This window comes from Onychostoma macrolepis, chromosome 19 (assembly GCF_012432095.1).
Source record: "Onychostoma macrolepis isolate SWU-2019 chromosome 19, ASM1243209v1, whole genome shotgun sequence".
Taxonomy (NCBI): domain Eukaryota; kingdom Metazoa; phylum Chordata; class Actinopteri; order Cypriniformes; family Cyprinidae; genus Onychostoma; species Onychostoma macrolepis.
The window spans coordinates 30,711,883-30,849,752 of NC_081173.1; the positions used below are offsets into that span (position 1 = coordinate 30,711,883).

Sequence of the window (137,870 nt, forward strand, 5' to 3'; positions counted from 1 at the left end):
TCTCCATACCCTGATCTTTACAGTGAATTGCAGACAACTGCAAATTGTCATTGTACAAGTAAGACTAGTTAACACAATGAGATTAGCTCGAATACAAGCTCCAATACTAGTTAGTTTTACAACTAGTACAAATAAAAACATGACTTCAGATCTTTATACATAATGTGATCTCAACTGGTCATCAGCAAACTAGTCAAGACAGATGCTTATTGTCATTGCAAAAATACAATATTATTTTGTGCTAGTACAAATTCCAATACTAGTCCGTTCTAATACTAGTACTAAAACAAGTACTAGTAATGAGAAAGACCATCTAGAATATTTATAGATAATTTGATCTTTACTAGTAAAGTGAATGCTTGTGATTTTACTAACACATAAAGATTTGTATTACTAGTACTAATGAAAAAGGCAATCTCAGATCTTCATACATAATCTGATCTTTACTATTAAAACATGGCTTATTGTCACTGTACAAATAAAGACAAGATTAGTTAGACAATACTAGTTAGTTCCAATACTAGTAATGAGGAGGACAATGGATTTTCATGCACAATTTGATCTTCACTTGTAAAGTCAGAACAGATGCTTATTGTCATTGTACAAATACAAGAAGACTAGTGAAAACAACAAGACACAAGCTCTAATACTAGTTATCTCTAATATTAGCCAGTGACAAAAGACAATCTGGGATCTTTTTATGTACTGTAATGTGTTCTTTACTAGTAAACTTAAGTCTTGAATATTGTCATTGTACAACTATAACAATATTAGATAAAACAATGAGATTAGTTCTAATATGAGCTTCAATACTAGTCAGTTATAATACTAATAATAATGAGAAAGACAATCTAAAATTTAAGATGCTTATTGTCATTGTACAGATACAATAAGTTAAAGGAAGATATACTGTAAGCTCCAATACTAGTCGGTTCTATTACTAGTACTAAAACTAGTAATAATGACAAAGACAATCTGAGATGTTTTCTAGTTAATTCAAGATAGATGCATGTTGTCACTGTGTAAATATAATAAGATTAGTTAAAACAATGAGAGTAGTTCTAATAAGAGCTCCAAAACTAGTACTAGTTCTAAGAGCTAAAGCAACTCATAAAATGGGTGTTTGTTGTTCATTTCTTTAGTTGTGTTGTGACTGAAGTTGAATTGTCTTTCAGTAAAGCTTTAAAATGACAGTGTTTCACAGACGTCCATATGCATGTTTTACACACACACACACACACACACACACACATAGTGAAATCTATTTTCTAAGTTGATCTCTCGAGATGCTGCAAAGCGCAAAGAAGGTGTCATGCCAGATCCCCTACCGAACAATACTTCCATTGTTCACTTCGGTAAAGCAAGCTGTCACTGAGGCACGCTTCCCTCTTGTCTCTTTCTGTCGCCCACCATTCGTTTGTTGGTGAGGCGATGTGGGCCCAATGTGGCCCCAGTGGGGGGCCAGAAACGTCGCGCGTGGCGGTGCCCTAAATTTAGACATCTCTGCAAAGTCAGTGATGGGTTTTTTTTTGAGCAGGTCGACACGCACCGCGGTAACGGCCCTCACCAATTCACACACAATTAACGATGACCACTGACCGGTAACGTCGGCATTCGAGGACGTTCCTCTGCGCAGCTAAATGAGATTATATTAAGCACTTATTATAATTCTCCCTTCTTTTCTCTGTTCGTTTAACAATAGGCCTGTTTCACACGTAGAGGAGAGGGCTGGAAAGTGTTAATGAGCCCGTGGATCTCAGGACGAGACGCACACACAAACGCTAATCCCTATCATTACGCGAAAAACCTTTTCGTCTTTACCGAGAGACCTCAGAGAGAGTGGCACTGGCCACAAACACACTTAACCCGTATTTTCAGTGTTCGGAAAAACAAGCGGCATGTGTGAAGTAAACAGAGAAGTCACGTTAAAAACAAGCGCATCAGTCGGCGAAGAGTCGCTACAGTCGCAATCGGGAAGCACTGCGATAGGTAAACACTCAAATAAGACACTGAATCTGTCATGCTTCAGATGTGAATTTGACTCGTGCAGTGAACGAAAGCGAGCGAGTAGCCCGTTTACTGCTAATGGATTTCTGTGATGCCAAGATGAATTCTGACACCTCGAGTCGCAAAAATACCTCCCCCATCATAAGGTATTACCATACAGCAGAATCAGGATTACATTCTTTGGCAATATTCTGCATTTTTAGATAAATATATATATTAATAAGAATGTAATTATATAAACTATTTTGTAATTTATGTAAATAAATATATATATATATATATATATATATATACTTACATATGACAGCTGTTAATGCACATTACCATTTTAGATTGACAAACTGTAATATTGTATAATACTGTATAGATTTCTATTCGAACTGAAAGCATAAATCTAGGCTATCCACGCCGTTTTCAAAGCACAATGTAAAACATTTAATGACATTGCATTTACTGACGCTCTTCAATCGGCAGCGCTAAACCCAGCAGAACATATACTTACTTGCCGACAACCTGACAAAATAAAAGCATGCTGAATTGAAGCCTGAAAATTATGAAAACTCATATTAAAAAAGGTAAATATTAGCATTTTATTTTTAAGTTTACTAAAAAATAATTGAATTTTTATTTAATACTCCTTTTTATTTTATAATATAATAATATTATCACACTTATTATAATTTTTTTTTTTAAACTAACTAAATAAAGTGAAAATTTATTATTATCACTATTATTCTTTTATATATATATATATATATATATATATAGTTATATTTAAGGGTGCACACTGTGTGCAGTGTGAGGACCAAACCAAATCTCAAGGTTCTCTTATGAGAACCAGGCTGAAAAACTGATGTGCACCCCTATATATATATATATATATATATATATATATATATATATACACATATATATTTACATTTACATTTAATCATTTAGCAGACGCTTTTATCCAAAGCGACGTACAATATGAGAACAATAGAAGCAATGAGACCATCGAGAGTGCAGCAGTATACAAGTGCCATGACAAGTTTCAGTTAGCCCAGCACAGTACACGTAGCTAGGGTTTTTTTTTTTTAAATAGATAGAATAGGTAAGTGTTAGTATTAGTTGGTCAGGTGCTGGCGAAAAAGATGCGTCTTTATATATATACACACACACATTATATATATACACACACACACATATACATATATATATATATATATATATATATATATATATATATATATATATATATATATATATATATATATATATATACACACACACACACACACACACACACATATATATATATATATATATATATATATATGGTTGTTTTAAATAAAAACATTTAATCTTTTCCAGTGAATATAGTAGAGATAGCTTGTTAAGAACAAGCAACAGTCGGCAAAGATTCACTACAGTAGCACTTCCTCATGAACAGGAAGTGTTGTATTGCAATTGGAAACACTCCAATAAGACACTCTATCTCTCACACTTGTAGTCGTGCAATGAATGAAAGCGAGCATGTAGTCCGTTTATGCTAATGGTTTTCTGCAATGCTGAGATGAATTCTGACACCTCGAGTCGCAAAAATACCTCCCCCATCATAAAGCATTACTGCACAGCGCACAAAACCCTAAAAAACAGCTTTAAAGTCTCTGCTGTGGTTGAGTTAATTAAGCTAACACTGAGCCAGAGCCATGATTCCTGTCAGAAATCACCAAATGCAAACCTCCCCACTGGCCGAGTCTTAAACCGAACACCATGAGACCCATCAGACTCCATTAGACTCTAGCACGCTAGCATTTTAGCGCTAGCCCCCGGGCCTACGGGAGGGAGGGGCTTGTACAGATGATTGACAGCTGACAGTAAGAAAAGTGAGTTGCAGTACAAGGCTCACGCTTGAGAAGAGGTTAACCACAGATGGGAGTTGACATGGAGACACACGCCGCCATGATTTGCGTTCCTCTCTTCATTACACACTCCAGTGATACTGTCACTCATGCTAGCAATCACAAGAAGCAAGGACTGCAGGGAGGAGGCCATGTTCGGTACGGGACGCCGAACCACGTGCTGCTGTGGGGTGTTCGAGTTAAGAGTATCGCAGGTTTGCAGAGAAATTAAACAACAGATCAATGGAATCAGATGGATGGATGGATGATGGAACGTTAGATGGATGGATGAACAATGGATGGAAGTTGAAATGATGGATGGAAGGTTTGATAGAGATGGAAGGATTGATGGATGGGATGATAGAGACGGATGGGTGAATACTGAATGATGGATAGACGGATAGATGGGTGGGTGAATGATGCAATGATGGATGGATGGATAGATGGATGGATGGATGGAGGGATGGGTGGATGGATGGATGGATGATAGAATGATAGATGGATGGATGATAGAACGATAGACGGATGGATGGAACAATGGATGGATGTTGAAATGATGGATGGAAGGATTGATAGAGATGGAAGGACTGATGGATGGGTGAATACTGAATGATGGATGGATGGACAGATAGATGGGTGGGTGAATGATGCAATGATGGAAAACTTCCTGTTTGTTGCTGGCGTGTGTTCTGAGTTTGAGCTCCGTCAAGTTAATTCTTTATCGTCTATTTTCTATCTTAAAATAAATTTTATACACCATCATTTTCGTTTCTATAACGTGTGAATATATCCCCTATCGCAATCTACAACAAAAACAATCAGAGCGCATTGTTATCACTAGTTTTATTTTGATTTCCCCAGTCCGCTATTAGCTTATAGCCTGTTAGCGTGGTTGCTGCTAATCTCGCTTACATTGCTAATACTCTATTCACACACATTACCATTGTTTCACTGTTACTTGCTTTAATGGGGATTTGTGTCTACCTTTGAGTGCAGGTGAGGACACGCGGATCTGCTTCTCCACGGCCTCCAGCTCGAGCTGCGTTCGGTGCAGCTCGAGCTGGAGGCCGTGGAGAAGCAGATCCGCGACCTGGTGGTGAAGCAGGCCCAACTGAGAGAGCAGAACCGCTTTGCGGTTAATTTGTAAATTAAATGATCACAGATAATAGTTTTGATGTACTCTGTTTGACTGAAACCTGGCTTAAACCAAATGATTATATCGGTCTAAATGAGTCTACTCCACCAAGCTACTGTTATAAGCATGAACCCCGTCAGACTGGTCGTGGCGGCGGTGTTGCAACAATATATAGTGATATTCTCAATGATACTCAGAAACCAGGATACAGGTTTAACTAATTTGAAATACTTCTACTCAATGTTACACTGTATATACAAGATATACAAAAGACACTGTATATGTAGATATACAAAAGAAATGTCTCCTATCTCTTGCTCTGGCTACTGTGTATTGACCACCAGGGCCATATACAGATTTTCTAAAAGAATTTGTAGATTTCCTCCCAGACCTATTGGTTAATGTTGATAAAGCGCTAATTGCTGGAGATTTTAACATTCACTTTGATAATACAAATGATGCGTTAGGACTTGCGTTTACTGACCTAATAAACTCTTTTGGAGTCAAGCAAAACGTCACCGGGCCCACTCATCGTTTTAATCATACACCAGATTTAATTATATCACATGGAATTGATCTTACTGATATAGATATCGTACCTCAAAGTGATGATGCTACTGACCATTTCCTTGTATCGTGCATGCTGCATATTACTGATATTAACTATATGGCTCCGCGTTATCGTCCAGGCAGAACTATTGTTCCAGCCACTAAAGACAGATTCACAAATAACCTGCCTGATTTATCTCATCTGCTCTGTGTACCCATAAATACACATGAACTAGACGAAATGACTAGCAACATGGGCACTATCTTCTCTAATACATTAGAAGCTGTTGCCCCCATCAAACTGAAAAAGGTCAGAGAAAAACATACTGCGCCATGGTACAACAGTTATACCCATTCTCTCAAAAAAGAAACTCATAACCAGTGATGGGAATAACGGCGTTATAAATAAACGGCGTTACTAACGGCGTTATTTTTTTCAGTAACGAGTAATCAAACGAATTACTGTTTTCCCCGTTACAACGCCGTTACCGTTACTGACAATAAAATGTGGCGTTACTATATTATATTATTAGAATTACATTTTTCAGTTCATCTGAATGGATGCTCAGTGTAGCTGTATTTGACATACCATAAACTCTAGTGTGAAGGTGCACACCTCGCCGTCGCTTTCTCTCACATACACGCATGCAAAGAAAGATACAGAGCAAGAGAGTCTTTCATAACATGCAGAATTGACGCGCTACATGTAAACGATATTCTTTGTTGTATTTTCCTGTCAAAATAACGGAGTTCCTTTGGAATTCTTCAGCTTTTAAGAACTGCCGGTTTCTCTGGTAGTGGGCGGAACTAATGCGCAAACCACAATCTCACTGGCTGGCGCTCACCTATTATCATCACTGTTTTGATTTCAGCAAATCAATTCGAGCGAACGCAGACAACGTGATTAATATTCATGAACCCAGCAGCTCATTAATCCTTAGTGCGTTATATATTGATGACAAATATGCATTCATACTTGGTTATTCTAATTACTAAAGTTCTATCATCATATAATATTAAATTATCATAATATTATATTATAATGCTTGACTGACTGATACTAAGTGTCAGTAGATAAATAGTGTAGATTAATGCACAATGTTTTATAATAATAATTTTAATAATAATAATAATAATAACTTTTTAGTGTCCATTTAATTAATTTAACATATTTAATATTGGGGGCATCCAAAGTTATTTGACATTTGAAATTTTTTTTAAAAGTAACGCAATAGTTACTTTCCCTGGTAATTAGTTACTTTTATCATGATGTAACTCAGTTACTAACTCAGTTACTATTTGTGAGAAGTAACTAGTAACTATAAGTAATTACTTTTTTAAAGTAACGTGCCCAACACTGCTCATAACCTTGAGCGCAAATGGAGAAAAACCGATTTGCCCTAAAGAGAGCAGCCCGGAAAATGAAGCGCAGCTGGAGGAAAACAAAACTAGAGGTATTTCTTATAGTTTGGCGGGAAAGTACCCTATCCTACAGAAAAGCATTAAAAACTGCTAGATCTGATTACTTTTCGTCTCTTCTAGAAGAAAACAAACATAACCAATACAAATCGATACAGTGACTAAATTAACGAAAAAAGCATCAACAGGTGTTGACATTTCCCAAGAGCACAGCATTAATGACTTTGTGAACTACTTTACTTCCAAGATCAATACTATCAGAGATAAAATTGTAACCATGCAGCCGTCAGCTACAGTATCGCATCAGATAGTGCACTATAGATCCCCTGAGGAACAATTCCACTCATTCTCTACTGTAGGAGAGGAAGAATTGTATAAACTTGTTAAATCATCTAAACCAACAACATGTATGTTAGACCTTATTCCATCTAAACTACTAAAAGAGCTGCTTCCAGAAGTCATAGATCCTCTTTTGGCTATTATTAATTCATCATTGTCATTAGGATATGTCCCTAAAACCTTCAAATTGGCTGTTATTAAGCCTCTCATTAAAAAAACACAACTTGACCCCAAAGATCTAGTTAATTACAGACCGATCTCAAATCTCCCTCTTCTGTCAAAGATACTAGAAAAGGTAGTATCCTCACAATTATATTCCTTCTTAGAGAAAAATGGTTTGTGTGAGGAATTCCAGTCAGGATTTAGACCGTATCATAGTACTGAGGCTGCTCTCACTAGAGTTACAAATGACACTGCTTCTATCATCTGATCGTGGTTGTATCTCTTTATTAGTTCTACTGGATCTTAGCGCTGCGTTCAACACTATTGACCACAACATTCTTTTGAATAGACTAGAAAACTTTGTTGGCATTAGTGGAAGTGCCTTAGCATGGTTCAAATCGTACTTATCTGACCGCCATCAGTTCGTAGCAGTGAATGAAGAGGTATCATATTGATCACAAGTGCAGTATGGAGTACCTCAAGGCTCAGTAGTAGGGCCATTACTTTTCACGCTCTATATGTTACCCTTGGGAGATATTATCAGGAGACATGGTGTTATCTTTCACTGTTATGCTGATGATATTCAGCTCTATATTTCTTTGCGGCCCGGTGAAACACACCAAATTGAGAAACTAACGGAATGCATAGTCGATATAAAAAACTGGATGACGAGTAATTTCTTACTGCTAAATTCTGAAAAACAGAGGTGTTAATTATCGGACCTAAAAACCCCACATGTAATAACCTAGAACACTATCTAACACTTGATGGCTGCACTGTCAATTCTTCTTCATCAGTTAGGAACCTAGGTTTGCTGTTTGATAGCAATCTTTCATTTGAAGGCCATGTTTCTAGCATCTGTAAAACTGCGTTTTTCCATCTCAAAAACATATCTAAATTGCGACCTATGCTCTCAACGTCAAATGCAGAAATACTAATTCATGCGTTTATGACCTCAAGGTTAGACTATTGTAATGCTTTATTGGGTGGTTGTTCTGCACGCTTGATCAACAAACTACAGTTGATCCAAAATGCAGCAGCTAGAGTTCTTACTAGAACCAGGAAGTATGAACATATTAGCCCGGTTCTGTCAACACTGCACTGGCTCCGTTTCAAACATCGGATAGATTTTAAAATCTTGCCCTGAATGGCTTAGCTCCTCAGTACTTGAGCGAGCTCTTGTCATATTATAGTCCTCCACGTCCGCTGCGTTCTCAAAATTCTTGCCGTTTGATAATACCTCGAATATCAAAATCAACTGCGGGCAGCAGATCCTTTTCCTATTTAGCACCCAAACTGTGGAACAATCTGCATCTCATTGCTAGATTTACTTGATCTTAGTGCTGCGTTTAACACTATAGATCATGACATACTCATAGATCAATTACAAAACTATACGGGTATTCAAGGCTTTAAGATGGTCTAGATCCTACCTGTCAGACCGATACCACTTTGTTTATATAAACGGGGAGTCATCTCAATTATCACCAGTAAAGTATGGAGACCTACAAGGATCTGTCCTAGGTCCTCTGCTATTTTCAATATACATGTTGTCCCTTGGTAATATTATTAGAAAATATGGGATTAGTTTCCATTGATACTCAACTATATATCTCAACAAGAGCAGATTAAACTTCTAAATTATCTAAGCTAACAGAGTGTGTTAAAAATGTAAAAGATTGGATGACCAATAATTTTCTCCTATTAAATTCAGATAAGACAGAGATATTACTTATTGGACCAAAAAACAGTACACAGAATCTCTTGGATTAAAATTTGCAACTAGAAGGATGTACTGTTACTTCCTCTACAGTCAAAAATCTGGGTGTTATATTAGACAGCAACTTGTCTTTTGAAAATCATATTTCCAATGTTAAAAAAACAGCATTCTTCCATCTTAGAAACATTGCCAAGCTACGAAACATGTTACCTGTTTCCGATGCAGAAAAGCTAATTCATGCATTCATGACCTCTAGACTGGACTATTGTAATGCACTGCTAGCTGGTTGTCCGGCATCTTCAATAAACAAGCTACAGGTAGTCCAAAATGCAGCGGCTAGAGTCTTTACCAGGTCAAGAAAATATGATCATATTACTCCAATTTTACAGTCTTTGCATTGGCTACCTATTAAGTTCCGTATCAGTTACAAAATTGTATTACTTGCCTTTAAGGCCCTAAATGGTTTAGCTCCTGCGTACCTAACTAGTCTTCTACCACGCTACAATCCAACCCGCTCCCTAAGGTCGCAAAACTCTGGACTTTTGGTAGCACCTAGGATAGCAAAGTCCACTAAAGGAGGTAGAGCTTTTTCACATTTGGCTCCCAAACTCTGGAATAGACCTTCCTGATAACGTTCGGGGTTCAGACACACTCTCTCTGTTTAAATCTAGATTAAAGACACATCTCTTTAGCCAAGCATTCACATAATGCATCTTATAATATTGTACTGCAGTTATATCTGATCAAACGCACATTATTATTCTTTAGCTGGGGTTGAAAAAGTCATTTTTGCTTGAATCAGCTACGCTAATTATGTCTCTATTTGTTTCTCTGTTTCTGCCACAGGATGTAACTAGGAATTACAGAAGCTTCAGTCTGGATCCAACCCTTAAATGATCTGAGATCACCAAACACCTGAGAAGAGATGATGCCAACCCCTCAGAGGATGCCAACCCTCAGACAACATACAAAATTACCAAATTTTACCATAAGTTAAATATATTAAGATTCTACAATACATAAATATATTGTTGAAACTTAATTTCCTGTAAAGCTGCTTTGCGACGATTTGTATCGTGAAAAGCGCTATACAAATAAAATTTAATTGAATGGATGGATGGATGGATGATGCAACAATGGATGGATGGATGATGGAAAAATAGAATGATGGATGGATGAATGATAAAATGATGAATGGATGGATGGATGTTGGAATGATGGATGAATGGATGGATGGATGGATGGATGGATGGATGTTTGATAGAGATGGATGTATTAATGGATGATATGATAGAGATGGATGGGTGAATACTGAATGATGGATGGATGAATGGATGGGTGGGTGGTTGAATGAGGGAATGATGGATGGATGGATGGATGGATAGATAGATGATGGAACAATAGATTGATGGATGGATGAATGATAGAATGATGGATGAATGGTTTTATAGCGATGGATGGGTGAATACTGAATAATGGATGGATGGATGAATAGAGGGGTGGGTGAATGATGGAATGATGGATGGATGGATGGATGGATGATGGAACAATAGATTGATAGATGGATGAATGATAGAATGATGGATGGATGATGGAACAATAGATTGATGGATGGATGAATGATAGAATGATGGATGGATGATGGAACAATAGATTGATGGATGGATGAATGATAAAATGATGGATGGATGGATGGATGGATGGATGATAGAGCTTGAACCGATTCACTGAAAAATGAATTACCATATCAATCCTAACAGCACTGTTTCTCCTGAAGAAAAAACTCATAAAAAATAAATAAATAAAAATAAAAAATAATAATAATATATATATATATATATATATATATATATATATATATTTAAAATATAAATTTCTCTCTGTCTCAACACTCTCATACACACGAGACACATAATGAAGAAGAAGAAGAATCAAACTAGTCTAATCACGAAATCTAAAAAAGCGCCTATAAATCATCACAACATTTGCTTAATTTTACATCACCAGGAAATCAATTTGAATATTAAACAGTCCTACAAATTAAATTAATGGAGCAAATGAAAATGTTGTTTTTTAAATTTATGGAAACAAATTAATTAAGACAAATTCCAAAATTCTAATATTTATGGTAAAAAAAAGTCTCAAAAAATGTATTTGATTATCTTATTCAACTCTATAATCTGGCTAAAACCCTGTGACATCACAATGGTCATTATGGAGGCTGATGATGTCACAATGATCAAATGGATTCAGTGCAATTCTTTATTTTCAGTATAATAACTGGCGTAGCACTGCTAAATGAATGTGGAGACGAGTTGTGAGTGAAGCACTCAAGAGTTGACCACAAACCCTTCAGCAGACACTGACACCAACACCATGACACCTCCAGCAGCGAGAGGAATCCCCCAGCATGCACCTCACATATACCATCACAGTTCTCCTCCTCCTCCTCTTCCTCTTCCTCTCCTGCGCTCTGCTCTCAGATGAGCTGTCATTAGGATGCTAGCCTCATCTAGGTGTTAAACCACACAACTTTCCCTCTGTCTCTATCTGTCAGTCATTTTATCTATAAATATGTGTCTGGAAGGCAGAACAAAGATCAGAACAGACAGATGTCAGCAGGACCGGCAGGTTCTGCAGAAACCGAGCTGGAAATAACTGATGACTGATACATATATATAAATAAGTGATTAAAAAAATTATATGTGGTCATATGTGGTCATATATTTATCAGAAATGATCAGAAAATTTTATTACATCAAAATATATTATTAAAATATATGTTGTGTGTGTGTACATATATATATATATATATATATATATATATATATATATATATATATATATATATGTATATATTATATTCAAACCAAAATTATTTAGACACCAGATATAATTTTTGAGATTTACTTTTACTAGACACTATAGTTCATTTATGTAAGTGAGGATAGCAAAATAAAGTAAACTGTGATATATTATACCCTAAAATTCTTCCTAAAGTGGACTATCAGTAAAATTGATTAAAAAAAATTTGGTACCAAATATTATTCAGAAACTTTGACCTGATCATGTTTTGCTCAAGTGTTTTTTCTTTAATTGCTAATGCGACCTTTTTAGACCACAAACTGAACAAAATGAAGCATTGCTTGGTAATTGGTTGAGCTAAATTGGTATCATCTAATTGTGTTCTTAAATTTAACAGCTGACAGCTATTCAGCCGAATTCATTACATACCTTTCAATCAAAGTTATCTGACATTATCATCACACTGCAAAGTCTCTTTCTATTAAATCTATCTGGAATCGTGAATGAACAGATTTGGATTTATAGGTCGACTGGGAGAGGGTGTGGTCTAATCTAATCTTAACTTCTAAAAACCTAGCTCATTGTCTTATCCATTTTAAAGTCATCCATTGAGCATACATAACTCCTTACAAGAGGTTTAAAATGAAACTGCAATCGACCTATAACTGTCATATCTGTAACACTGTATCAGCAGGGACTTTTCTCCACATATTTTGGGAATGTCCAATTGTTGTCAATCTATGGACTCATGTGAATTCTGTTTTGTCCTTTTTACTACAAATTGAAACTGAAATGGTTGATGGTGTGTCTGTTGTTCCCCCCTCCCTGTTGTTTGTTTGAGTGGATGTTGTTTTGTTGATTTGGAGAAAATAAAAAGTTGATCACAAAACAAACAAAAAAAAGTTATCTGACATTATCAAGATGAATTTGTTCTGACACAGTTTAACTCTGAGTTCCGGCCATATTTTATTACCATTTTCTAGACTATAGCGAATAAACTGTGATAATGTGAGAAATGTTGAAGGTGTCTGAATAAATTTTGCTTTGACTGTATGTGCGTGTATATATACAGTGAGGAAAATAAGTATTTGAACACCCTGCTATTTTGCAAGTTCTCCCACTTAGAAATCATGGAGGGGTCTGAAATTGTCATCGTAGGTGCATGTCCACTGTGAGAGACATAATCTAAAAAAAATCCAGAAATCACAATGTATGATTTTTAACTATTTATTTGTATGATACAGCTGCAAATAAGTATTTGAACACCTGTCTATCAGCTAGAATTCTGACCCTCAAAGACCTGTTAGTCTGCCTTTAAAATGTCCACCTCCACTCCATTTATTATCCTAAATTAGATGCACCTGTTTGAGGTCGTTAGCTGCATAAAGACACCTGTCCACCCCATACAATCAGTAAGAATCCAACTACTAACATGGCCAAGACCAAAGAGCTGTCCAAAGACACTAGAGACAAAATTGTACACCTCCACAAGGCTGGAAAGGGCTACGGGAAAATTGCCAAGCAGCTTGGTGAAAAAAGGTCCACTGTTGGAGCAATCATTAGAAAATGGAAGAAGCTAAACATGACTGTCAATCTCCCTCGGACTGGGGCTCCATGCAAGATCTCACCTCGTGGGGTCTCAATGATCCTAAGAAAGGTGAGAAATCAGCCCAGAACTACACGGGAGGAGCTGGTCAATGACCTGAAAAGAGCTGGGACCACCGTTTCCCAGGTTACTGTTGGTAATACATTAAGACGTCATGGTTTGAAATCATGCATGGCACGGAAGGTTCCCCTGCTTAAACCAGCACATGTCCAGGCCCGACTTAAGTTTGCCAATGACCATTTGGATGATCCAGAGGAGTCATGGGAGAAAGTCATGTGGTCAGATGAGACCAAAATAGAACTTTTGGTCATAATTCCACTAAACGTGTTTGGAGGAAGAAGAATGATGAGTACCATCCCAAGAACACCATCCCTACTGTGAAGCATGGGGTGGTAGCATCATGCTTTGGGGTGTTTTTCTGCACATGGGACAGGGCGACTGCACTGTATTAAGGAGAGGATGACCGGGGCCATGTATTGCAAGATTTTGGGGAACAACCTCCTTCCCTCAGTTAGAGCATTGAAGATGGGTCGAGGCTGGGTCTTCCAACATGACAATGACCCGAAGCACACAGCCAGGATAACCAAGGAGTGGCTCTGTAAGAAGCATATCAAGGTTCTGGCGTGGCCTAGCCAGTCTCAGACCTAAACCCAATAGAGAATCTTTGGAGGAGCTCAAACTCCGTGTTTCTCAGCGACAGGCCAGAAACCTGACTGATCTAGAGAAGATCTGTGTGGAGGTGGGCCAAAATCCCTCCTGCAGTGTGTGCAAACCTGGTGAAAAACTACAGGAAACGTTTGACCTCTGTAATTGCAAACAAAGGCTACTGTACCAAATATTAACATTGATTTTCTCAGGTGTTCAAATACTTATTTGCAGCTGTATCATACAAATAAATAGTTAAAAAATCATACATTGTGATTTCTGGATTTTTTTTTTTAGATTATGTCTCTCACAGTGGACATGCACCTACGATGACAATTTCAGACCCCTCCATGATTTCTAAGTGGGAGAACTTGCAAAATAGCAGGGTGTTCAAATACTTATTTTCCTCACTGTATATATATATATATATATAATGTATACATACACACACACACATACACACACACACACATATACATATATATATATATATAAACATTTTTATTTTTTCCCATTATTTTGGTTTGCATATACACATACTTCTATATAATCACACATCAAATCAAAAAACACACAAATCAAAACAAAAAGCGTAACAGAAATAGAAAAGAAATGTTATCCAATTATAGGACCTAAATTAAACACTTTGCCCTATATATTCATAAAGATTTTAACCCAAAAGATGTTTATAACACACATTATGCATCAATAACTCAAATTCACTTTACTTACTTTTCCCACAGTTTTAAGCATCTCTGATATTTTCATGGTGCTATATATTATATGCAAAAAGCTTTGGCCAGAATACCGTAAAAGCTAGTAAACACAATCGATGAAATGTGTTTAATTATATTTTTGCTGCAAAACAGTCTCCCACAAGCGAGTTAAATCACCAAACCTCCCTTTGAAAACATTTATCAAGATGCTCAGTTTCAAAATTGATTATTAAATGATTTGTTAGCGTTCTTTTAATGTTTGCGATAGCTTTATATAAAACACCACAAGTCAATGATATGTGTTCATTAAGATAGCTAAGTATGCATGTACGTGCATGAGTCTATATAAGCGTGTGCGTATGTGTGTGTGTGTGTGTGTGTGTGTGAAACAGCAGAGAGATCAGGAGGTGATAATGAGCTCTAGTCATGAGTGAGTGAGTGAGTGCTGTCACTCATTCTGTCCGTCACCAGCTCTAAACGGCCAAATGGGAAAGATCAAGCGCCTGGCGTGAGCAGACGGGCACCCAGACCGCGCTGATGTCACATCCTGTGGCCCCCGGCCCTGTCATATGACTCAATGCCCCCTACTGAGGGCCCGAGAGGTCCCACACCCGGACACACACACGCTGTACCCACACAAATGCATATAGTAGGACAAATGTGCTCAAATACAGGCCATAATGACACACAGACGCACCACAACTCTGTGTGCACGCAAACACTACAGTTTTGAGGAAATTCAGACGCTTTACCGTGGTAAAAATCACTGGGTACACATGCATGAACTGATCCGCACATGCAAACTCTTATTTAGCAAATTTTCCAAATAATGTGAGGAAGAGAGCCATATCACTCTAAAAAAAAAAATCTGTAAAAATAGGGCACAATATACTGTGTAATTTGAAGGAATTTTCCTGTATTTATTTTTTACAGGCATTTGTATTTTAGAGTTAACAAAAATGTCCGTAAAATTAATGGATAATGTTGCGTGTAATGAGCTGCCAGCATTGTTTCTGTTATTTTACAGATTTATTTTTTACAGTGTAGGTTAATTTTTAAAAAAAAGAAAATATTCACATTTAAAATAAAATAAAATAAAAATGTTGTTAAATAATGTGAGCAATCAAGCTATAGTTAAAATCTGGAAAATAAGTATTTACCTTCAGCTCCATATAAATGCTTCAAACAGCAGATCTGTCTTGCGTCCAGCCATCCACACTGATGTAGAGAGTTTGAAGACTTGGCTGAAAAACACGGTTTGAGGCTTCATTAGTCTGAGTACAAATACTAAAGCAACTTCATGCAAGTGTTTCATGCTGCAGTACTGGAGTATATGAACATAAATATACATCTGAAATCTCAGAATCTATTAATTATTAGATGGCTCTCTCGATTCTGAGAGGTGAATAGTGTAATTCTGTGCTCAAATATTTACATACAGTATAATGACGGTGAACTGTATTATTGACCACTGGTTCAGTGATTTCATACAGCTGTGCTGGTTTATGTCTTGTATATCAAGATATGCATAATAAAATAATTTACATTCAAATCAACATTTCATAGCTATTAATATAAAAATAAAATTTCATTTCCAAAAACAAACATAATATAATGTATGTAAAAAAAATGTATGAATTAAATAAATAATTAAGAAAAAAATCAATACAAATTTATATCAGATTCAGAGCTCACATAATTAAAATTTGCACTCAACTCAATATTTCATATATATATATATATATATATATATATATATATATATATAAAATTTAAAAAGTTAAATAAATAAATGAACAAAAACATAATTAAATACAATTATAAATCAAACAAAAACAAACATAATGAAGGTAAATAAATAAATATACACTCAAATCAATATTTAATAGCTATTAATATAAAAAGTAACATTTCATATGCAAAAATAAAAACATAAAATGACATAACATAATCAATCACAGGAGTAATAACTTGCAATTAAGGAATGTCCTGCATCTCTATAAACGTTACTACAGTTTATTGCCATTCTATTCAGACTCTCCCTCTGCTCACATAATGAAAATCATTTAGATTCGAATCAACATATCCATTTATATATGTATTATTGTTTTCCTGTAGCTCAAATAGTCGATCATTTTTCTGACAACACCAAGATCGAAGGTTTGATTCCTTCATCATGCTGATAAAATGCACTGTAAATCCACAAGTTTGGTAAAACGGGTTCTCGTAAACAAAACTTTCCGCATTAGTTTGGTAGGTAAAGTCAAACGCACTGTAATTCTGTAATATACGAGGAAGCGGCACTCATTATGGACTCTGGAGATGTGTCTATTCATTAGCTTCAAAAGGGTGTCATGCACATGAATTATGCTAACAGGATCTAATTAGCAGATGCAAATGAGGTTAGTCGAAATCACGGAGAAAAGACAGAAGAAAAGCTCCATGGGATAGTTGGAGCGCCACGGCTCACGACCGCCCCCACGCTGGGCACCAAATGTGATGGTTCGCCCCTGCTGCTCTCCCGTACCGGAGACGGGACCGAACCATAAACACGGGCCAAGGGGGGCCAAGGGTTCTGGAGCCGATGGAACTCCGGAATCCGGATGCGAGAAGAACTCCTGCCATTATGACATCAGCGGGCGCGGGGCCAGGCTTGCCTTCTGGCCTGCCCAGGATGGGTGTGTGCTGACGGGTCAGAGCCGCTCGGGCCGAGGGCGAAGGTGCGTGAGCCACGCACAGAGGCCGGGGGGTTTGACCCGCGTCGGGACGTCCGGAGGGCAGCGACCACGGATAAACGCACACAGCGAGGAGAGCGCGACCGCCGATACCCTTCCTGTGACCGACAGGCCCGAGAAAGCATGCCAGCACGTGTGTGTGTGTGTGTGTGTGTGTGTGTGGCCGTCATCGTTGAGTGAGCGCGGCGTGTGTGTGCAGTGCCAGGTTACCACATGAAGGTGAAAGAAGAAATGCAGCTGATACACAAACACAAGCACGCCGCTGTTACGCACAATCAGGGCATGGAATACACTGAAGATTCAGGTGACGCATTTCATGCTGTGGATGGTGCGCAGAAGTTGATAAATAGATCGCAATAATTGTGGAAATATTCACATAGGACAATCGAATACAAAATAACACCATAATAAAATGAAGTTCAATAAAACAATGAAAATACAAAAATAAACACAAACATGTTGGAACATCTCCACTGTTGAGGAACGGAGAGAAGCACAATCAGGTAGTAAAATAAAATAAAATGAAACTAAATGAAATTGAAAGAACTAGAACATCTCCACTGTTACTGATGGAAAGAAACACATTTAGGCCACAAAATACATCAAATATTCTGTTAACTGTTATGGAACAGAGATAAGCACAATCAGGTCAGAAAATAAAATAATAAAATGTGTAATAATAAAATAAAATAAATATGTTAAATATTCAGGGAACAGCAGTGAGAAGTTATGATAATAAAAAAAATGCATCACAAAAATAAATGTGATAAATATTCACATAAGAAAATAAAAACACCATAAAATAATAAAATAAAATAAAAACTGAGACTGGCCATCCATCTAGACTTGTTTAGAGAATTAATGGAATAAACAAACAAACAAATAAATAAGTGCCTGACAACAACACAATCAGGTCATAAAATACATCAAATATTCAATGAACTCATTTCACAAAAGTTTGCTTCTCACGGCACTGAGAAGTTATAAGAACACAAAAATATTTCATAAAAATGAAATATAATGCATGTCATTTAAATATATAAAACAATATATCATAAAAAGCAAAATCATAAAAAAATATAAAAATCACTAAAATTTCAAATCAATTACAAAATACAAATAATTAAAAAAAAAACATCCAGCAAAAGAAAACTTCTCTAAGGTCATGTGGTGGCTCTTAGAGTTCAGATGGTCATGCTGCATAAACACAGCTATTGTGTTAAGACTGTGTCTCGAGAACTATTCTGTACAACTAGTAGTTAGTCAAAAGCTATTCAGTCTTACTTTTCGGTATCAGATTACACCAATCTTAATTATGAACACTCATTCATTTACAGGTTCACAGTCATGAATCATGATTCACTACTTACTATTTGATGGCAGGTGGAATAAGGGGGAGGGTCGTTCTCACTCTAGAGAGCACCTGATTGGACAGAAACCTGTGCAGTGCAGGATGAGTCACCAATCACCTTGCTCCGTTTTCCTAGAAGAGATTAACATTTAATATATTCAAGATTTTGAATTTCCTCTGTGACATCTGTGATTCTGTCGAACCTTCAGTGTCTAAAGCCACACAGGTTACTGAGATTAAGGACTCTAGATATGACCCATACTGTGCAGGCCAGTCATAACACACAAGAAGAGAATGAGTACAAATACAAAAATGCAATCAATGTTTCCTGGCAGACTCTTCTTCCTTTAATCCATCCATTTACAAACTACAACATCTTTTCTGCACCCTTAACCTTCCTGTCTCTTTATTTCTTTAATAATTTATCGTATTTGCGTGAAAACAAACAAACAAAATGCATTCACTAGGCAGTGCTATTTTAGTATAACTGAGATACTATTTTTTACTTTCTGATTTAATTGTAGTTTTTAGTAATTTTGTTGTGCTTTTGTCTTATTATTTTTTTTTCATATATCTATATTAATTAGTTTCAGTTTTAGTTATTTTTGAACAACTAAACAAAATTGAGGTGTAGTCTGGGTGAGTAGCTGAAATAAAATAAGTTTTTTTTTTGTTTGTTTTTTTTTAATACATTTTATTGCATTTCAGTTCATCTTTATTTTATTTCAAGTGCCAAATTTTGTTTTCTATAGTTTGTTTTAGGTAACTATAATAACCCTGTTACTTGTAACTCATATTTCACATTCTGTGCAAGTAGAATTTTTCAAACTAAACATTCTTCATTTGTAGTTGATGAGTCACTTTAAACTCCACCTACACCTGCTGCTTGAAACCACGAAACCTCATAAACAGCTCAAGAACAGGCATTTTAACTTACGTTTTTCTGTTAGACACTGTGGATGGTTAACTGAGCGTTGCTAGGGTGTTCTGAGTGGTTGTTGGCTGGTTTCTTACCGCTCCAGGTCAAAAGAGTCTTTCATCCTGGTGGTCTGGTATGTAGAAATGGCTCGGGTCCATGATTTCAGGGCATCATGTGACAGTAGATCAGAAGAAAGCAGCAAGTGTGGATGAGTCACAGCGCTGAGCCGCAGGTGGGTTGAACGTTCTGGTCACCCACACACCTCTAGATCACTTGACTTAACCAGAACTCACCACCACAGGTGAATCTATCCACACACATTACTGCAGACAAAGGTCAACCAACCACGGGTGATCACCCCTCACTATACCTGCTGAACAACACACACGTTTACTTTGTATAGATTTCTACTGTTTTTATACAGGCTTACAGATAATTATAAACAATATAACTTAACCCACATTCTTTCTGCATTTTTACAATTTGAAAAATACTCTATTTACTTGATTTTCATCCCATTTTTACAAACGAGTACATCTCAGAAAGAGGGTTTGGGCCATTTTGTTAAATTTAGCTCACTTCTGGGTATAAATTTGTTGGTAGGTACACAGAGACCGAAATATACACATAATTTTTCTATCATGGTGGGACTTTCTGTTGTTTTTACAGTATATTGAGCAAATTATATTTATTACATATGATCATAATTATATTTAAATGAAATGAAATAAAAATGCATTTATAAAGCACTTTAAAAAGTTATAAGAAGATGAAATATTGTATAAAAGAACACTAAAAAGTTGTACCTATTTAAATTTATACTTAAAAACTTTCAGTTCAGTCGCTGCCTTAAATTTTTATGTATAATCAGCTTGGTTGTACAAGTCATTCCAACTTAAATTATATTAAACCGACTTAAAAATCAAGCTGAATTTCATATAAATTATATTTTAAAAAATATATAATGTAAAAACATAAGTTGGCATGACTAACTGATCATATTTATTTATAGCGGAGGAAATAAAAAGAAAACTGCATTAAAAATTATATATACATAAAATGAACATCATGTCACATCTGTCATATGTAAAAACTTAAACATTAAAAAAAATAAATAAATTTACATTAAATTTTTTTAATGTAAAAATGCAATGCAGGTTTTTCAGAATTTATTGCTACTTTGTCCTCCTGCTATTAATAGTTTAAGTCAAAGTCTGACATGCACAACATTCATTTATCAGACAGATTGTCAAATGTTTACACTTAACATGCTAGTTAGTTACACACCTCAGTATTTCCTCTGCTGGTGAGTCATAATTCTGATGCGTCTTGCCTTCGAAAGAGGACCTGTGAATAAAAACTACACACACTGTAAAAAAATCAGATTGGTATGTGTCTTATATTTGATTAAAACACTCAAAAATAAATAAATATTGAACAAAATATTTTTAAAACAAGATAAATTCATCTTAGAAACTAAATTGCTTAAAAAGACTAAAATATGCATGTATTTAATACACTATAAGAAAAAAAACATTATATGCATTTTGCTTATCAGTGCATTCCATTTTAAGGATGTTTACTGGAAAACAAGAACTCAACTCAAACAATTCTAAAACTGCAAGAGTAACATCACAAGTCACATTTACATAAATTATGGGTAAATATGTGTAATTTGCACGCAGCATGAGACATCTGTAAACATACACATGTACTGCATGTACTATTGTGTAAATGTGCATCGATTAAAGATGAGCATGAACAGACAGAGTGAAAATGAAAGCACAGATTTGTGGTGTTCAATGCAGCCCACCACAAATGTCTCTCTCTCTCTTTCTGTCTGTCTTTCTTTCTCTTTCCCTCTTTTGTTGCCCGGTCGTCTCAACACCTCCCACTCTCAGGTTTAGAGGCTGGGTGACCTCATGTAGGACTCCCCCTCGCGTGGGCGGAGGGCTCGAGGTGTTATTTTTCTGAGCTGATTGATGCTTCTGCACTCGACTCGAGCTCAGGACCGATTCTTATTCATCGCGCACGCATCAGGACTGACGTGACGTGTCGTGCTTTGCCAGGAGGGCCCGTCCCAGACGGCAGCCAGCACAATTACAAAGGCTTTTCTCAAGAACCAAAACACACCCACAGATATTCTGCAACTTAGATTCAGTACAAAGCCCCTTCTTATCAAAAAAAACATAATTTGCATGAAATACGTTTAAATATGCATGAATTTGCTGACATTTGCAGAATAGAAACCTAAAAATAGTTCAAAACGCATGCTTCGTTTTGTTAACATATTAAAGTCAAATGTTTTTAGGAATAAAATGCTGTATAAACTCAGCTGAATGATATATTAACAAACTCCTCAGTAAAAACCTTCAGAATATAGAGAGGAATAAAACTGTAAACTTTGGAGTATGTAACTGCTGCTGAAGTGGAGGAAAAACTCACGTTGAGAAAACGGCCTTTAAACATATATTGTAATTGAAATATATAGACGCAAATAGATAAAATGCAAAAATAAAACCAGGCTAAAGATATATGAACAAACCCCTCAGTAAAAACCTTCAGAATATTGATAAGAATAGAACTGTACATTTTGGTTTATGTAAGTGCTGCTGACGTGGAGAAACAAACTCCTTAAAGAAATATATAGTAATAGAAATCTACAGGCACAAATAGATAAAGTGCAATCAAATTAATGCTTAAAAGTGTATTCTTTACACTAGTCTGAAAGAACACATCGTGAAAAGCCAAACAGTCCAAATAGTCTTAATAAAGTTTTGGTGTTTTGGTTTCTGGCTTCTTATAACATCAGAAGATTTAGTCAAACTACAGACTAAAGAGTTCTTCGTGTAACATAGAAAGGTCTTCTTATCTTATTTTTATTTGATTTATTTTTTTAACTCTAACCCATCTTAAAAATATCAATATTGTTCATCAATATATAAATGACACGTTATCTTCCATGAACCGCACTGTTCATAAACACATTTAACTTCCACAATGGGAATCCATTCATACTGAAACTAAACTAAACCACTTTCCATAGTGAAACTAAACCACTCTACATGGTTAATTGTAATTTGATTTGAATATTGCTTCATACTCAGAGGCGTTGCTTTCAAATGAAAAACTGTGAAGGAAAAGTTTATTTTCTTTATAATAATGTGCACCAATGAATCAATCACAATAAGAACGATTTAATGGGACAGTTCACCCAAAAATTTAAATTCTGTTGTAATTTACTCACCATCATGTTGTTTTAAAACTGCATGACTTTCTTTCTTCTGTGGAAAATAAAAGAAGATATTTTGAAATGTCTTCTTTGTCCATACAATGAAACTCAATGGGGTCCAACAACATGACAAAGTCTCATTTTTAGGTGAAAAACCCTCAAAATGCATGGCACGTTTAAGGAAGTAAGTAGACCTAATAACATCTTTTATTTTCTAGTTAGTTGTCTGTAATACTGATGATAAAGCTATCCATGCAAAATAATTGTTGGACCTTAAAAAAGAAGGAAACTGAGGGTCTAATTTGATCTAGTGTAGCCGTGCATGAATACCTGAATAGGCAACATGTCTCTCTGTGTGTGTGTGTTGCCGTGCGTTTAAAAACACATGCGGTTTGTGGGTAAAGGAGAATCTGGGGGTTGCTACACAACAGATTTGTATTAGAGAAAAAAGAACATTAACACCAGGTCTGAGTCCAAACTGGGCCGGCTGTTTCTAGGCTGAGAGGTCCAAATCCTCCCAAGCCAAGACCTCTCTTTCTTTCTCTCTCTCTCTCTCTCTCTCTCTCTCGCAGGCAGCATGTTCAGGGTAGATCGCATGTGTCTGGACTCCCATCATGGCTAACCTACAAGCACAGAAGGAAACGCAAACACCCAACAGACGATCCAAAGCAACACACTCCTGTCATGTGCTGGTGGAATTTCCCCACAGCAGCTGATCTGAGAACAGCCTGGACTTTCTCTCATGGATTTGACTTCGTGCACGGGGCAGCGATCAGAGTTGTTTCAAAGGACGACGTTAAGTTGGATAGTTTGAGTTAAATTAGCTGAGATGCATCAAGTTTAACTGAGATTATTCTGTAAAGAGCAGGAAAATTCATTCGGTTTCTGAATTTAAAAAAGCACTAAACTCAAGTGGCAAACCTATTATGAAAGATCCTTCCCATCCTCTTTATAGTTCATTTCAGATAGTCCCATCTGGTAGACAGTATAGTGTAACTTTGGTGAAAAAGGCCGAGTACACTCTCAGAAATAAAAGTTGTCACTGGGATGATACTTAACTAAAAGGTACTAATATGTACAAGTTACATACTAATATGCTCACTTTGGGGTAAGTAAGGTAGGAATGTGTACCTTTTGAAAGCATACTGTGCCAGTGGCAGATTCTGTACCTTTTCTCTGATAGTGTATAAGGAGACTTTCATTCCTACCACCATAAGTATTTTAAATAGAACTTTTAGATAAAATGTTTCATTTTTTTAAAGAGTCGTGTAGGTTTGACGTAATACATTTCCTTTTTTACAGTAGTTGTTGTGTTTTTTTTTTTATTGAATTTGAATTATTTAAATTTGAAACAGGATGCAGAATGCAATTCAAATTTGAATGCAAGGGAGCAAAATTAAAATGATTTGAAATTAGAACAAAATTCAAACTGTCATTTTTAACTAGAAAAGCTAAACTAGACATTTGACTAGACAGTTTGAATGTCAGCTTGACAAAGCTATGTTTGAAAATCTTAAAAAAAAAAAAAAACATTTGAAGGTTTATAGGCCTTACAAACTGGGAAAATTATAGAATATATGATGGATGGATAGAGTGGTGGAACATAGACAGACAGACAGACAGACAGATAGACAGATAGATAGATGGATAGATGGATAGATGGATAGATGGATAGATGGATAGATGGATAGATGGATAGATGGATAGATGGATAGATGGATAGATAGATAGATAGATAGATAGATAGATAGATAGATAGATAGATAGATAGATAGATAGATATTCTTCATTCCTGAATTTTGCATGTATAGTAAACACCACATAGTGATTAAAAGGAAGTGATTCGTGGTCTACAGTCGTCACACACACAGTGTTTAAAAACAACAGACACAGGTGATCACTGGGAGTCCAAACGGACAGAACTGTGAGTGTGTATCAGTGTGTGTGTGTGCGTGAGTGTGTTGAAGGGGGGTCTGTTTATCAGGAGTGCCTGCTGTCATCGAGCCTGTCGGGTGTGTGCATGCGTCTGATCAGCGTCTGATACTGATCTGAGTCCAGTCAACAGGCGGCCCGTCCAGACTGTTTTACAGCGTCTCAGATAAATACACAGACCTCTGCTGTCCTGCACCTTCAATATTGAGATTCTCCACATCAAAGACCAGAGACTCGCCAAGGAAAACGCCACTGATGACAAAGACTTCTAGAAATGAAAATATGCTACGCTGGGACGCACCGATATGGAAAATCTGGCCTATACTGAAAAGTATGTTATTGTACGGCAAATAACTGATGTGATGACTGATATAATAGACAGCGTTCCCACTCTTTTTCAGTGATACATTTCCAGGGGATTTTATTACGCCAGGAAAAAAGACAAGACTCACACACTAAACTTATATATATATATATATCCAGAATTATGTAGAAGGCGTACAGTTTATGGCCATGACTTAACTAAAATCAGAGCTTTAATATGAGCTCTTAATTAAATATTATGATAAATGGAATATTGGAAAAAAATTTAATTTTCAAATATAATATAACTATACGAACTCCATACTAATACTTTAAGTATTTTTAAAATAAAATAATAAATACATTATACATATATAAAATTAATTATGAATGTTGGTAACAAATATAATAAAATGTAAATATATATAATATAAATATATAAAAATATACATTTTTAAAATATAATTTTAAATAGACAAATTTAAATATATTTATTACTTAAATTATAAAAAAAATAATGAAATAGTTTTAGAGATTTATATTCATATATTGTTATATAAATATATAGACATTTATATTTTACATTTAAAAATTACAAATATACTGTTCAATATATTGTTTTGGATAAAAGCGTCTGCTATATGAATGAATAAATGTAATGTATGCATCTTGTGTAATAAGTAAACACATGCTAGGGGTGTAACGGTACGTTAGGAATGTACCTCAGTTTTGACGTCACGGTTCGGTATGGTTTCGTTACAGCAGGGGAAAAACTAAATTTGTTTTGTTTGTTTAATTAAATTGTGGTTTACTGAACAAATCATTCTTTATTTAAATATATGATTCAAATTCAATTATAATTAAAATTTTCTTAGGGATAAAAATTACCTCAGCTTATGCTCTAAACTATAGGCAGCCCTTATACATTAATATAAGGTTACAATCAACAACAGAACCCAAACTTCAAAATTCAATTACTATTTATTTTTTAAATATAATAATCAACACTCAACTTAAAAAATGTATGCAAACATGTAAGTTGGACATAAGGCAGTTTTTAAATTAACTTCTAAATTATAACATTTCTATTTGTTGTTGTAATATATTCATTTACACAGTGGCTGTGATAACTTGTTTAATAACTGATTTATTTAAACATACATTAAATAATTAAGACAATACTAACAAGTAAAGTAAAATATAATGAGCATATAGTGTAATATTTCGCGAAATGTTCTTCTCTAGACTTCATTTCTGTAGTGAACTAACGAGCTGTGGACACTGATGACTTGCCTGAGGTAAATGAAATGCTACGTGTTTTATTGACTTCTTTCCGCAGTTGAAACACTGATTGTGTTGTTACATGAGGCATGAGTTGTTCAGTCATGTTTATTTCACGTTAAAACTAGTAGTAAAGATGAAGATAATCGCGCTGCCGTTTGAACCGAGGCATTAATACAGCGATCTGTCTCGCCACATCAAAGAGTGTCAAAATGGCCTTTATTGTTTGAATTTCTTGAAAAAAAACAGACATAATTTGAAAGATGATACTTTGTTTCTCATCAAAAGTAACAATATATAAAACTGGAAGTTTCCAATGAAGTTCCAGTAGTGCAGTGGTTAAAACAATGCTGTATTTGTTCGGTACACATTATTATAAATATAAACTTTAAAAAAAAAATTGTATAAATGTGTATATTTATATAAAAAGATATATAAATACATATATACAAAATTAATTATAATAAATATATTGTTTTTAGTGCTTTCAAATGATTAATCGTGATTGATCGCATCCAAAATAAGAGTTTTTGTTTACATAATATATGTGTGTGTACTGTTTGTATTTATTAAGTATATATAAATACAAACACATGCATGTATATATTTAAGAAAAATATGTTATGTTTATATATTAAATATATTTATATATCATATAAAATATAGGAATATAGATATATAAATGTATATACATGCAAATATTTTCAAAATATATACTGTATGTGTGTGCATTTATATATTAATAATAAATAAACCCAGTACACACACATATATTATGCAAACAAAAACTTTTATTTTGGATGCGATTAATCGCAATTAAACATTTGACAGCACTAACTGTTTTAGATAAAAGTGTCTGAGAAAAAAAAAAAAGAATATATATGTAACATATGAAATAATCTCTACCTGTCTATTCAAATTAACATCTATTTCCAATTTTCCACACTATTTAAAACACACATTTGGATGATTTACATGTGATCTTAGGGTGCTTTCACACCTGTAGATCGATTGCTTTGTTCCGCAACAGGGATTCAAATTATTACAATGTTGCTTTTTATTTTTGGTGCGGTTCGCTTTCACAAGGCAAAGTTTCTAAAAGGACCAAAATTGTTAATACAAGTTGCGTGCGAGTAAACTGTTCTCTCATTGGTCAAAGTTACACGTTTTCTGGGATTCCACTCATAGCTGTCATCCATCCGGATGGAATGACAACAGCTTCGCGGGTTTATTGTTGGGTTTTTTTGTAGCTGTCGTTATATTAATTTATCATTTTGAGCAGGAGTCCAGGATTCGTCAGGAAAACATTTTTAAAATGCACCTACTACGAAGAAGAGCAAAATACGGCATTAGAAAATGAAAAGGCGCGCTTTGATTTTGAATGGCAAATGCATTTAACCTTGGCTCTGCTCCAGGTTAATCCACAATTTATTTTAAAGGGATAGTTCGCCAAAAAATGAAAATTTGATGTTTATCTGCTTACCCCCAGGGCATCCAAGATGTAGGTGACTTTGTTTCTTCAGTAGAACACAAACGAAGATTTTTAACTCAATAAAAATAAAAATACACAGATAAAACCAAATTAAACCCTGCGGCTCATGACGAGAGACACGAAGCAATCGGTCTGTGCAAGAAACAGAACAGTATTTATATCATTTTTTACATCTGATCCAACGCAATGTCCAATTGTCCTGAGCCGGCTGTTGTGAACACGCTCAGAACAGTTGGACATTGCGGTGGATCAGAGGTAAAAAATGATATAAGTACTGTTCTGTTTCTTGCACAGAGCGATTGTTTCGTGTCTCAAGACCTCAATGTATCGTCACGAGCCGCAGGGTTTAATTTGGTTTTGTCTATTTTTTTTTTGGACTCTCAAAGCTGTGGGTCCCATTGACTGTCATTATATGACTGACAGACTGCAACGGTTTGAGTTAAAAATCTTTGTTTGTGTTCTACTGAAGAAACAAAGTCACCTACATCTTGGATGCCCTGGGGGTAAGCAGATAAACATCAAATTTTCATTTCTGGGTGAACTATCCCTTTAAGAGGTAGGCCCTATTAGCAAAACAACACAGCTACTGCTTTTCACAGAACTTACGTAATTACCCATCATACATTGTGATATAGCCTGGTTCGTTGGTCCGTTGGATCGGATTGCCTTCTCACTACAACTACAACTGAACCGCTCCAGAGTTTGTTTTCAATCGAGCCGAGACCACCTCGTTCAGATGATCTCGGATCGATTGTTTTGGTGCGGATCCAAGCGTGATTGCTGTGTTCACATATGCCCAAACGAACCGAGCTAAAGTGGGGGAACGCGCCAGGTTCTGAAACAACGGGCCAGGTGTGAAAGCACCCTTAGTCAAGACAGGAAAAGATGCAAAGTGAACCAGTTTACACTGGCAGTCAACAATCTGTCCCTGTTTGACTAATAACAATCAGATGACTATACAGAACTACTGGTGTGAATACAGGTGATGTGAGATGCTTTAGATCATTTCTCATTGGCGTCGTTATAAAATGTGACCCTGAAGCACAAAAGCAGTCTTAAGTCGCTGGGGTATATTTGTAGCAATAGCCAACAATACATTGTATGGGTCAAAATTATCCATTTTTCTTTTATGCCAAAAATCATTAGGATATTTAGTAAAGATCATGTTCCATGAAGATATTTTGTAAATTTCCTACTGTAAATAAATATATAAAAACTGAATTTTTGATTAGTCATATGCATTGCTAAGAACTTCATTTGAACAACTTTAAAGGCGATTTTCTCAATATATATATATTTTTTTTTTTGCACCCTCAGATTCCAGATTTTCAAATAGTTGTATCTCATCCAAATATTGTCCTATCATAACAAAACATACATCAATGTAATGCTTATTTATTAGCTTTCAGATGATGTATAAATCTCAATTTCAAAAAATTACCAATAATGCCTCACCTTCTATAATTTGTCACTCTCTAATCATCAGTGTTACAATAAATGTGCCTACACTATATCCAAATACTGTATATCATTATTATCATTATTAGTATACATCACAAATGTTTGTTAATATTATTGTTACTTTTTTCCCCCTCTCTCCCTATCATATAGGCCATTGAAAGGCTGTGGAAAATGTTTACACTACATTCCATGTTTATTCATATATATGTCTTTGGTTTCGGTACTTTCCTTTTTTGTTGGTGTTGTTTGTTCATTTTTCTGTACTTTGTCTTGTCTACTGTCATTTTTCAATTTATCACATTAAAGGCAAAAATAATAATAATAATAATAATACCAGTTTAAGCCACTAAACATCACACACAGAACACTAAAATTAAACATAAAAGCATCTCACTACTTGCATTCATCCAACATTAAGATCCAAGCCTCAATCAGTTGAACTGACAGAAGCGTTCAGAGACAAGAGCACTGGTTTGACGTCTCCAGAGACTGAGGAACAGACAGACAGGGGCCTGGGATTCCCCGCACGTGTCTCCCTCTCTCTGTGGGGTCAGTTTTAAAGCAATAAACATGTCGACATAAACAGCATATGCCTGAGTAGGCTGAGAGACAGAGATGTGTGTGTGTGTGTGTTTCATAGCGAAAGGTGTAAAAACCTCTGACTCACAGAGATGGGCCCATGCACGGCTGCTCCTGCGCTGAACTGCTGCGGAGAACTGCGTCCGCTCGCCGTCCCAAAGAAAGAGAGAGAGCGGCGAAATGCAGTTTCTGAGTCAGAGCTGGAGATGTGATAAAAGCCCTGCTTGTTCCTGAGTAACAGCACTCGCGGGCCACCGCCGGACCGCACGCGGGAGTCACCGCATGACCCTCCAAAGTGCACACACACACACACACACACGCCGAGAGGATACCGGAGAATAATCTCAGCCAATTAGCATGTTACTCTCAAAACACACTCACAAAGACTGATTTCAGAATAGTATCTACTGTTACTGTTTCTGCAATATTTAATATGCACACAGTGCACAGTATGCAAATGTTCTGATGCATCACAGAAACTACTGCATTCGCTGAAAACTGTATCCCACAATGCAATGTGCTCAACTTGACATTTTTCAGATAACAGTTTTTTTAGTATCACTGATACTATTATAGTTATTTAATAGTATAAATTGGTTTTCATTTTTATATTTCCTGGTTCCATTTTAATTTTAGATAAAGTTTTAGTAATTTTGTTGTGTTCTATCATTTTTATAAGGTATATATATATATATATATATATATGTCTACATGTTTTTTATTCATTTTCAGTTTCAGTTATTTTAATACATCTTAATCTTAAACTTTTTTTCTTTTTTTTTAAATGTTGCTTTGGCAACTAGCTGAAATTTCATAATTTTAAGTTTCATATATATATATATATATATATCAATATTTTTATGCAAATTTAAATTAAAAATGCAAAACAGCCATTTTAACCTCAGATACAATGAATTATTACGTTTTTACATGCTCTTTACATTTTCCAAAGTGGCACAAAACATTTGTAAAGAACATTTTTAATGTATTTAATGAATTCTTAACAAATTAAAAATTTAAAATGTATATAATAATTTTTATTTATATAATATTTAATATTTATATTATAAGGGTTTGATTCTTTAAAATAAAATAAAATAAAATAAAATAAAATAAAATAAAATAAAATAAAATAAAATAAAATAAAATAAAATAAAATAAAATAAAATAAAATAAAATAAAATAAAATAAAATAAAATAAAATAAAATAAAATAAAATAAAATAAAATAATCTATATGACACTGTTGAAACAAAATCTTTTAATCATGGAGTGAGAAAGTCTCCAGCATGTCAGATGTTTCTCCTCTAGAGTTACAGAGGAGATCTCAACAACGTCTCAAACTCTGCTCAAAAATCATATATAATCAGTGTATATGCAGTAAACAGTATTTAATCGAGTCTCAGTGGCAGTCAAGATTATTAGACTCAACTAAAACTAAAAATATTACAAATATTTATGTTACTTAAAAATAAAGCTATAATCAAATAAAAACAAATACTAGATTTTAAAAAACTTATATAACAGAAAAAATATATATAACAGAATATGTAAAAAAAAATAATAATAAAATAGCACTGGTTCCGGTGCAGATGCCGACACACACTCACACACACACACACACACACTCACATGCATCACTCTCTCTTCAAAACATGTATCTCTGGCCTGTGCTGTCAAACTTTTAGCACCTGCCATCATGCGGCCCCGGCCGGTCGATGGCTCCGCCGTACCGCGAGGAGAGAGATCAGAGGCGAGAAATGGGTCAGCGGCGGGCCGCGATCAGACCCAGCCCGGGGTCAGCCAGAGGTCAGCTGCAGTTAGAAGGCCAAGACGGTGCACGACTCAAAACTCCAAACCGGGGCCAAACAGAAAGCGAGCTGCTTTAGGATATTCACGTACGGTCCGTCTCATGCGTGAGGTTACACTGAGGGCTCATCCGTGTGTTTGTTAATGTTATTATGTGGTGCGCGACGGCCCCAGTTCCCTTGGATGACTACAGGAGATCAGATCGAGCAGACGCGCTGAAACCCGCAGAATATTCAATCCGCAATCTGCATTTGTGCATACGGCTGCTGCCACGCACATCTAATCCACGGGCTTTATCGTTTCTGTCATCTTAGAGAGACTCACACAGCTGGAATTCAAAAATATAATGCAATTCCCCACACCAAATCAAACGCAAACAAAAAGCCTTGGGTTAGTTCAGCCAAAAATGACAATTCTGTCATTATTTACATGCAAAACTATTGTGTGGCTTCAAAAGATGTACTGCATCAGATGCACAACCATTTTTATGTTGTGTTTTTAGCAGCATCTGTACACATTTACTCCGGACAATCTGCAATTTCCACTTCTGTAGAAGAAAATCACATCGGTTTGAAGTGCATAAATGATGACAGAATGCACATTTTGGCCGGTTTATTTCTTACAATGTTACAGTTAGCCTTTTTACTTATAGTACAGTGGGAAAAAGGACACGACTGGGAGAAAAAGAGAGAATCTGGACCAGATCACATCACAGAAACATCATTTAGACCCCGATGACTTTCATTGTATAGACAAAGAAAGTTAATGATCAAAAATTGTAACTTTGGCTTATTTATTCATTCAAATGTTGGTCTTTAGGAAAAAGACAAGATTGTGTGAAATAGAAAGAAACTGGACCAGATCAGATGGACTAAAACATTGCATGCACAGATCAGAGCACATGTAAAAATCATTTACTCACTGTCATGCCTTTTCAAACCAGTATGACTTTCTTCTGTGGAAAAACACAAAAGAAGATATTTTAATGACACAGAAGAAACTTTGGACCCCACTGACTTTCATTGTATGTACAAAATCATTTTAAAAACCCACTAAGACATTTTTCGAAATACCTTCTTTTGTGTTTCACAGAAGAAAGAAAGTCATAAAGAAGGTAAATGATGACAAACTTCACATGTTGGGATGATTTATTTCTTTAAACATTATGGTTGGTCTTTTTATTTACAGTACAGTAGTAAAAGGATAAGATTGGGTGAAATAGAGAGAAACTGCACCAGATCAGCTGGACTAAAACTAACATTGCATACACAGTGGTCTGACACATGTAAAAAAATAAATAAATAAATAAAAATACTCATAAGCAACATTGGGCCCCATTGACTTTCACTGCATATGGACAAAAAACAGACATGTCTTCTTTTGTTTCTACAGAAGAAAAATGTCACATAGTGAGTGCATGGTGACAAAACTCACATTTTTGCCTTATTTATTTATGATTTATGTTACAATTGGCCTTTTGACTTATAATACAGTATGAAAAGGACGATATTGGGTGAAACAGAGAGAAAGTGGACCAAAATTCACAGTGCATGTATAGCAGTCTGATGTATCAGAGGACATGCGCCAAATGTCATGTAACACAAAAGTCATCATTTACTCACTGTCATGTCATTCCAAACTAAACCAAACCAGTATGACTTGCTTTCTTCTGTGGAAAAACATAAAATAAAACATTTTAAAGACACAGAAACAACTTCGGACCCCATTGGCTTTCACTGTATGGACAAAAAAACCCACTGACATCTTTGTTTCACAGTCATTTAGTGAGCGCATGGTGACAAAACTCAGATTTATTATTTATGCTATGATTTGCCTTTTTACTTACAGTTAAGTATCAAAAGGACAAAACTAGGTAAAATAGAGAGAAACTGCACCAGATCAGTTGGACTAAAATCCACATAAAACTGTCAACATTGACTTTGACTGTATCTTCTTTTGAATTGCACAGAAGAAGCTCATACAGGTTTGGAGCGAGTAAATGATGGCAGAGCTCTCATTTTTGGCTGAACTCTCCCTTTCAGCATTGATTTGTTTGAGGTTTGTGTTACGAGAAGTTGGGGAACATTTAAGGGTCACTTAACGTTACTGAATATTCACCCGAAAAGCTCTGACAGCTAACAGGCATCCGATACTCAAGGAAAGCGCTGACATCCATCTCTTTAAAGAGCGACTGTCAGCAGATGCCACAGGCCTGGGTGTGCTTCAAGTGCGAAATAAATCCCCATAACGCAGATGAGAGCGCAGACAAGCGCAGGTGAAAGCAGACGGGAGCGCAGACGAGACGTCCTAATGGCCGCGTTTCTCAGCTCGCCTCCCGCCGTGGCTCTCAGCGCCAGGATCCTCTAATGAGACGTACGGCGTTAATCCTGTCGACGGCGTTCATGAATCTCACGCCAATCGCATCATAAAGCAGGAATGTGCCGCTTTCATGTGCGTCCGCCGCTGATGGACTCTGACAATAATATGGCAGTACTTCCTGACCTCTGGCAGCCGGGGGTCACACGGCTTTTATGGGTGGTCATGGTACATGGCGAACAGGTCAGAACGAGAGCGGGTTTACGAGGAAACGTAAACTTTGGGCTCAGTTGGAATGAATCTATGCGTATGCGCTGTAATTCAACTTTATTTGGGTTTCTGTGGGTCTTGAGGTTCGGTGGAGCGATGACTAGTGATGGCCGCTTTAGAAACACTAGGGCTGCGTTCCACTCCACTTTTAGACATGCACTTGTGAACTTCTCTAAGCACTTCCCCTCGGGGGAATCCCTGATGCCATTTTGAAGTGCGTTCCACTTCGTGAAGTGAACGAGGGAAGTTTATATGGACAGACCCTCAGCCCCTTGATTTTGACCGAGGGAGAGAGTCTGCTTCATATGCAAACTTCAGGCCACTCCATAGACCACAATGCAACACGACTGTGATGTCATTGCAGATCGCGTTTAATTTATCCCCACCCCAAACAAATCTATAATATATACATGATTTTTTTTTTTTTTTTACATTTATAACAGTCCAAGCATACCTATATACATATAGAATGCTGCACCAAACAAATTCGTAAGGGGAAAAATGTAAACAATAAACCAACTGTATAGCTGATTCTAAGTGATCAAGGGCTCAGGACGTTCCAGTTCAGCCCACTGCAAGGGTTTCTGCCAGTAGTGGCCACTCATGCAACGTAATCAATGACGTACATCTGAGTAAAGGAGACAGAGGGAAGTTTGAAAGGGTATAAAAAAACGGACTGGAACGCAGCCTAGGGATGGGTGTATCGATCCTGAAAGATCAATATATTGATACCGATGCGAGTATCGAAAGTATCGATACTCAAATAAAAATTATCGATACTAAGGTGTGTTTTATTTACCAGTGATTTTGTTTATTTAGCAAACAAAAAAATGTATGCAGTCAATATGCATTTAATTGGATGAATAACCTATGTTAGCGAATAATTGTGTAGGATAGAAATTCGAAGAATAGAATTTGAAGCTTTGAAAAGCTACATTTCTCCCATCACTAGCGACGAGAGATGGATACACTCTTCAAAATCTAGTCCATAATCCTCACGACTGAAAGAGCTGCACTTTTATAGTTCGTTTTATAGACTTTTGTGCTGTGAAATATAGCAGTGCTAACTAATGGAACTAATGAACAGGGTTATTATAGTTAACTAAAACTAAAGACGCTTGAACTAAATACAGTAGAAATAAAATTAATAAAGAATAAAAATTGAAGCATTAAAATTCAACTTTAATTTGAACTTCAATTTAGTTAGTTGCCAAGGCAATTTTTTTTGTTTTGTTTAGTTTAACTTAAAGTACTAAAATAACTCAAACTAAATAAATGAAAACTAATAAATAAAAATTATGCATTTTTTTTTTATTACAAAATGACTAAAACTTTAACTAAAATTGAAGACGTAAAAATGTGAAAATAAAAGAAAATGAAAATTCTAATTCAAAATATTAACAAATACGATAATAGTATATCAATGATATTAAATAACACTAGTGAATCACTCACTAATTAAAATTTAAGTCAGTCAGGATTCTTTAAACTAAAATAAAAAAATAAAGTATCAAATAAACAATTTTATTCATTACTTAATTCAGCACCCAATTTTAATACTAATTTATTGTTATTTGTTCTATTTTGCGTTACTTTTTATTGTCATCACTTGTTTTGTTGTAAAATCCTTACAATACTGAAAAAAGCCTATTGTATGTAAATAATCATGCCAGTGAGTACTTTAAAACGATTCGAAATTAAATAATTTATCGATTAGCCTACGTCGGGATGCTGTAAAGGGCCTGTTTTCCTCCGTCGTTTCTAACGAGGTGTTGACAGCAGTTTGAGGGTAAATGTATTTCCAGTCTGTCACTGACTTCAGTAACGGAGCCGCGGTATGATACATGCCTCGAACATTTAGTGCGCGCCACCACAAGGCACGCGCTGATATGACGCTGTCACGTCAGGTGTGCGTGCGGCGGCGTGATGTGACAGGTCAAAGGGGTCGCCTTTTTATTGTCTACCAAGTAAAATCATAATTTTAATCACTTAGAAAATGACTACTACAGCTCTACACAAAAAATAGGCACGTTATGATATAGGTTATATATATAAGGAAATGTATGTATATTTTTAAAATCATAGCCTATATAATATTTATATTTATCCTGTCAATTCATTACTTAGCACTTATTTTATTGTTATTGTTAGCCTATATTAAATGCTTCTTCATTAGGCCTACTTGTTTTGTGTATAATATGTTGGGAATAGGCCTACTGTATGTAAACACACATTATCATGCCAATAAACTACTTTAAATTGAATTTAAATTAAATAATCAATTACATGCTGTAAATTTTTTTGCAAGGGCATGCATTTTAAATTTGCACAAAAAAAAAAAATAGGTATGTTATTAGCACAAATAGTGAAGTTTACTACGGTGCTCACACAAAAACGTGTTCATGCCACTAAAAATAAGCTTGATCTATACAACACCTATAAAAACAAGGCTTACAAAATATTGTTAATTTATCCATGTGAAATTGCTGTAACTGACCCAGATCTTCAGTTCTGTGATCTTCAATGAAAATACACACAGTTTGCATTGGAAAAAAAAAAAAAAAAAGAGTCGTGATTTTTGAGGATCCCAACTCCACCATCACCCCTCTCAAAGCCTCTGAGAGTTACAAAAGAACATTTAAGACTATTACCGTCCCTTATGTATCTTTCCCATCTAAAAGCACAGTATTGATTTTGAGTGACCCTGATTCACCCGCAGCCTTTCGCCCGACTCTCTCCTGTGCGCTCGGGACGGAGAGAGCGAGAGAGAAAGCGAGCGAGGGAAATAAAGACTGGGTGGCATTTTGAGTCAATAATAAAATGAGAAAGACGCTTTCAGAGGCAGAGGAGTGTTGAGGGGACGCCGCAGGGCCCTCGGGGGCCGTGGCAGACATCTTGCGCCTGGTCACCGAGGTCCCAGACCGGAGAGGACAGCAGATTCTTATTTCCTCCTCAGGCTGGCAGCCAATCAGTTTCCAGCTGAGTTCCAGCCCCCCTCTCTGTCTTTTCACAGATTTTTAGCCCCTTTTCCCCAAATTCTTCACACATCTCTAGATTGCACACATGCAAACACATATACACACATATTCCCTGCTCACAACACACATCTGCACACAGATAATGTGCACACATATTTTGGCCTAAATATACAAAGCAATAAACTTAAGCATGGACTTAAAAATAAAGCTTTGCAGTATTGCAATAGAAGAACCATTTTCTTAAAAATAATAGTTTTTTATTGGCTTCTTTAACATCCATGGAAAATTTCCATTCCACAAAAGGTTCTTTAGATGATTAAAATGTTCTTCACACTCAGGTTATTTTACTGAAAGAATGGAATCACTACAAAAATTGCATTTGGGAACCTCATTATTTCTCATTCTAAGTGAAAAATTGTTCTTTACATAATTAAAATGTTCTTCACACTAAGTAAATAAATGTTTTTTTGTTTCTTTAAGAACTGTCCACTGAAAGGTTCCAAAAATGGCTCTTTTATGGCATTGCTGCGAAAATTTTAGGGTGATTTTATAATCTAAAGAACCTTTTCCACTATAAAGAATATTCTGTGGAATGGAAACGGTTCCATGGATGTTAAAGATTCTTCATGGAATCATATAGACATCAATAAAGAATCTTTATTTTTGAAACTGTGCCAAAACTTAATTTAACTCTTCGTGATTGAACTCTTTTAATTGCATAGCAGATACACTTTTAAAAATAAAGGTTCCAAAAGGGGGTTCTCACAGCGATGCCATACATAGAAGAACCATTCTGGGTTCCTCAAACAACCTTTCCGTGAACAGTTATTAAAATAACCATTTTATTAATCCAAACAACCTTTTTATCCACTATAAAGAACCTTTTGTCAAATATAAATGTTAAGGGTTCTTCATGGAACCACTGATGCCAATAAAGAGCCTTTATTTTTAAGAGTGTAGAAGAAACATTTTTTTGGTTTTGGCTTCCCAGAGAACCTTTTAGTGAACATTCTTTAAGAGCCTTTTTTTTTTTTTTTTCTGAGTGTGAAGAACATTTTAATCATCTAAAAAACCTTTTGTGGAATGAAAAGGTTCCGATGGTTCTTCGTGGGATCATGTAGATGTAGACTGACAGTCTAAAAGCTCATTTCTTCTGTAGAATGCAGAATTCTGTATTCTGCACGGAGAAGTCTTTCTCGTCTCAATATTCCTCTTAGCTGGGAGCTAATCCTTGTGAATCTCACACCTTAAAAACTACAAGGCACTTGGGACCCGGGATCTGTCAGGTGAGAACGCATAATCATTCCTGCCTGAGAGTGTGTGTGTCTGTGTATGTGTGTGTTTCTCAGGTGCTTTGTGTGGATCGTCTTTACATCACACCTTCTCATACTATCAGTTGAGATCATTTCAGGATTTGATCTCATAATTTAGACACACCGACTGAGCTGAAACGACAAGTCCGAATCCAACTTTGGTTTTTCATTACATTGATAATGACTGAGCAGGATTTAAAGATTGAAGCTGCAGATGTTGTTGATTTAAGGAATAATGTGTAAGAGAGCAGCAGCAGGTCAAATCACATTATCACTCTGAAAGCAAATAGAAAGAGGTCAAATGGGCCAAATAAAAAGTGTGAATAGGTTAATGGACGATAGTGTTATATTTGCGAGTAATATAATCACAAACTGTGACTTATTATAACTAGCTCTCTTTAATTTGTCATCCGGCCCGTGGCTGTCATCAAGGAATTTTAATTACAATGACGAGCTAAAGAGAGTCAGTGGATGGGTTTGATGAGGACACCCGGTGGGGTTTTTCATTAAAGAGCTCTCGCGCTGAGCGGGTGACCCTTTCCGGGTAACCGACCATTATCGCTTGTAGCACACTTGAACCCATCTTTCATACACTAGTACACTCAAGTGTACTTCAAGTGGTGACTAAATACATTTTTTAAATAGATAGTAGAACTGTCCACTGAAAGGTTCCAAAAATTGTTATTTTATGGTATTGCTGCGAAAACCCCACCTTTATATTTTAGAGTGATTTTGTCATCTAAAGAACCTTTTTCACTATAAAGAATCTTTTTGTGGAATGGAAATGGTTCCATGGATGTTAAAGGTTCTTCATGGAACCATTTGCTGTAGGCTACATTTGAGAGTACTAGTGTATGAAAGATGGGTTCATATTCATGGTGTTCCAAAATAGCACTGTTGAGTACACTTAGTTGATCTTAAGTTTACCTTAAGAAGTAGTAAAGAGTCATTTTTAGTATATTAAGTACAAAATTAGTGCGCGAAAATAGAGCACTTTCTGTAGCCTACATTATGGAAGTGTACTTTTTTAAACATGGGTGTCTCTCTCTCTCTCTCTCTTTTATCATATTTGTGGTACAGAAGGGTTTTTAATAAGGCGGTTTCTATCCTCCCGGCTGTCTCTTCCTTCACTATCACCGGTTCCTTCACACGGAAAAATAATTGGCCGGTTTCCCTGAGCTTGGAAAGGGGTTGAGCCGGGTGGGATTTGCCCCCGCCCCTCTCTTTTTATTACCACCGCCTGATGATAAAGACAATCAGATATTACCTTATGGTGAACTGGGGTTCAATTGTTTTTCCATCTGTTGACCTGCGTGTTTTTTTTTCTTCTTTTTTTCTCTCGTTTTGAAAACGTGTTCGGACATTATTTGAATCGTTTTGATAAATACAACCTGCTTATTTCGAGCTTTTAAAAAAAACGTAATATTCCGCAGCAAATGTTTCGCTTTAAACATATAATCATAAGCCTATTTAATAAACTAGCCTAATATGAGTATTCTAGAGATAAGACTTTATTCAGTAACTTAAAGTAGTAATTTTTGTATTATTAGCTACTTAATAATTGTAAACAAAAAGATACGCCTGTTTTTAATTATTTTTTTTTTATTATTAATTTTAATTATAAAACAATACACATGAATAAACGAATGATTGTATTTTTATTTACTTGAACTAAAAAAAAAAGAAAAAAAGTATATTCATTTGTTTTTAAAACGGAGTATTTTTTAAGCCTTATCATATTATCATTACTACAGGAGCAGGTTTTTTTTTTTTTGAACCCCTCAGGTGACGCGCGCGCGCGCCTCACACCACTCTCACCTCGTGCACGCCGAAAACAATCTCCTGCGGTTTTTCGTCCGTATCATGTAGACGCCGAAACAAGAGTTCACAATAGATATACACATTAGAACACGTAGATTAGGCACTTAAATAGCCTATGTAAATGCACAACACTTTTCAATATGGGAAATGCTTTGGGTAATTACACTTTACAATCTCACTGAATTTTCGAATGTTTCGGCTACTTGTGCGTTTCGTTGTCAACAGCAGAGAGAACTTACGCTGCTGGCCGCTAATATCGCAGAGTTTTTATCTTTTTATTTTTTGGCGTTGAAAAGAAGAGAAAAGCGTCTGTGCGCGACCTACCCCAAACACACTGAGCCGGAGAGGGTTCAACTTTAACCCCCGCTACAAGAGAAACTCGGGCATGGCGGTCTTGCCTGACAGTCTGTGGTGAGTTTGGTTTCCTCGTTAATCGTTTGTTAATTATTTGGGTTGCCAAGTTCAGTCGAGATCCAGTGTATTTAGATAAAACCGTTCTCAGGTCAGCCTGGAGGACTCGTTAATTGTTTTGTTTTCGGTGTTTCTAAAACGGTGTCAAGTTCCTCTGTGGGTTCAATGTCATTCTCAAATTAACACTCATTAATTGGCTGGAAACGAATTTTGAAATGTTCTGTGAGGAAAGTTTTAGTCAAAAACTACAATTATGGTAGGCATTCCAAATTAAATAGGCTACAGCCTATATGAAAAACATTGTTTTGAATAATAGTTCCCTTCAACCAAGGATACATTTTAAGTCAGTAAAAATAGAAGCCCTAAAATTTAAACAAGTACAAAAAAATGTATTTGTTTTAAATGGTATAGTTAAAACGAAGGCCTCCGAGCCAATGAGAAAACGGTCAGAAGCCACGAATTGCCAAAGCCCCGCCCCCTCGAGCTGGATCATATATAAACTCTCTCAAACAATTCTGTCACTCACAGATTACAGTAGAAAATCCGGAGGTGTCGCTTCAGAGGTCAAGGCTGCGGGGCGCACGGATCCGCGTCCTGGTGTGATCTACTTATTGATCTTCACCTGCTTTTGATTGATCCTCATCAGTATTTTGAAGAATGCAGTTAGAAAGCATCCTCCCTGGCGCATCTGTAAACTTACCCAAGACCTTCTATAACCTGTCGTCGTCCTCAGAGAGCACCAACAACAGCCCAGGGTCAACGCAGATAGACTTTCAGGACATGGACCGGACTGAAGCGGAGCAGAGCTCCGGTGCCAAGAAGTTTTTGAGCGGTGGGAGCGCGCTGATTGATGAGGCTGACAGCGAGAGCTTCACCGGGAATAAAGCAGCCGCATCCGCCGCCGCACCGGACGCACGGAAAAGTTCTCCGGTGATCGGTGGAGATGATGAGCTATCCAGCGCCCGCCGTTACAGCATCGACGAGCTGGGCACTGATCGCTACTTCATATCCTCCACCCAACCGAGCTCCGACGTGACCAATCCGTGCTCTCTCTTCCCGTACGGAGGCCAAACCGGGTCGGTGTACAGCGGCGCGAACGGGTCCAGGTATTCGTCGTCTCTGCATTACGGCTCGGTTCTTCCGCCCGCCGGGTTCTCCTCCGCCGTGTGCGCCGGTCGCAGTCAGTTTGGGAGCGGGTATCAGTTCGGACAGGGTCCCGGGTGCCTGTACCCGTCCTATCCGGGACCGGGCTCCGGTTTGAGCTCGATGCCCATCCCCGGTTCGGGAGCCGCGACGAGGGCGCAGGTTTACCTGTGCAACAGACCGCTGTGGCTCAAATTTCACCGCCATCAGACCGAGATGATCATCACCAAACAGGGCAGGTGAGAATGAGAAGTTCTGGTAAAGTTTCGCTTAAAAAAAGAGCAATTTAGAACATAAATGCATGATTTTAAAATTGTTTTTCAAACACAAAATATGCAAAATATAAATTAATAAAATTATAAGCTTGTTTTAAATAACGAATTCATTTTCGCTGGATGATTAAACGAACCCGAATCCGTCCTAATTCGTAATTTGTGTTTTATTAACAATCATATTCGCAGGCGAATGTTCCCCTTTCTGAGTTTTAATATCACTGGACTGAACCTGACCGCGCATTATAACGTGTTTGTGGAGGTTATTCTGGCCGATCCGAACCACTGGAGATTTCAGGGCGGAAAATGGGTCACCTGCGGGAAAGCGGACAACAACATGCAAGGTGAGGAAAGAAAAAAAATAACCCCGAGATGATATGAAAATAATTCGAGCAACATGACAACCTGTTATATCTTCAGTTAAACATGACAAATGTTTTTGTTATAATTTAATTAAACAAACATGCAAACTGTGCAATTAAATAAATCGAAAAGACAAATTAGGTTATTTGTGTTTTTGTTTACTTTTTGAGTGGAATTGCAATTTTAATTTGATGATGTTTATAAACGAATTGGTAAAACATATAAAACCTTCGCTGGTAATGGAAATGCATGACAATCAACGAATTTATTAAAATAATTTACCAGATATTTTAAAACTAAAATATGAGGTTACGATTTCCAAAAATGTTTATATTTGCGCGCGTTTGTTTTATTTTACCTCAATCATTTTTTCCACCGTTTAACATGTCATTTCGTTTAAAAATGAGTGTATTTTGCAATGAAACAAGTTTCACATTTAACGTGAGCGATTTGCAGCGATGGCACTCGAGAACACGCGGGGGTGGACGTGTTATTCTCCTATATGTATTAGAATTATTCAAAACAAATCGCTCTTAGTCACGATACATCTGTTTTTCACTAAGGAGCTTTTTACCGCTAAAGTTCAATGCTGCTTTTTCTGTCTGTTTAGGCAAATTAATAATTTAATACCACACAAAACATTAATATTCTTGGTTTTTCTGTAGGAAACAAGGTTTATGTTCACCCAGAATCACCAAACACTGGAGCACACTGGATGAGGCAAGAAATATCGTTCGGAAAACTGAAGCTAACCAACAACAAGGGCGCAAATAACAACAATACTCAGGTAAACAAATAACACTCAAACTCTGGTAAACAAGTAGAGCAATAGGCCTATTCAGTGTTTTAATGTATAAGTTACCATGTTAGATTTAGGAATTGTGGAGGGAAAATAGTATAAAGACATGCATGAACTTTTTTTATTCATTTAGACTTTTGTTGCACAAAAAAATAAAAAAATAAAAAAGAGCTGACATGTTAATGTTGGAAAGTTATGTTTTTATATTATGAAAGTGTAAATCATACTGTCTTCAGCACCAAAAATAGAGGAAAAACCAGAACCTTTAAATATTACTTATTTACTGTGAGATATTTTCGTACATGTTTCAAAGAACTGATGCATTCTGGTGCATTTTAAAGATAAAGATGTGTGTGTGTGTAGAAACTTCCAGTCATCTCAGAGGTCTTGAGTGTGGCTTTGACACCTCTGTTCGTCTAACTGCAAGCGCTGGCCATGAACTTTGCACAAACACCGATGCCGTCTGACTCTGTGTGTGTGTGTGTTGAAATAGATGATCGTCCTGCAGTCCCTGCACAAGTACCAGCCGCGGCTGCACATCGTGGAGGTGACAGAAGATGGTGTGGAGGACATGAGCAGTGAAGCTAAAACACAGACCTTCACTTTCCCTGAAAACCAGTTTATCGCTGTAACGGCTTACCAGAACACAGACGTAAGCAGAAACTCAGCCGCAGCTCCCTGCAGCCACTTCTGCATTTGTGCCGCTTCTGAACTCCTGGTGTTTGTTTAATTGCAGATCACACAGCTCAAGATCGACCACAACCCCTTCGCAAAAGGCTTCAGAGACAATTATGATTCGTAAGTGCATTTCATACTACAGAAAGTGACAATAAGCCAATTATGAAACCTCTCCGAAAAAATACAGGCCTTCCTTTTGTCAGTCCCTTTATTTTAAAAAAGTTTGAAGCAAAAAATGAGCACACAAGCTCCAGATTTCACTTTTAGAGTCTGAAAACCTTTGGTTTAAATGATACAAAATTGAAAATTTTCCAGTTTAATTTTCTATGCATTTACGCTGCAATGCAATGTTTATAAAATTCTGTAGTATGAAGGGTGAACATGGATAAATTGGGACCGTGTTTACAATATTTATATGGTAACATTTTACAACAAGGTCTCATTAGTTAATATAGTTAATGCATTAACTAAAATTATGCATCAGTAAAAATGCAACTGTTCATGTCAGCTCAGGTTCATTAAATAATATTACAATTGTTTCATTTCAGTAATGTTATTAATTATTTAAAAAATAACTAATGTATTTAATGTTTAGAGATATATATATATATTTATTTATATTTATTTATTTATTTAAATTGCATTTTTATATTTTTAATACTATATTTCCCCCCCTCTTTTTAGTAAAGATCTTTAGCTACATCTGTAAAAAAAAAATTTAAAAAAAGATTTTTTTTTTTATATATAAGTATGTTGGAGTATGTTTTACAAGAGATTACCATTTCGTTCTTTCTGCTTTAAATTTTCACATTTAATTAAATGTGTTACTTGCTGTTTCTTTGTAATTAATTGTGAAATTTAATAGCAATTTCTGAGTGCAAATTGTTTCGGCACCATTTTTTATCTTTATCTTTTCCACTGTGCATCGATTGATATCCCAGTCATCATATTTTAAGCAGCTGATCAGAAAGCCTCACTTTAGAGCGATAAGACAAACTGCTAACAGCCTCTTCTCTTTCTCTGCCGCTTCTCTCTCAGGATGTACACGGCTCCAGAGAGCGACAGACTGACGCCCTCTCCTACCGATTCTCCGCGGTCGCACCAGATTGTCCCCGGCGCCCGCTATGCAATGCAGCCCTTCTTCCAAGACCAGTTTGTAAACAACCTGCCGCAAAACCACCGCTTCTATGCCAGCGAGCGCGCCGTGCCGCAGACCAACGGCCTGCTTTCTCCTCAGAGCGAAGACTCGGCCGGCGGCTCGGCTTCAGCTCAACGCTGGTTCGTGGGGCCTGTCCAGCAAAGCGGGGCATCTGGTAAACTGGACCTGTCCTATGACAGTGAGTACTCGGCCTCCAGCCTCCTGCCGTATGGCATCAAGCCGCTTCCGCTGCAGAGTCCGCATGCTCTCAGCTATTACCCCGACTCGGCCTTCGCTTCCATGGCGGCCGGCTGGAGCAGCAGAAGTTCGTACCAGAGGAAGATGACCACTGGCCTGCCTTGGTCTCCTCGGCCGAGCCCTCCGGCGTACACCGACGACCTGCTGTCCTCTAAAGACAAGCTGCAGGATGAGAGCTCCACTGTGGCCCCCACGACTGGCAGCACCGGCCCCTGGATGGAGGCCCCGCCGGTGCTGAAGGCTGTAGACTCGGGGGACACCAGCGGATACTCGATGGCGTGTAAAAGGCGACGCGTTTCACCTGGAGGCTCCAGTACAGACGCTTCGCCTACTATAAAGTGTGAGGACTTGAGCTCTGAGGAGTACAATAAAGAGAGCCATAAAGCCATGGGTTATTACGCCTTCTACACGAGCCCTTAAGAACTGCTTATTCGGGTCAACTCTCTCTCTCTCTCTCTTTCTTTGTTTTGTTTGAAGTGATCTGCCCATGTTGTGTTTTTAATCTTTTAATCTGCAAGTGCCAAAGCTTTCGTGCTCCCGGTTGTGCTTGTTCATTTTTTGCTCATTTGTGAAATATGCTTCATTTTAATGTTTTTTTTTTGTTTGTTTTTTTACTTTGGATTATTTTTAAAGCATGCCCTTAATTCTTTTTAACCATATTTTTCTATGAAGTCCAATGTGGTTTTTCCTTTTATTTAAGATCCCTCTGTTGTACAGTATTTGTGCACTTTAGATTGTGATGTATCTTGTACAAATGTTCTCATGGCACTGTTATGAAAGGTGAAATAAAATGTGCTTTTCATACTTTCTTTGTCTTTATTTGCACTGCTACATTGAACTATTTCATTTATTTATTTTTAAATATACATAGTTTTTATTTTCTTAATAGCTGGTGTATTTATTTATTTTTAACAAAAATCTCATTTGAAACTACACTTATTTATGAACCTGTTCATTAGAAAAACTATTACAATGAAATTCGTTAATTTAATTTTACTCCAAGTCGTGTTTAAAACGTTCAGTTTATAATGTGAACATGTCATATTTTAATAAACAAACAGGTTTTGCTCTGGAACGAGCGAAACGTTTGTAAAGCACACAGAACAATAATAAAAAAAAGCTTTTTGGTTTATTTTGAAATATAACCAAATGTTTTGCATTTTTAAATTTCAACATCTTAAAAGCAATTTGAGAGTTATCCACAATTTGTGCAATAAACCAAAGATCAGTATTGTTTTTATAGTGTTTTTATTAGTAGTAGTAGTAGTAGTATTAATATTCTAAATCTTAAAGCTCAGCAGAATCATTCTTTTTAAATGTTGCACTGAACAATCGTCTAGTCTAATTATTCTTCGAGATTCTATTCGTTTTGTTTCTCGTTCTCCAGAAACATCACGATGGATCTCGATCTCCAGATCAACCACAAACGCACCGTTATGTCTTTATTTGAACGCCTGCGTGTCGTTATGTCTTTATTTTGAACGTGTTCTGGCGAGCTGGAGTTGGTCGCCTGTATATTCAGCAGCTTTTCCCGGAGTTATTTCGGATCATACGAAACGCATTTCTGGGTGAATGTGACAGAGGAAGTCACCGCAGTTCCTCATTTGCTCTCTTCGCGTTTTATGGCACTATTTTCTGCGCTTTAGGTGAAAGTGACACAAATACATTTTCCTTTTCAACCCCTTCTGAACACATTTAGAGCTGCTTCTTTTACAGTGACCGCGCGATTGTACTTCCGATGCATCAAACAGATCAACATTTTGTCCGAGAAATAGAACGCATTCGTGACCCTGGAGCACAAAACCAGTCTTAAGTAGCATGTGTATATTTGTACAAATAGCCAAAAATACATTGTATGGGTCAAAATGATCGATTTTATGCCAAAAAAAACATTAAGTAGCCTATAGATCATGTATCATGATTTTGTAAATTTCCTACCGTAAATATATTAAAACTTAATTTTTGATTAGTAATATGCATTCCACGGGACTTCATTTGTACAACTTTAAAGGCAATTTTCTCAATATTTTGTTTTATTTATTTATTTATTTATTTTTTTTGCACCCTTAAGATTCCAGATTTTCAAATAATTGTATCTCAGCCAAATATTCTGATATTAACAAACCATACATCAATGGAAAGCTTATTTATTCAGCTTTCATATGATGTATAAAACTCAATTTCGAAAAATTGACCCTTATGACTGGTTTTATGGTCCAGGGTCACATTTATGTTGTTCTAAATAGCAGCGAGAAACAAGCTTCTTAAATTTTCTTTACAGCATTTATGTGCTTTTTAAGAACCCATAAACCTAAAGAACTCCTAAGTAAACATCAAGAGCTTATTAAAATAAATACTTTACGTTGTTTTGAAGACTTCATTTTTAAAAGCGCAGCTGATTAAGGTTGAACTATATCATTAAAGACCGTTCGTTTTTAAACCTAAATTTCTGACGCTTGCAATTTTCTTAATTGAGGAGGCAAGCGACTTCCTTCCTGCTGTATTTTTCGGAAGAAGCTCAATGAAAGTGTGAATGTTACGCATCAAATATGAGATGCTGGTCGTGATGATAAACTTAAGCGAGATGCACGAGGTTGGGCCCATATTTGGCATCTTTAATGAGAATTGGACCCTCTTGGAGCTCTGTTCTGTCTGTCAGCTCACAATCTTTCCTCATCAGCGAATCCCTCTTGAATTCATTTCAATGCCCCGGTATTTTTAAGTCTAATGAATTCTGTTGTCAGACTTTTTGACAGAAAGCGAAGACTCCGACTAACTCCAATTAACACCTTCTAATGATGCTGAGCTCCTGATGGCGCTGAGATCATCTGCCCTGGGCGGGGTATTGATGGGGGTAGCGGGGCTAAAAATGTTCTGTGCTCCTTCATCAACCGTGTCAGCGAATCCCAGACCGGATCACCGCGATCCGCCGCGCGCAGCGTGCACCAACTCCTGCCGGTGACGAGCATCTGCGCGGACGCGCGCGCCTAGCTGCTGCTGATGCGCGTTCACGGGCGGTTTCTGACCCTGAGTTCGCGAGTCCCAGAAGACAAAAGTGTGGCACTTCATTTGAAAAGAGGCTTTAAAAATATGGATGGAGATTATGGAAAAGAGCCAGACTAGTTGGGATAGAGAGGAGAAAGGGAGACATTTATACAGCATACAACAGAAGGTGGGGAAAGGGAGGGTCGCAGCAAGGAATCAAAGGGAAGAAATAATGTGGGTTAAATAAGTGTTTACATTTTATAGGTAAGCATAAGGACGGTATGAATTTGTTGAACACGTGGTACTTGAATGTCAAAAGTATGAGAGAGAAAGGATAAAGATGAAAGAAAGCATAAGGAAATTGGGGGTGCAAGGGAATTCACTTAAGGGGGGAAACTTGGTATGAGTAGGCCTACACATTTATTTAGCTTCCTACTGACACTGGTTTAGCAAATAGGACAGATTACAGTTTTGGAAATCATTAGTAGCCTATTATAAAAGGGGAGAGTGCACTCTTAAAAATAAAGATGCTTCACAATGCCATAAAATAACCTTTTTGTCTAAATGGTTCCATAAAGAACCTTTACATTCTGTTTCACAAAAGCTTCATTGTGGCGAAAGAAGGTTCTTCAGATTATAAAAAGGTAAGAAAGAGATGGTTCTTTAAAGAACCTTTGACTGAATGCTTCTTTGTGTATCCAAAAATGGTTCTTCTATGGCATCGCTGTGAAGAACCTTTTGAAGCACCTTTATTTTTAAGAGTGTGGGAAGAAGGGAGAAGGAAGGACTTCCTTCTAGATATGGTTTATTTCTGTCTAGCCCCAGTTCACACTCCAGTACAGTAGGTGACAGTAATGCACCACTGATGTTGGCTGCCAATCGCTGTAAAAAATCAAAGAAGAATACAATTAAAAAATTGGCTTTTTAGGGTCTTTCAGTCATGCCTGATAGCTTTCTAGTCACCTTATTTTTAACATCACAGCTTTTGTAACATGAATGTGCGCGGCCTCCGTTGTTATTCACTTCCAGTTATTTTACATGTACCAGAGTCACTTTGATGCTTAATATTGAAAACTTGTATTTGTTAACATGTTATTTTAATTTATTATCATAGTCATAAACACACTGGTTTGGAACGCAAATAATTGACCTTTTCCTGTGCTTTGTTTATTTGGCTATATAGTGGCTAATAAACTGGAAGTCTCGCACATTCATGTAAATATTATCATGCAAAATAAGATAGATATGTCCATGTGCTCCAGAAAGATGACAAAAACAACTTTAGTGTTGCACATTTTATCTTTCGTAAAAACAGACCAAAAATATAGTTGGAATAATCTTGTATGCGAGCCTTATAAATGTTTTTGTATAATCCAATAATCTAGGTTAAGAATGTATCTCTCCAACATTATATTAACCACTAAATAGCAAATCATGGCTAATGCTACATAAACTAAAGCCCTCAAGCCCTTGAGTGTGTTTCATCTCTTGCTCCAACAGGAAACATTTAATCAAACATTACACTACGCTCGTTAGCAAACAAATGGTGATTCAAATTGATTCGAGGCCTATGTGGAGATGATGTCAATGAAACACAGCACACATGCTGACATTTAAATGATATGCCAGTAGTTAATTAGTAGTAGGTTTTTCAGTGACTCATTCCAGTAGAGATCTGGTGGCTGATAGATATGAAATTAGGTTGCGGTGGCATGTTTTTATTTTATTTCCCCACCTCTAAAGGAAAGTTTTCTCCTTGTGTCGTGGCGCTTTAAGATTGAACTGGAGGATGTCTGATCTTGTCTTGTTCGTTTAGCTAATGGATCACGTGCACATATGACCCTGAGCTTTGGGAGGACAGGAACTGTACTCTTACAACAAGTCAATCGACTGTGACACTAACACGCATTAATGCAGGAACTCCACTAATCAATAGACACTTCACCTGCGCTCTGCATGTCGAGAGTCACAGCATGTAAACGAGGAGAGAAAAACACGACCCGTCTGATCCCGGGCCATCAGACACCTGAAGGGATTTCCAAAGAGGAAGTGATCCAGATTCACTCCAGACCGCTTTTATATTGCACTGGCTTTATGTTTGAACCGATTTGGTACATGCCAACAACATGAAAGCAGCAAGAGCTCGGAGAAATGCGGCATTGTTGGCTTAAATCATGAACAGTGAGAGCAGCAACATGAGAAAGTTCATATTAAGTAATCTTTTTAAGTAATTTCTTGTCATAAGACATAGTGACATCTGTCAGCGTTGCCTCATGCAACTGCAGTTGATCACCCATGATTCATTTATTCTATAACCAAATGTGTCTGGCAATAAGATAAAATGAGTAGTATTTCACTAGTCATTGTGTGATTGCTGCAGCTTTGTCTTTGCACTAATATGACTTTGCACTGATACGTCTTCATAGCACTTCGCATTTGATTTTAGGTTTTAGGTGTAAAACTTAGGAAAACATGAATTTAGTGCAAAAATTAAAAAAAAAAAAAAAAAAATTGTCACTTCTTGCTGCAAAACAGCATTTTATTTTATCATATATATATATATATATATATATGAGCATATTAGAATGATTTCTGAAGTATCATGAGACCCTGAAGATGAGTAATGTCTGATGAAAATTTTCATCAGACATTTCTATCATAGAAATAAGTTATTTACAGTTGTAATAATATTTAACATTTTTGCTGTTTTTACTGTATAATTAATCAAACAAATGCAGGCTTTGTGAGCAGAAAAGAAAACATTGCTTTGAAAACATTATTATTAAAAAAATATATATTATTTGAACATTTTGACCAGTAGCAGTGGAACATCTCTTTTGTTTCACGAAATAAATAAACTATATAAAAGTGATCAAATGATGACAGTCTCTATTTTTGGGTGAACTATCCCTTTAATGCCCTGAAACATCAGTAACAGACAGTGAAACAGTCCTCTAACACGAACGGAGTGAATGGACATAGCTTCAGGAGGAGGTGTGGGGAATGAGAAAGAACTGAGATCAGTCTGTTCTCAGATTCATCTGACTCTTTAGGCTGATTTGAGGAGGTCAGGTCTGTTGTGCTGGGTCGTGATCACACAGATTGTCCAGCTGTATCCTGGCCTGTGGGTCGGTGGCTGTACTACTGTGTGTGTGTGTGTGTGTGTATGGTCTGGGTCAGTAGTGCGTGAATAACAGTGTTGGGGCCTGAAACTGTCCCCTGCTCAGACCTGCACTTAACACTGAATTGATTTCAGACACCCCTTGCCGTCCTGGGAGGGTCCGGGCTTTTCCACTGGAGAACAACTCCAACACACACACACATACTGTAAAATCAAACTTCTGCATAAGACTGAACACACCAGCACTGATTTAGAAAAACAAAACCCTGGCTATGTTCAGAATACTAACATGCATATAGTATGCAAACTTACTTTATGCATGAAAAACTCTTGTCAAAACCTGCAGTATACATTTTGATCAAATGAAAAGTTAAACGAAGTTCATCCAAAAATGAAAATTCTGTCATCATTTATTCACCCTCGTGTCATTCCAAACCTATCAGACTTAAGATATTTTTAATGAGACCAGACAGTTAAAAGTCCAGATAACCGAAACCTAGAAGATCCAAAAAAGGTCATAATGCATTTTTAAATTAATTCATATGAATCAAGCATTTAATTGGTCATCTTGCAAAGAAATATGAACGCATGATGGACAAATTTAATTTAGGGGTTTATTTGAATTTATCATTTGAGTTATTATGATAGAGTGCATCAAATATGACCTGTTCATCTTATAAAGCAATCGTATCTCTTCAAAAGACATTAATGAAACCACTCGATTCATATGGATTCATTTTATGATGCATTTATGACCTTTTAGGATCTTCAAATTTTGGTAGCACCAAAGGAGAGACAGGTTTCATTAAAAATATCGTTATTTGTGTTCTAAAGATGAATGAAAGTCTTATGGGTTTGGAAGGGTTGTACTGTACCTTTAAGAAGATTTTACATAGGCTAAAATTGGGTTGGAAATGTGAAATTCTGGAATGATCTCATTTGCTGAATTAAAAATGCTCATTTGGAGATCATGTGAATACAATACAGCATATGACTTCTTGATGCACAATGGGCACTGATTCATATAGGTCTACTGTTCACTGTACAGTAACTAGTATGCCAAAAGTCCATTTTGAACGCAGCCACACTTTTACTTCATCAGTTCTGGGTCAGGATGGCGGGTCGGGGGCGTCGTTCGGTACCAGTGCCCCCTGTGGCTCTCCCCAGAGACACCAGCAGACACACGGAGCACTAAAGCTTCCAACATGACCGCAAACAAGTTCCAGTGAAGTGTGTGTGTGTGTGTGTGTACAGGGAGCGTGTTGTCCGTAGCCGGCGGGCTGGAAAGTCGCGGTAGCTGAAATCAATGCACTGGCACTTTGAGGAGCGTCCGACAGATTTAGGATGTCCCTGTAGGGTCCAAACCGCTGGAAAAAAAGAAAAACAACATCCCTCCATCCCTCCAGAGCCCCAGGGAAAGAGGGATGCTATCTCTCCATCACCCCGGGGAACAAATGCAACACACTTGATAACCTCCATCCTGAATAACCCGCTCCACAAACACACACACACACACACACACACACACACACACACTTTGTTCATTGGCTTTCACTGTTTTAACACTGAAATAATAATATATTGCTCCAAACCATTCTGCATTTTAGAGCTACTTATCAAATAAATTAATGTAAATTAAATATTGTAGTGCAAACTATTTCATTAGAAGAAAGACTAGCACAGCTATGTAGGGAATCCTTTGCACGGGACAACAATAACATTGACCAATCAGAATCAAGTATTCCAAAGCACCACAAATAATACAAACCAATCTGTCATTTTGATGGTTTTTTTAATGTTTTTAAAAAAAATAAGTCTCTTCTGCTCACCAAGGCTGCATTTATTTGATCAAAATTAAAAAAAAAAAAAATAGTAAAATCATTTATGTGAATATAATATAAAATGTAATTTATTTCTGTGATGCACAGCTGAATTTTCAGCATCATTACTCCAGTCTTCAGTGTCACATGATCCTTCAGAAATCATTCTAATATGCTGATCTGCTGCTCAAGAAACATTTCTGATTATTATCATGTTTAAATATTTAAATATGCCCAATATTTTTGTGGAAACCGTGATACATTTTATGTGTCAGGAGTCACAGATGAATAGAAAGTTCAAAAGAACAGCATTTATTTGAAATAGTAAAGATATTTATAATGTAACAAATTATTTCTGTCACTTTTGACCAATTTAATGCATCTTTGATGAATAAAAAGCATTATTTTCTTTAAATAAACTTTCAGTGCAACTGAGAGGCATTTTTAATATGCTAAAATATACATAAAGCATCATGCCAACAGTGTGATCAAATGCCTCTTGGAGCAGATGGCGGCTCCTCTGGAGCTGAACTGTTGACCCCGTTGGCCCGTTATGACAGACCTACAGGAGAACCAGAGGATGCATTGGTTCAGAGTGATCTGTGGGAGTTCATCTATATTAGTTTAGTTAGCAGGAGAGCATAATCTCATGAGTGTTGGAGGTATGATGTACCTGATAAAAGCTCAAGGCTTGCTGGTTTGGTCGCCACTAGGACTGACCTATGACCATCACCACTGTGTCTCTGTGAAAGGCACTTAACCTCAGGTTACTCTAGACTAGAGGGACTAAACCTGTTGTATTGGTCAACTATAAGACAATTCAGCATTTGATTTTACATTCAAATAATTATAAAAATAACATTTGAAAATTTTTGTAAAACACACTATACCGTTCAAACTTTGGGGGTCTTGAAAGAAATTAATAATTTTATTTAGCAAGGACACATACAGTGTAGAATAAAACATAATATAAATGATATTTCCACACTAGAACCAGTGTTTGTGACTTGATATGACATAGAGCAGCGACATCCATGGAGTAACCTGAGGTTAAGTGTCTTGATAACAGACACAATGGTGATAATTCATAGGTCAGTCCTTGTGGGAATTGAACCAGCAACCTTCCAGATACCATCTCTGAGCTCCGACCACAACACTAAACCACACCAGACCGCAAACCCTCTGGAAAACACGTCAGATTGATAAAAACAGCTCCCCTCAACACCAAAACAGCTGATCTCTCTGGAGCACAGAGCTTGATAAAAACAACCTGGAATTAATCCAAACTCAAAACTGCTAAACACTCCCAGATAAATGCCGTTTAAAGGGTTAAATCACCACTTTCTCATCCTCATGGTGTTCCAAACGGTCCTCCAAGATTTACTTTCTTCACAGAAACACAAAAGGAGCTGTTGTACTCCATTCAATGACTACACAAAATATTAAGAGCCTTTAGAAAAGACAAAACAAAGCACTATGACTTCATCATACTTTGATGGTGCACTTTTGACACTTAATCACCATCCAATTTCATTGAATGACAAAGAGCAATTTTCTGTTGCAGAAGAAATCAATAAATATGATGGTCAATCATTCCTTTAAGACTGATGGTGTTTTTACCTAACGGTTCGACACGTGAATGTCTGAAGCCTCTGGCAGAGAAGCGTTTTAGACTCCATTGCATCATTGTGGTGACTAGCAAGTCGCATCCAGACAAATTTCTGACAGCAGCTCTGTATGACACATAAATAATAGCCAAAAACGATGTTTTTCAATGCAACACAACAATAGCAGTGCTTGTTGACAATAAAATGTGTTATTCTACAAGCTTGGCATTGAAAGAAATGCATGCATTTAGGAGAATATGGAAATTCATGCATTTAGGAAAATATTGAAGTGCATGCATTTAGGAGAATAGTGAAAGCTACTTGTAATATGTGCATTTTATTTATAACAGTGGTAGCCGCCCAAAACACAAATAGGCTCTTTTTTTAAAGATTGTTTCGGGTGCCAGACAGGTTTAATCCTGTCAAAATGTAAATTAACCCAGTATGTGTATTCCTGGGAATCAACCCAGCATTTGTAAACTATTAAAAGAACGATGGGAATCAAAGCAAAAGATTAAAAAACTTCAAAGTGAATATGATTCCCACCTTTCATGCTCCAATAGAAGCATCACATCTGTGCATCAAAGGTGCGCTCAGGTAAAGCAATGCAATGTCTGGACCTGACAAATCGGTACACACACCTCAGGTACTTGGTGTGTGTCAAAGGATCTGAACAGAACTACAATCGAGGTGTAATTAACTGGTGAGAGTGTCTGTGCTATCCGTGTTCTGTGGTGTGACTTGCCTTTTGGGAAAAGAACTATTTCAAGACTGAACCCCCTGCACGGTGAGAAAGCCACATCTGACATCTTACAGCACACACCGCCGCTAGAACAGAGAGATGTGCTGTCATTTTTAGACAGACTTATGTCTATCTGTATATGAGCAAGTTTCTGTCTGGTACAGCTGTTAGACACACACTGAGAAAACTTAAATATGAATATATCAGATGAGCCTTCAAAAGACATGACAAGCAGCCATCAGATCATTAGAGAGGGGATTGAGATTAAAGCAATCTGTTAATGATCCAGAGGTTCCTGAAGCCTTAAAAATGCACTTTTGTTTATGCTTTAAGCAGGTGTTTTATACCAAACTGGCATGCAATAAAAATCACAAATCACATTAAGTGGAAATTACCATGAAAGAGTGGAGAAAATACACAGCATATGCTCAGCTAGGCCCCAAATGACAAGAGGAAAGCCAAAAAAAAACACAACAAATAACCTGCAATATTTGCAAATGCATTGAATTATAAATCAAGCTGCTGCTAAACTAATATTACATCAGACTGACAATGCACAAACACACAGCTGTTCATAATGTGACGTTATGCATCACTTTGACAATGAAATTGCAATGCAATAAACAGACTTTAAGAAATCATTCATAAATAGCATAATATCTAAAGTATTATACATTCATTTGTTATACAAAAAACAATGCCTGGCACAATGGATGTAAAACCTGGTCTGCTGTTTTTGTCAATATTTTACAACAGTGAAAAAAATCCCTCCACTCACAATTGCATTGCATGTAATTATGATGGTTCATAATTATTTTTTAGTAAATATGCTGATTCTGAAGACACAATTGTGGAGGATAACCAAAATAATCAAATCTAGTTTGGTGAAACCCAGTCACATTTCTGATTCTATGATGCATGATTTAGTGAAGAATCATAATTGAATCATTGTCAGATCATACACACTTTTTAATCACTACACAAGAGTTCCTAACGAGCACAGAGTATTTATAGTGTAAGAACAGAGCTGATGAAGGTCCCAGAGCTGGTCCATCATGAGCAGGTGTCTTAACGCTCACTCTAAAAATGGATGTTGATTGACATTTATATTAGAAACTGGGTTTTGATGGATGGATTCCTGGGATCATGACTCGAGGACCAAGCCTACGCTCGGTCCGAGTAATAGAAGCTGTCTAAATTGTTCCTCTTCAAGTTTATCTCAGTTTTCAGTCTTTTGCTGCACTCTAGTGGTCTTTATGGATAATTGATTTGGACCAGCAAATTCCTCACAAACTAGTTGGGAAAGAAAGTGCCCCCGCTTAAATCGGTGTATTGTTAAAAAGGTAATTAGGCAATATAATACACATAAAACTTCAAAATCATAGCACAGTTTAAAAATTTGTGGTCGTATCGCCCTTACCAATAGTAGCCTATGAAGCATTACGGTACAGTGATGGTACTTTACCATGGTAAATTACTCCAATAGGCCTATACAGCATATTACTATACTTATATATATATTAGTTATGGTATTAACATCTTGTTTCAATTTAATGCCACGGTACCATGTTCAAATGATGGCAATACTATGGTAATTTTGTTAGTAGGCTACTATAAAACATACTTACATTATGACATAAGGTAACTGTCCGTTGGGAGAAAGCGGTTTGCACTGAGGATACGCGAGCAGAGCCGTTATAATTTTTCCCGCTCATCAAGAATTTAAAATGGGCGATGGGAGTGGGGGGTGCTGGGTAAGGATTAAATTAACAACATTAAAATAAATTTATTATCGTATCTCCTAGCATTAATTTTCTATGTTAGCAGTCCATATCCTGAAGAAATTTTTAAGCTCGATTTGGATGACCTCACGTGATCATGTCTGCGGTGATTGGATGAGCCGATATCAGCGTGTTTTGGCAGCGCAGGTGTAATTTGAAAACAGCTAATTAACAACTAATTAACGCGTTTTTGAATGACAGAGCGTGTTTTCTATGCTATGTGAGTAGAACTGGAGGGAGGAAAGATTTGAATATTAGCATTTTATAGGGCCTGCTTGGAGACTCGACATTAGCAAGCTAACACCAACATGAACAATTGTATAGTGAGCATTGAGTAGACCTGTCATTGTATATATAATGCCATCATTGAACAATATTATTTTGTTGTAAGAGTTACTCTTAAAATTAGAGATATTGATTGTTGAACAATACTGCATTGGGAAATCGTCAATTATAGATGCCATTTTTATTTGTACAGTTGTTGAAATAAGTCGTTGCTAGGACATAAGTTACAGTTAAATATTAAGTGTGAGTTTTTCAAAGTTATAAGTGTGAGAAGTATTATACTTAAGTAGCCTACTTTACAAATACTCAAAAAATTCACCTGAAAGCTTATTTTGGTCTAAAGTACCAATGATGTGTGCAGAAACAATCTAATTACATTTGGATTAAATTGATTTATTAGTGTAACCGTCCACAGGGAATGTGCAGATGGGCAGCTCATTAATGTTTCAGATTATTTGATGTGAAGAAACACTCATCGTTACTATAAATAACCAGCAGGTGGCGCTTCAATACAGCCAGTGTGTAATAGGGTGGACAAAATAACCAGTCACTCAATGATTGACCCACACACACACATTAAATACACACACTGTATTTGTCTGTTATGTTTATTAACATTTTGAAGGTGCTTCTTCATTTTGTTGTAAAGTTAAAATAGAGAAACTGGTATTCAAGTACAAACAATATACAAAAGTTGGATTTTTATTTGATCTCATTACAAAAATCCAAGTGTGCCCCATTACATATCAATACACACAATCCTCTGTCGCTCACTCATACTCTATATGCAATGTCAGAATCCTATTTTACAATTACATGATGAAAACCTATCTATTTCCTATACAAATATAGTATCACTGTTCCATAAAAATATTAAATCTAATCTTTATTAATTATAATCATACATCACAAAAGGGAGTGAACTCTAAACATGTGACAATCAGATGAAGAGGTTTTCATTTTCATTCATGAATAAAAATAAATCCCCTTAAATGTTGTAGATATAATTGAAGTCTATTCCAGTTATTTCATAACATAGGCGTTTTAAAATGAACAAAGCATTCAGAACATAAAGATTTTTTTTTTTATTATTGTAAAACTCGTTAAATTGTGCAAAACATCTTATCAGACCTGAGGACATTTTTCTGTGAATCAGAGCAGCACTTATGGCTTGTCCTGTACACTGCGTAACATTAAAATGAATTTTCTTCATCTCTGAACATGAAACAAAACTGCTTTTAAAATAATTTCATTAAAATAATCTCTAAAAAAATATTGTGCTTGTAAAGAATTTTTGATTCTCTGTTTGGACAAGCAAAACTAAATAATAATAATAAAAAAAAAATTATAATAATTTTTAAAAACAATTAAAAAAAAAACTTAATTACTTACACCTCCTGCAAATGTAAAGAATTGAAAATCTAAAGGATGCCATGGTTTGTCATTTGGAAAGTCGTTTACAGGATTCATCTGGGGGGAAAAGACAGAAAAATAATATTTTAAAAGACAATGAAAAACATTTTCATCAATTTTATGATTTTTTTTTTTTTTTTTTTTTTAGGCCTAATGTTTTTTAACTGAAGCATGATTGTGCCAGATTCAGATGGATGGATGGATAGATTTCTATATGACATGTCATCTATAGAAATTTGTGTTTAGTTTATATATTTCATGTTGATTAAATTCACTTTTCTGGACCAGGATGGAAGAACACCTATTTTCCCAGAATGCATTATCTGTATTGGGTTTCATTGAATAATAATTCAGTAATAATTTCCACTCTTTCTTTCACTGATCGAAAGGCAGTCGGTTCTTCAATTCTGAATTTTGCACAACCCTAAACTGCAGGTAATGTACAATTTTATTTAATATAATTATTATAACATCACATAATACAATTGCTATTTTAAAGGAAGTTCACCCAAAATTTGCTGACAATTGCACTGGAGGAAGCGTTATTATGGATCACGGACTCATTTTAGCCAGAAGCAACGTCTTAATGCTGGATTTGTTTCAGCTTTTGTCTTCTCCAGATGTTAACTGATGGACTGGAGTGGTGTGGATTATTGTGATGTTTTTATCAGCTGTTTGGACTCTCATTCTGACGGCACCCATTCACTGCAGAGCATCCATTGCTGAGCAAGTGATGCATTGCTACATTTCTCCAAATCTGATGAAGAAACAAACTTATCTACATCCTGAGTGTGAGTACATTTTCAGCTAATTTTAATTTTTGGGTGAACTATCCCTTTAAGGGCATTGCCAGCAAAAACACTGATATGAGTCAAAATATGAGCTTTATATTTACATTGTAAAGCACTCATGCATAGACAAGCATGTGTGTTCTCCAAGCTCTCTAATACTAGTTTACACACGCAAAATCTACATGTAGTAATTCAGCAGAATTTAAGATGCATTTAAAAAATGCATCAGTGTTATTTCTTCATCCAGGGAATCAACCTTGTTTAACTAGTGCACTTTCAGTGCGAATGTTGCTCATTTACTGTTTGACTTTCAATAATTCAAAGTTATTAACAGAATTCTAAATCTGGTGTTCATGAATTTTTGTCACAGAATTTCCTAAAGAGTTTATTCACAATGTTTCTTTTTAATAAAAGAATATAGGGTTTGTTAATTCTATTGTTGGTTTGTTTATATTTTGATGATGTAATTTGAAGCCACTGACCCACTTTTAGGAATCGAACCCTTCCTGTGCTCTCATTCATGCCACTGCGAGACACAAACGCCGCGCTCTCCTCCTCCTCATCTTCCTCCTGTCCCTCGGCCTCCTGCTCCCCCCCACGCCACCCCTCTTCCCTCCCGCCGTCCTCCGGCCCCAGGTGAGGAGAGTAAGGGAGGGATGCTAGCGCACAGTCTTCTGAAGGGTACTCACAAACTCTCTCCAGCTGAGCGTCGTCGAAACACACCTTCACCTAAACCAGAGGAACGGTGAGAGAAAGAGTGACAGAACAGTCAGTAAAGACACATTACACTACAGTCTGGAAAATCCAAGTCCTTATGCTAAAAAAAAAAAAAAAGAGTTAGAAAAAACTGAGACTTCAATTAACATTAGCTTTTGTTTTCCACAGAAGAAAGTCTTACGGGTTTGGAACAGCATGATGCTGTTGTGAGTGACTGGTTTTGGCTGAACTAATGTGTAAATGCATGCACTGTTAAACAATGATTTTTACAAAGTTGAAAATTAAACAAAAAATTAAACAAGAAAATACTAGGCCTATTTCAGTTTTTCTGCTGAACAATTTCAAGTTTAATTTAGCGTGATTCAAAGTAAATCCTGCATCGTACTTTTTACTTTTTCATGGGAAAAGTAATTAAATTACAGTAATAATTATTAAATAATGCATTAAACTCGACAGTGGCAATAAGACATGATTTCAAAGATGTTTTTGTCTGAAACATGGAGTTTCTTAAAATGTCTAAATATTAGAGAATTGCCCTAAAAATATCTTAAATCGAAGCAGAAAAATCTTAAATTCATAAGGTCGTGACATTAAATGTTGCATGCATTGCAAAAATCTTACATTTGTTTTCTTTTTCAGTGCAAATATCGAAACTTCCTCAAGTCAAGATACATTTACTTGAGGTGCACAATAAAGATTTGAAGTATTCTGAGAAACTGATCAAAATGAAGAGAATTTATGCTTAAAACAAGAACAAATATCTGCCAATATATCCGTAAATATCGGTCAAAAAAATACACTTGTTTTCTTTTTAAAAAGGTAATTTTTTCTGACCTCATTGGTAGATATTTGTTGTTTAATCAAACTCACTTCATTTTGATCAGTTTCTTTGTGTCCCTTCCATTTCCTTTAATTGGTCTTAAAAGTCTTAAATTTACCTTCACAAAACCTGCAGAAACCCTGGATCAAGTCACCCCTCAGGGATTTTGGATACAGAAATGACATTTATCAGACAGCAGCCATTTAACAACTGTTAATATCCAAAGCAAATTATACTGCAAAGCTGACATTTAACACTTTTTTTTTTTTTTTTTTACTGCTGGTCAGAAGCGCTTAAATGCATTTGCACAGCAATTATGAATACACTTATTTTATTAACACTTAACTTGGTTGTGTAAAGACGCTTTTGCAGTGCACTTCAATCCATAATTGCCTTGAAATCACCTGCCGTTAACCCTATAAAGTTACTGTTGATACAAGACCTCCAAATGATCGACATGACCAAAACTTTGCTGTTAAACCTGTTGCACACAATCTACTACATGCCGTCTGTCTTCTTTACTTTAATAAGTAAGCTCTTTTGGTATAATTGTACAAACGGCTGACCCCAGCTTGAGCTTCACAAGTCTTTCTGCTGTTAAATCTTGACGGATTTTTATCAAGTAAACGTCAGAAAAACTGTAGTCATATTTCCAGATGAACACTTACTGTACTGAAGCAGCTCGGTTTTACTTCGTCTCTCAATCATCAATGGATTGCATTGCATTATATGTTTGGATCTTTTAAATCTCATCTTACTGAGACATATTATTGGAGATATAAAGTGACCACTGATATTTATATCATTTTATGTCAATATCTGCTGTACTGTTATAAAGATCTCATTAATTTACATTACAAGCATCAGAATTTAATCATATTAATATCGCATCTGCAAATTGCATATTTTTGCTCCGTTTGAGACTCTGAATAAAATTGAGTTGTTTTCCCTCCATATTATCACTACATATGACTATATGAGTCATAACAGCCTGATATAATACAAAACATAAAACGCCTATGCAAACTTTTTTTTTTTTGATTTTTTAAAATATTTAGTTTAAAGGTTTAATGAAATGCTTGCATTTCAAAACATTAGATTTTTTTCTGACTTATTTCATATGTCAGACTTTTCAGGGTTAATGCTGACAGATCATAGCAGTCAGCAGGGGTGTCGCTAGTGGGGAAAGGGTGACAGAGTGCATAGGGCCGAGAGGTCTGGGGGGCCCGAGATCGCCTACTGGCCATCAGGAGCACCGGGACATTCTATTCAAGTAGTGGGTCGATCGCCGAAACGAGGGAGACCTCCCCAATATTAGGCGCTGTTTTTACATTACAGCACATGTGAAATAGGCCTACTCCAAAAGTGTGAAGCAGCGCTCCCCGATGCATTCGCCAGCCGCGTGTCAAAGCAGAGCGGGATGCTGGCTGAAAACAGCCATGACAATGAGGTATATTGGAAAACGCTAATTGGTTTGTCAATTCAGCACCATAATTTAACTTAAAGATATTAACTATTAACTACAAATAGCCTATGTTGGCAGAAATGTATTTATTATAAATATTACTGTTATTACATATTGTGGAATATTTTAATTTTATAGAAGGTGTTTTGTAGTTTCTTCATGTTTAGTTTTTTTTTTTTTTAACTACAAATTTTATAGTTTATTATTACTTATTATTTATTTAAAAAACCATATAACCATGGTAATGAGGACCATGGTTTTACTTCTTGTGACCACCATCCTACTAATACTAGTCAGCTAAACTCTGGAAGCAAGAACATCTTTCTTTTTAGATGTTTAGTTATAATGAATTTTAATTGAAGTAAAATGTTAATTCAATAAGGGCCTGATTAAAGATAAATATCAGTGTCTTATATAAATTAGGTGTTCATTATTTACAAATAATCAAGTTCTGAAAGGGAGATTCACCCAAAAAATGAAAATTGTCATTATTTACTCAACATCATGTCCAAACCTGTATGAATGTATTTCTTCTGTGGGACATAATTTGAGAAATTCAAGAAATTTGTGTCCATAGAAATCAAGGGTAACCAAAATGGTTTGGTAACATTCTACAAAATCTTCTTGTGTGTTCAACAGAAGAAAGTAAATCATGCAGGTTTGGAACAACACAAGGGTGAGAAAATGATGACAACATTTTTTAGCAATACCTTTCCAGCAGTCTAGCTCACAGTAAATACGTTACTGTCAAGTGCTCTTCTATGTGACAAAAATGCATTATTAAGTTTGTTGCATTTGTTGTGAATTCAGTAATATCTATCAGTATTCATTTCTGTTTTATGTATTCGTGCACAGGGCCCAGAATTCTTAGCGACGGCCCCGGCAGTCAGACCAGTGAACCTTCAAACATACTATAAGATAAAACATAAATAACACAGTCGACATAATACAGAGAGAAAAGCAGCGCTATAATGGCTTAAGGTTCAAATGAGGAAAGTGTAAAGTCACCCCCCTCTGACAGATTAAGAGCTGGAGACTGACGTCAATCGTTCTGCAGGGGGCACGCGGTAATACAGCCACACTACCATACTACTATTACTATTTCTGTTGTACGAAGTGTAGGAACAGTACAAGATGTGCTGTATGCATGCGCAGGTGATCTTCTAGATTCAACAGAACGTTTAGCACACAGCCAGAGCAGTGCGTGGAATACTGATCCTCAGATAGTCAGTCTAAACAACAGGCCAAGTGAGCCCAGTCACAGAACATAAAACTGTCTGCAAAGACAAGCGTGAACTGCAAGACGAATGAAGGTTAGATGTGGTCACAGTGTAAACTGGGGAAATGACTTTTGGAGCAAACACACTTTCACACACACACACACACACATACACACACGCTGTTAAATGTAACGTGATGCTGTTGGTCATACAGTATGAACTGAAATTTTCATAAACCGATAACCCTAGGTTTTTGCTTTTGGTTTTATGCATTCTCTTCTATCTGTGCTACAGGAAGTGACACAGCTCAGAGGAGGAAGTAGACAAAGAGTTGTCACAAGACTGCTTTAAAAAACCCAAAACGTTGCAGCTATATAAAACGTAAAAAACTTGTAAAGAAAAAATACATGTATTATGCACATCACCTTCAACCATGTGTATAGTTCAGCTTTTCATGTCTTGTTTTGTCACTTTAATTGGAAAAATGTATTTATTATTTACGCTACAATCAAAACATTTGGAATAATTAGTTTTGGTTTTTTTTATGTTTTTGAAAACCTTTTTTTATCAGCTGAAACTCTTTAATGCAAAATATTTACTTGTAGTAACCACTGATATCTTACATGAATTTTTCAATTATTTACCAAATTATTCACAGTTCTCTGATGCTGGTTGGCCATTTCGAGGTAAACAAATAATGATTTTTTTTTTTCTTTAGTAAGTGATTTTATTTTATTGTTTTTATTTAAAAATATATATATTTTAGTTTTACTTTTTATGATTTAATTATTAAAATTCCATGAACTTCCATGAATTTTAATTTGAATAACTCTTATTTTAATATAACTATTAATATTTCATCAACTTTATGTATTTCCCCTACAAATCCCAGTTTGAGGAAGAAACACTTTGCCAGATCATATACTGTAGTTCATTGCCATAAATGGCCTATGTTTATGCTAATGTAGTGAGTTTCTGTTTCCTAATTTTATAAAATGCAGTCGAAGCTGCACATTTATCTGTATTCTGCAACTTTACTTAAAGTAACACAACTATGTCATTTTTAAAATTGAATGTTTTCTCCACTATCATAGATCTCGTGGTCTTCTGTCTCAAGAGTCCGGTTTCATTGTTGTCTTCCTTGTACATTTGACTCCAGTTCCTGGCAGAAGTTAGTGTATGTGGTTACACTGATGGCCACAATGCAAACATACTGCTCTATTAACTCCCTGTGAAAACCCAGCTAAATTAAAAGGTCATTCTTCTGTTCCAAGGAGAATGCTGCCAAATTCTCTCGTTCCCTCTTTCTGCTCTGTTGAGTTCCTTTGTGTTTGCTGTGTCCCACTTACTACAATAAGCTGTGTTTGATGAGAACAAGCAGTGCTATTAAACCTCATATCGGAAGACAGAAGCGGGACCATATATCTCTCTGAGTAGTTGCTGATAGGTGAGATACAGAGGTGAGAGTTTCCAGCATTGTGTGCGTTAGTATTTTTTGCAGCTCTAGGGAGGAACTACAAAGATATTGAGAGGAAGCCAAGCATTCAGTAGTATATCATGTGTATCAGCCTCGCTGACATATCCTGCAATCAGATGCCATCATAAATGACTTGTGGTCACATCAGTGTTCTCTATGTACTGAAATTCCCCCTATAGTGCAACCTAAGAATAAAAATAAGACATGACTGAAAGTAATGATGTTGCGCAGTTCAGTGAGTCAGATGTCCATTAGGGAAACCCTGTGGTTAATTCAGTGAAGGATTTGTAAAACTGATAGTTCCAGAGTTTGTCTTTTGTAAGAATCAGAATCAGACTGTTTCTTCATGCTTGTGGAGATGTAGAGTATATAGTGTTCTGCAAACTTCCTGACACTGTTATTCACTGTTAACAATCTTCTGTAGATTTAAAACTGCATAATGCTCTGCCCTGGGTCATTCTAGACTAACAAACATCGAGGTCAGGCAGGACAGTGTCAGGGTGAAAGGTACTGAAGAAGGCATGACTGCAATAGATTAACCCCAATCTATTCATAGACTTGCATTCTACTTTAAAGTCAGGCTTTTAGTGTAATGGTCTTTTTTTTTTCGTTGTTGCTGGTGTAAGTCAATAATTTTAGATGTAGGAGTAATCATATTTTTATGGCTTGGTTTGTTTGTTAATTACTCCTGAACAATGCACAATGAATCAGGTGCTTCCTAAAGTCATTTTCCATTTTTTCTTTTTTCATGCAGCGTTTAAATGTGTTAACTCACACAGGGACTATCTTCACCTGTGGACTGTGATGGCGTGAGAGATAAGCCTAATCCAGGCTTAACGCTGAGCAACTGCTCTGGCCACAATCAAAGACGACAGAGATATTCTGGACTGACTATTGAGAGATCACACTTTGATTCGCTCTTGGGAATCTTCTCAAGTGCAATTGTCTCTTCTCTGAAATAAAAACAATCTCACTAAACCGTAACCACACATCTAAAACAAAATGCAAAATGCTAATTGCAAATTATTTTCATTGCATGCATGCTCATTTTTGTATTGCCCTAATACTATCAGCATAGCAGCTCATCGTATAGGTCATGCAAAAATACAAAAACTCACTCACCGCTTTCGGTGTCCCTCTGCTTTTCACCAAGCATGACCGTTTAAGGTTCTGGTAGCCTCCAATCACCTCAATCTCTTCTGCTGTAGGGTACCGCTTCTTCCCTGCCTCCTTGGTGTTGCTGGGAGCAGGGGTGGTTATATGGCCCTGGGGAGCCGCTTTGGGCACTGCAGGGGTCACTGTTGGGATGCCACCAGACGAGACTGCTCCTGTAGGTCTTCTAGGGGTGATTGTGATGGTCGTTCCTCTCTTACCTGGTCCACCTGAGGCGCTCCTAATGGAAAAGAGAGGCGGAGATGGAGATGAAGAGGGGGATGCGGTGCAGGGAGAGGATGACGACGGAGAGCTTTGTTCTGGAGGTTTCTGTGAGTTTTCTGTTGATTCAGTGTTCCGGGCGTTGATTGTGAATGACCTGACCTGCTGGGTTTTAAGAGGTTGTCTTTGGGCTTTCTGTTGGGCTTGTGGAAATCTGGGATTTGTAGGTGTTTGGGATTTTTGCGTCTCTCTGAGTATGTCTGGTTTCTTCTGACCCTCAGCTACCCTAATTTCTGGTTCTTCAAGTGGACAACTCTCCATGATGGGCTGTGCCTTTTTGTCATTGTGGGAACCACATCCTGCTTCCTGTTCTCTCAGCTGTAGTCGTTCCACCTGCCGCTGTACCATCTGAACACCTGTCGACTCCATCGTCTCGGTTTTGTTACCATCCCTCCCATGATTCCACAGCTTGACAGTTTCTGGCAGGATGTCCGGTGACGGTGCTTGTCTGATGGGGTTGTATTTGCCCTGAGGTCCGCTGTGTGGGGGCATATCAGCTTTCCTTTCACTGATACACACTGCAGTCCTGGACCCCACCGTCTTGAGGTTATAGATTCGGCTCATGGCGTCCAATGAATCTGAAAGTGGTGGGGAGGGAGAAAGAGAGGGAGGAAGGTAATCTTCCTCTAACAACTCTTCCTCTCTTTTGTCTTCTCTTTCGTCAACGTCCTGTGTTCTCCAAGCGATGCACGTCCCACGCTCCTCTACATCTCTCTCTGCTTTCCTCGGGCAGATATCGCGCTCTGATACGTCTCTGGAGATCTCCCCAACTTCTCTTTCTGTCGAAGCTGACTGCAAGAGCGACAGAGAAACAGGAACAGGAAGTTGAGGGCTTGACTTTGCCATGTTAACGTCCTGTGTGACGTCAAACAGTCTGAGAGTCTGTAATGTGGTTTCTTCCTGTTCTCTCGCAGTTCCTCCTGCTTCTCTGCTGCCCTCTTCTTTGTCATCCTCCCGTCTTTCCTTCTCTTGCTGACGAATTCTCTCCCTCAGAGACTCCACTCGGGTCAAAGGTCGCCCAGCCTTCCAGCTCCCTCTCCTCTCCACTTGTCCTCCATCTTGTTTATCCCCAGCAGGGAGACTCGCCCTCCTTCTTTCTGCTGATATATCGACTCCATAAAATACAGTCCTGGGGATGGTGACTCCCTCTTGTGTGCAGAGTTTGCTTTGGCCCAGTGTAACAGTTTGTTTTGGGGGTTCTGAGGTCAAATGTATTTCCTCAGTTGTTTGTTTTGAAAAGCTTTGATACTGTTGATGCTCTTTTTGATCCTGGCTACCCATTTCACCAGAGATCCTTTCCATGTCTTCATGTGAAAACACATACCCTGCCCTCTTGAGTTCTCTGTCTGATTGGACTTTTGCTATTTTACAGACTAGTTCTTCTGTGTGTTGGGTAAGGGCTGCTTGTCCAGCATAGGCTGTAGTCGGGCAACTAGAGTCCGCAGAGGGAGTGTCGACACATTGGCACTGAATTTCTGCAAGGAAATCTATAGTACTGTCATCAGAGGGTGGGATATATACGCCATGGGGTTGTTTTGAAGCTGCAGTGGTTACCTCATCCAGATTCCATCTCTTTTCAGATTCTGTTTCGGCCTCGGTTTGGAATTCTATGGGTCTCTGTCTTACCGTTGTCTCTCCCTCCACTCGCCTCTTATCTCTGTGTATCTCTTTATCTTTCATTATCTCTCTTTCATTCTCCTCTCTCACTTTCTTAATCTCTCTTTCTGAGCTGCTTTCTCTCCCATCTTGTTTGATAGGAACTCGTCGTGCAAACGCAACTCCCTCAGGGATTTTGACGGAGGCCACAGTGAAGCCTTCTCCTCCGTCTATATTTGAAGTCCATTCCTCTGTCTCTCCACGAACTGAGTCGTTCCTCTTATTTTCAACCCTTCTTTCTTTTTGTCTCTTTTCATGCATCACCTCATCAGGTTTGGGTCGACCCCATCGCCTGGTGACCTTTGGTTCACTTCCTGATTGATCGGTGACCCTTGTTTTGACCCTGCGGTCGGAGAACGACCTCTCCACCACCTTAAAATCTGTCTTTTCCTCACAATCTCTGGTCTCCTGTTGACAAACCACACGGTCAGAGAAGCTAAAGGAGCGTTTGGGAACACCCCTTAATGTTGGACTCGTGTCTGTCTCCTCCGTACTCTGGTCCTCCTGCACAAACAGGTCTCCTGTGCTGTATCTGGCCCGGTTCTTGCCTGGTTTGTTGAAGCACTCAATGCTCTTGGAGCGCATTGGAGGTTTTGAGTGTTCACCGAACTTACTAAGCAGCTGACTGACCCGACCACTACACTCTGGAGTCCCCCTGTCCTTGTGGCTCAGGATCCTCTCTGCTTTTTGCATGACCGTCCTCGACGTCATTCGCATAGAGGACCATATCCCCTCTTTCTCCAAACGCTCACTCCCTCTCTCTGGGATCCCTGCCGTCTCTGTTTCCCTTCTCCCGTCTGTCACGGGAGGTTTGATGATCAATACTTCCGAAGCCCTAATTTCCGTCACGCTTCCTCCACCAGCTAGAAACTCCCTCAAATCCATCCTCATCCTTTTGTGTTCATCCTCAACCTCATTTTCTCTCTTATCCAGTTTTTCCTTACTATTTTTGTCTTTCTCAATAATGATAATATTGTTTGCTTGGATTGTGCGAAGACCTACGACCGGAGAAAACAGGGATACACTACTGTCTGCCTCCCTGCTTTCTCTCCCAGTGCTTCTGTCTCGCTCTCTTCCCTCACTTTTACTTCCCATCTTCTCGACCCACATCTCTCTATCACGTCCTCTCCAATTCTCCATTTCCTTATTTCTTTCTCTCCCTCTATTATTGGTGGCCTTTTTATATTCATTCTCTCCATCTCTAATCACCTCCTTCCCTCTGTTATCTCTCCTAAAGCTGTTCTCAGAACGAATGAAGGGGTTCTGTTGGATGGGGCCGATGGTTTCTTTGGATATCTGTTTTTGCACTTTATACCCAGTCTGATCAGTCTGGAGGTGAAGTGTGACTTTACTGTCCGCCTGCTCCGTGACGATGTCCTCAGTAATGCCCAAGATATCTGGAGTATGCTGTCCTCCATCTCTCTCTTTCTCCCTCTCTCTTTCCTCATCCTGCTTCGCCCTCCTTCTCTGGATGATCCCTCGCTTCCAAGCCGGCATGCTGGCCAGCCGCTCCTCTTCCTCCCTCTCTCGTCTCTCTCTCTCCTCCTCCTCTCTTCGCTTTCGCTCCAGTAGCAGCTGCTTCCATTCCGGTAAAGCAGAGAGAGACATAACCACGAAGTACTGGGTGAAACAGTGTTGTTTTACTGATCAGAACTTTTGCAGAAATGCAGTTTTATCCAAGGACATACAGGAATCCTGTCAAAACAAATCGATGTATACATTAGCTGTTGTATTTTTTTATTTAAATGTAGTAAACATGCAGTTAACAGTGTAAAACTACTGTCAGAATAAACACTGATGCTCTTACAGGTATATTTAAAACGGATATGTACACTTTGTCGGATAAACTGTCTTATATCAGTAATATCCTGCGAAATGCAAGTCTTCCTGGAGTACAAATGCATAAACGTTTTTTTTTACTGAAGCATCAAGATATTAGGTTTAAAATTAATCTGAATGGAGAAGAGAAGGTATATTTACGGTACACTGACTGGTCACTTTTTTGTGCAATATTAAACAACATTTAGCTTTTTATTTCAGGTCACTGTGGTGTCAAATTAATTTGAAAAGCACACATTTACATGCAATTTCTCTATGCAAACATTTGCACGCTTGAACCCGGTTTCATGAAAATGCATATCAATAGCACGCTCTTTTTTCTTTTTTGTATTTTACGTGCTATTTATACCAGAAACTGACTTTGGCGTGCATATAATACGCAGTTTTTGCGTGCATATGATATGGATGCTTGAATGGTGATTTTGTTGGATAAAAAGATTTGCTAGAGAAAAAAATCATGTTCCATAGACTAAAATGTTCAAAGCATTCTATATTTTGACATTGATCTATTTGAAACACAATACTCAATATATAAGGTTTTTACTAACCTTATTGTGTGGGATGACCTGATTCAATGGAATAAAGTTTTCCTCGTTTCCACGCGCTCGACGTTCATCTTTCCACTTGTTTAACTCCAAAAAGACGCAACAAAAGCCCAGATAATTCCTTCAACCTTCTTTCTAACACATACCGAGTAAGAAACCTCCAGTTAATTCATATTTCTTTGATTCCTTGAACTGAGGCTATATCGGTCCCGTGAACCGGAGCGGCAGTGTAGTAAATATTACCGGCTTTAGAGGCGCAGGACTGTAATCCCATAATTACATTAAACTCCAGCGGGAGAATCACAGGCGAACACACCATATTGCCTAAGAAAAGACGTTTAACTAAGACCGCCGTCTGCTGCCCTCCATCTCCTCCTCATCCGAGTCCCTCCCCCCCGGACACCGGAGCCGTTAACGGGAGAGATATGCGAGGTGACGGATGCACGGGAATTAAACGTCAGCTCTTAGATAACGTAACCGCTCAGTTGCAGTCTAAACATGCATGCATTAATTGGTTTCTGTATTATATATTATATAAATAAAACACACAAAGGTTGAAACAATATACAAGAAATAGTAAGCAGTTAATTTAAAATGCACGTTCTCCTTTTACTGTATGCATACAATTTTACCCAATTAAGCTCATAATAGACATGTGTTTGTCGTCTATCTGATTCCTGAAATATACTTTTAATTCCAAATTATAATAAAAGACAAAAACACATAATTTGTTGTTGCAGCATTTTATTTATTCAGTATTGTTTAGCAAAGTAATGTGATAACCTTATAAAACACACATCATGGTACAGAGAAATAGCCATATAATCAAGTCAATAAACAAAGTTTAATAATGGTTTTCAGCTCTAACTACAACAGTGCATTTTTTTCATGTACTTATAACAAAAGTAATTTCAAGTTTGACCATATAAAAATACATTCTGTACCAAACTCTGAGGTCATTATATGTAAACGCACTTCAAGCATTAAACATTTTCATAAAATAAAATGCATGTTTTGCAGTAGTATGACACTTAATTGTGAACAACACAGGAGCTCAGTACATAACGCAGTATTTATCCCATCGCCTGCTCACTTCTTGGTTTTGCGACGCTAAAGTATTTGCAAAAATAAAAGTATTATATAAAAACATGCAGTAGGATGCAAAACGGCTATATCAAAAGTCTTCATAAAAGCAGAAACAAAAGACCAAAATAACTTCATCCAGTGTCATTTTTTATTTATTTTTTCCCACCTAACTTGCCTTGATGGCAGGTAAGCAAGTGTAGCATGCGTGTGTGTTTTGTGTCTCTTCTTAATGAGTCATGTCAGTGCCGAGTAGAGCAATTTAATCTGATGACCTTGGACCTGCAGCCAAAATACATCAGCACTAAAAATAGAGAGAGGAAAAACTAGACATACATATATGAGAAGCTATTCATTTGTAAATGCTAATTTGTTGCAGGTTAAAGTAAATACTGTAGATAGAAAAAAATGAACAAAGGATGAAGACTTCAAATACTGGCAGATTTTGGAGTGGCATACTGTCATATTGCTCAAAAATACACAAACTTATTAATTTCCGAGATAAGTGGCCAACACATGCTGAATTAAACATTTAACTGATGGTGTTTTTGAAACACTGCTGTGTGAAGGTTTGAAACCTTTTGCAAATCATTCGTTTCGAACCAGCACATATCAAACTGCTAAAGCCTCGGTTTCAGTAAACATTTCAGAACATTTCAGAATGTCAGAGGTTCACATGAATGACTGTCTATATGGTTTTCACCTGATCTCAGATCAATTTTATACATTAAAAAAAAAAAAACATAAAATTTTACTATATAGAGAGATATTTGATTTGTTAATTGCATTTAGACTGCAGTTTGCAACTGATTTATAAAAGGCATTTTATGCATATTTGGCCATAGTTTTCTTTGCATTTATGCGAGTTGTTTTGAGCGCTCTGTAAAAAAGTGAATCATTTTGCAAAGCAACTGGTTCAAATCATTCAAAGTTTCAGAAAGCTTCGTTTCACTGTTAAAAATGCATGGTAATGATTAGAAATGCAATATGCTGCATTTGTCTTCACATTTTGCATTTGAAATGCAAATGTTTTAAGGACTTTTAAAAAATATTTTGGACAGTTTATAGTGTATATTGTGCAGTATTCTAGTATTTCATTCCAAACATAGCTTTAATTGTAATGCTGCCTTCAAGTCACATCAATATGGCCATAATTATGAGACATGAATGCCACCCAAAGTCAAAAGGAATCAAGGTGCAAGCAAATAGTTTTTCGATTATAAGACGTTTTAACTGTCAACAGCACAATTTAGTTTGTGTGTGCTGTTGAACTACAGTATAGTTGGTATTTGAGGCGAGAGGCTTGTGCAACAAAACAGCACAAGAATGATAAAATGCACAGATAAAGCCTCAGTTACATTTGCATCATTTGTTGTTCATTCGGTTGCATTAGTGGTAAAATCTTCCTGACTTTTTGAGTGAAGAGAAATATGAAAATGTCCAAAAATAGTTTTGAATTTCTAGAGAACAACTTGAAGGCAGCATTAAACTCTTATTTGACCGTGACTATTGCTCAGTCTGTCTTATACGTGTTGTTGCTCTGATCGCTGTCCTCTAGTGGAGCGGAGAAGAGCTGCAGTTTGTTGCGGAGCTGCCGGCGCAGGTAAGTGCAGTCCTGGGTGTCCAGCGAGTGAGCGAGGATCAGGTAAATGGACAGGTAAGCGGCCAGCAGAAGCCGGTCCAGCGGGAACGTGGGGAGAAGCCAGAGCACCGTGAGCAGCTCCACACAGACGGGATGCCTGAGGTGAGAGTAGAGCCGCTGCGCACGCTCAGACTTCAGCAGGAGAGGGTCGCCCATACCCAGACACTCATAATACACCTGACAAACACAGGAGAGAGAGGATTTCAAACGTGCAAATTGGTGAAAAAATGCAATAGGAAATATAAAGTGCAAAATATGCAATTTGGTGCAGATGCTGATATTTATATGATGAAATTCTGACGCTTGTGATGCAAATCAATGAGATCTACAGCAGATACTGATATAAAATTATCTAAATATCAGTTGTCGCTCTATATCTGCAATAATATGTCTTAGTAGTATGAGACTGAAATGATCCAAACAAATAATGCAATGCAATCCAATGCTGATTGAGAGATGAAGATGTGAGATGTTTTGGAGGCTCACTGAGGAACAGTGAACGTAAAGCTTCTGGAAACAAACGCTCCTCAAAAGATCCTGATGATCAGATTTGAGACGCTCTGATTTTTCTAGAAAATGATTGACGGAGAATCAAGTAAAGCTGAGCTGCTTCAGTCCAGTAAGTGTTCATCTGGAGATATGACTGCAGTTATTCTGACGTTTACTTGATTAAAATCAGTCAAGATTTGACACGAGAAGCAGCAGCTGAAGCTGGACGCTTCTTCAATTACACTAAAAGAGCTTTTACTTGATCAAGATGAAAGAAGGCATGGAGTAGATTGTGTGCAACAGGTTTAACAGCAAAGTTTTGAACATTTAGAGGCCTTAGAAATGTGCATATCAAATATGATACAGTGAAAATAAAGCTTTTGTTGTTCTAAATGCTTATTGTAGATGCAAATGTACCTGTTTGATGCCCAGTAGTTCGGGATAATCGAAGATGAGCAGGATACTGCAGATTACTGCCCAGCACAGGAAGTGTAAAATAAAACAGATGAGCGGGAACCAGATATCCCAGGGTGCACTGCGCACTGACCACAGGCAGGGGGCGCTGGTGACCGGCTGCCAATAGTGCATCAATATCTACACAGAGAATAAGATTACAGTCAGAGCAGAGTTTATAACATCACATTTCACTGTTATGGTTTGTGTTATTGAATGAATTGGGAAGTTATTTAATTACAAATGTTTCTTAGGGTTTTACAGAAAAGGGGTTTTCAAGAGAGTGCTAGAAGGATATGTGGAAAGGTTTAGAGAAAAACTGAAAAGAAAGAAAAAGAAAATTATTAAATAAAATAAAATGTATTATTTCAAAAATTTTAACCCTAACCCTAGCTATATATACACATTATAAATATAAGACTTTTATATACATTAATACATAATTGATTAAAATAATACGTTTCATTTAAATAAATAATACATTTGAGTAAAATAAAAATAACGGACTTAATTGCTAAATAATGTTTTATTTCAATAATACATTTGATTACATTAAAAATCTAAATTCAAAAAAATAAAATTAATAAATCTAAATATACAGTACTATAGTGAGTACAAAATAATGATGTAACATAATAGAAACTAAATATTCTTCAAATAATATTTTACACTTTATACTTAGTTATATAACTTATCCATGGCATCTGAAAGACTGAAAATACTAAATCCCACAAATTAAAAAAAAAAAGCAAAATAGCTCCATTGATTTCTATTATTATAACTGTACACCACTTGCAGAATTAAATATGCCAATAATGCAGAATTGTGACAACAATGCAGCATACTAATGTCAGAAATGTTTATTGTTGTATACTGTTTCACATACTAGTTTTGAGAAAATCAGGCGGTGTGCAATATATAACATCTATATACCTGCAGTGCTGCGGCGGTGGTGAAGCAGTACACGGTTCTGCTTAAAACCCCAAACACATTCTGACAGACTTGCTTAACTGGAGTCCAGGCCAGCAGACTGTGCTGGAGACTGAAGAGGACCAGAAGGAAAACATCCACAGCTACAGCCTTCAGAACCACCCCGTCCCGCAGAGCCACAGACCAGGGCACAGAGTCTGAGACAATACAGAGAGAAAACACGATAAAAACTTTCCGCCCAACGTGGGGCTCGAACCCACGACCCTGAGATTAAGAGTCTCATGCTCTACCGACTGAGCTAGCCGGGCTGTACGCTCGCGACGCACGCATTCCGTAATGACGATATGACGTACATACGTGCGTGGATTTCCTCAACTGTTTAATGCAACTTGCATTTATGCAATTTAACAACTTGTTTAAATGCATGATAAAATAAAAGAATATAAAATAAATCTATAAGTAAATTGCATTTAAAATCAACTTTTTTTTTTCAAAAGTCAGATCAAAATCGAAGCTACCGAGAAACTAAAAACTTACAACAGCCTTAAGACTTATTACAAAGCGAATAAGTCAATTCAAAATAACAACAACTCATTAGTGTGTTTTTGTGCACATAGGTTCAGAAACAGCATATTAATATTTATGCATAGCTTCTTTATTATTAAACTTTCAAAGCTGCAGTGTTGTTTGGGGTCTTACCTCGACACAGAGGCGCGGCTCCGCTCAGGTTGTGATAAATGGCACGAAACGACACGAAGCGAACAAAGTCTGCACCGGTCACAAACACGGACACGAAGGTAATTAAAGCTGAAACACAGAGAAAACAGTCGCGAAAAGTCATCGACGCCATGATATTATTTATATTTCCAACGGACAGCACGGAACTTCCGGAAGGAGCGGCTGCAGTAACGCGCCAAAACCAGCAGTCGGCGGAAATGGTCATGATTTTCAAATTTGTGCCATAAGAATGAACTCTAAACTCATGTTTTCATTATATTAGTTTTATTAGGTCTATCTATCTATCTATCTATCTATCTAAACACCCTTCTAATGCCAGTAATAGTCGGTTTATTTTCACCTCATATTTTGTGGTTTTAGTTGCATCATCTTAATGCAGTCAGTGATTGTTCATTGTGCAACATTGATGTGAAACGATTTTTTTTGTTGGAACAGATCTGACATCATTGAACATATGCAGTTGTGTTTGAAGAAGTTTAGCATTGTTTATGAAAAAAATGCACAAACACGTGATTTCTCAGTTTTACAGTTGTTTATTTATCATAATTCTCAATGAACACATTTAACATTGAAGACATTTTTATTTAATCAAGTTTTATATGCAAGATTTGAGGAACCCTAGGGGGAATTCTGCTTTATTTTGTTATTTTATTTGTTTATTTATTTTATTTTATTTTATTTTTATTTTTTTTGTGGTGAGCCGGATCATTTGGCTCGGGACTGGCTTGTTCAGTCTGCAAACACAGCCAGTCCTTGTTTAGAACCACTTCTAGCTTTTATTCACCTTATTTTGCAGCACAGACATAAGCAGTTTTCAGTGAATGCAGACTTTTAGGTAAATAACTAGAAGAATATCAAAGTGCAGTAAACTGTACAAACCAGTGTGTTTATACAGTAATTACAACAATACATTATAATAATGTAAGAAATACCCGTTTGCAGGATCAAGCAGCATGACTAGCATGCAGTATCTGCTGTGGATAACTGAAAGTGAATGAAACCGGAGGCCTTGTCCATTGAAGTTACAACAGCCGAGCCGGTTATACATTGCAGAAAAGGTTAATAACGCAGCCAAATTTGGCAGTGTTTTGACCTGTTATGAAACATCACTTCAGTGAAATTATTCAGTGTAATTATATTATGTTCAGTATAAAAACATAAATAATATAAAAACATCAAGCACACTGACAGAACGTTATAGTGAAATGTCCAAAACACAAACTATTTCACATGAATTATTCAAAATGGAATAATACGTGCTGTACGGTATAATAAATAATTATATTACATTGTGCAAAACGGCAGCATCCACTACTTGTAATGCTGTGCCCTGACTGAACATGAGCAAAACAACTTTCAGTCAGATGTGTTGGCTGTGAAGGCGAACCTGCGCCAGATCCACCAAAAACACAGACAGGGGTTTGAACTGCGACGATCTGACATTTAAAGGCAGACGGAGGAAAGCTGGGAAGAGAGCACATATATTTACTTATTTCATTTTTGAACATGTTTAATGATTTAGTAATGCTCTCAATGCCTTCTGTTTTACTTACTTAATCTGCTGTTCAACTCATAATGAATAAACCTCAGCAGTGCAAGTGGATTTAAATAGAGTTTCTCTCACATTTGACTTTCACTGTGATCAAGATTTCTTCATCAGAGTCCAGAACTCTGTATGATCCTGCGTCTCTGGCTGTAAACTCATTAATGATCAGGTTTCCATCTCTGATGGTGATTCGTTCGCTCTGAACTCCATCAGTTCTGCTCCAATCCTGCTTCCACCCAGTGCTTCTTCTGCTCTGATGCTGCACTTTATCAGCGTTTGACAACAGAACATCCAACTTCAGCTCCTCGCCGATTTTCACAGAAATCTCATCTGAGGAGAAACAGAAAGACATTAATCATTATTACAATCAGTCAAAGCCATAAGCAAATATTTAGGACTTGGGACAAATATAAGCGCTAGGAAAACCCATATCCATTCAGGGTCTCTACTGCTTAGATGCAGCATCAACACAATTACTAAAGGAAAACCAGAAAGCACATGCACATACCATCGATACAAAGTTGGTACGTCCTGATTTGTTGCTCCAGCTCTGTCTGATCAGAAACTTTCAAAATGTACGTCCCAGCATCACTGAAGCTCAGATCCTTGATGACGACGTCACACGCTCCTTTCTTACAGACTCTGCAACTACACTCTTCAGTCTGACAGACAGAGATATTTTCTGACCGAGTTAAATCAATTTCAGGAATCTCACTGCCAGTATATTGACATGGCAGTGTGACGTTGCCTCCTTTTATTCCTACCACAGGTGTAGGGGAGGTTTCTGCAAAAAAAGAGAGTATAATATGCATTCAATACTGAAAAGTAAAGTACATGTGGTCTTTCTCTCTATTGTCTGTAATCGTCATCATAAAATGTTCACTCAGAGGTATTTTAGTTAACTGGATTAAGACATATATAAATAAAGGCATTCAGGAGTCAACAATATTAGTAGTGCCATGTTTTGACATTACAAATGTTGATGACAGGATAAAGCTGTAGATGTTCAAGTGCAGTAGTTGCAGTGAGTTCCTGAATTAATAAATAGTGTGTGATGATATAATATGCTGGGGAAAGTCTCTTAACTGAGTCACGCAACAGAGAAACAATCAACTAGAATAACTCCAGCTGACACTGAAACCAAGAATGGTTACAATTTGTGAACAAAAATTGCTGTATACTGACCGCTGTTTGCGAAGAAGCAGAAAAGCAGCAGAATACACAAGCCGTTGAACCTGCGGAGAACACAGATGAGCTGCTTTATTTGACAGATACAGGACAAGTGCTTTCCTGAGACTAATAACTTTCATTCGATCTGAATGTTTGACGCATGTTGATCCATGCATGATAAAAGTTGTTTACCATTGAAAAGAATGTGTTACGCTGACGTGTGTGTGGTTACAGGAGCTTGTGATTACGTTGTGGGTGGATACATGAACGCAAACCGTTGCTTTCATTGAGTAATAACAATGGCAAGCCATTTGTTTGTTATATTTGCATGCTAAAAGAGTTACGTTTAACGTTAACAAGTGCTATGCTGGCTATTGATATTAATTGAAGAAGATAAATGAATAAATAATTAATAATAAATGATTAAAAATAAAAGTAAAATAATTAATAATTAAAATAATAAGAAAATGAATTAATTCTAGAACTGGTACAACATTTACACAGTCTGCATATGTCCTCTTCAGTATAATAACCACAAAAAACATCATCATAACTTCTATAAATTCTTTTAAATGTACAACATAACTAAACATTAAACTCTTAAACCAGTTTGACTTGACAGCACTGGTCCGATCAACAAATCACAGAATACATCAAATGAAAATGAATATATTTGCTTCCGTGGAAATGTCATCCTTTTATGAAATTAGACCAACAAGACTTAAAATGATCTGTCAAAGAAAATAGTTATTTAATAACCCCACATTGTAAGAAATTATTTTTATGATTTATCACAGCTTTTTTATTTTCTTTTTGTCAAATTAACGTTCAGATAAGATAATACTTGGAGTTTCTGTTGATCAAAGCAGTATCTTTCTTTGTGTTAATTCTAAGGCAACAAGGTTACCTACTTTAAGTTAAACCAACAATATTTTTTTACAGTGCACTAATAATCATAATCGTAATCATCATAACTGCAGTAATAAATAAATTAAGCATAAACACATTGACTCCTTTCTACATCATTAGCAGGTTTACATTTCCAGAGAAACAAAATTGGTATAGAACCCAAAAACAACTTTATATTTAAGTTTTATATTTATATGAAAATGTTTATATATTAAGAAGCATGAAAACTTACATGGTTCTGTAAGAGTCTTCTCTTCAGATGTCAACTGTTTGCAAGCCACAGCATATATAGTGAGACTAACTACACATTTAAGTTGAAACAAAACTAAAAGCGCGCGCGCACACACACACACACACACACACACACGCACTAGGGCTATAGTCCTCTGTGTGGAATTCATTCAAAGCAGACTGTCAGAAGATTAACGTACTATAGCATGATGTTCAGTGATTGACATAATCATGTGAATTATTTATTTAATCCTTTGCATATGAATTTAATATTTAACTTCAACACTCTGATTTTATTTTGAAAGAAACACCTGCTTCTCATGTGATTTGGTGGGCGGTGAAATCAGCTGTTAGAGCTGAACAGTTCACGTGACTGATGTGAAACTGTAACACAACAGGGGCACGTTCAGGCTCACACGGTGTGCTACGTTTTACTACGGTTTCCGGGTTGAACGACATGTTTCCTGGAAACGGTGTGCAACAGGGTTTGAGATGTGTTTTCTCTTGTTTGGTGGGTGTGTCAAAATGTCAGGCCAATCAGCAGCAACTTCTATATAAACCACGTGGTATTAAAGAGACAGCTCGCACACAATCGTTCAAGTGAAGTCATTTAATATGTGTCCGCTGCAGCTACATACACAACAACTGAAGATATTAGAAGACATGTTTGTCGTAAGAGTTTTATAGTAACATAGCATATGTTACATGATGATGATGAATTTGTAAGTAAATGTAATTAACATCAAAATAAATTCACAAGAGCAAGTATATTGTTTGCACATGTTTATTTACATTAAAGGCAAAATAACTGAAATAATAAGAGCACAAGCATAGATCAGGAACTTCTTTAAGTCTGTCTAAATATCATGTAGTAATTGCAATGTCTTCTGGTCCGTATCCTTTCCTTAGGAAGGTGTGCTAGACACTGATTAATGTAACATACAAATACTATACATGTTTATATATTTTGCTATTGTATTGTGGAGTAACACTTTCATAAACGTTTCTATGCTCCTCTGATTATATGATGGTAACAATGGTTACTACACACTTTGAATCATTGCATCAAATCACTATGTGCAACATAATATGATTGGATATTTCTACCATATGATTGTAAAAATGAACTTTTATTTTGACGAAACGTCTGTTTCCGGGACTTAATCTTTCAAAGTTTCAGTATCGTTTGTCACATGCTTTGAAAGTTTATCTCAACACAGAGGCTGCAGTAAAGCGTTATGGCCACCAAGTGGCATAAATGTTTCATTATTTTACATTTTGTGCCATAAGAAGTAAATCAACAAATGTTTCCATTCAATGCTCAAAAGCATATTGAATCCTGTACATACTAAACATCTCTGAATATGTTACAGTTAGCTGTAGATACACACTGTTCTGAAGGAGAGCGTCTTCTTTCAGCTTCCCATATATTCAGTGATTTAAACTAATGTTTAATGTAATGTTTAAACTAATGTACTAATGTTTTTCTTCTATTATACTTGTCTAAATATAGTGATACTCACCTTATATTTTTGTGGTTTTAGTTGCATGATCTTATTGCACTCAGTCAAAAAATCATGATTATTCATTGTATGACATTGATGTGAAACCATTTTTTGTTTTTTTATGAAAATGTGAGAAGAGATCTGACATCATTGCATATATACGGTTGTGTTTAAAGAGGCTGAGCATTGCTAATGATGTTTGTTTGTTTGTTTGTTTTGCTAGAAAATGTACAACATGTGATTTCTTTATTTTACTGTTGTTTATTTAATCATAATTTAACAAACTAATTTAACAATAAAGAAATTTTTAATCAAGCATTATGTGCCATACAACAGATGGCATTTATACTTTCTCTTGAACTCAGCTTATATGTATGTAGTAATGCTTCTCTAGATAAATATATAATGTGTAAATAAACAGTCTAATGATATTCAACCATATATTTGAGCTCATTCTCTAGATATAAACCTGAAGTTGCGTAAAACATACTACTTGAAATTTAAGTTTGAATACTGATTATGTATGTTAAATTAATAAATGCTACTTTATTAATAAAAGCAACATTTTGCTGTTTATCTGTATATCTCTGACAAGCACAAATGAACCACACAAACCTGAAAAATAGCCACAACCATTAATCACGGTTTATTTATCTTTTCTTTCTTTTTTTTATTTACATTTTGTTTATAGGTGCCTTGCATGACACTCAAGGAACCTTAAATGAAACAATCAATGTTAAAGAAGGATAATCATTATTACAGCCTGCACAGACCTGATACAAGCATACATGCAATCTCATACATTTAAAAATTAGATTTAAAAACACTAAGACCTTCACTATTTCGCACATCCTGTGGTATTGAGTTCTGTAAAAAAAAGAGCTGCATGACTGAAGGCTCAAGATCCATTAGAAGCTGTGCGAATACGAGGGAGAGCAAGAGTCAGTACAGAAGATGATCTAATAGTGATATGAAGAAGGTCAGATAAGTATGAAGGAGCAAGATTATCGAATGCCTTGTAAGTAAGGAGAAGTATTTTAAATGCAATAAAGTATTTAACCAGGAGCCAGTGCAATGTAATACTTGTCCAATGCAAGTGTTGTATATGGGAGTAATGTGTTCAGTTATAGGAGTTAATTTGTGCAGCTGAATTCTGTACTAACTGAAGTTTATAGTGAAGCTTTGAAGGCAAACCATAAAAAAGAGCATCACAATAATCAATACGGGAAGTGACTAAAGCATGAACTAGAATCGCTGTGCTCTTTACCGAAAGAGCCGGACGAAGTCGACTACAGTTTTTTTTCAAAATGCTTACACACAGTTTTTGAAACTATGGCTCCATTTCTCAAAACTCTTCACACAAAACCACAACACACACACACACACACACACATCTTGCAAAAGCAAACACTTCTTTGAAAACTATTTTAACATCTAAAAATTGTATTTTTGCATATTTTGTTTTGTGCGGCTATAAATAACTATAAATAAGTGAATGAAACTGGAAGCCTCACACATTTAAGTTACAGCAGCCGAGCACGTTATACATTATACATAAGGTTAAAAACACATTTTTGTTTCGTCAATGTTTCGTCTTCTTATTGGTTGCTTAAATTATTCAATGCAATTTGCGAAACATTTCCAGAATACTGTAACTTTATGTTTGGAATAAAAACATCAAACACTGTTACAGAACATTTATAGTGAAAACACAAACCATTCCAAATGAATCACATTCAAAATGGAAAAGTGTGTGCCATGTAATAAATAAAAATGACAATGTAATAAATTACAAAATGCAAAACGGCAATATCTGACACTTGCAGTTGTATCGGCATATTAACCCTGAAACATTGTAACATTGTAACATAAATATGAATCCTCCACAGATCTGCTAGCTCTGAAGGCCCATTTTCAAGGAATGTTTCGACAGCGAATCTTTTTTCTTTTAAAAGCAACCAGAATCAGAAGCAAAAGCACAGACAGTAGAAGGAGGGAAGCTGGGAAGAGAGCACATATTATTATTTTATTATTATTATTTAAACTCAGTATTTAAAGATTTTGTAAAGCTTTGAGCCTAAGGATATTGAAAGGTTAGCCATATACGTAGGTTAGTATTAACTTGCTGTTAAAATCATGATGTAACATCACCTGTATACACCATAATATTTCTAATCATCCATTGAGTTTCTCTCACCTCTGAGTTTCATTGTAATTAAGGTTTTTGTGTCGCTGTCCATATACTCATTATTGATCAGGTTTCCATCAGTGTCTGTCATTTGCTCACTCTGAACTCCGTTGTTTCTGCTCCAATCCTCCTTTCGCTCTGAGATTATGCTCTGATGCTGCACTTTATCAGCATCTGACAACTTTTGCTACTCACCAATTGTCACAGAAATCTCATCTGAGGAGATAGAGAAATGCTTTAATTATTATTATAATGGTGTCAATATATCTGTGCCATAAGCATATATGTGACCCTGGACCACAATAGCAGTCTTAAGTCGCTGGGGTATATTTGTAGCAATAGCCAAAAATACATTGTATGGGTCAAAATTATCCATTTTTATTTTATGCCAAAAATCATTAGGATATTAAGTAAAGATCATGTTCCATGAAGATATTTTGTATTTTGATATTTTGTCAAACAAGCAAGATTTCTGGCTCTCACAGACCTGTAACTTCTTCTTTAAGAGGCTCCTCTGTCCTCCACTCACCTGTATTAATGGCATCTGTTTGAACTCGTTATCAGTATAAAAGACACCTGTCCACAACCTCAAACAGTCCAACTCCAAACTCCACCATGGCCAAGACCAAAGAGCTGTCAAAGGACACCAGAAACAAAATTGTAGACCTGCACCAGGCTGGGAAGACTGAATCTGCGATAGGTAAGCAGCTTGGTGTGAAGAAATCAACTGTGGGAGCAATTATTAGAAAATGGAAGACATACAAGACTACTGATAATCTCCCTCGATCTGGGGCTCCACGCAAGATCTCACCCCGTGGGGTCAAAATGATCACAAGTACTGTGAGCAAAAATCCCAGAAACACACGGGGACCTAGTGAATGACCTGCAGAGAGCTGGGACCAAAGTAACAAAGGCTACCATCAGTAACACACTGCGCCAGGGACTCAAATCCTGCAGTGCCAGGCGTGTCCCCTGCTTAAGCCAGTACATGTCCGGCCCGTCTGAAGTTTGCTAGAGAGCATTTGGATGATCATATGGTCAGATGAAACCAAAATAGAACTTTTGGTAAAAACTCAACTTGTCGTGTTTGGAGGAGAAAGAACACCATACCTACTGTGAAGCATGGGGGTGGAAACATCATGCTTTGGGGCTGTTTTTCTGCAAAGGGACCAGGACGACTGATCCGTGCAAACGAAAGAATGAATGGGGCCATGTATCGTGAGATTTTGAGTGAAAACCTCCTTCCATCAGCAAGGGCATTGAAGATGAAACGTGGCTGGGTCTTTCAGCATGACAATGATCCCAAACACACCGCCCGGGCAACGAAGGAGTGGCTTCGTGAAGCATTTCAAGGTCCTGGAGTGGCCTAGCCAGTCTCCAGATCTCAACCCCATCGAAAATCTTTGGAGGGAGTTGAAAGTATTTTGGCCCTAACCTTATGGGCCAAAATACCAGCAACAGTGTGTGAAAACCTTGTGAAGACTTACAGAAAACATCTGACCTCTGTCATTGCCAACAAAGGGTATATAACAAAGTATTGAGATGAAATTTTGTTATTGACCAAATACTTATTTTCCACCATAATTTGCTAATAAATTCTTTAAAAATCCTACAATGTGATTTTTCTGGATTTTTTTTTTCTCATTTTGTCTCTCATAGTTGAGGTATACCTATGATGAAAATTACAGGCCTCTCTCATCTTTTTAAGTGGGAGAACTTGCACAATTGGTGGCTGACTAAATACTTTTTTGCCCCACTGTAGCTAATAACTATAAATGATAAAGTTGTCCGGCTTGATGAGCACAAAGGTGCCACCTCTTCTATGCCCATTTCTGAGCTTTTGCCAATTTCTGATAGTAGATAATTCTGTGTGTCGAGTTTCATGCAATTTAAAGCATACAAAGAGCCTCAAAAACACCTAAAAAGGGTATTAAGGTTTAATGCATAAATCTCTCAGTGACTCCTGTTTTACTTTCTGTGTTTTTCACTTTCATTAGGTTTGTAATCATTTGTGTTGTTCAGTTTTCCATTTGAGCCTGATTCTGTAGATGCTGTAGAGCAGGGGTGTCAAACGCAGCCCTGCAGAGTTTAGTTCCAACCCTGCTCCAACACACAAACCATTTCAAATAAGCCTGAAGGAGTTGATTAGCTGGATCAGGTGTGTTTGATTAGGGTTGGAGCTAAACTCTGCAGGGCTGTGGCCCTCCAGGAATTGAGTTTGACACCCCTGCTGTAGAGGATACTGAAATATTTATCAAACAGTTTAGCATCGAGTTGCTGTTCAAATCATGATGAATAAACCTCAGCTGTCAACAAGAGAGTCCAGAACTTGATATGTTCCTGCGTCTCTGGGTGAAAATTCATTAATGACCAGCTTTCCATCTCTAATGGTGATCCGTTCGCTCTGAACTCCATCAGTTCTGCTCCAGACCTCCTTCCACCCGGTGCTTCTTCTGCTCTGATGCTGCACTTTATCAGTGTATGACAACAATTCAGCTCCTCACCGATTTTCACAGTAATCTCATTTTAGGAGAAACACAAATACATTAATCATTATTACAATAGTGTCATTTATGAAGGTTATAAGTACACTGAATGGGACAAGCTTAATATTCAGATCAGAGTCTCTATTGGCTACATGCTGTTACTAAAAGAAAAACAGAAAACACATGCTGATGGTTTGATCAGTTTTCACTTTACCGTGAACACAAAGTTGGTACGTCCTGATTTGTTGCTCCAGCTCTGTCTGATCATTACTGTAATAGACTCTCAGAATGTATTTCCCAGTGTCACTGAAGCTCAGATCTTTGATGACGATGTGACAGGCTCCTTCTTTAAATACTCGTCCACTACATTCTTCAGTCTGACAGAAGAGACGATTTCTGACTGACTGAACTCAATTTAAAAAATCTCAGAGACTTCGTCTCCCTTTATCCCTATCATGAGTTTAGGGGTGGTTCCTGAAAACAAGACAGCATAATATTCATTCAATACAAAGTATCAGTGAAAAAATAGTGGTGTTTGTCTTTGTTCTCCATAACTGGCATTATTTCATGTTCTAAGAGAGTTATTTTTGGTCAGCTGGATTAAAAATATGTAGAAATGAAGGCATTAAGGAGCCAACAATTAGTAGTGCCACCTTTTGTATCAGATGTGTCAGTGCAGTTGTGGTGAATTCCTGAATGAATAAATGATGTGTGAAGACATAATATGTGACCCTGGACCACAAAACCAGTCATAAGGGTCATTTTTTTGAATTTGAGATTTATACATCATCTGAATATTTGGCTTAAATACAACTACTTGAAAATCTGGAATCTGAGGGTGCAAAAAAAAAAAAAAATCAAAATATTGAGAAAATCGCCTTTAAAGTTGTCCAAATGAAGTTCTTAGCAATGCATATTAATAATCAAAAATGAAGTTTTGATGTATTTATGGTAGGAAATTTACAAAATATCTTCATGGAACATGATCTTTCTTTAATATCTTAATGATTTTTGGCATAAAAGAAAAATTGATAATTTTGACCCATACAATGTATTGTTGGCTATTGCTACAAATATACCTGTGATGCTTATAACTGCTTTGTGCTCCAGGGTCACAAATGCTGGACAATGTCAAAGTCACTTGACCGAGTGATGCAACAGAGAAACAATCAACTAGAATAACTGACACTGAAAACCAAGAATGGTTACAATTTATCAACACAGATGACTGTATCCTGACCGCTGAAAAGATAAAACGGCATTTGAATGCTAAAAAGTTATAATTGTTACATTTCTCCCTAGTCTAGAATGAATGAAATACTCTTCTCTCCTGTCCTAGCACTCCACAAAAAACTCTCAAGAGAATGATTTCTTTGGCAAGTTCAATAAATGTCTGGGACATGGGGAAAACAGTCTCAGTAGGCAGAGAAGGATGTGCCATGCTGGCTATTAATGTTAATTGTAGAAGATAAATAATCAAATTAAAACTAGATGAATTCTAGGGCTGGAACGCATTTATACAGTCTACATATGGCCATCGGTCCTCTACAATAATAACCACAAAAATCATAACCCCGATAAACTGTCCAACATTAACATTTAACATTAACGTTAACATTAAACGTTTAACATTAAACGTCTCTTAAACCAGTTTGTCCAGACAGCACTGACTGAATCAACAAAAGTGAATTATGTTCAGGGAATAATCACAGAATACCTCAAATTAAATGTGTTCTCAGCAAATTAAGATGAATTTTACTCATCAGTACAAGTTCAAATGAGTACATTCAAATGTGTCATGATTTTTATTAAATTACACCAACAAGACCTAAAATGATCTTTTAAACCAAAAGTCGCAATACACAAACAACTGGTTTTAGAAAACCATTAAATGCAGAACGATCAAATAATTATATCAAAAACCCCACACTGTAAGAAACTGTTTTCCTTATTTTTAACCACAACTTTTTTATTTTTGTCAAATCAACTTTTGTCAAGTTAACTCATTTTTTAGTTTAAATTAACTTTAAGGCAACCAGGTTACTTCAAGTTAAAACAACATTTTTTTTTTTACAGTGTTTATAAAAAAACAACAAAATAATTGTAGTAATAAACAAATTGAGCATATGCTGTAAATTTAGTATTTACAGAGAAGCAGTATAGGACACAAAAACAAGTTGGCATAAAGCATGAAAACTTACATGGTTTTGCTGTATGAATCTTATGTTCAGGTGTCAACGTTTTGTAAACCAATGCACGATTAACTATATTTAAATAGAAACAAAACTAAAAGTATGACACACACACACACACATTTTGGTTTATGTGGTTTACGGGGACTCTCCATAGGCGTAATGGTTTTTATACTGTACTTACTGTATGTGCTATTGCCCTACACCAACCCTACACCTAAACCTACCCCTTACAGGAGACTGTCTGCATTTTTAGATTAAAAAAAAACACCATTTAGTATGTTTTTTAAGCCTTTTGAATTACGGGGACATAGGCAGTGTCCTCATAAACCACCTTCAAATTGTAATACCTCTGTCATACCCATGTTATTATACAAATTTGTGTCCCTGTAAACCACATAAACATGCACACACACACACACACACAGAGAGAGACACACACACACACAGACACACACACAGGTGAATGTTTTGACAGTGTGCAATATTTGGTGCCTTCCAATAAGGAGCAGAAGGCTAAATGATTGTTCATTATAGCCCTCTACAGCATATTAATATAATATTATATGATGTTCAGTGACTGAATTGTGAAATATTTAATAATTTGCACATGAATTTAATATTTAACTTCAATACTGGCTTTTATTCTGAAGGAAAGACCTGTTTCCCTGACGGCTCCTTGATCATGTGATATGATGGGCGGATTTCAGATCACCTGTCAGAGCTGAACAGGTCACATGACTGATGTGAACACGTAACACAACACCAATATATCTTCTCCATTCTGATTGTTCAGAGTTTAAAACATGTTGATGTATATATTTTATTATCAGACCACAATGCAGAGACACTAAACCGCAAAGCCTTTCCATTCTTTCAGTTCCAGACCAATGAAAAGCATTGAAATAGTTTGTAAGTGATACACACTTTGGTCTACTGTATCAAACCTCTATGAGAAACATGGTACGATGGGTAATTTCTACCGTAGGTCTGACTTCAATGCTCTGATTTTTATTTTCAAATAATGCCTGTTTCCAGGACTTTACACTGAAGCTGAACTGTTTCATTATTTTAAATTTTGTGCTATAAGAAGTAAATCAGCAAAGGTTTCCATTTAATTATCTTAGTAACATATTGCACATACTAAACATCTCTAAATATGTTACAGTTTAGCTGCGAATACACAGTTCTTAAGGGGAGCATCTTCATTCAATTTCCTATATATTCAGTAACTGCAACTCTTACTAATGTGTTCATTCTATTAGACTTGTCTAAATATAGGAATTTCTTAAAGCTCTCTAGTGTCAGTAATAGTCTGTTTATTTTCACCTCATATTTTTGTGGTTTTAGTTGCATCATTTTAATGCAGTCGGTCAGGAAATCATGATTGTTCATTGTGCGACACTGATATAAAACCATTTCTTGTTCTCCTGAAACTGTGAGAACAGATCTGACAACATTGCACATATACAGGTTTAACATTAGTAATGATCATATAATTTCTTAGTTTTACTGCAGTTTGTTTGATCAGAACTCTCAAGAAACACATTTAATATTAAAGACATTTTTATTTAATCAGGTTTTATGTGCCATAAAACATGTGACATTTATATTTTCTCCTAAATTAGCTTATATGGATATAATAATGCTTCTCTAGATGAATATAAAATGTGCATAATGTGCAATAAAGCATATGTTTGCTGTTTTTTGAGTTTATTCTCTTGAAATGAGCATATGAGTATACATATAATGCTCCTCTAGATAAATATACAGCCTGATGACATTCAAACTGAAATGTGCTGAAAAAGACGACATTTGCCGCAACACATCTGTAAATCTGCTCAACAGGAAAAGCATCTGAGCCACAGTTTTCTGTTTTAATTTGTGGTGAACTACAGCAATGCAAAGCAAAGCTCAGGGATAGATTGAGTCAAACTGTAGCAGAAATAGAAGTTATTTAACCGATTTGTGGTGAATCGAAGATGAGCGTTTGGCTGCAGCCCATCCTTTCTGCCAAGCGTGATAGTGAATGATTCCTCCTGCGACGACTGTAGCCAGAAAAAACACAAACACAGCCAGACCAACACCACCGAACATCAATGCCCTCTCTTTTGTAGTCACTCCATCTACAGACAGACAGGAATTATTCATGTTTGCACAACAGAAAGTGTTAACTGATGTCTAAAATACAATACAATACAGAACACAGTAGAGCAATGATTTAATCAACATAACAATCAGCATGTTACCTGTGTTGTCAGCTTCTTCTTCTGTCTCTTGTACTACAATAAGACCTGATAAATGTACACACACACACACAACTGTTTTTAGTTGTCAGTTGTATATGGAAGACTGGGTTAAGATGAGCTTCTGTAGTTTTGAAGTTGTTCTTTATGCGATAACAATTATAATGGCATTTCATAGCTTTTAGGATTTGTTTTTCAGATCAAGAAAGGTAGGTCTGTATTTGTGGTCTGAAAATTTGTTCCGATATCCAGTATAAAAATGAATATGAAATATTAATTCAGTATAAATATGAGAGGGGAAAACTGCATTAATTGGATTTAAAAAATAATAAATATATATATATTCAGTATCACTGAATCATCCTAAATATATTCATTTATGCCAGCAAAACTAGTTTCATGAATTAAATAACAAAAATTGCTCTTTAAGGTCTTGGATGGCTCATCTGACCCATTCCCCCAACAAACAAATACACACATATGTGAAGATATGACATAAAAACTGAAATCTGTTACCCTCGATCTCTAGTCTGAAGGGTTTGTCGAAGAACATCTCTGGAGCGTCAGACTTTGTTCCACAGAAATAAAGACCAGAATCTGACTCCGTGACTCCAGAAATAACCAGCGTGGCTCTGGTGACCCAAGCGTCTGCAGTCATTTTCAGACGAGGGCTGTTTGGATTGTAGTTGATCAGGAGTTTTCTTCCTTTTTTGTCTTTCTCTGCCGCAATCAGTAGATCCAGTTCTCCAGATCTGAGGTGATACCAGGCGACTTCATATCGGTTCGTCATGCTGCAGTTCAGACTGATGTTTTCTCCCGTCTGAACTCTTAACAGATCAGAAGATCCTCGCACTGACACATCTGAAGACACATTTATAAAGATAAAAAACAATCATTTCATGTTAATGGCTATTGTATTTGAGGTTGATATGTTAATTTAGTCAATTTTGAAATGGAATATATTTACCACTGGATGTGGTTTGCATATTCCAAGAAAATACACAGAAGAAGAAAATGATTTTCTCCATTGTGTCTGTCGATCATAAAGGTGTTAATCAAACTAAAGGTTCCACCACAATGCAGTGGAAATGAACCACAAAGACTTTGCATTTCCTTTCCAGACGAGAAGTCTCTGTATCAGATCAATTTGTTGCATCAAACTTCTATGCGCTGTAATGAAAATCTTCATGATTTGACTGGATGTGCTCTGTTAGCTTGCACAGACACTTGACTAAATGTTTGTGTAGATTAAGTCCATGGATAAATGTTAAATAATCATTTTGACCATATAACAAATTTTTTATTTTTTATTTTTTTTGCAAACACTGACACTTAAAACAATGTCATGTTTATGAGAGCGAATATACCTTCACACAGACAACAGTTCTATCATATCAGTCTCATGTGAACGTGTGTAATGTTTAAGTGGTATGGTTGCAGGATGGAGCGTAGGTCTTCTGTTGTTTTTTGAAGGCGGTCATGTTTTTCGAAGGTAATGCGAGACAGGAAGCTTACGCTGCAATTTTGAAGAAGTCACAGTCGCTTTGTCTTTCAGCACCTTCAGTGATCAAAGGAAAGAGTCACAAAGCTTTTCAAATAAACAAAGTCGTTTATTATGTTTAAATAAACAGTAGAATAGAACAACATACTGCATAGGCAATGTACATTTTCCCTCACATTCCCTGAGCAAATCAATGTTAAACATGAGTTGAATACAACTCAAATAATAGACAAAGACAGTAAACCTTACATTTTCCCAATAGTGAAACTCTTGCACACTGTCTCATATTTAATGCACATATACTTTTACAGGGATTAGGGGAGACTGATAGTGACACTTTTTGTTTGAGTATCAGTAGAATCAGTGGTTGTTTGTGCTAGATAGCCACATTTGTCTACTACAAATAAATTGTGTGAGTTAATGTCAAATACAAAGAGTTCCGTTGTTACTACTGGTGTGAGTTGTAACACAGGCCGGGGATAGATGTAACAGTGTGAAGTAATTTGCTTAAATAAGACCCACACTGCCAATTTATACAAGAACTTTGAGGAACAAAAAATAATCAGTTTTGAATAAAGTGAACCATTTAAAGTGACAAAACCATTATATTCCTTTTAAATTTAGCACAAAAACAATTGCTGTGTGTGTGTGTGTGTGTGTGTGTGTACTGTGTTCCTGTCACATAAGCGTTCAGTCACTAGCTGTGTTGCCATCTACCTATTTTTATGTGAATTTTGGTATGCTGTATGGAAATGTCAAGATGCTCAGAAATTCTAAAAATGTGCTCATTTGAGGCGGATAGTGTTTTTGTCCAATTAAAAAAAAGCCATTTAAAAATACTACTTTATCAAGAGCAGTTATGAAATTGAAGCAGCAGCCCTTTTTTCAAATACATTTTGTACATTATTTTTGTTCTAATTCAAAAGGCAACGGTAGTAAGGAATAAAATCTCTAAAGATTGGGAAACACATTTTGGCAGGAACACAGACTTGGCTTTGGACTGCTCCTTCTGGTGTTGACACATATTTAAACAATTTAATACAAAGCATACATACTGACAGGAACAAATTCAAGCCAGATCAGGGTCAGTGCAAATCAATACAGTGTGTGTTCTCAGGTTATGTGATATATTTGAAAATAAATTTTGAATATAACAATTTTAATTGATTTAAAAAACAAAAACAAATGCTACATTATATATGAAACCAAAAGGACCAGTAAGATGGACATAAACCACTTTTTGCTGCCTTAAGTCATTCATTCAACAGATTGCTTTAATTCACTGATTGATTCAGGAATGATGTTGACAGCATCCTCTGCAGATCTGTTGGATCAGAGAAAAGTGGGAAGAGAACAGTTTTCACACACCTCTAGGTGCAGGTGTATGTTGACAGGCAAGTTACAAGTAACCCGTGCTGCCACCAGGTGTTCAGGGCCAGGCCCGGGGTGGCCATCGGGAGAACCGGTGGGCCGCTCTGCCCCGCTCATAAATCGGGCCGGCAGACTCGCCTGCTTTTTTAAAATTTATTTTAATTTTTTTACATACACAGAATAAGCTCTATGTGTTAAAGTTACTGTGTGGCTGATAACTAAGCTAATATCATTAGATTTGAATTTAACATTAAAATGTTACGTTTTCTGTTGTCAGAGCGCGTGCGCTCTCTCTCTCTCTCTCTTCCTCTACACAAGCGTTTGTCCCAGGTCGTTGCCATGGAGACAAACCGAAACCATTAATGCTGTGGTGTGAGTTAGCCAGAGTGAGCTAATCGCGGGAAGAATAAAATGGATAGTTACAACCATAGACATATAAATACCTAGACGCCTCATTGGCCGCTTCGGTCCGTTGCTGCGATACGTCAACACGTCCGCCATGTTTGTGAGGGCAAGACTGCCTTAAAAACAAATGGAGGTAAACGGGGGAGCTGCGGTTTTTTCGGGATAAAAACACGATAACGTTTACATTTATCAACCAATTTCAGTGGTTTGTGATCTACATGGAGTTAAAAATAACTCTGCCTCTAGTTATTCAGTTAGGCTTGGAAAATTAATAATTTTCTTAAGAAATTGTAAAAGCTCACACTCTTGTTGATTTGGTTGATTTTTTTCGGTTAACAATTCTAATATTGATGTAGTATAACTGTGACATATACTTGTAATGTAATTTTAATGTACTAAATGAAATTAAGTTTCTCTGTCTTCAACCCCAACATTTGAGCTTTTCTCGTGCTTCAGGTCAAAACACAGCTCGTTCCCTTTGAAATACTGAGGGGGGAAAAAATCGAAATAATACATCTTTAAGTACTAATAATTTACCATCATTGAGAAAATGTAATAAAACCAGCGAATACAAATCAAAAAGGGACACACTGGTAGTCTGCTTTCTATTTTCATAGCACTCTATAGGCTACAGATAAAAACTCTACAAGCAATAACAAATATAACTGATAATTCTTTATGGATCCAGTAAAACTTACAGTTACTAATATGCACTGATGCACAGTAAAAATATAGTAAAAGTGATATGTAACATTAAAATGTATGTGTAGTACAAGTTGTAGTAAAGTGAATAATATTAAAAGCAAGTACAACAGCACAATAACATAACTGATATAATAGATTTATAATAGCACAAATTATATGTGTAATACAATAATAAATAAATGAATAACAATAGATAGCAAGTAGAATATGTAATATCAAGGGTGGAATAATGCAGAATAGTCAATAATGAAGAATAAATTAATAGTAAATTATAAATAATCGTGAAAAGTACAGTTTTATAATGGTATTTGTATAATAATTATTAAACAAAGACAACTAATGACAAGCAAAAAATTGTGGTCATGAATTCCAAATTGTTTAATTAATGAGCTCCTTGAGTATTATATATATATATATATATATATATAATATATATATATATATTAATTGTGACAACAAAACCTGACTAATAAAGACTAATTCTCCACTGCTTCCCTCAAGATTTTCCTATATTTTCTAATGAGGTTTTTCAATGAATGAGTAAAATAATGTAAACAACTTGACAAAGCTTGACATTTTGCTCTACAATGCAAATTACACACATCCATGCAGAAAACACATTTTGAAGCAGTCGTTTATTTTTCAATATATGTTACTACATAGGAATGTTTGGGGTGTGAGTGTGTGCAGTTTACGTTGTACAACAAAATGTCAAAGTATAGTTATGTTTAACACAGACCAGATTATGACATGCCCCCAAAAAAACTTTCTATAAATCAAAATTAATAATCATTATTACAACATAAAGAGCAATAATAAACAATGATTTTGTCATGATATTGCAGCTTCACTCACTAAGGAGTTCCTGTGTTTCTCATTTCTAGGCTATTTACATTATGCAGTTTTTGTGTAAATGCACATACAGTACATGATCAGCATTAAACAGCCTGTGTAAATAATTTAAAATGCAGTCTATAGTATTGTGATTGACTGAAAAAACTGGTTATTTTTAAATATTTGACAAAAATAACAGAAACATTTAATAAGGTAATTATATTGTTATAAAAGTTACCCTTACAAAGGTTAAAAAATGCTCCTGGAAGTCTGTTCCGGGGAGAGAGAGTGGTTTTAATATGATCAGGGTCATTCTGGCCATTCATTCAGGGCTATTCTGGGTTTTAACGAGTACAAATACAACATTAGGCTGTGGAGGTGTAGCCTAGTCTCTAGGAAATGCAGGAAACATGCTTTCTTCAGCTTTCCTTAAGGCTTGCTTTGTCCTGTTTGCAGTTGGCTAAAAAAGAAAAAAACAAATAATTTATATAATCAGTCCACAGTTTTATGATAAGCTATGAAATCCTTATAATCTAGTGATGATAAACTTGCTCTTTGTAAATGAGAAGTGAAATTAAAGAGAGATGCTTTAGCTCCATCCCAGTCCTGACAGTCTGACACGGTCTTGTCAAAGTGCTCACTGTATATATTGTGCTCATAACACAATTTAGTTTATGATATGAACTACAATATTAAAGTTAAAACTTAATAAGAATTAATTTAAACTTTGATTTCTTATAAAGTCTCAGCTTTCACTGCTTACTTGCCATATCGCTAGCTATTAATAGTCTGACACTGGCTAATTAAGCTGTCGACATAATGCTAAAAATGACCAAAAAAACATCCAGAAACAAGTGTTCAGTCTTACCTGTGAAAGATAATACCCCGAGATCTGTTGTTATTAATGTGCGACGGTCTGTAGATGCCCAAGCTGCCGCTGAGTCAGGTATGTTTTCTTCTGTCCCGGTATGAGAGTTCTGGAGAGTTGCCCGCACCAATATGGCGGCGCCGTTGACGTGCGGTCGAGCGGCCAATGAGGCGTCTAGGTATTTATTATGTCTATGGTTACAACAACAAAAAAAGAGGTTACAAAAAAAAAAAAAAATACAAGAAAGGCATTGGAGGATGACGCGGCCAAATGTGCCAAACTGTCAAATATTTTTTCAAGAAGACAAACGAGCACACGTGACCTGGCGACTCAAGGTACACTAGCAACATTTACAGTTATGCATTTGGCAAACGCTTTTATCCAAACTGACTTACATTGAAGGATTTTTTTTATTCAGTTTAGGTTTTTTCTATTGATTGTCTGTTTCAATTAAATGTAAGTGATTTTAGACTTTCGAGATGCTTACTGATTTTCCATTTAGTTGATGACTGCTTGGCAGCTTTCAATTTTGAATTGAACTTTTTTTATTATTATTATTTTTTATAATGTTACAGTTGTATGTTTTGTAGCAGAAATGTTTCATATAATTTCATTATTTTATTTATTACATTGACGTGGATATAAAAAAAAAAAAGTAGTGCAAAAAGTATATTTCCTACTGCACTACTTTATTTTCGTTTGAATGCAAACCATTTTTTCATAATGTAACAGTTGGACTACTTGTTGCAGAAAACTTAGTATGTGATTTGTTATTGATATTTATGTCCATATTTACATTATTCATATTTTTTATTGAAACGTCAAAAATAAATATAACAGGATAGTAAGAACAGATCTGTCACTTCATTTATCCAGATTCCACCACGGTGGGAGGGGGTTGGATGGGGACAGGTGGTGGGCTGGTCTTGAGCATTACACTCCCGGGCTGAAAATGGATCCCACTCCGGCCCTGTTCAGGGCCCATGTGCAGATTTATCACATTCAGTTAAGATCATTACATGTTCTGGGGATCTGGATTCTCCTGTACTTGCCCCTCTGTGTAACCTCTGCGCCGACGTCGCCTTATGATGACAGTAATCACAATCACAATCACAGCCAGAACCAGAATGCCGCAAACTGACGCAATCCATTTCTCTACAGCTGGAAGGGGAAAGTGGGAAGAGAGCACAATTATTTCAAATGTTTTTAATTTTTTTATTATTTATTTATTTTTTAACTCACTGCTTAAAGATTTGGTAAACCTCTCAGTAGCCCTATTCGGATGGTAATTGTTTCTCATGGGGGCACAAGTTATTTTCACCATTTACACGGGGGTAGTCTGTGATTTTTTTTTTTTTTTTGGCTGTCCAAATCCAGAATGTCAGTGTTTCTCTCACCACCGCGTAAAAATCCCCAGCTGAATTAACTGTTAATTCCACACAACCAAGGTCGTATGGTAATTTAATAGTTTCCAAGAAGAAATCGATTCCAAATTCACTGTTTAACCACTGCCGAACACCGTTGTACTTTGCTGTAATTTGCATGCATATTTATTTCTGAAATGCTGGAAAATATTTACAAGAACAGTATTCCATACCTGCTCCATCACAGCAAGTGGGAGCAGAAAGAGAAGAAAAGCATTTGAAATGGGTCTATATTATGGCAGCAGAAGGTGTGCAATACAATTAAAATGTGTAGCCTATTATATACAGTTATACATAACTATATTGCATATAATTGTATACAAATATATCACGTCTATTTTCCTATTTTTAAACAGGAGATTTAAATAAACAATAATTAATAGGATTATGTATTATATGCTTGGAATAATAAGAATACACTTTACATAAATAATACATATTTTTAAAACATTTTACACAACAATAAGAATAAGTTTGTAAATAAAATTAAATAAAATTTTATTTACAGCAGACAACCATGTGACTGGCCACTGAGCAGCGCATTCCTGGGTTCGTAAGATCACAGAACTCGCTAATAAATCAACATCCAAATCTATGAGTTTTAACACTGAGGTGCAATGTAAATTTATTTTTACAGACGTCCACAGAAGAATCAATTGCTATCCGAATATAGGGCTAATGCCTACTGTTTTACTTACTATGTTGTTCCGTGCCGTCTAGTCCTTCCTTTGATTCCGTTCTACGTTCTGTAGAAGATATTGAGAGGTCAGTCACACAATCATCGATTTGCTGTTCAAATCATGAGGAATAAACCTCAGCTGTATAAACATTATAAAAATAATATTTTTAAACTTCCAAAGAGGTTCTTTCACCTGTGACTGTTACTGTGATCAAGATTTCTCCTTCAGAGTCTAGAACTCTGTATGTTCCTGCGTCGCTGGCTGTAAAATTATTAATGCTCAGGATTCCATCTGTATCGGTCAGTCGTTCGCTCTGAACTCCACCACTTCTGCTCCAGACCTCCGTCCACTCTGTGCTGGGTTTGTTCTGATGCTTCACTTTATGAGCATTGGACAGTACATCCAACTTCAGCTCCTCACCGATTTTCACAGAAGCCTCATCTGAGGAAAAACAGGCAAACACAGGCATTTAACATTATGGCATTTAATCAAAGCTATAAGAACATATTTAGGACTGGGGGACAAAATGTAGTTATTTAAAAATCAGCCATATTGGAAAAGCCTATACTGATGACCACTAATCTGACTACTATTCGAGATGTGTCCCATTTAGTGTGTATGCTGCTGTTTATACAATACTAACACAGTTACTAATGAAAGCCAGAAAGCACATGTTGCAGGTTTGTTCAGTTTTGACTTTACCCTGAATATGAAGTTGGTACTTTTTTGTTTGTACTTCGTTTTGTTGCACCTTCTCTGTTGGATCATTTGTGTGACTGTATCTCAGGATGTATGTCCCAGCGTCACTGAAGCTCAGATTCTTGATGATGATGTCACAGGCTCCTTCTTTACATATTCCTTGTACATTTTCAGTCTTATTCTCACATTTTTCATTCTGACATTCAAGGATGCTTTTTGACCGTCTGATTAAATTAATAATTTTATTGTTCTCTAGTTCACATTCCAGGATGATGTTGCCTCCCTTTTTTCCTCTCTCAGAACTAGAGTGCGTTCCTACAAGGGGTGTTCCTGCAAATAGACAAAAAATAATTTCATTCAATACAAAGTGTCAATGACTGGTGTTTAATCGAAGTCATCGTAAACTATTCTGATAGAGTTATTCTAGTCAAGATTTTTTTATGCTCAATACATTTCACAACACTTCAAAGCATCAGTAATGCCCGTAAAGATCAAGGTTGCTAGTTCGAGCCATGATCTGTTTTGCATTTCTGCTAAATTAAAGTTTCTCACTTTCTTCAAAGCTAAGAACTCTTCAGCCTTTGGGACAGTATTGTGTCTTATTGGCCTTTCAGAGCCAGTAAATGGGTCTTATTCCTTGAATGACTACAATCTCATTGTACTGACCCCAATCACAATGAAGGACTTGAACCATTAAGTCCAGTCTCCCTAAAACACTCGACCTCTTCCAGTTTGCACAGTCCAAACCGCTTTACACGTATCCTGCAATATCCCTCTAAGGCCATGTCCACACATACAAGGGAGTTTTTCCTTTTTCCGTTTTTAAAAAATCTCCATCCATATGAAAATGCAAAAGCATGCTATGAGGCACTGTCAAGAGCATGCCAAACCAACAGGTGGCAATATAATCTCAACCGTATCCTATCTCCAACCATAATCCAAAATCTCCAGTTTCGCTGTCTACACGATAACACTGCGACAAGAGTTTTTGAACATCTTCACCCTGGCTGGAGTTTTCCAAAATCTTTGGTTTCAGTGACCTGGTGCTGTGTTTGCATGTGGACGAAAGGCCAAACTGCACAGAAAAAGCTGTGGTTTTGAAAATACCCGCGTTCATGTGGACAGGGCCTAGATCTCTCAAATTGGTCTCAAACTCAATTCCTGGAGGGCCACAGCTCTGCTCAGTTTAGGTTCAACCCTAATCAAACACACCTGATATAACTAATCAAGATCTTCAGGATCACTAGAAATTTCCAAGCAAGTGTGAGTTGGAGCTGGTTGGAACTAAACTCTGTAGAGCTGTGGCCCTCTTGGAATTGAGGTTAAGACCACTGCTTTAAACTACTTGAAGCACAAAAACTGCTGCTGCTGCTTCTGCTCCTCAACAAACTAAACTAGGCCTGGGTTTGCACACAAGTGACACAATGACACAGTTGTGGTAGGCCTCAACAGTGCCAATGATGAAACACACTTTACAGAGAGGAAGTGACACAGCTGGTTGGTGGTGATAGGTGTGGATGATCTTCGCAAAACATCACGATCTATAACACACAATCACGATTCTCATTCTGAATCCTGAAATATTTGACAATCGCGATCAAATTTGCCTATGTATTTATTAAGTTTATGGACAGTCTTCACTGTATAAATGAAACATTCTTATTAAAGCCATTAAAGTGATTTAGTCAAGACTAGTGAGTGATTTTCTGTTTGTCTTTTGTTCTTTGATTAACCTTAAAGGGTTAGTACACCCAAAAATGAAAATTCTGTCATTGATTACTCACACTCATGTCATTCCACACCGTAAGATATTTTGTTGAAATCCGAGAGCTTTTTGACCCTCCATAGACAGCAAAGGTCCTACCACGGCCAAGGTCCAGAAAGGTACTAAGAACATCAACAAAATAGTCCATGTGACATCAGTGGTTCAACCGTAATTTTATGAAGCTACGAGAATACTTTTTGTTGCGCAAAAAACTCCCAACCTAAAATAGCAACTTTATTCAACAATTCTTCTCCTCCGCGTCACCTAAGCGCCATTTTGGAGAGTACCATGATGCATTTGTTGTTAATGTGCAGATCAAAGCACATGCATTCATCGTGATACTCTCCACAATGGCGCTAGGGTGTCACAGAGGAGAAGAATAAAGTTGTTATTTTAGTTTTTTTGTGCACAAAAAGTATTCTCATATAATTATGGACGAACCCCTGTGATGTCACATGGACTATTTTGTTGATGTTCTTGCTACCTTTCTGGACCTTGAGCCTGGAAGGTCTGCACATTTAAACAATCCAGATAAGTTATGTAGAATTATTTATGGAGCAGATAAAATACATTTATTAATCAATTATCATTTAATTAAAGGCTTAAATGTGAGGTTTTCCTTTATATGAAACTTTTTAAAAGCTTTATTTGAACATTTACATTAGATATTTGAACATGCTATTAAACTGTTCTCAGTCAAGTTGTTATTTAAAATCCGAACATCATTGGTAATGTTATTGTTAAAGTAGGCCTATATGTAAAATATATGTATGATTAGATTAGGCCACTTTTTTCAGTAGGTTAGCTACATATGTAGCACCCTGATCTGTGAGACACGGCATTTCCATCCTTTATCTCTACATAGAGCAGAATGACAATAAAGCCCACTTCACTTGAAAACGTCTCGGTCACGTATGTAACCCTCGTTCCCTGAAGGAGGGAACAGAGATGTAACATCAGTGTGACTGACTAATGGGATCTCGCCCGAGAGCCCAATCACCTTCGAGTGTTAACAAAACAAGCCAATGACAGTTGGCATGTGTGTTTCGCGACGTGCACCCTGCCCCGCCGTGCGGGTATAAAAGGAGAGCGCATGCAAACGCACATCAGTTTTTCACTGAGGAGCTGAGACTGTGTGCCCAGCCGTACAGCGGTGGTACAGCAACTGTGGCGACGGGACATTAAGTCTCTGTTCCCTACTTCAGGGAACGAGGGTTACATACGTAACCGAGAAGTTCCCTATCAGTCAGTCACATTCGACGTAATGGGATCCCTTGGAAAACGTCACTATTGCTGACCCCTTCCAGTGCCCTGCGGAAGCCGGCAAGTCCCCCCACACCAGTTGGGACGGAAGTTAGGACAGGGCTTAGGCAGAGATGACAGCCACTGCTGTTCCCTACAGTGGATATGGATAACACTGGGAAAGCATACTCCCAGTAGGGGAAGCCACATCCTGCGTAAAGGAGGTACCATGTGGAGATTACACATATGGACTGGCCTAGGCAGTACTACATATGGAAGTCTCTTAGGTAGACTCAGCCAGCCTGGGGTGAGATCAATACACAGCAGAGACGGCAGAAGGTCTCTGCCAGGGAAAGACAAGGGCTCACCGTGAGGGGAGCCGTACCGTGGAAAATACACACGTGGGATCTTAACACTCAAAGTTGATTGGGCACTCCGGCGAGATCCCATTAGTCAGTCACACTGACGTTACGTCGAACGTGACTGACTGATAGGGAACTGCATTTTTATGTTCAGACTTCTGAAAGAACTTGGTGCTTTGTGTTCCAAATGTGCTCTGGTTTCAGAAATGGAGGAAATACAGCAAGATCTGAACACAACTATAAGAAAACATTGTATTAGGCAATCAGGTAGCGATTTCAACGAGGGGATGCATAATCTGGCAGGTGTGCAGAATTCGGCACAACACCGGCGTTTTGAGCTCGCTATTTTTTGAAACCGGGTCCCAGAGTGGATAAATCTGAAAACGACGCCCTTGCATTTCATGTGTACAGCCAATCCGTATATGTTCTGAAATGATGTTGTCATCAGCCCACGTCTCGCCCCTAGTCAGACAACGCTACATCACGTAACAGCAACAAAAACATGAACAAACACTGAATGATTGTCTTTTTATTAACTAACATTAACACAGATTAATAAATGTATTGTTCCATGTTTGTTTGTATACCGCACGCAAGGTTTATGCGCATAGTCCAAGTCTTCTTCCCCGTTTTTAGTGTATCTCTGTGGCAGAATTACAGTGCCATATACTGGTCTGGCATGTATACTACATCGGTTTGTGTTGGTTTTGTGTGGACTCTTTCTTGAGACGAGAAAAAAAAAAGATTGGATAGGGAAAGCTCTGGCTTTGTGTGGACGTAGCCTCAAAATGCTTTGATGGACACATTAATTGAATATTTATTGTTAGGCATATAAGGCCTTGGCCTATTATTATTTTTTCATTTTTAATTAATTTATTTATTTTTTGCATTTCTGAAATATATTGGGGCCTAACCTGAGAAACGAGTCCAGAATATTCCACTGCGTTCCTGGACACGTAATTTACATAGTTGAAGTTCATAGGCGGGGATTATGCTTATTGTGAATGAGTGCACGCATGTCCTATTTACGAATGATTGGAATTCATAAACATGTTTAACTATCATATCTGATGTTTATGAAGCATTTGTGAATTTGGAGGAGAGTTCGGGAAGGTCTGTTTTACTCATATATTTACACAAGCTTCATGAATGAGGCCCTGTATTATTATTGCATCCTACAAAAATACTGAGGTGCAAATAGTATCTGCCAGTATAAAGTATAGATAGCATAATTACTATTTACACTTATTGCAAAGATTGCTGCTGGTCCAGGAAAGCATTATTGCAATCATGTGATGTAAATCCTGTATGATGGAGGATATGTAGGCTACAGGTGATCATAGGCCGACAAGACATTGTGAATTATTAATCCGGGTCTGGTTGTAGTGAACTCCTGAGCAATGTTTAACTGCAATTAACTGCATAGATAAGTCAGTGATATCATGGTGTGTTGTTCTGGGTGGGGAATTTTCCATTATCAATCCACAATGTCAACCAAAGTCACTTTTTGCACTGTCACTGAAAATAAAAAAAATGGTTATTATTTATGAATAAAAATAATACTGACCACTATGATTGACAAGACAACGCAGTAGCAGAAGATTAGAGCATCTTAACCTGATGAAAATACAGAAGAGCTGTTAGGCTATATGACAGATACAGACACACATCACGGAGTTTTATACAGTGATAAAATGCCTACCCAAGTTGTAAAATACTATAACTGAGCATAATACAAAAGACTCTAAACTTTCAATGTTAGTTTTATTTATAGATTTAACAAGTGAACTTCAAATAAAACAAATAATCTGAATCTTGGGTTTAATAAATGATTTTTGTCTAATCTTTTTGTTGCTACGAATCGATCCGGAGCATGTAGAACAATATAATAATTATATTATTAATAATCCCACTAAAAAAATCATCATCGTAACGGAGACTTCAGCATTGACACGGTGACTCCTCTCGATTTACTTCCTTCATTTAGGCTTTAGTTTTCCCACAAACGGAAACAGCAGACAAAACACACAAACTTTATATTTAAAAGCATGAACACTTACATTGTCAAAGCTCTGCATGTTCTGACGTTAAAACATCGTAAATCACTGTAAGTGTAGAGAGAACTAAACAGGTTCAGTACAGTGACTGCATCCTGCTTTGCTTCACTTTCTCTTTAAAGTAGCGCGAGAGTCGTCTGCTCTCTGATCTCTTGCGGTATTTTGATGTGAGACAGATCGGTCTGTGGTTCAAGTTGAACAAACATCTTTTCTTTCCATTCACGTGATTTCATATATATATATATATATATATATATATATATAGGATTATAGAGTAGTGGATTCAAACACGCAAAGTGAAGAAATCACGTGAATGGAAAGAAAATATATATATTTTTTTTTTTCTTCACACAAGTCCTAAAAGTAGAGAACCCAATCAAACAAATTAGACACAAATATTTCCTTTGTCATTTATTTATTCAGGAAAAAAAAATATTAAAACCAATATTACTTATCTATGAGTGGCAAAAGTAGGCTATGTGAACCTTTAGGATTAGCAGTTAATTTGAAGGTAAAATTAGAGTCCATATGTTCAGTATGTGTACACACACACACACACACACACACAGAGAGAGAGAGATGTCTGGTTTGCTATCCTTGTGGCGACTGTCCATAGGCGTAATAGTTTTATACTGTAGTTTTATCGCCCTACACTTAAACCTACCCTTCATTCAAACTTTAAGCATTTTTACATTCACAAACACACACACACACACACACACACACACACACAAATATGGTTCTTCAGCGGTTCTTTTGGGCAGTTAAGGTGCTATATAGCACCACTGCCAAATAAAGAACCCATTAAGCTCCTGCATAAGCGTTCTCTCTTAGTCTCTGGTTTAGTTTATTTAAAAACCACATTAAAATACAGTGTATTTCCTGAATGTAGCATGGTTCTCAATCTTTTTGCCCTCAAGGCCCCCCATAAGGAAATATTCCAGGGCCCCCACAAGACGTTTTGACCTCAGAAAAGTATAAAAGTGATTAAGAACATGTACTTTTTCCAGTAAATCCCAATTCATAGCAAACATGAGAGTGGAGTAACATAAAATCTGAGGAGGAGAATGGGGTTCCTCTTATGGTTCTACATAGTGCAATTTGACAAAGATGCTGTATAGCACCGTTAAAGATAGGTGCTATTTACATTTACATTACATTTAGTCATTTAGCAGACGCTTTTATCCAAAGCAACTTACAAATGAGGACAATGGAAGCAATCAAAATCAACAAAAGAGCAATGATATGCAAGTGCTATAGCAAGTGTTTTTAAGAATAGAATTAGAAAAGAGAGTGCTAGAGTTAGAGAGTCAAATAAAGATGGAAGATATGTGTTTTTAGCCGATTCTTGAAGATGGCTGCTCAGATTGAGTTGGGCAGGTCATTCCACCAGGAGGCGCATTTCATTTTTTAAGTCCGTGAAAGGGACGTTCATTTGCGGAACGCAAGCTTCTAGGCACTTAAGTCTGAAGTAATGAATTTAGCTATGTTGTTTAGCACTTAAACCACTTTTAGTGCTTTTTAGCACATTTTTTGTTTAGAGTGTATATAGCATATACACACACTTTAATATGTGAATTATGTTATCAGAAAACTAGAGAACTGAACACATTTTGCATGGTCAGATTATTATCTGTGCTCAATGGATACAACAAGGAAGCTGTGCAGTACTAGGGTTTATGGCTGCTATACATTTGACAAGATGGCACAAACATTGAGAGGAAAGCTTTAATGGTTTAAGTGTATTCACTTGTATTCACATGTATTTAACTGATATTCCATTTGGGGGTTGTTTATTAGGGTTTTAGGGAATTACATTTACATTTATTCATTTACCAGACACGTTTATCTAAAGTGACTTTTACATTAGGGTCAAACAGATTATAAATGTCCATGAAAATGAATGAATGAATGAATGAATAAATAAATAAATAAATAAAAATATTGTTCTTTCTTTCAGTAATAAAAGTGTACCTCTTTAAAATGCATGCGAATTACAACAAAGTGCACCAGTTACCATTCATTTCCCAGCAGTGGTAAAAACAGAATTCTGAATTAATCCCATTTTGTAAACTCAGATGTGGATAAGGATGACAATTAAATTACTACATGACCTTGGTGTTTGTCAAAAAACAGTAGGTAATTCGGACAGGGATTTTTACACTAGTGGTGGGAGAAAAATACAGATATTCTGGATATATAAATCAATGGCAATAAAATCACAGACTAACCTGTAAATACTGAAAATAATTTACATCCCCAAGAGAAATAATTACCTTCTGAATAAGGTGTAAAACACATAAAACAGCACTTGGATGACCTACAGCTTTCAGGATCATATGTGACCCTGGACCACAAAACCAGTCTTAAGTCGCTGGGGTATATTTGTAGCAATAGCCAAAAATACATTGTATAGGTCAAAATTATAAATTTTCTTTTATGCCAAAAATCATTAGGATATTAAGTAAAGATCATGTTCCCTGAAGATGGTCGTGACGACAGTTCTTCATCAAATGTAGAACCTACTCAGACCTCCATCTATATGGTGTATCTGTTTTTTGTTTTTTCAAGAGGCAGAACCACCAAAAAAACACCCCAAAAAACACAGGCAGCCCAGCCGGTCCAATCCAGTGCTCTAGAGAGGGAAGGAAGATGAATTTTAGTTTTAAGCTCAGTGTTTAAATATATTGTAAAGCTCTCATTGCCTCCTGTTTTACTTACTGAGTTGTTTGGATCCATTCCATGCGTGAGGTCCTGGGGATTTTGTACAAGATAATAAAAGGTTACTCAGTTCAAAGTTAATAAGAATAATGCTTAAAAAATTATCTTTCCATATATGTATCCTTATTTTTTCTCACCTTTAACAGTCACTGGGATCAAGATGTCTCCTTCAGGGTCCAAAACTCTGTATGTTCCGGCATCACTGGCTGTAAAGTTACTGATAATCAGGTTTCCATCTCTGTCATTCAGCTGATGATTTTGAACTCCATCACCTCTCTTCCAGACCTCCTTCCACCCAGTGCTTCTTCTGCTCTGATGCTGCACTTTATCAGCGTTTGACAACAGAACATCCAACTTCAGCTTCTCGCCGATTTTCACAGAAATCTCATCTGAGGTGAAACAGAAAGACATTATTATTATTATTATTATTTTCTCAATCAATCAAGGCCATGAGCACATGTTTAGATTCATGGAACCAGATGCAATCATATAAAAATCAGCCATTGAAAAGCCTATCGGTGACCACTAACCAATATAATTCAGGATGCGTCCCATTCACTGACTCTGATGGTTACAGTCCAGCATGCAATACCACAAATTAGGAAATCCAGAATGCGCATGCTGATGGTTTGATCAGTTTTGACTTTACCATAAACATGAAGTTGGTACTTCAGCTCTGTCAGAGAATTTCTGTAATTGAATCTAAAAATGTATTTCCCAGCATCACTGAAGATCAGATCCTTGATGACGACGTCACATGCTTCTTTTTTACATAATCGGACACGCTCATGTTTATCTTCTTCATTCGGACAAACGGGGATGACAGCAAAGTGTATGCGTTTACTGTGATGAATGAAACGAATATCTGAAATCTTCCTGGCCTGGTATTCACATGTCAGTGTGGCGTCACCTCCTTTTTTTCCTGTCACAGGTATAGTGGAGGTTCCTGCAAGTACAAATTCATTCATTATGCGTTTCTGTTCATTCTCTGTAATCAATGTCACCATAAAACAAGAGTGTCTTAATGGTCTATCAGAGCAAACAAGCAAGCTTCGTTCATGACAATAGATCCTGACCAAACAGTGTTTAATAATAAATGAATAAATGGATGAGTCAGTGATGTGTAATGATGACAATATGCTGGGGAATTTCCACCATTAATCCACAAATGTCAACAAAAGAACTTGACTTAGTGGTGCAACAGAAAAACAATCGACTAGAATAACTCTAGCTGGAACTGAAAATCCAAAAAATTGACATTTTAAAAATAAAAAAATACACTGACCGCTATGATAGATGAAGCAAAACAGCAGCAGAAGATTCGACCTGATGAGAACAGACAGCTGTTACATACTGTAGCAGACACACATAATAAATACACGAATAAAATACCTTGCTGAGTGATAAAATGCTATAATTGACCATGCACCATACAGTCGATTATACAGCTTTCCGTTTAAATTTTATAAGAATCATCAAACTCTAATCTGAATGTTTGTATAAGAAATGATTTCAGTGTAATACTCAAAATGATCAACCCAACATAGAAACAACAGGTGTTAGATATTCAGTGACCTACCGGCAAACAATCTTCTCGTCGGAGAAATCAACAGAAAAATGTAGCAATTATACATTAATAACCGCTAGAAATGAAAATCATAATAATCGTTACCATCATAATCAGGCTAGGACACATCCATTAACATGTTCGCTCATTTAAGCATCAATAGCAGGTTTGGTTTTCCACGATCATAAGCACAACAAAAACATACACTTTGGATTAATATTTTAAGACATGAATACTTACATTGTGAAAGTTCTGTATGGTTCTCTTGTTCTGGCGTCAAAAGTTCGTACATCTCATGTTTAGCGAGACTTCAAACAAAACTGAAAGTATCACAGGAGTGAGCTCAGAAACTGGGAATATTGGTATTTCCCACAAAGGAGCAAAATATGATTAGCCATATTATTGCCCTCTACTGGTTATTCTTTTTAAAACAGATCAGAATGAATGAGCTTTTTTAGCCAAGTATGCTTGCTAGGAATTTGTCTTGATGACAGAAGTTTCCATTGCACAGAATGACAGTGACAATAATAAAAATAAAATAAGCGAATTGAAATACATACAATATACAAAAACAGATCACATGTATATGTACAGATATGTTACAAATGCAAGGGAATGTGAATAAGAGTTGTGTGCATGCCAAATATACAAATAGGTAGTGTTGTGTATTGCACATGATTATAACTTTGTTCATAAAAGTGCAATGCACAACACTGTTCTGGTGCTCAGTGCTAGCAACACCAACCAGTCAGCACCAGTTCAAAGATTTGGCAGCCAAATCAGACCTCCAACCATCCCCCCAAATTGCATTACCAAATCATTAGATTACTCAAGTTTAGTAACGTTGATGTCTTTGATCATTTAAAATACTTTTCGGATGCAACGCATTTAGAATTTAACCGTAACAAAATAGTTTCTCATATTTTAAATTTTAAATAAGCAACGTTACATGTGTTCTATTAATCCCCAACACTGAATATAATGATGCATAAATGTATTATGGGTATTTTTAACTACACTGGTTTATTATTTCTCATGTAAACATACTTTATTCTTATAAAAAATACCCCTAAATGCATGAAAAGCCATAATCTTGTATTTATTAGCTTCATGTTTCATCTGTGTTAGTCACTGGAAGGTGAGAATTGTGATCACACAGTATTGATTGGTGGATTTGCAGGGAATCATCATCAATAGTCATCACTCCCGACAGAATGAGGCGCTTCTTTCCCTCTCACCTACAAGGAAGGAAATACAACCTCTGTCTGGTACCCAAACGTGTGTTAACAGTCTTCTATCAGCCAAGAACTGAGTTTTTTTTTCTGAGGTCAGGCATGCATCTTTTACTCAGATTTATTTTTGAGAATTTGATGTCTTGTATTGATTATAAAAGTAAAGTTGGTCGGCTTATATCTTATTAGTGGTCGTGACTGCTTTATTCAAGTGTGTACAGATCTAAGGGGACTAAACCAAAGTACTTTTAGAACGAGCAAGCCTCGAGAAATGAACCACTTTTCAACACATTTGGCTTCAAAGCTTCATGAAGCTTCATCTCACCACCACTACCTACCCAGTGGCTGTCTTAGGTTGCCCTCTGCTTGGCCAAAAGAGAATTTTACCCTTCATTGAGAAATAATCTCATGCACACTGGTTACCGTTTGTTGCCAATTCAAAATCTTTAACTTTTTTTTTTTCTTCAACAAACTCAGGTATTTTCTGCAGCTTAGGAGATGTGGACTCAAGAACCATCAGAGCCAGAGGGACCACCTAATAGGGTTCATCAGAGAAGCAATTAAACACTAAATTCCATTAGACATCTTTAAAACAGTAAAATAGCAATGCTTATATTCAGGGCTTGACATTAACATTTTTTTGCTCGCCATCCACTGTGGCTAGAGGTTTTCCAAAATTACTAGCCGCTCAGCATTTTCACTGGCTATAATTTTGTTGCTGGGAAATTACATATTATTTGATTAAAGTGCATGACTACATACTAAAGTGTACTTAAATTTATTTCCAGGTCATTTTTGCCTTTTTTTTTTACTAACCTATGCATAATTTTTCATATCAAATAGTTAAATTTTACTAATAATTACAGTTAATATTATTGAGGCACCATAGGACTGTGTCACGAATCTGGTCTGCACTTCCATTCACCCTCCACCAGAGGTCACTCGCTCACCACATGGACTTCACACCACACATCACAATGGACTCCAGTTCCCATCATCCATTACTGATCACAGCTGTCACCAATCACTCATTGCACTAATCACACGCACACCTGATCCTAGGCACACACAATCACACACTCTATTTAAGCCCTGGACTTTGTTTCCCTCTCTGCTGAATATTGTATGTGTTTACTGCTGCCATAGCTGTAGCTACTCTACTGAGCCCCTGTTAGTTTTCCTAGTTTTCCTGTGTTTGTTTTCTAGCCCATGTTCGTTTTCTAGCCCATGTTCCCTGGATTAACCCTTGCCTTGCTGTTTGAACTCTGTTTGCACCCATAGTGGATTCTAGCCCATGTTCCCTGGATTATCTCTCTGCCTTGCCCACTGCTGTTCGCCGATCGTCGACCTTTGCTTGCCCTAGGATTACTCTTTGTCTTGTCCCTGCCATACCTGTTTGCCATTGCTCGACCCTGCCTGTATTTATGACCATGCCTATAAATAAAAGCTTGCACTTGGATCCGCATGTCTCGCGTCTCGTCAGCATCGTTACAGAATACTCGGCCACACCAGGATCCAGCAGCTTTTCTAACGGACCCTTGTCAGGTATGGACCCATTCAATCAGCTGCTTGACCTGCATCAGGGGAGATTATCCATTGAGGAGTACGTCACTCAGTTTTGTGTGCTTTCTGACAAAGTACCATTTGATGAAGTTGTTCTAAAAGACATTTTTCGTTTTGGACTAAGTGAACCCATAAAGTCATGGTTACCTGAGGGAAAATTTAATGTTAGTATAAGGGATTTTATGGACTATGCTTTGCGGTGTGCTGGCTCTTTGTTTACTGTGGGTGTCGCGGAAGAGGAACGCGACGCTGCGTCTGTGACTGAAATGGCAGACGTACCAGCGTGCGCTCACGAAATGGCGGCGACAGTTGAGCCCATTCACAAAATGGTGTCACAGCAGCACGTCACAGCTGCTCGTCCAGAGTCACAGCAGCACGTCTCCGCTGACCTTCCAGAGTCAGGTCACATCTCTGCTGACCGTCCAGAGTCTCGCCAGGCCTTCGCTGATCGTCCAGAGCCACAGCCCGTCATGGCTGACACACCCAGATCATCAAGGTCAGTCTTCCATTATACCGGTTTGATGTCTAGTTTGAGGGATGTTCCGCTGGTGTCTGCATGCAGCTGGTATCCCCAAACCCACTCACTCTAACCCTCCTGTTCTTTTGCATATTCCCCTGTCCGAAGCGCTTCCCCTGATGGGAATTGCTTTGTTGCGTTTGGGCTGCGTACACCACCTCAGAACTGCCCGAGGTGGCGGCACACGCTGCAGAACCTCCAGAGGTGTCAGTGGTATCCACTCACCAACTCTCGTCTTGCTCTGCCACGGAGGCCGTCCTTGATTCCTCGTCCTGTCCTGTTTTGGCCAAGGAGGCCATCCCTAAACTCTCGTCCTGCCCTGTCACGGCTATGGAGGCCGTCTGCATATCCTTGTCATGTCGCAGCCAGAAGGGCTGTCCCTGAACTCTCGTCCTGTCGCGGCTATGGAGGCCGTCAATGAACTCTCGTTCTGTCCTGTCACAGCTATGACTAATTATGAACTTTCTGTGTTCCCTGCCTCGGTCCTTGGGTCCGTGCATGTTCTCTCTCCTTTTTATGTCTCCGTTCTCCCTAGGTCCCAAGCTCTGTTGTGGGTTCCTGATCCGTTGTGGTGGGCTCCTGCTCTATCTGCTCCACCGTGGTGGTCTTCGGGTCCGTCTGCTCCGCTGTGGGGGTCGTCTGCTCCACCTGTTCCGTCTGCTCTGCTGTGGTGGTCCACTATCTGGCTCTGGTGGTCTTCTGCTCCGCCCTGGTGGGCTCCTGCTCTATCTGCACCGCCGTGGTGGTCTGCTGTCTGGCTCTGGTGGGCTCCAGTCCTGTCGGCTCCGCCCTGGGGGTAGTTTTCCTAGTTTTCCCCTGCCTGTTTTGGATTGTGTTTTCTAGCCCGTGTTCCCTGGATTAACCCTTGCCTTGCTGTTTGAACTCTGTTTGCACCCCTAGTGGATTCTAGCCCGTGTTCCCTGGATTATCTCTCTGCCTTGCCCACTGGATACTTTTCGCCGATCGTCAACCTTTGCTTGCCCTAGGATTACTCTTTGTCTTGTCCCTGCCATACCTGTTTGCCATTGCTCGACCCTGCCTGTATTTATGACCATGCCTATAAATAAAAGTTTTTTTTAATATACAAATATGAAATTCTTTTAAATATGAAAGTAAACCGCCAGCAGGCGGCAGTGAGTGACTGTCTTATTGTGCGAATCATTGAGTCATTCATTCAAACAATTTGTTCAGACGGCTGATTCAATTGCTGGAAATGGAAAAATGCGGTTTTACAAATAGAAACGTGGCTTTCTAAGGAAAGACTGCTATCAAATAGCATACCTAGGTTTCTAACTGATGAGAAAGAATTGGCAGAGCAGCCATCAAGTGTTCTAGGTTATTACATGCAGAGGTTTTTGGTCTGATAATTCACAACTCTTAATTCACAAGTCTGTAAATGCTGATCCCAATGCATCTTTTTCATTATCAACATGGATATTAAAATCACCAACAATTAAGACTTTAACTGCATTTAGCACTAACTCTGAAAACTGAAAATATTACTATAAATTGTAACCTTTCGGTAAACAGGCATTTCTAAAGTTGTGATATCTAGGTGAAAGAGTCTCTATGTGCTGAGAATGAGCTTATTTCTGTGATGTGAGGCGGCAAGCAGACGGTCGGTTTAACCAGTCTGTCTGTTTCCTGACCTGGGCCCCAGTTAGTCAAGTATACAAACTGTAAGACTATGTGCCATATTTCTAGAGAGAAGAGCGGCACCACCGCAGGAGGAATGAACACCATCTCTTTTCAACAGGTCGCTCTGCCGCGGGGGAACCAAACAATGTACAGGACTTGGAATGCTAATGCACTGCACTAGCGGTTTAGATTAAAAAGTGAATGATGTCAAATTAATTTGTTGGATAATATCAGAAATATGGTGAGAATTAAGTTATATTTTAGCAGTTCAAGCAACAGAGAGTGAAAGTAAGATAGAGATTCCAACAGAAAAACAAAGCTACACGGAGCTTCAATAGCAAACTGCCACATATAATTCTCTGTTTTACTCCTGTTTATTTGAACTCTAAATAATACATTTAACATTAAGACATATGTTGACATTTTAATTTAATCAAGATTTATGTGCCACAGAAGAGATTTACATTTAGATTTTCTTTTGAAGAAAGTTTGCATGTGCATATTAATGCTAGTCTAGATAACTGTACGTCTAAAGAGCCAGACACTTTAATACAAGTCCTGCTGGTCTAATGACATGAAAGCATATGTTTGCTTGAATTGGCCGTGACAGAACCTGTTTGCTGTTCTTCTTGAATAAGGACATTGGCTCAATCTCTATATTAAAGTAAAAAAGCTTAAAACATTATACTCTAGCTTGATATTGATATTGAATTACGTTGCATTAAAACAGTAGCAGTAATAATACTTTTAGATTTAACTGAATCTCATTGACAAGCACAAATGAACCACAGAAACCTGAATAATAACCACAACAATAAATGACAATTAAGTTTCACCGGTGCTGAAAAAGGTGGCATTTGCCTTAACATCTCAACAGTTTTCTGTTTTCATTTGTGGTAACTTAAAGCAAGGCTGATTTAGCTGACGGTGCAAAGCTCTGATTGTAGAATAAAGCACATGTGTCATTTAGCTGATTTGTGCTGAGTCAAAGATGAACGTTTGGCTGCGGCCCATCCTTTCTGCCAACCGTGATAGTGAATGATTCCTCCTGCGACGACTGTAGCCAGAAAAAACACAAACACAGCCAGACCAACACCACCGAACATCAGCACACGCTCCATCAGCGTCACCTCCTCTAACATCAATGCTTTCTCTTTCGTAGTCACTCCATCTACAGACAGACAGATACAGAAGAAATATTCAGATTTGTAACCAGAAAGTGTTACCTGATACTACAATAAGTGCTGGATCTCCACTGTACAGAACATATTACCTGTGTTGTCAACTTCTTTTGGTTTTTCTGTTACAAATAGACCTGTAAATATATGACTAGTTTATCAAACGCACACACACAAAACTGTTTTAATTGTTAGTTGTATAGGAGAGTGGGTTAAGATGAGCTTCTGTAGCTTTTGATTTGTTCTTTATGCAACTGACATTTCAGAGCCTTTTTCAGATTAAATAAATAAATAAATAAAATGATTCACTGTGTCCAAACTTTTGATGTATATGTTTGTGATCTAAAAATTAACACACACACACACACACACACACACACACACAAACACAAACACATACATATTTATCACATAAAAGCATTTTTCCCACCCATGTGCTGCTAAAATCATATATCTCAGAACAAAAATCATGTACAGATCTCATCTTGGCTGTCTCATCTGACCCATTCTTCTTACAAAGACATGATGGAAAACTGAAATCTGTTACCCTCGATCTCTAGTCTGATGGGTTTGTTGAAGTGCATCTCTGGAGCGTCAGACTTTGTTCCACAGAAATAAAGACCAGAATCTGACTCTGTGACTCCAGAAATAACCAGCGTGGCTCTGGTGACCCAAGCATCTGCAGTCATTTTCAGTCGAGTAGCATATAGATTATAGTTGGTCAGGAGTTTTCTTCCTTTTTCGTCCTTCTCTGCTGCAATCAGTAGATCCAGTTCTCCAGATTTGAGGTGATACCAGGCGACTTCATATCGGTTCGTCATGCTGCAGTTCAGACTGATGTTTTCTCCCGTCTGAACTCTTAACAGATCAGAAGATCCTCGCACTGACGCATCTGGATAAAAACAGGTCATTTAAAACTATGTTAATAGCTATTGTATTTGAGGTTGAGATGTTAATATCATTATGTATGAAATAAATATTTACCATTGGATGTGATTTGCATAATCCAACAAGAAAATACACAGAAGAAGAAAATGACTTTGTCCATTGTGTCTGTCGTTCATAACGGAGTCAATCAAACTACAGGTTTCAGCACAATGCAGAGACCCTAAACCACAGAATGTTTCCACTTCCTTCCACAGCAATGTAAAGCATTGAATAATAGTGTCTATCGCAGATCAAGTGTTGCATCAACTGTATTAAAATTCTCAGTATTTCTCAACGCAATTTGTCTACTTTAGTTTGCAAAGCATCGGCTAACAAGACTTGGTTAAGTGTGTGTAGATTTGTGAGTCCATGAAATATTCCAGGTTAAAGTTTCAAGTTGAGCTCTATGAACAGCATCTGGGACATGCTTTTGATTAAATGATAATTTTGACCATTAGATAAAATATTTCTTTTTTTTTTTTTTAAAGTGCAGATCCATATTACGCCTCTTCTGAGGGAGGACGTCATATTTCTTGTAAGGTAGCGTAAAACAGGAAGCTTGGACTGCAATTCTGAAGAAGTGAACATCAAACGTGATAAACAGATTCTTTAAGCGTTTAAAGCAGGCAAAATTATTTATTAAGTTAGACATTTAAATATAAAGACAACAGAATGTAATGACATACTCCACAGAACATCTTTTATGAACTGCAGTCAATGAATCTCACTGATCAACAGTTAATTTTCCATCTCATACACTGAGCATTAAATCAATATGACTGAAATAAAACAAGCTGAAAAAAAAAAAAATCAAACTAATTCAAAGACTGCAAACCTAAAATTATCCCAAAAGTCCTCAAGCATATTGATGAATCTCTTCTCCCAGATACCAGGCATTAGCATAATGAAATGATGTAGACGTTTAATTCGAATGTTTACTTTTAAGCAATATTCCTGCAGTTCAGTCACAAACAGAACTCAAAAACCAGAACTCCCAAGACATGACTGCTCACATTCAAACATATTTAATTATCAAAAACGTCACAGTCACAGTGAGGTAATAAGAAAGATGCCAAGAAAAGCATTACAATAATCTGTTTGAATATATATGTATAAAGTCCATCAAGCATGGCACTGTTCCTGGCTTTTGAGCACCACATATTGCTCTGAGTTTGTTTATGGTAGCTTATTTTCATCCCTGGGATGAAAGGAGGATTTATCAGGTCATTTTCAAGTTCATTATTTGTCCTGAGTAAGTGTTTACACCCAGTTAAACAATACAAAAAAACAGTAATAATTCTTCAATATTACCAAATTCAGTATATATATATACTGTATATAAAACATAATTCTTAAAAATAATTATTTTTTATCAAATGTGGTTTACAACATGTACAGTTTAAAAAATTAAAATAAATAACTCAGGCACCTAAATTTTAAATTTAGCTATCTAAATTAGCATTTAAAGTCAACAGCAGTGTGCACTGTAAAAAAAATAAAATAAAATAAAACAGTGACATCTACAGTGAAATACATACAGCTGTGGTTGCCAAAACTTTGCAATAAAAAAATATGGTAGCAACATTTTAGGTTTTACAGTCTTAATTTAAATTCAGAGTAAAAAAAATATATATATATTATTTCATTAACTGATAGAATGATAATATACCAATCCATTGAAGTACTGAAATCTGTTTTGTACCTTTGTAATACAGATAACCACCAAAAATAGGTGGTGATGAATATATCACAATGAACCAAAACTCATCACAAGCAGCTTTTCCACGAGCTGCAATACTTATATCTAGCTGCACAGTGTCATTCAATGAAATACCAAACACCATCATGATAACACACAAAATAATGAAATGACACAATACATGCAATGTCCTGTTCTTTTCCCCTTCCAAAAACCATGATTTTAACAGTACTTTACTGTAAAATTACATTAAATGTAATCACAGCTATGCACCGTATATAGTACAGTAGAGAAACATTCTGTTAACGAATTAACATGTTTTTACTGTAGCATTTTTTTCAGTCTTTTACTGTTAAAATCAAAAACTCCCTAAAGACATTTAATATGGGAAAAACAACTTGGAAGGAACAGAGACTCAACTTTGGACTTCTCTGAAGATCCTCTGAAGACCTTTTTTGCTCTGAAGTCAAACTACAAGTAACCAGTGGTGTTGCTAGCTGTTTTGGGCCCCTTGTACAGTGTCTTGCAATGGGACCCCTAGATGAGGCTCATGTTCTGGGTTTCTGTGCCGACGCTTGTATATCCTGATGACAGCAAGTATAATAAAAGCCAGAAACACCAGAAGCCCACACACAGACAGCCCAATAATCACTACAGCCAGAAGGGGAAAGATGGGAAGAGAACACAATTAAAAAAAAAAAATTCTTCTTCTTCTTCTTTTTTAAACTGACAACTTAAAGATTTTGCAAAGCTCTCGATGCCTTCTGTTTACTTACTATTTTTTGAGCCATCAGTTTTGTTCAGTTTTTCTTTTGACTCTGTACTAGATCCTGTAGAGAATATTGAAAGGTTGGTCACACAGTTTAGCACCATGAAGAATAAATCTCAGATGTGAAATACTTCAAATACTTCTAAACATTCATTGATCTTCTCTCACCTGTGACTGTCACTGTGATCAAGATTTCTCCATCTGAGTCCAGAACTCTGTATGTTCCGGTGTCATTGGCTGTAAACCCTTTGATGGTGAGGTTTCCATCAGTGTCGGTCAGATGATGATCCAGGACCCCATCTCTTCTGTTCCACACCTCTCTCCACTCTCCACTAGAGTTTGTCTCCACTTTATCAGTGTTGGTCAAGAGAACATCCAACTTCAGCTCCTCGCCTGTTTTCACAGAAATCTCCACTGAGGAGCAACAGGAAGACTGTTATCCTTAATCATTATTATAATGGTGTCAATCAATCAAGGCCTTAAACATGCATTAGGATTAAGGGGACCAAATGTAATCATTTAAAAAAAAAAAAATCATATTGGAATCAACTAATCTGAATATTAGACGGGACGTGTCCCATTCAGTGTCTCTGCTGCTTACATGCAATACCAACACAATCACTAAAGGAAAAACAATTGCACATGCTAATGGTTTGATCAGTTTTGACTTTACCATCAATATGAAGATGGTACTCCCTGGTTTGTCGGTCAAGCTCTGCCTGATCATTGCGGTAAAAGACTCTCAGAATGTATTTCCCAGCGTCGCTCAGTCTCAGATCCTTGATGACGACGTCACACGCTCCTATTTTAAATACGCGTCCATTACATTCTTCAGTCTTACAAACAGGGATGTCTTTTGACAGACTCTTTAAAATAACATCAAAAATGTCTCGGTCCTCAAATTCACATGGCAGGGTGGCGCTGCCTCCCTTTTTTCCTGGTACATGTATAGAGGTGGTTTCTGCAAACACAGACAGTATAATAATCATTCAATACAAACTGTCAATAATACTATAAATGTATATGGAGTTATTTTAGTCACTTGCTCATGTATTTTGCTCACACATCTAAGTGGATTTAGTAATTGTGAACTGATAGTGGAGTTTCTCCAATATCATGCAGTAGAAACACCAGTAAAGATTAAGGTTGAATTAAAATATTCATCAAATTTCTCAAATTTCTGAGTGACACAAGAGAGTAACAATCGAGTAACTCTACCTGGAACTTAAAACCAAGAATTGTTACAATTTATAAACAAAAATCATACTGACCGCTATAAATAACAATGCAAAACAGCAGCAGCAAATGTTTCCAGAACAGACTGAACCTGAAAACAGAAGTGTCATGTGACACATGCAGACTACACTTTATTTGTACAGGATGAAAATTAACCATGGTTTTATGGGAAAAGTGTAGTAACCATGTTTTTTCGGCGTATTGATTACCATTTTTATAACCACAGTAAAACTACAAATTTCATGGTTAAACTATGGTTAGTGTAGCAAATAACATGGTTAATTTATGGTTACCATGGTTTAACTATAGTAACCATGTTTTATTTTTGGTTTTATTTGTAGTAAAACCATGGTTCATTTTCATAAGGGTTTATACAGAGATACAATGCTTTGAACGGTAAAAATATTATTAAATATTCGCTTTGATTTTTTCTGAATATTTAACACAAGCAGATCATACATGATGAAAATGTCCAGTAAGAAATGTATAAATTTTGTGTAATGCTCAAAGCAAACAGTCAAACTCAAAACGCAAACAACAGGCTTTAGAAATTCAGTAACAATCAAATGATAATATTATATTAATAACCCCACTAACAAAAACTATCCTCATCTCATGGACGCATTCAGCAAATTATGCCGACTCATTTCCGCATCTGTTTGTTTAACTTTTCATGAACAGAAACACAACTATTGGTGTAAGAACACAAAAACACACAGGCTGAATTAATATTTAAAAACATGAGAACTTACATGGTGGAAGTTCTGTGTGAGTCTTATGTTCTGGCATCAATCTTTGTAAACCACATGTTTAGTGAGATTTGAGCAAGAATGAAACTAAAAGTATTCAAAGAATACAAAAGAGATATTTGTCGCCTCCTACTACGGTGGCTGAGAGAGCTCAAGACACTGCAACTGGAAGAAAACATTTTAATCAGTCTGACAACACGTGCTACAAATACTCATAACACAACCAAATACAGAAACACGCTGCAAATGGAGGTATATTTCAAACATGGCCTGACCAACCCAGGAAAACAGGTCTTTTATTTATTTAGTTAGTTACACCTGTAAAATATCAAACAGTGCAAAAATTAACATACAACAAGAAGTCAGACAGAAATGGGGGGTACATGTAACATCTTACTTCACAATAAATGGTAAAGTATAATATTGTACAAATTACTTTTTTTTTCAATGTAAGAGATATTGGTAACATTTTACAATATGGTGGCACTAATATGCATTAATTCATGCTTAACTAATGCACAGATATTCATGAGTTAATGCATAATGCAGGTTATTAGTGAAATGTGTCATAATGTATTAATTCCCTAATAACATATTATATTAACTAATAGTGTAAATGCATGTGATAATTACCACATTGGATTGAAACCATGCATTTCAACTTACAGTTGTCTGCTTTAATCATTAGCTAATGATTTGCAATGATATTATGTTATGACTTTACTTTTTTTACTGAGTTTTACATTAACTCGTGATTAACTATGCATTATTTAAGCACGAATTAATGAATGTTTGTGCACCCATACTGTAAAGTGTTACCGAGATATTTTTATACACTCATGAAATATTAGTCATAAAAGTCATAAAATATCTTTACAGAAAAACCTAAAGGAGAATGCAATAGATTTTACTTTAGCTTTATGTATATGAAACTTTCCAAGATTAATTATTAGCTTTAATGTGGTCAACAATACCTTCTCATATATTCCAGTCACCCTTTGCTCTGTCTGCTGCTCCCCATACCATGACAGACATTTGCTTTTGCTTCTGTCACTAAGGAAAGTCTGGATGGTCCCATTGGTCTTTGGAACTGAGAAACAAGTTGAAATGTGGACTCATCTGAGAACAGCACACATTTTCACTGTCTTTTTGACTATCTAAGATGAGCTCTGGCCCAGAGAACCCAGCAGCATCGCTGCATAGAATTGATGTAGGCTATAGCTTTCTCCTAGAGCAGGAATGGAGAACTGACTTGACTGAGCTGGATTATATTAGACTCAGATGATCAATTTTAAAACATTTGAAAAGTAAGTCACATAAAGATTGCTTTCAGTTTATGATGTTACTGTCTCCAAATAGGAGAGGTCGCTAGTTTTCAATTACACCTATTAATTACAGCGCAGTAGGACGTGCACTCTTACGTAAACATTTACTAACATTAGCAAATAAAAATGGAAAAACTGACCATGAAAACAGTATTTTCCAGTCAAGATGGTAAACAGATTATCTTTTTACCAAGTTCAAGGGGATACCTATATGTTTGGATTGTTTGGAAATCTGTATTTCTATTTAAATCGCCATCACACCACTGCGCACAAATAAAAGGGGACGCCAGAGTTGCACTTGCAACTCTGTAAAATGCATAGTAAACAAAACCTTTTTGCCAAATGCATGACAGAAATGTTTGCACTGAACTGTGGGTTCTTAGGGGGTTCCTGTTCTTAGGATTTCTGCAGATCTTCTGTTTATTGTTTAAATTTAATGAAAAGTCTGGTACAAAAAGTCTTAATTATAAATGGTCTTAAATTTGGAGACGGAAAGACAAGAATTGCTATACAGATTAATACGACGATTAAACTTCAAAAGCCTGTGAATTCACTGAATAAACTTGAGCGCTGCATGTTTAAAGTCAGGTGCTGCGCTTCTTTGTGTTCAGCCGTTACCGGGGAACCGCTATATGCCGTTCTGAAAGCAAAACCTGCTGGCAGAGAATGAATTTGCATTTTCAATAAGCCAATCTGCTATTTTTGCGACACTTTTAAATGTGAACCAGTGGATCGACAAAATACAAGACAATACAGTTTTCTCCTGTAGGACGCAAAAACTATAGAAAAGTGTTTCTGACTATAGAAAAAAATAACCCAGCGTTAAAAAAGACCGAGAACCTGGGTAAGAGTATTAAAAACAACCCAATAAAATGACCCAACAGGCCGAACCCAGCATTTGGGTAAAAAAAAAATAACCCAACATTTTTTAGAGTGTAGATATTAAAAATAAAAATGGGACACACCCGGTGCGCTGTACACTTTACTTTAGTGTCGGGCTGATTCCGGCTAGGATGTGGCAGTGTCGGCTCGCTAACAGCTGCCACATTTGGCCCGATTGACTCAAGCGCGGCAGATGGAGTCGGGCCGAGGGGTAAGTCTCTGGCAGGCGAGAATCTAACCGGAACTGGCCTGAGTGTATTTTGCTATGAACATAGACAAGGGGTTGTCCCATGGGCCTAGATCCCCCCTGCCCCACCCCAAATTTAAATTTCACGTAAATTTGTCCCCCGCACTTTTCGGGCACGCGTTTTCACATAGAGGTTTTCAAGAGGCGGTGTGAATAAATATAGATTTAAATTCAAAGAGACAGGATAGTCTGTGCATGACCTGATGTTTTATTCGGACCCAGAATAAGGTGAGATGAACATCACGGAGCACTAAACACAGTGTGACAGTGTGTCATTCATACTTGAAGCCAGAGGGCGCTCACGTGCAGAAAGTCGTACCAGGAAATTCCTAATATGGACAAAAGTGTGTTGATATCCTTATATGAAAACAGTTGTTTTCACAGAAAAACAGAAACGTTTGGAAACATGAGGACATTAAACATACGATTGCAACAATATATAGTTTATTTGTGTTTTTCAAGTCATCTCCAGGTAATAAATAAAGTATATGAACAATGCAGTGCTAATTGACATAGTATTTATTACAGTATAGAAACTATTCTGCCTTATGTGATAAAAAATGGTGTTTGTAGTATATAAACAAATCATTATTATTGGTTATTGTCCAGCAGTGTAGCCGATTTCTAAGCCAATTAAAAGCTATAAATACGAGAAAAAGTAAAGTTGCCTATACAGTCAAAGGTTTTTGAACAGTAAGATTGTTAATGTTATTGTTAATAAATGCAGGCTTGGTGAACAGAAGAGACTTCTTTAAAAAACATTAATACCTGTAGAATAGCATTAAAAATCTTACTGTTTAAAAACTTTTGACTGGTAGGTTATATATATTACAGAAATGTTATATTGTAATGTCAAAAGGTAAATATGCATTACATCATATAGGAATATGGAAAGGACGTTCTGGACATATTAAGAGTGTTTCCGGCTGAAGAATGACTTTTTTACCAGATGCACCCTGTACACCCTGTAACCTCGAGCCCACAAACCCCTATCACCATCTTAACATGGAATTCCAAAATATATATGTATATAATTGTACATGTGTATGAAATAAGAGAAAGAGAAACAAAAAGGGAGGGAAGTGAGAGAACACAGACAGGCAGACCAAGAGAGACAGAGAGATCTAGCAGAGAGCATGGTATTATCCAACAAATATGTTGACAGAATCCTATGAAAATTACAAGTAACATCTGTCATGCAGACATCAGAGCATCCCAGAAACCCTAAGCACAACCTGAATTACCATAATCACTATATACGCAAAAAAAATTGAGGTCACATAACCAAAAAGAAATTTCTCTACCCAACTCCAATGTTCTTGAGCAGAATGGGGGGAAGCTGGAAAGAGAGCACAAATGTTATACTTTTAAACTCACTGTTCATTTTTTTTTAACAGCCTCTTACTTTACTGTTCTTCTGTCTTACGTGTGTTTCCTTCTGCTGAGCCAGATTCTGTACAAGATTTAAAAAAAATTATCCATACAGATTTACTTTAAAAGAAAACCCCAAGCTCATGATGATGTATTAAAAATGATACTTCTAAACATCTACTGATCTTCTCTCACCTATGACAGTCACTGTGATCAAGATTTCTCCTTCAAAGTCCAGAGCTCTGTATGATCCTACATCACTGGCTGTAAACTCTTTAATAGTCAGCTTCCCATCACTATCATTCAGTCGATCATTACAGACCCCGTGGTCTCTGCTCCACACCTCCGTCCACTTTCCACTGGAGTTTGTCTCCACTTTATTAGCACTGGCCAACAGAACATCCAACTTCAACTGGTCGCCTATTTTTACAGAACTTGTATCTAGAAACAGAGCATTAATCAATAATTATTGTAATAATGATGTCAAACAATCAAGACCGTAAGCATATTTAGTCAGACCAAATGTAATCATTTTAAAGTCAGCCACTGAAAGGCCTTTATTGAATGGGAGGTGTGACATTTACAGATTTGATCAAAACCAGTCTTAAAGGGATAGTTCACCCAAAATGAATTCTGTCATCATTTACTCACCCTCAAGTAGTTCCAAACCTGTATGAATTTCTTTGTTCTGCTGAACACAAAGGAAGATATTTTGAAGAAAGTTTGTAACCAGGCTGTTCTGGGGCACCATTGACTTCCATAGTAGAAAAAAAAAATACTATGGAAGTCAATGGTGCCCCAGAACTGCTCTGTTTCTCACATTCTTCAGAATATCTTCCTTTGTGTTCAGCAGAACAAAGACATTCATACAGGTTTGGAACTACTTGAGGGTGAATAAATGATGACAGAGTTTTCATTTTTGGGTGAACTATCCCTTTAAGACTGGTTTTGCGGTCCAGGGTCACATATTGTAAATGTCACACCTACCATTCAATAAAGGCCTTTCAGTGGCTGACTTTAAAAATGATTACATTTGGTCCCCTTTGGACTAAATATGTGCTTACGGTCTTGATTGTTTGACATCATTATTACAATAATTATTGATTAATGCCTTTCTGTTTCTCCCTAGATACAAGTTCTGTAAAAATAGGCGACCAGTTGAAGTTGGATGTTCTGTTGGCCAGTGCTAATAAAGTGGAGACAAACTCCAGTGGAAAGTGGACGGAGGTGTGGAGGTATATTTGTAGCATTAACCAAAAATACATGGGTGAAAATTATTGATTTTTCTTTTTAATGCCAAAAATCATTGGGATATTAAGTAAAGAGCATGTTCCATGAAGATATTTTGTACATTTCCTACCATAAATATATCAAAACGTAATTTTTGATTAGTAATATGCATTGCTAAGAACTTCATTTGGACAACTTTAAAGGTGATTTTCTCAGTATTTTGATTTTTTTTGCACCCTCAGATTCCACATTTTCAAATAGTGTATCTCCAAATATTGTCCGATCCTAACAAATCATACATCAATGGAAAGCTTATTTATTCAGCTTTTAGATGATGTATAAATCTCAATTTCAAATTTTGACCCTTATGACTGGTTTTGTGGTCCAGGGTCACATATTTGCTGGTTACAGCCCTGCATGCAATTACATTGCTAACATTATTAGGAAATCCAGAAAGCAATTTTGATGGTTTGATCATGTTTAACTTTACCCCGAATATGAAGTTGATACTTTATTTTTCGCTCCAGCTCTGTCTGATCATTATTGCGATAAACATTCAAAATGTATATTCCAGCATCGCTCAGTCTCAGATCCTTGATAACAATGTCACATGCTCCTTCTTTAAATAATCGGCTATTTTTACTCTCACATCCTTTACTCCCACAAACAAGTATCTTTTTTGACACCCTGCTTAAAACAATATCAGAAATCTGTCTGGCCTCAAATTCACATGGTAGGGTGACGTTGCCTCCTTTTTTCCCTGTCACAGGTACAGGGGAGGTTCCTGCAAATACAGACAGTGTAAAATTCATTCAATACAAAGTATCAATACTGAAAAATTCATGTGGTGTTTTCATTTATTCTCTATAATCAGGTCATCATTACATTTTCGAATTATTTTAGTCATCTAAGTTTTCTTTTGCTCAATCACCAAACATCCAATGGATTCAAGAGATTTAAAATGATGATGAAGTTTCTCCAATATTTTGCATCTGAACTGAATTAAAGCTTGATTCAAGCCATGATCACCTTCTCCATATAATCATTTACAATAAACAGTCAAATGAACTTCTCGCTCTCCTCAGAGATACAAACTGTTCAGCTTTATTAATACTCATTTTTTAAATGTATTAATAGGCTAATTAATTAACTAGAATGCTTTGAGCAAGTTTAATTTTATTCATATCTATATAGCATCTTTCAAAACAAAGTTACAAAGTGCTTTACAATAAAAAGGTATAATTGAAATCATTACAACAAATACCATCAAAACTAACAAAAAGCGATAAGATAAAAAAAGTTGTTGATTTCAAGTGTGAGACATTAATCTCAAAGTCACTTGGTACAACAGAGAAACCATTGACTAGAACAACTCTACCTAACACTAAAAATCAAGAAGTGTTACAATTTTCAAACAAAATTATACTGACCACAATTATTGACAAAGCAAAACAGCAGCAGTATAGAAAACCTGAAAAGACAGAAGAGCTGATTTATGTGACAGACCCATGCTACATATCACAAACATATTTATACAGGAATAAGGTGCTTTGCTGAGAAGAAAAACATTACTAAACTATCACTTTCATTTTGTCTGAATATTTAATTTGGATCTTACATGAATCATGAATAATCGGATTTATGCAATAATACTGAACATGGTCAGTCAAACTCAAAACACAAACAACAAGCTGTTGCGGTAAAGTTGGTTTTATGTTGGATATTCGTTAGACATTCGACCTTTTCTTCAGCATTAATTTATATGTAATCACATAATAGTCATAGATCATGCTGTATCTCGTTCAGATCATATTTCACAAAAGCATAATATCAAAATTAATAATAATATTATTCGATTATGCAATTGTGCCGGTTTATATTCACAAACATTTCTCATACAAAAATATTAACATTGCTATGCTATGTGCCTATAACATTTATTTAGTAATCATTTTTTTTGTACTGCTGTGTAATTTGTAGTCCTTGTGTAATTTGGTGGGTCCAGGCTCAATGGCATTTTCTGAGAAATGCATAAGATAGGAATTGTATGTAGAAAATGTAAGAAGAATTATAATTTGGCTATAGGTTTTTCATTATTTTTAGAAGAGTGGAGTGTACGCAGGAAAAAAAGTGGGAGAATTAAATCAGGACATGACTAAATTACACAAAAAGAGGAAACCAAAGATGCCTCGCAGTACACACATCACATGAACTAAGTTAGCTGCTCTTTGCAATTGTTCAACTTAATTATAATGATAATTTAATAATTGATCATTTATGATACACCTTGTTAGTAGCTCGTACATGCGATTGTTGATCAGTTGGTACACTGTAAGAAAAATATCTAAACAAATGGAAAAGGTATAGTAATTTTCCAGGACATTATCTGTTATCCATTATACACTTTCCGTTGTAACCCTGGCTGTAACCCGAAAACACAAAATACAATGCGTCATTTAAAATGCAGGTAAAAACCTGTGAAAAATCAATACAGAAAATTCCTTTATATTAGATTTTGCCCTATTTTTACAGACTTTTCTTAGAGAGTAGCATGCTAACTAACTAACTGCGAATACACTGCTTAAAACTATAATTGTTCAGAATGTGTAGTTTGACTAGTTTACTAGCTAATAAATAAACTTAAATTGTAATCATTCAAAAATGTGTAGGCTAAATGTTCAATAATTCAATGTTGTATTTAAAAGTTATTTATATTTTAATATGATGCATTAATATTATTTTACGACCAAATCTAAATGAACATATTTAAAACCATTTTTTTTTTTTTTGCTGAGATTTGATGTAGAGAAAATTTTGCTTCATCGTGCAATGATGTCACAATGTAATTTAGCAACTTTTAGCAAGAAATCAACCTTCCTTTAGCAACTTTCCCTGAAAATTAATTGCCAACACTGCACACACACACACACACACACACACACACAGAGAGAGAGAGAGAGAGAGAGGTCACAGATTGCGCTGTTGTAAAATTATTGTCAACGCTTCACCGCGATTTTTATTAATACAATTGACTAGATACTAGATCGCTACATTATATTCCCCAGCAACAAGTTGGTAAAATCGCTGTTTTTAAAGAAATTGTTTGTACAGAGAGACGCACAGACGCAACAAGTAGCTAGGTACAGCCTTAACTGACGAAAATAGGGTACAACGGGGCTAAAGGCGCCTTTGATATTATTTTCATCTAAACCACTAGATGGCACAAAACCGTCGCGTAGCACTTTGCAAAACATCCGCTTTTCAAGATGCAGGTGACTATTTATCAGATCTTTGACGCGATCGCGCGCAGCAGCGCAAAGTTGATTCTGTGCTTACTTGATCTAATATTTTATGTTTTTTAAAATGTTGTAGATTTAAGTAGCAATTTAGCAAATGAGGATCGCTAAAATTAATGCATATATTTTGAGACAAAGGTCTTTATGATTTTCAGTTTTGTTTAATCATATCATATAATAAAATATAATTTGTTGTTATTACTGTAAATATATTTTCAATTATTATTGGATCTCCTTCAATGCTTTCAGAATCTTAATACTTATTACTTATTAAAATTATTTTGTTTCTGTATTTTAAAATATATTTTTTATATTAGCGTTTTAATGACAGTACATTTATTGAACAACAATTATTCAAAAGTGATTGTTTTGAACAAGTATTAACCTAGACATTATTAAACAAAACATTATTTTAGCTAAAGTATTTGTATCAATACCTTGTGCCTTTTACCCCGTGTGTGGGGTAAAAGCCCCTCTTGCCACCTCATACAACTTGAATGATTTATTTTCACACAAAATCTGTTGCTCCATTAATGTTCAATACAACGTATATATTTTTTTCTGCAATTATACATTTTAGGTGCAGTGAATAGCACATTTTTTCTTAAGGTGGGCCTTTAGCCCCATTGTACCCTAACCTCATTTTTACCCATTTGGTCAAATATTGCTCCGCTTGGCGTCGGGCGGTTCTTTGCCACGTCCTGCATTTAAAATCCTGTAATGCACGGGACTTACTCATATGATGCTTTGCATGTTTTCTAATCTTGGAATGCATATCTTTTTTATTATTATTATTATTATTATTTTCTGCACTTTAGAGACAGTCCCTTAATGTGCTCGCCGAATGCCTAAGGAATGTCCAACATAAAACCAACTTAACCAAGAAATACAGTGACAATCTCATAATTATATGTGGCCCTGGAGCACAAAAACAGTCATAAGTAGCTATAGCATAAGTATTTTTTTTTCTTTTATGCCAGAAATCATTGGGATATTAAGTAGCCTAAAGAATGAAGATCATGTTCCATGAAGATATTTTGTAAAGTTCCTGCCGTAAATATATCAAAACTTATTTTTTTATTCGTAGGCTAATATGCATTGCTTCATTTGGACAACTTTAAAGGCGATTTTCTCAATATTTAGATTTTTTGCTCCTTCAGATTCCAGATTTTCAAATAGTATCTCAGCCAAATATTGTCCAAATAGGCCTATATGTCGATAAATCATTAGCGGATTTATTTTCAACGAACATAATTACAACTATTAACTAACTATAATAACAGAATTACATAGGCTGGATTTATACTTTAAAAACATGAAAACTTACATTGTTAAAGATCGGCACGAGTCTTATGTTCAGTCGTCAAAACTTTTTAAACATGTTTAGCGAGATTTGAGTGAAACAAAACCGAAACATCCCATAGACGAGCGAGCTCCTAAAACAAGCAGTATTTGGCGCCTCCTACAAGGAAGAGCAAACAAAAAAGGATCCAGAATGTCCCCTAAATGGAGTCTGTGGAGGCTGCAGGCCTGGAGCAGGCAGATCTACGCCCCTGTTGTTCCTGATGCGTCCAGTAGGGGGAGGCTGTACACTGCACAGTATGAGCTGTCAGAACAGACCAAGTCTTGAAGCGACACGAACGAGGCGTGTTAAATAATCGCTAAAGTTATTATTGTTCGTGCAACGTTGCAACATAAATGCTAAAGGCTATAGTTAAATGATTAGCTAAGAGTCTATGTCAATTAATTTTAATATGTTAATAGATAGGTCTATGTTATGTAGGCTACTTATTGACAGTCAGGTAGATGTAAGTAGTTCACATTTGCATTTATACACTGCGGTAAAGTCAGTGTGAGGTTTGACATTCATTAGACATTCGGCTTCATACCAATTAAACTCTTTGTGCCTGTTATGTTTTGAACCCAAACTAAATCAGATAGACATAAATATATGCCCTTTATGTTGCACAAGGGTTAAATAATAATAATAATAATAATAAATTAATTGTATAAATATAAATCCATTAAATGACGACACCATTTGATGTAAAGGTATCAAACCAACTGTAAAAATCTCTAAATAATATTCCCTATAATGCACAAGGCTTGTTTTTTCAGATTATGAAAAAACACTTTATGGTGTTTCTACCATCAGGCAATCCATCTCATGAACACTTGACAATAAAAGTGGAACACACACAACACTATTACACATGATTTATTTAACACACATACTTATTTACATTTCAAATTTGCACATATCATACTTGTACATACATAATTGTCTTTATTTTATATCATGTTTTTGCTATTTTGTACATATACTATAAAAAAATCCTCGTATGTGTAAACATACCTGGCAATGAAGCTCATTCTCATTCATTTAGAATAAACATGATCAAAACTGTACAAAATCAATTAACTTTACTTTCAGAGTGCAGGTTGTGCTTTTTATACTTTACCAAGGCATTTTAACCTGATGTACATTTTTTTTTTTTTTTTACATTGAGTTAAATCAGAATACTGTAATAAGAATTGAACAGAAAATACACATACTGTCACAAAAAAACTGGCAATATTATTATGTAAAATGTGCTACCAGTACAAAAGTCACTTCAGAGGAAAAAACTAGTTTTCCTTGTCTGATATCAAATAATGAATTGCATCATTCTGGAAGGCTGCACAAACACACGTGTGTGTGATGATCGCTGTGGGTTTGTGTGTTGATTCTGTTGAATGTGACGTCTGTCTGTAGCAGCTCTTTATTCACCATCAGCTGATCAGAGAAGATCAGACCAACATCTAAAAGCTGAAAGTAAAACACAAGCAAATGTGTGACATTACTGCATTATCCACTTTAGAACAACTAAAACAAGCTATTTGCATTATTAGTCAGATTCATAAACTAACCCTGTGACGTATGATTTTTAAAGCTGTTTTTAACCATTCAGATTCAGATTTTGCATCCAAACAACCATCAATGATGACCCTCGACCCTTATCTATAGTTTTGTTCTCTTTCTGTCACAGTTTTATGACAATTAAAGTAATTGATAAATATTTACCATCTTTCTATTAAAATTGACATTCTCTCAAAAGATTTAATTTCATAATTTCAGATATAAAAAAACAATAACTATATTTATATGTGCACCAATAATAATAATAATGTCATGGAGTTCATTCATGTGAACAACACACGTCATATCAGTCTATGTGTGAGCACATCCTCACTTTGTTCAGAGCGGTAATAATGTGATTAATGTGTTTACATGTCTGCTTGTTATCTGTTTTGCATATGCTGCATATTTTACTACGATTATACGAGTTTAACATCAATTTAATTGAAGTATTGTTTACATGAGGTAAAGTTTAATCACATCATGAGAGTTTATGTAAACGTAGTCAATGATAAAAGCAAACCTAAAAAAGTAATTTATAATACATTTATTTCATACTAAGTATAGTTCAAATATATTAACATATTTACTGACATATCGCTTGAGGCTTACTGATATAAAAATGATAATTCAACTTTATTTGGAGTACTACTTGTGCACAATGTGCATTTCTTAATATTAAGCCTACAATGTGTTTTTAGTGTCACTATTTATGAGCATTGTATGAAGTTTCTCTTTATAATTTCGGTCTTTAGGTACACTTTAAATATCTTGCTTTTAAAGTATACTTGCAATAGTTCCACTTTAGCACAATCAACTATACTTCAGTATCTCTTTAGTTGGACTTCAGCACTATTTCTGCACAATTAAAGTGCATCTTGTTTAAAACTAGTTGTTCCAGTTTAGTAGACTGTAAGTTTACCAGTTTATTATCCTAAAAGTACAATTGCAGGGTGCTTTTATTAAGCGAGTAAATATGTAAATGTATTTGTTGTATACTTAGCATGAAATAAATGTATTTCATATACAAGTGTATTTATTTTTCACTAGGGAAATACTGTATTATTTTGAAATAAAAAAAGAAACATCAAGATACTAAACTACAAACTGAATCAAACTCTTTTTAAACATATTAGACACAATTACCAAGAAAGTAACCCAAGAAGAAGGAACTATATTAACTTAATTTAAAAATTCAAAATTTTTAATCATCACTACTCACTTCAGTGTCTCCAGTTTATAATGTGGATCATCCTTCAGATCAGAGAGCAGCTTCACATCTGAGTCTCTTAGATTATTCAGAGACAGAATCAGATGTCTCAGGTGTGAGGGGTTTGATCTCAGAGCTGAAGCCAGAGCAGCACAACCTTCATCTGTGACGCCACAATCCATCAACCTGTAGAGAACAATCACACTCTTCAGTCTCTCAGTTCAGGATCTACAGCTCAGAGAAGCAGCAGCTTCACAATCAGAGAGAAACCACATGATGAACAGATCCAGTCTAAAGCCTTGGCAACTTTCATGTATTTACTATGTTAAAGACAAAAAATAAATTAAAATAAAGATATTATGAATGCTAAAATAATTAATATATTATATAAACAACAAACTATAAAAGTATAATATGCAGTACAGTTGATCATTTTACTGGGAAAACACCATATGCACAAGAAAAATGGTGTCTTTGTAAAGCATAATGAGTATAAACCAGGATTTAGGTGCTGACAGATGATGTGGAGTCTTATTGTTAGTCAGATGCACTGAATTGTGACTGTGCCTCAGATTCAATCAACTGAAACTGTGAAGTAACTATGATTAACTATGAAGTGGTATAAATATACATTTTCTGCCCCCTTATCTTTAATTTGTGATCATTCTAAATGCAGCTCATTAGACTGAATCACGCAGTGAAAGAACTAAATGTGCACTCACTAGACTTCACGTAATGTATGCGTGCGCTCTGTCGGGGTGTTTTGAATGGTTTTTGCAAAATACTCGATAATGTTAAATCGCACATCGTTAAAACAACAATTACGGTATTATCGCAGACTATATATCGCACACCCCTACCGCTGAGGCATCTCAGAGGAGATGATCTGTTATCTTGGCTTTTTATGCTTGTAGCACCAAAGCATAATTAATATAAGCTAATTATTTTACAACTTCTGTTATTGGAAAAATACCTAGATCCGGACCTCGGGGACCTCAATGGTGGGTACGGCCCTGGCCTCGGTTAGCTGTACTTTCTCCTCACACAGCACTGTTGTGACCTGCTGACTGCATGTGTATTTATAGTCTTACTATTGTACTATTCTCTGAAATCACATTTAATAGTAGTTTGGTGAATCATATAGTCAAAATTCAATTATGAATTTTCTATTAAGTATGGCTGGACGATATGGCCAAAATTTATATCACGATATATTTCTTAATTTCGGGCGATACGATATAATTCCGATATCGATATGAACACTATTAAAAAAAGCCTCATAAAAACTGACAAGCATGCCCACAACAGATGTCTTTACCTACAAACTTATGAAAAATGAATTTGCCAAGTCTATGAAACCTCCTCCTATAAAACTATAGGAAATTTTAGGGGGAAAAAACAGCACAAATAAATTAATGTTCTCCTTTTATTTGTATTTAGCCTTCACACATACAAGAAATGTGAAACCACCGTCAAATAAACATCTCACTCACCTTATTAATATTAATATTATTATATTTAACTTCAAACTATAATGCTAACATACACTACCAGTCAAAAGTTTTTGAACGGTAAGATTTGTTTTTTTAAGAATTCTCTTCTGCTCATCAAGCCTGCATTTATTTGATCCAAAATACAGCAGAAACAGTAACATTTTGAAATATTTTTTCCATTTAAAATAACTGTTTTCTATTTGAAAATATTTTAAAGTGCAAGTTATTCCTGTGATTTCAGAGCTGAATTTTTAGCATCATTACTCCAGTCACATGATCCTTCAGAAATCATTCTAATATTCTTGCTGCTCAAAAAAAACAAAACATTTATTATGTTGAAAACAGCAGAGTATAATTTGTTCAGGTTTCTTTGATGAATAGAAAGTTCAGAAATCTTTTGTAACAAATGTTTTTATCATCACTTTTGATCAATTTAAAGCATCCTTGCTAAATAAAAGTATTCATTTATATACTTTCCTTCCCCCTCAAAAAATAAAAAAATAAATACTGACTCCGAGTTGCTGCAGAAAACAAAAAAATTGAGCAACAACAAAAACATGTTGCTGGAGACGGGCTTATTATTGAAAATGCAATCTGGTTCTCTGCCAGCAGGAGGCGCTCTGAGAGCAGCAGAACCAGGGTAGAACTAGCGGCTTCCCGGTAATAGCTGTAATCAAAGCAGCTCCGCTCATGAACGCTACTTTATCAGATAAAATGAAAATGCCATCAAAACTATTCTGAAGACAGTCGACCGGTTCCCTTCAGAGACACATTCATATAAAACACCTATGCCGCGTTTTGATTTTGAAACGTGCAGCGTTCATGTTTATTCAAGAAGTCAAACGCCACAAATAAATCAATGTATACATGAGAAACACTGGTAATGTATATCGAAATACCGGAAATGTGTTCAAAAATCATATCACGTTATTGAAAAAAATTATATTGTGATACATATTGATATTGAATTATTGTCCAGCCCTACTATTAAGGATATTTAATTAAACAAGGATGTTTAATTACTGTTTAATTAAAAAACGACTCCGTTACAACTCAAGACAAAGACTACAGTAAGAAGTATGCAGCTCTTATTACAATACTTCTCAATATTTCAAAATTAAAGAAATATACAGTCTTTCTTTACATTTTTTTAGTTTGCCTGTTCACCAACAAACAACAGAGTATAACCATTCAATGTGTCACAGATCTGCTCCGTGCACTTCTGTCCATTCACCGTCAGATGTCATCCGTCACCACTATGACACTTTCTCTACACAAACCTGCACCACACCCTGGACAGCATTTCCCATAATCCCCCTCACTCTGATCATGCTAACACCTGCAGCCAATCACGGACGCTATATTATCCTGACTCACTTCCTCTTCCTTGCCGAGGAACGTATTTCCTTTATGTAATGGAATAAACTTATTTATTTAATGCAACGGAGAAATCTAATACACTGACGAGCTACTCAATGACTGCTCAGCCAAACACAGCGAGATCTAACAGTTCAGACCTGCTTCTACGTGTGGTTCGAGGGGTTCGTTTCAATATTATAGAAAATGTCAGAACTGTTTAATTCTTTTGTAAATACCCCAAATCATAAACACACATCTGTATGATAAAGCAGCTGTTTTTAGATCATCCCCTCATCCTATAATATCGTAAGTATTTTAAAATTGTGTCAAAAACTTTTGAAATAATGTAATGAAGATTAAAACAACATCATTTTCAATTAACTGGCAGGACACTTTCTTTATGACACAGTTTTGGTTTTCATTTAGTTCATACTCAACAAAGGAGCAAAATTTAGGAGGATGCTGACAGATTTATATAATCTTACCAGAGTTTCTCCAGTTTACAGCGAGGATCCTTCAGTAGATCAGAGAGCAGATTCACTCCTGACGCTCCTAGTTTATTAAATGACAGATCCAGTTCTCTCAGGTGTGAGGGGTTTGATCTCAGAGCTGAAGCCAGAGCAGCACAACCTTCATCTGTGACGCCACACTTACTCAACCTGTAGAGAACAATCACACTCTTCAGTCTCTCAGTTCAGGATCTACAGCTCAGAGAAGCAGCAGCTTCACAATCAGAGAGAAACCACATGATGAACAGATCCAGTCTAAAGCCTTGGCAACTTTCATGTATTTATTATGTTGAAAACAGCAGAGTATAATTTGTTCAGGTTTCTTTGATGAATAGAAAGTTCAGAAATCTTTTGTAACAAATGTTTTATCATCACTTTTGATCAATTTAAAGCATCCTTGCTAAATAAAAGTATTCATTTATATACTTTCCTTCCCCTCAAAAATAAAAATAAATACTGACTCCGAGTTGCTGCAGAAAACAAAAATTGAGCAACAACAAAACATGTTGCTGGAGACGGGCTTATTATTGAAAATGCAATCTGGTTCTCTGCCAGCAGGAGGCGCTCTGAGAGCAGCAGAACCAGGGTAGAACTAGCGGCTTCCGGTAATAGCTGTAATCAAAGCAGCTCCGCTCATGAACGCTACTTTATCAGATAAAATGAAAATGCCATCAAAACTATTCTGAAGACAGTCGACCGTTCCCTTCAGAGACACATTCATATAAAACACCTATGCCGCTTTTGATTTTGAAACGCAGCGTTCATGTTTATTCAAGAAGTCAAACGCCACAAATAAATCAATGTATACATGAGAAACACTGGTAATGTATATCGAAATACCGAAATGTGTTCAAAAATCATATCACGTTATTGAAAAAATTATATTGTGATACATATTGATATTGAATTATTGTCCAGCCCTACTATTAAGGATATTTAATTAAACAAGGATGTTTAATTACTGTTTAATTAAAA

The 137,870-nt window shown here is 36.5% G+C and overlaps 8 protein-coding genes, 2 long non-coding RNA genes, 1 other non-coding gene and 1 gene segment (V, D, J or C); 2 read left to right on the forward strand and 10 right to left on the reverse strand.

Annotated features, from left to right (window-relative positions):
• The first annotated feature begins 40,739 nt into the window (after positions 1 to 40,739).
• eomesa (eomesodermin homolog a) lies at positions 40,740 to 46,638 on the forward strand. Its single transcript, XM_058754751.1, has 7 exons — positions 40,740 to 41,188; positions 41,717 to 42,570; positions 42,793 to 42,947; positions 43,632 to 43,753; positions 44,259 to 44,417; positions 44,502 to 44,563; positions 45,482 to 46,638. The coding sequence occupies exons 2-7, from the start codon at positions 41,846 to 41,848 to the stop codon at positions 46,257 to 46,259; spliced, it is 2,001 nt and encodes a 666-aa protein (XP_058610734.1). The 5' UTR covers positions 40,740 to 41,188; positions 41,717 to 41,845; the 3' UTR covers positions 46,260 to 46,638.
• Positions 46,639 to 58,772: 12,134 nt separating this feature from the next.
• On the reverse strand, positions 58,773 to 71,958 carry ppp1r18 (protein phosphatase 1, regulatory subunit 18). Of its 2 annotated transcripts, XM_058753999.1 has the most exons (4): positions 71,561 to 71,957; positions 67,206 to 70,868; positions 60,867 to 61,113; positions 58,773 to 59,650 (listed from the first exon to the last, which is right to left on the reverse strand). In XM_058753999.1, the coding sequence occupies exons 2-4, from the start codon at positions 70,779 to 70,781 to the stop codon at positions 59,622 to 59,624; spliced, it is 3,852 nt and encodes a 1,283-aa protein (XP_058609982.1). In that variant the 5' UTR covers positions 70,782 to 70,868; positions 71,561 to 71,957; the 3' UTR covers positions 58,773 to 59,621. The 2 variants fall into 2 exon arrangements, with proteins under 2 accessions (XP_058609982.1, XP_058609981.1); XM_058753998.1 differs by lacking the exon at positions 58,773 to 59,650 and having other exon boundaries at positions 59,710 to 61,113; positions 71,561 to 71,958.
• On the forward strand, positions 60,245 to 67,198 carry LOC131525972 (uncharacterized). The gene is made up of 3 exons (XR_009267337.1): positions 60,245 to 60,384; positions 60,877 to 61,129; positions 61,270 to 67,198. It is a non-coding gene; the product is annotated as an uncharacterized LOC131525972 (long non-coding RNA).
• Positions 71,959 to 72,290: 332 nt separating the features above from the next.
• nrm (nurim) lies at positions 72,291 to 77,071 on the reverse strand. The gene is made up of 4 exons (XM_058754752.1): positions 76,854 to 77,071; positions 76,158 to 76,351; positions 75,189 to 75,365; positions 72,291 to 74,459 (listed from the first exon to the last, which is right to left on the reverse strand). The coding sequence occupies exons 1-4, from the start codon at positions 77,002 to 77,004 to the stop codon at positions 74,154 to 74,156; spliced, it is 828 nt and encodes a 275-aa protein (XP_058610735.1). The 5' UTR covers positions 77,005 to 77,071; the 3' UTR covers positions 72,291 to 74,153.
• trnak-cuu (transfer RNA lysine (anticodon CUU)) lies at positions 76,390 to 76,462 on the reverse strand. The gene has a single exon. It is a non-coding gene; the product is annotated as a tRNA-Lys (tRNA).
• A 358-nt stretch (positions 77,072 to 77,429) lies between the features above and the next one.
• LOC131525183 (uncharacterized) lies at positions 77,430 to 79,895 on the reverse strand. The gene is made up of 5 exons (XM_058752552.1): positions 79,801 to 79,895; positions 79,624 to 79,673; positions 78,947 to 79,222; positions 78,517 to 78,768; positions 77,430 to 78,356 (listed from the first exon to the last, which is right to left on the reverse strand). Exons 1-5 carry the CDS (start codon positions 79,893 to 79,895, stop codon positions 78,253 to 78,255), a joined length of 777 nt encoding a protein of 258 aa, XP_058608535.1. The 3' UTR covers positions 77,430 to 78,252.
• Positions 79,896 to 90,716: 10,821 nt separating this feature from the next.
• Positions 90,717 to 92,426, reverse strand: LOC131525238 (T cell receptor alpha variable 17-like). The segment is given in 4 exon segments: positions 90,717 to 91,245; positions 91,369 to 91,413; positions 91,882 to 92,226; positions 92,333 to 92,426. Coding segments are annotated over 4 exon segments (624 nt in total).
• A 600-nt stretch (positions 92,427 to 93,026) lies between these two features.
• On the reverse strand, positions 93,027 to 105,387 carry LOC131525237 (uncharacterized). Its single transcript, XM_058752624.1, has 8 exons — positions 105,282 to 105,387; positions 104,789 to 104,838; positions 99,856 to 100,182; positions 99,346 to 99,594; positions 99,172 to 99,219; positions 98,069 to 98,210; positions 97,050 to 97,240; positions 93,027 to 96,641 (listed from the first exon to the last, which is right to left on the reverse strand). Coding segments are annotated over exons 1-8 (1,050 nt in total). The 5' UTR covers positions 105,284 to 105,387; the 3' UTR covers positions 93,027 to 96,600.
• Positions 105,388 to 114,771: 9,384 nt separating this feature from the next.
• Positions 114,772 to 116,779, reverse strand: LOC131526159 (uncharacterized). Its single transcript, XM_058754300.1, has 4 exons — positions 116,679 to 116,779; positions 116,242 to 116,586; positions 115,790 to 115,831; positions 114,772 to 115,687 (listed from the first exon to the last, which is right to left on the reverse strand). Exons 1-4 carry the CDS (start codon positions 116,740 to 116,742, stop codon positions 115,479 to 115,481), a joined length of 660 nt encoding a protein of 219 aa, XP_058610283.1. The 5' UTR covers positions 116,743 to 116,779; the 3' UTR covers positions 114,772 to 115,478.
• Positions 116,780 to 117,243: 464 nt separating this feature from the next.
• On the reverse strand, positions 117,244 to 121,225 carry LOC131525908 (uncharacterized). Of its 2 annotated transcripts, XM_058753908.1 has the most exons (6): positions 121,078 to 121,225; positions 120,361 to 120,416; positions 119,763 to 120,050; positions 119,258 to 119,503; positions 119,097 to 119,150; positions 117,244 to 118,971 (listed from the first exon to the last, which is right to left on the reverse strand). In XM_058753908.1, coding segments are annotated over exons 1-6 (804 nt in total). In that variant the 5' UTR covers positions 121,080 to 121,225; the 3' UTR covers positions 117,244 to 118,813. The 2 variants fall into 2 exon arrangements, with proteins under 2 accessions (XP_058609891.1, XP_058609889.1); XM_058753906.1 differs by lacking the exon at positions 121,078 to 121,225 and having other exon boundaries at positions 120,361 to 121,033.
• A 4,858-nt stretch (positions 121,226 to 126,083) lies between these two features.
• On the reverse strand, positions 126,084 to 130,881 carry LOC131525954 (uncharacterized). The gene is made up of 3 exons (XR_009267333.1): positions 130,753 to 130,881; positions 127,560 to 127,600; positions 126,084 to 126,913 (listed from the first exon to the last, which is right to left on the reverse strand). It is a non-coding gene; the product is annotated as an uncharacterized LOC131525954 (long non-coding RNA).
• A 746-nt stretch (positions 130,882 to 131,627) lies between these two features.
• The window catches only part of LOC131525559 (ribonuclease inhibitor-like), a 214,923-nt gene continuing 208,680 nt past the window's right edge, over positions 131,628 to 137,870 (reverse strand). The window contains exons 2-4 of the mRNA XM_058753354.1: positions 136,872 to 137,045; positions 133,547 to 133,720; positions 131,628 to 132,234 (exon numbers count right to left, since the gene is read on the reverse strand). Coding sequence (XP_058609337.1) covers positions 132,228 to 132,234; positions 133,547 to 133,720; positions 136,872 to 137,045 — 355 coding nt within the window. The 3' untranslated portion in view covers positions 131,628 to 132,227. The remainder of the gene's footprint in view (positions 132,235 to 133,546; positions 133,721 to 136,871; positions 137,046 to 137,870) is intronic.

Coding starts and splice junctions, on each gene's coding strand:
- LOC131525183 (XM_058752552.1), bottom strand. CDS start 79,895: ATGAAAGCAACGGTTTGCGTTCATGTATCCACCCACAACGTAATCACA. Junction 78,769..78,946: donor GTACCAACTTTGTATCGATG/GTATGTGCATGT, acceptor GTTTCTCCTCAG/ATGAGATTTCTGTGAAAATC. Junction 78,357..78,516: donor GATCACAGTGAAAGTCAAAT/GTGAGAGAAACT, acceptor CTCTCTTCCCAG/CTTTCCTCCGTCTGCCTTTA.
- ppp1r18 (XM_058753998.1), bottom strand. CDS start 70,781: ATGTCTCTCTCTGCTTTACCGGAATGGAAGCAGCTGCTACTGGAGCGA. Junction 61,114..67,205: donor GCAGAGGGACACCGAAAGCG/GTGAGTGAGTTT, acceptor CCTCTGGTTTAG/GTGAAGGTGTGTTTCGACGA.
- LOC131525237 (XM_058752624.1), bottom strand. Junction 98,211..99,171: donor AGACGGCACGGAACAACATA/GTAAGTAAAACA, acceptor TTCCCCTTCCAG/CTGTAGAGAAATGGATTGCG. Junction 96,642..97,049: donor CGGGGTATTATCTTTCACAG/GTAAGACTGAAC, acceptor TTTCTTTTTTAG/CCAACTGCAAACAGGACAAA.
- LOC131526159 (XM_058754300.1), bottom strand. CDS start 116,742: ATGGACAAAGTCATTTTCTTCTTCTGTGTATTTTCTTGTTGGATTATG. Junction 116,587..116,678: donor TATGCAAATCACATCCAATG/GTAAATATTTAT, acceptor GTTTTTATCCAG/ATGCGTCAGTGCGAGGATCT. Junction 115,688..115,789: donor AAAAGAAGTTGACAACACAG/GTAATATGTTCT, acceptor GTCTGTCTGTAG/ATGGAGTGACTACGAAAGAG.
- nrm (XM_058754752.1), bottom strand. CDS start 77,004: ATGGCGTCGATGACTTTTCGCGACTGTTTTCTCTGTGTTTCAGCTTTA. Junction 76,352..76,853: donor AGCCGCGCCTCTGTGTCGAG/GTAAGACCCCAA, acceptor GTATTGTCTCAG/ACTCTGTGCCCTGGTCTGTG. Junction 74,460..75,188: donor AACTACTGGGCATCAAACAG/GTACATTTGCAT, acceptor TGTGTTTGTCAG/GTGTATTATGAGTGTCTGGG.
- LOC131525908 (XM_058753906.1), bottom strand. CDS start 120,484: ATGGTTAATTTTCATCCTGTACAAATAAAGTGTAGTCTGCATGTGTCA. Junction 120,051..120,360: donor TTGCATTGTTATTTATAGCG/GTCAGTATGATT, acceptor CTGTGTTTGCAG/AAACCACCTCTATACATGTA. Junction 118,972..119,096: donor AACTGATGGCTCAAAAAATA/GTAAGTAAACAG, acceptor TTCTGGCTGTAG/TGATTATTGGGCTGTCTGTG.
- eomesa (XM_058754751.1), top strand. CDS start 41,846: ATGCAGTTAGAAAGCATCCTCCCTGGCGCATCTGTAAACTTACCCAAG. Junction 42,571..42,792: donor ATCATCACCAAACAGGGCAG/GTGAGAATGAGA, acceptor TCATATTCGCAG/GCGAATGTTCCCCTTTCTGA. Junction 43,754..44,258: donor CAAATAACAACAATACTCAG/GTAAACAAATAA, acceptor GTGTTGAAATAG/ATGATCGTCCTGCAGTCCCT.